The sequence below is a fragment of the Petromyzon marinus genome, chromosome 25, assembly GCF_048934315.1.
Source record: "Petromyzon marinus isolate PM22_M1 ecotype Great Lakes invasive population chromosome 25, UKy_Petmar_22M1.pri1.0, whole genome shotgun sequence".
Classification (NCBI taxonomy): Eukaryota; Metazoa; Chordata; class Hyperoartia; order Petromyzontiformes; family Petromyzontidae; genus Petromyzon; species Petromyzon marinus.
This window is the reverse complement of record NC_133691.1, coordinates 3,379,540-3,523,718: the sequence shown is the minus strand read 5'-3', so window position 1 is coordinate 3,523,718 and position 144,179 is coordinate 3,379,540. Positions and strand designations below refer to the sequence as shown.

General features: G+C 45.1%; 3 protein-coding genes across 6 annotated transcripts; 2 read left to right on the top strand and 1 right to left on the bottom strand.

Moving 5' to 3' along the window:
- Positions 1–43,280: 43,280 nt before the first annotated feature.
- On the top strand, positions 43,281–82,058 carry LOC116945963 (sorting nexin-16-like). 2 transcript variants are annotated; one of them, XM_032960692.2, is made up of 7 exons: positions 43,281–43,954; positions 49,344–49,811; positions 62,392–62,478; positions 66,640–66,788; positions 69,435–69,504; positions 75,293–75,450; positions 78,267–82,058. In XM_032960692.2, exons 2-7 carry the CDS (start codon positions 49,383–49,385, stop codon positions 78,328–78,330), a joined length of 957 nt encoding a protein of 318 aa, XP_032816583.2. In that variant the 5' UTR covers positions 43,281–43,954; positions 49,344–49,382; the 3' UTR covers positions 78,331–82,058. The 2 variants fall into 2 exon arrangements, with proteins under 2 accessions (XP_032816583.2, XP_032816584.2); XM_032960693.2 differs by lacking the exon at positions 43,281–43,954 and adding an exon at positions 43,971–44,348.
- Positions 82,059–86,406: 4,348 nt separating this feature from the next.
- LOC116945964 (beta-1,4-galactosyltransferase 6-like) lies at positions 86,407–111,378 on the bottom strand. 3 transcript variants are annotated; one of them, XM_032960694.2, is made up of 8 exons: positions 111,097–111,377; positions 102,261–102,383; positions 100,054–100,170; positions 98,723–98,847; positions 93,082–93,386; positions 91,231–91,353; positions 90,668–90,769; positions 86,407–88,916 (listed from the first exon to the last, which is right to left on the bottom strand). In XM_032960694.2, the coding sequence occupies exons 1-8, from the start codon at positions 111,188–111,190 to the stop codon at positions 88,769–88,771; spliced, it is 1,137 nt and encodes a 378-aa protein (XP_032816585.1). In that variant the 5' UTR covers positions 111,191–111,377; the 3' UTR covers positions 86,407–88,768. The 3 variants fall into 3 exon arrangements, with proteins under 3 accessions (XP_032816585.1, XP_075925750.1, XP_032816586.1); XM_076069635.1 differs by lacking the exon at positions 100,054–100,170 and having other exon boundaries at positions 111,097–111,378; XM_032960695.2 differs by lacking the exon at positions 102,261–102,383 and having other exon boundaries at positions 111,097–111,378.
- A 3,839-nt stretch (positions 111,379–115,217) lies between these two features.
- On the top strand, positions 115,218–138,588 carry SLC9A8 (solute carrier family 9 member A8). Its single transcript, XM_032960696.2, has 16 exons — positions 115,218–115,871; positions 119,123–119,301; positions 121,512–121,592; positions 122,105–122,163; positions 122,284–122,367; positions 122,667–122,768; positions 122,893–122,927; positions 123,037–123,180; positions 124,246–124,384; positions 125,129–125,234; positions 125,643–125,759; positions 126,587–126,669; positions 127,112–127,223; positions 129,178–129,401; positions 132,634–132,777; positions 135,215–138,588. The coding sequence occupies exons 1-16, from the start codon at positions 115,387–115,389 to the stop codon at positions 135,320–135,322; spliced, it is 2,202 nt and encodes a 733-aa protein (XP_032816587.1). The 5' UTR covers positions 115,218–115,386; the 3' UTR covers positions 135,323–138,588.
- Positions 138,589–144,179: the final 5,591 nt, after the last annotated feature.

Genomic DNA, 144,179 nt, shown 5'->3' with positions numbered 1-144,179 from the left:
GGGCACCCCCAGTGGCAGCTGACCACGTGGACACAAAAACTGACTCGGGTACCTGGCCTGCAATCGGGCATGCGTCTGCCAGTCTGGGGCGATGATTGCTGTTGTGTGATCCCAATTTTACGATCCGCAAGTTGTCATTCTCGAATACGGCCAAAAAGTGCACCCTGACACTGCCACACAGCGAAGCGGGTGGCACGTGCTATATTTGATTGTCACACTCGCAGTATTAATCAGGGTGGCTCGTTGGATTCGAACCGCGAGCGTCTGCATCCAGTGGCGAACGGGCCACCACTCGGCCGCATTCGAGCTGCCAGGCAGTCTGTTCAGGTTTGATTTTTGTGAATGTCTATTCACTCTCATTGCCATTAAACCTTTATCTTCTTTGGTTCTTTCGGTAAAGTTACGTAGAATGAGAATAAAATATTAAAATAACACAATAAAATTCTCACGACGTTTCGGCCACAACACAAGCGGCCTTCATCAGGTGAAGGGACGAGACTGTCTGGAGGACAGAGCTGGAGCGAACAAAGCCACGCTCAGATCGCGACCTTTAAGCTGTGTGAGAAAAAACAAAGCGCCTTGACAAAGGAATTAGCATAGAATTTAGCATTGAAATAGCTGAGTGATTAGCTTGTGACTGGTCACAGAAATGGCTATGTTAAAGTCAAAGCATACACATTCACAGAGGCACCCCTTGACAAAGGAATTTGCATAGAATTTAGCATTGAAATAGCTGAGTGATTAGCTTGTGACTGGTCACAGAAATGGCTATGTTAAAGTCAAAGCATACACATTCACAGAGGTACCTAGTACAAATCAAACAGGATAATTTAGCATTGAAATAACTAGGATAATTTAGCATTGAAATAACTGAGTGATTAGCTTGTGACTGGTCACAGAAATGGCTATGTTAAAGTCAAAGCCTACACATCTGAGCTATTCACAGTAACTGGGTATACACTACACTATATAATGAATACTATATAGTAAACCAATAAAAAACTAAAATATAAATTACCCCAATTTTATCAATAAACTCTATATATTCTCCAATCAGCTAAGCTACCAACAATAAGTCGTTATATATCACAATGCTGTATGGCGAAAAAATGGGTGGATTCTTACCCTCAACTTTAGCTACGAGCCCCGTTCAGACGGACGAGTTCATCCATGGTCGGAACGGAGGAGGGGGAGAGAGACAGCTGCGAGGCGCTGTTATACTCCATGTTGTAAACCATACCATTAACCGTGGTGTGAGAGGTATTAAGAGTCAATGCCAGCGAAAGAGCTGCGGTCTAAAGGTCATCGTAAAATACAATGAATTATGAACGGAAATGGTTTTAAACATCTTTCCAATGGTTACTAAGTCAGAATCCATCTTCGCGGTTGAAATTGTCTCTGTGCTTGTATATGTGAATGGCCTCATGAACGAATCTCTCATGGTAGCCGGTTGGTTTGCAAAGAACCTCCGTCTTGGAGAAGTCAATGTCATGTGAGCCCACTGAAATATAACAGTGATCTGCCACGGCAGAGGAGTTCGTTCTACCGTGTTTCAAGTCTGCTTTATGTTAGCGGATGCGGTCTGAGATATGTCGTTTGGTTTCTCCAATGTAGCTACTACCACAGAGGCACTTTAGTTTGTAAACACCCGGGTACTGTATGTCTGGAACAGCATCTTTTACAGATGGAACCAGATCACGGATTTTATGTACTGTGTTGAATCGGACCTGGATCTTGTGTTTATTCAGGATTTTGGAGATCTTTTTTAGTGACCTCTGCAATGTAGGGTAAGGTGATCGTTTTGAGTGGCTCCACAAGAGGTTCCTTCTTCATGACTGGAGTGATGGCTTTGCGGATTGTGTAGTCGGAGTAACCATTAGCCCTCAGAGCCTAGTGTACGTACTTGAGTTCACTGGTAATGTGTTCCTGGTCGGAAATGCATTGGGCTCTATGGTATAGAGTCTTGATGAGGGAGTTCTTCTGGGATGGATGGTGGTGGGAATCCGGTTTCAAGTAAGCATCTGTATGGGTAGCTTTCCTGTAGACAGAGTGGCTCATTGAACCATCATGTCTCCTTTTAATTAAGACATCCAAAAAGGGTAGTTTGCCATCTTTTTCGACCTCCATGGTAAATCTGATGGCTGGGTGTATGGAATTGATGTGGTCGCGGAATTGGTCTAGAGCAGGCTGGCCATGTGGCCAGATGACAAAGGTGTCATCCACGTACCTCTTCCATAAGGTCGGGCGTAGAGTGGCAGTCTGGATGGCGTCAGTTTCAAATTTTTCCATGAATACGTTGGCTACAACCGGAGATAGGGGGGAGCCCATTGGGGTGCCCTCAGTTTGTTTGTAGAAAGTTCCATTCCAGGTGAAGTATGTGTTGGTTAAGCAAATCGAAAATTAAACCTTTATTTAAATGCTCTTGAGAGTTCCTGGGGACCAAAAGTCACTATTTCAAGAGAGAGCTGGGTCACGGAGCAATAGAGTGAGCATGTCAATTAATTCACGATTTTTTAAAAAAAAATTCACAAAGTTCAACGAAAAATATACGTCACTAAATGTAATGTGAGATACATTTGAGCTGCACGATAGGGTACGGTTCCACTGGTGCTTAATTAATAGTGACCAAATAATTGATTCAATTAAAGATTCTGCTGCATTGGCCTCTAACATCCCAAAAAGTGAGGTGTACTTATCTCAGCAGACGCAAGCGAGGCGTGAACATAAAACAAAATACAACATTAATAAGGGAGCGCGTAAAAACGGTAAACCTTAAATAATAATTAGAACACCAAAAAGCACTTCCAAAAGAGACTTTTGTACGATTAAAGATTAATCAGTTTAAACATTTAAACCATCACAGCTGCCCTCTGCCACAGCAACTAATAAACATTTTCCCTGGTCGATTTTTACGCAGTCTGTATCTACGCACCGCAACATGGAATTCGCGCACGTCGTCACGGGGACACCGAGTTGTCAACGCACCCGCGCGAAGGGTCCCGTTGCTATCGTAACATTAAAACACACGTTCGGCTTTACATGTGTCGGTTATTTTATTTTTCATGCACTCGAAGTGGAATCCGCCCCTCCCCCCACCCCACCCCCCCCCCCCCCCACCATTTTCTCCCAACTCTATTCTGTTCCGAACGCGCAAGCAATTCGGAGAATCGCGGGATTTGTCGCGGCAAAGCGCTCGCCGAGATCGGCACGCGGGCGCCTTCTCTCAAATGTAGAATTTTTTTTTACGCGCGGATGCGGGGCGGTGGGAGTGGAGGGAGGAGACGGATTTAACAAACACGCAAAATACAAAAAAACACCAGGGGAGAGGTTTTTGGTCGGGTCAGCACGTGAGCGATGGGCAGAAGAGAGCCGAGCGAGCCGAGGGAGGCTGCCCGCTCTATGAGCGAAGCGCTCACAAAAAAAAACATCACGGCGAACAACGAAGTGAAATTGTGTGTCTATGTGTGTGTGTCTCTCTCTTTCCTGGTCTGAGACCAGGAAAGGCACCGGGCAGAGATGATCTCCCAAGCGAAATGCTGAGGGAGGGTGGCGTTTGTGCACAGACTGCCCTATATGACATCATAACAACAGTTTGGACCACTGGACGGGTTCCACAGGATTGGAAGGATGCCCTGGTGGTCCCCCTCTTTAAGAAGGGGGGCCGCACAGACTGTAACAACTACAGGGGCATCTCACTCCTCAGTGTGCCGGGAAAGGTCCTGGCAAGGATTATTCAACATCGCCTTGCCAGGCACGCTGAGGAGAGGCTTGCGGAGCCCCAATGCGGTTTCAGGAAAGGGTGGTCCTGCACAGATGCCATATTTTCTGTCCGTCTGCTACAGCAGAGGTGTAGGGAATTCCAGCAAGACCTACATCTCTGCTTTATTGACCTGGTCAAGGCCTGTGATACCATCAGTAGGCCTGGGCTCTGGGTTATTCTTCATGCTTTCGGAGTCCCTGACCCTCTGCTCACGATCATTAAGGACCTTCATGATGGTGAGCGGGCCCGGGTAACACTAGGTGGCCGGGAGTCAGAGCCATATCCTGTACACCTTGGGGTGCGACAGGGATGTCCTCTGGCTCCCACATTATTTAACATCTATTTTGACCACGTAGTTTGTGAAGCCTTCAATAGCTGTACCGGGGGAATTTCCATTTGGTACAGATATAATGGGAGGCTGATCGATGCCCGGGTGCGGTCAAGGGATGGCTCCCTATTGGTCAACCACGTTATGTATGCCGATTATTTGGTAATTGCTGCTCATTCAGAGGAGCAGTTGGAGACGCTGCTGCTGAAACTGGAGTGTGCCACTAAGAGGTGGGGCCTTACCATCAGCCCCACCAAAACTAAGCACCTGCCTGGGTATTTTGTACCATCGGACACTCCACCCCCACAACTCCCAAACGGTGATGGAGTAGTTGCGGAGAGAGTGGAGAGTTTCCCATACCTGAGCAGTGTGCTCATGACCGGCTCCGGTTTAACAGCAGAGGTCTCACTCCGAATCAATCGAGCGCAATTATCTTTTCATCGGTTGCGTAACGCTGTGTGGAAGCTACCTGGTCTGTCGCTCCGCACGAAGCTTCAGGTCTTCTCGGCCAAGGTCATTCCCTCCCTTCTCTACACTTGCGAAGCGTGGACCCCCCTAATGGAGCATCTTCGCCGGTTAGAAACACTCAGGCTGGCCTGCCTACGATCCATCCTGGGTTTAACCAGGCTGGATTGTGTGAGGAGCTCACAAATCCTTGAAAGATCTGGGCAAAGTCCCATTGGTGAGCTCCTCCGGCAGGCAAGGCTGCGTTGGCTGGGTCATGTAGCCCGCATGCACAGCCACCGCATGCCTAAACAGCTTTTGTTCGGCCAGATAGAGGGGGCTAAACGGGCGCGGCATGGGCTATAGAAGAGATTGAGTGATGTGGTACAGGAGGACGTGGAACTGACTGGACTTGCCAATGACTGGCACCAGCGGTGTCAAGATCGGCCTCAGTGGAGGAGGCTCGTGAAGGACGCTACTGGGCAGTTGGAGGCAGTCGCCCTCCAACAACAACAGAGGGCGGAGGGGCGACGCTCACAACAACGAGTGGAGCGCCGGGTGGCTAAAGCACAGCAAGTTGGCACAATAGGGATCACAGGTGGTGCACCAGCCAGTCATCTCAGTCAGTCGACCCGTGGCACCTGGGTCTGCCCTGTGACCTCCTGCCAGCGGGCGTTCGACACTTCACGTGGCCTCAAGGTGCACATGGCCTGGCACAAGCTTCGTGGTGACGTTACCGCCACTTAGTGGCAAATGGCGGTTGTTGTTGTCTCTCTCTGTGTGTCTCTGTGTTGTCTCTCTCTGCTTGTGTGTCTGTCTGTGAGTCTACGTGTCTGTGTTTTGTCTCTCTCTCAAATTTAGCAATCTTTGGAAGAACGTAATCAACCAGGTAGGGTGTTGACTGTTGTGTTAGCCGACTCTCTGTGTTGGATTGCATTGTATTTCTAAGTTCACTAGGTTTGTTTTATACCTAATGACGATTGCTTGTGTTGCAATCGAAACGTCATATTCCATTATTTATTTTATTTTCTTTCTACGTGACTTTATCGAAAGAACCAAAGAGTAATTCCTGCAGTCACGAAAGCTTCAAATCAAGTTTGAAATTGTGTAGTTTGCGTAGTTTTCGCGAAATAATCATCAAAATCGAGTACGTGGAATCGTTGCATCGTTCCACCCACTCGTACACACGTGTAACGACTCGGACGACGAAGTAGTAAGAAGGGGCACTTTTATTTGAATACTGCCACAATACGGGACCCTAGGCTCTTTTTTCTTCAAACAAATCTGCCGCGGGCGCTATTTGTGCGTCACGTGCCGCTGGCGCGCGACGCACGCGCGTGCCACGGTGCCGCGTCACGCGAGGGGCGCGTTTGGCTGCCGGCCCACGGGGCCCCACCCGGGGGACCGAGATATTTTCACTCGTAGGCGCCAACCAATCTGAGGTGGCCCTAACTCTTTGAAAGTGCGGTTCCAATTTCGTTATGTGGCCACCCGAATTTTTTGGAGCTGTTTAAATCTTCGCTGAAAACTCACCTATTTAAAAATGGGCCTTCCCCCCCCCCCCCCCCCCCCATTAGTTTTGGTCGTTTAGGCTGCTGGCTCTGTCTTATTTCCCTGCTTTACAAATGTCAATTATTATTATCAGCAGTGGGTAACGTCATAACCTTTCGAAATGAGTCACGGGGATGGGGGTTGGGGTATCAAATAATTAACTTCGGCATATAAATAAATCGACATGACTAATGTTCTGCCACCTTGGGTGGTAATTATTGTCCGCTATGCCCCATGGCCCATGTGAGAGACGTGCAAGCGGTGTAGAGTGAAGCTCAGGAAAATTGTAAGTGGAATTCTGAGCGAGTGAAAACATCCGTTTGGTTGGCTGAATCTTTCTTGGTTTCTTCAATATACATTTTTTTTTTTAAAAACGAAACGTGCATATATGTTTGTTTTTCCTTTTACTCGTGAAAAATATTTACGGGGCGTAAGAAAACCTCGCGTTCATAAAAAAAAAAAGATCACGACAGCTCCACGTCGTCACTAGCAGGGGGCGCCTGGTCGACTGCGTCGGCCTGCCACGAGCCTCAGCGGAGAGGGATCTGGGCCTCTCCCGCCGAGCCCGGCCTTGAGAAGTTTTACTGTGTGGGCTGTGTTTGAAGGCGAAGCTTGATAATTGGACTGAGGGGAGGGGGGGGGTGCTTAAGCCCTGTTAGCCCGAGCCACCCAGCGCCCACTCGCACTAAATGTAACCTCATCCATCTTATCTCTTTGCTCCCCTTCCCACGTCCACCCACCTCCCTCTCCACCCCCCTCTGCGCCAGAGGCTTCAAAACGCTAAGCTCCGTATCGCACCATTGGTCAATGCCCGTGGGAACAATGTTGACGCGTTGCTTTGGGGGGGGGCGGGGGGGGAAACGGCGGCTGCCCCCTGTGTTTCCACACATGCAAGGCTCTTAGTTAAACTTTCCATTAAAATGTTTAAATCATAAAAAGGACCCTTTTTAGCCAACAGAATGTCAGAGCTCAGCCTTGTTAGCAACCACCAACGAAGGCGGCTGGGACAGCTCACGAGATCTGCTCCGCGGCAGATGCTCATTTTAGTCTGAGTCACACTGTGGTGAAGGTAACCTCCACACAACTGGGCTTGCCTTGGCCTGGCATGGGCGATGTGTGAAGCGTAGCAGACAGCACCGTCTTCCCAATGACTATTGTGTGTGTTTTTTTTGCCACTGTACAGGAACCGTGTACTTTGAAATGACAAGCTAATGGATTATTGAATCTCTCTGTAAGGAGCTATGCATCAGTGTTACCTTTTCATATGAGTACCAATCGTTTACCCAGGAAAGTCTAAACCGAGTCGCAAAACTCGAGCTCTTCACGGAGGTACCTCCAATCCGATGATTGTCCAATTAATTATTGTAATGCAGGAGAAAACCGGAGTATTCAGAGAAAATCCACGTGCGTAAGAAAGTAAAGCTCAAAGCGCCACACAGATGGAATCAAGTAAATCCATTTCTGTACTGCCAGCTTCTGGCCGCCTCGGATCCCAAGCCTCCAACGGCTGGTATTTCCATGAAATCTTCCAACAAATTACTAACCAGGCTCAAAACTGCTTAGCCTTTGAGATCGGGCGAGATCGCAACACCATTCAGGATTGATTTTGACGCAACGTAAAAAGTGCTGCAGACACACTTACACGCAGGCATTGTGTTGCACGTTTGTGGCTGCCACTTATTGCCAAGTTGGATACATTGTAGGTGCAGGTAGACAGCGCAGCTTAATGATATCCTTCCGTCTTGAACGCAGCACTTGATAATGTAGCGTTTAGTATTCGTCTCAGGATGGTTCAGTCTACGTGGGGGACCCGCTGGGCCCTCGTTCCAGTCCAAGGTGACCTAGGGGAGCTCTCGCCGGGCACTCATTTGAAGGTCGAGTTGACAGGCCAAGTCGCAGCTGGCGACACGCAGCAAATTAATCTGTAAACAATTCCAACCTCGGGGAGTGAAATTCGTGGTTGCGGTTGTATTCTGAGAACACTTTAAGCTGCACCTGTTATTTTTTGCAACAATGGATTTCGGATTCTGTAAATGTGATCTATCATTGATAGTGCCCCCCATGCGATCCATCTCTGTTGTCACCTATTATGGTCTTGCTGAAAAATAAACAGACAAACATATATAACATATCTTCACTTATGCTCTGTTATCTATATAAAAAAAACAAGTGCAAAGTTCCCCCAATATAGCCTCACGACACACGTGTGGCTGCACGTGCAGTGTGTGCGTTCGTGGTGTATACGTTGCTCACTCTCGTCCCCTGTACCCCCGCACCAGTCCCTTCTCACCCCACCCCCATTGTCAATGAATTGCGTCATTCAAGATCACAATTTGATTCAAGAGCAGATTATTATTATAATTGCCGTTGTTGTTGTTGTTTGTTGTTACATTGTAGTGAATGTACTGGCTGTTGGGTGGGATGTGCTCAGGTCGACCCATATGATGGAGCGTACACAGTTGTAAGATTTTTTTAATCGCACACGCGTGATGCCACGTGCGTAGTTTGCGCTAAATAATCGATTTCAAGTGCATTGAATCGTTGCATCGTTCCACCCGTTCGTGCACACGTATAACGCATCGGACGACGAAGTAGCAAGAATGGGCACTTTTACTTGCATACTGCCACAATAAGGGTCCCGAGGCTTCGTGGCTTGTCTTCCAGCTTGTATCTTCCTCTGAACGCCCCCACTCCTCGTGCTCTCCCCTTTTATATTCCTCAGCCCCCTTTCTCGAACCTTCTTGTTCTTGTTTTCGCCTTGAGCCAATCCCTGTCTTTCCCTGCGAAGGGATCCTTTATATTTTCCCGTTTTCTCGTTCAAACCCTTATTCCTCCAAGTCCTTTAAAAGTCTGCCTCCCCACCAATCACCGTGGAGACTTTTTTCTCCAATCGGAGACCGTTATTTATTTTCAAATAGCCGTTCGGCTGCACATTGGCTTGGGGTAAAATTTCGGTCATCACACGTGTATATAGTACAGGCATGCGTGGGTGCTTGCCGACCCGACATGTTTGAGGGGCGGGCTGCCAATTTTGAAGCCCTTTACGTGCGTACCGATTTTACGAGTTATTCCTAGCGCTTTGTAATTTGTTTTAAGATTTTGGAGGATGCAATTTTAGTTTCGAAAAACGCTGTGCTGTAAAAGGGGTTGAAAACCAGCAGCCTAGAGCATACATCAGTAGCGTTGAGAGGTATATGGCACGTACATTCAAAGTGCGTTGTTCGAAAAAAAATGACCTAACAGAGAATGGCGTGATGACGACATCGCAAGAGATTCGTGCCAGAAAGATGTAACCACTACTTGCGGCATATTGGCACACGACAGAGAGGAAAGTGGACACAAATTACGAAATGTGCAGTGGACACCTACGGGATATCTGCCCGTGGATCGTGATCATGATGACGATGATTGTAAGTGAAGAGTGGGAAGTGTCACCCAAAGACTCCACGGTCAGTTTCGCGATAGCATTAGGCCTTTCCGATTAGCATGGTTGCTTATGTACGGTGCACAATAAATTCAACATACGTACAAGTCACAATCAAATGGGTGCATCAAAATAGCATAGGCAAGTCACAATACCATAGGTAAATCACAATGCCATAGGCGAGTCATCGCTGAGATAGCAAGCCACAAGACCACAGAAAACTCACAATACTATAGGTACATGCAAATAGCATAGGTAAATCACAATACCATAGGTTGCGTTTCAATACCGTAAGCAGGTCATAACACCATGAAGGTCACACGACAATTGGCTAGTCACACTACCACGGGCTGACACTACAATAGGCAGGCCACAATGGCGTAGAGGCAAGCCACAATTACAAGACCATAGGCGAGTCACAAACCCTACACCCAAGTGATGTCGTCCAGCTGCAGTGATTCTCTGCCCTGGCTCACGAACAACCTGCTCCCCGCTCTGGCAGCATCCGAGGTAGCGGTGGCACCCCCCAGAGCGGTGATGAGTCCGGTGCAAGCAGGGAGGGAAGGTAATTAAACGAACGATGAACGTCGCCACCCGCCACCTGCGCCGTAAATTTTAATGGGCTACACCTGACGTCGGAACCCGCCGTTGAACTCGCAACCCCCGGACATTTGGCCCAAGAGAGATTGGGATCGGGGGAGGGGACAGATTGTGAAACCCCAGCGCTGGGCATTCTCCCGCTGCATGAATATTCATGCGGGTAAAATTTAAAAAAATAAAAACCTGCCGGGCAGAGCATCTAGGAGAGTGGTTCTTAACCTGGGGTGCACGTGGTGCCCCCTGTGGGTTGCGCAATGCCCTTTTCTGCGGGGGCGAGATATGGGCATTTTTTTTAAGAATGTAAATAATCTAAAACACTAATTAAGCACGGGCACGTAAGTACAACTGCTTTATTACATAAAAAACGATGTATTTATAAGCATTATGTATTTGTTTATAGGATTAAGAACCAAAGGACGGCAAGGCTGCTTGTAGTAAAGGTTAAGAACCACTGACTTAGGAGTGCGATGCGAAAGAAGTTCAATTTACAGTTCGTACATTCATAGGAGGAAGCTGTCAAAGGTGATTTAATGAAACTCTTTTGAGTGAAAATTCCTATTTTTTTCATACTGGGCTGGGGGGAATAACTGCTGCCTGATATTGCGATTGTGCTGTACATCTCCAATGCGTTTCGTTCGGCGCGACGCGCGACGTTTCGCTTCGAAGTGCTCGGAGCTTCTGAGCGGAATAAGTGTCGAAGGAGCTCGCAGCGTGCGGAGCGAAACGTCGGACGTCGTGCCGAACAGCACGCGGTGGAAACCGAAAACGCATCAGAGAGCTGCGCGACACATCCGTGACTTCACGCCAGTATTCCTGAGATTTTTTTTCTACGAAAATTTTTTGTTTCTATCAAAAAATTGAAACCCATTCTTTCAACGACCGAAGAAAATTCCCCCTCCTGCACTCATGCATTTATTTCCAAAATAACTATCCCAGACTCCGCAGTAGGCAATCTGCCCCCCCCCCCCCCCCACACACACACACAATAGCAGCAGCGATTGCACCTCTTCTCCTCCAGCCGCGTCAACTCCCCCCCCCCCCCCCCCCCCCCACAGAGCATTCATCATCGCCGAGAGATAGCGCCACTAAATGCCCCGCTGCTGTATGAAAGCAGGGCAGACGGCTCTCTCTCTCTCTCTGCGCCGTCCCTCAGAGACACGGGCAGTCCACCCACCCCCTTTCATCATCCCTCGCCTCCGCTATTGCATCTGGAGAAGGCGCTCGGGGCGCTATGAGCCGAGTTGCGTGCGTGGCTCTTTTATCTGATTTGTGTCAGGGCGCATCTGCGCTCGAAGCAACTCGAGACCTTTAGGGGAAGCCACATGGGAGGGCCATTTCCGATTCACGCCCATTACGCGGAGCGCGACCCTCCTATCACCTTACCTACCATACAGATGGGATGGCATTAGGCATTATGCGATCTATATGGCAGCGCCACGCACACATGCGCCCGGACGCGCACAGACACGCTCCAGTCATCCGCAATGGCGTTGTGTCACCGTCAAGAGTGAACGTGTGGGGCAGGGGGAGTTTGTCGTTTGCTGAGAAATCCGTTTGTTTTTCAATCGACGCCGCCAAAGCGGACGTCGTTACTGTTGGAGCTAAAAAAAAAATTGGCGATGAGTAGATTTCGATATCGGTGAGAAACGCGCGTCGAGGTTTGGTGCCTCGGCTTGCTTTTCATGATGGATGTTATTAAGCATGTTCGAACACAAAAACAAATCGTGTTTGTTAATGGTTGTGGGAAGAAAAAAAACATCATGCATCTTACACACCACTTATTGTTTTGGTCGATAACACTCAATTACTGATTTTACAGTCAGTGGCACCACTTTCCAATCATCCGTAAGGGATTAAATTTTGTCATTGATATCCGATTATAAAGAGCGTGCACACATCTGAGACAATACAGCTGCTATAAAGAAAATCACACAGCTTAGGCCAAGCCATCTCGCTCGGAGGAACGACAGCTTTGGGAGAGTATTAGCGATGAAACGGCAAGCCAAGGGGGGGGGGGGGCGGGGGGGTGCCTTCGAGACCATTAAAAAGAGTAATGGAGAAATAGAACCATAGAATGTTGACCCAAAGCTGCACAGGGATGTCACGAAGCGCTTCATTCAGCAGTGTACAGAGAATGTCCACGCTCACGCCACCAGACGAGCAAATGACAACCTTGACCACGCAAACATTGGGCACATGAACCAAAAAATCAGATATCGTATGATCCATTTAGCGTGACCGCAGGCCTGCATGTCGAAGTGTGGTCACCTTTTTTGTATTTTAATGACCGAATTGTGCACCCTTACCACGCCCGGCTCTACCGCCAAGGGAGAGCGTCTAGAACGTACGGGCGCTGTAATGTTACCCGTCGCACCCCAGGGGGGGGGTGTTGGGGGGGGGCACGTGGTGGGGGAAGGGGGTGGGGGGACAGGGCAAGCAGGGGCTGCGTGTGCAGATGGTCGGGAGGGCCCGGTGGCGTACCGGGCGAGCGGCACGTGAAATGAAAACCCAACCGTCTCGGCTTGCGCTCGGCGAGAGAGAGAGAGGGGGAGGGGGGGGTGAGGCCCCCAAACGAGACGGCATGAATCCGTCTGTCAGTCCGCACGCCGGCGCCTGTCGTTTTCGGTTGGCATTAGTTGGATATTAGAAGCACACGAAAAAAACTGCATCACGCTGCAAAAAAAAAACCGGAAGGGAGATGGGGGGGGGGGAGAAAGGGGGTCGACAAAAAGAAACGCTCCAGCAATATTTCAATTTTCCCGTTCTGACAGCGTAGTCGTGACATGGTTACTTGCTGGGTTTTTCCCCCTTTTATTCTCAACCTAGAATATCAAGGATGAGGTCGATTCAACGCAGGACAATTATACCGTGTTAGATTTAACTTAACTTTAATCACCTTTACCTCGCATTTAAAGCAACCTCTTAGGCCAACGACACACGCCCACGAAGTATTACATATGTGAGCGAAGTGTTTTTTGGGGGTAGTTTGGCCTGGGAGGGGAGAATTTGAGGACAGCTCAGCCGTGGGCACCGGGCAAACCCTCCGACATGGTGGAGACAATAACCTGCCTTCCCTTTTACCAATTCCCCTTGCACAGGTGCGGTCTCAGAAAATGATGCGAGGAATCACTTGCAGCTCAGCTTGCATCTCAGCCCGTATATTGGGGCAAGCCGAGTGGGACGATTTTACGAATCCGCGTCGGTTTTGCCATCATCTCGTCGAAGCCAAATGAAAGAAAAATGAAACGGCGCGCTTCGTCGCAGTTTCGCCGTCAGCCCTGCCGGTCGCGAGCGTCAAACATCGCAGCCTCGGCGATGCCACTCGTCGAGTCCACACATTTAGCTCGGCTCGTCCACGTCGCCGTTGAGGCCCCGGTGTGTGTGTGTGCGCGTTCGTGTGTGCGCGTCCGTGCGTGCGATTTCGTGCGTGCGCGTTCGTGCGTGCGCGTTCGTGTGTGCGCGTTCGTGTGTGCGCGCGTCCACTCCGTGCTCTCGATTGTCCGGCTGTGAAAAAGCGCGCGCCGTTGCCGGACCACTGGGTCCTCGAGCCGAGGAACGGGGGACTCCGGGAGTCAGAATGCATCTCACGCGCGTCGACGTGCGCGTGTGCGTGCGGACCGCATCCACGGCTCACCGATTCGTGTAATAGGAATATGAGTATTTGCCTATTGATGGCCGTGCATGGCCGTTATCCACAAGCCACGGCTAATCATGCGTTGAGGTTGCTCAGAGACAACAGTCTGCAAGAGGCGGATCGAGGGGCTTCGCTGCATTTTCGGAAGAAATACATTTTTAAAAAAACACAAGAAGAGGAATATGAATGCAATTATGAAGTCTAACATTTACATACGACCCAGAGGGCAGATGAAGCCTGCGTTCCAAAAAAAGAAATCAAGTTTGAGACATTTAATTGAGAAATAAAATTACTAAATGGCATGGCGGCAATTGTGCCAAGGTGGCGACACGCACGTGGCGACGTGTGTGTTGAAGCTGTCGTTGAAAGTGTTCACGGTCCGCATGTCCGGACGCAATCGGAAGCTCATTAGAGACCGCGCAAATGTCTCAAGCGTTTAGAGTTGTCTCCGCAGTCAGTCACCAAGCTGTCTGCCGCAGGGTTTACAAAGCCACCGCGCTCGCTGCGAATTTGCAACTGGCAGAATTTTTTGTTTCGTCATCTGAGCGGAACGGTTGACGCTACGAGGTTGGTGGGGAGGAAGCAGTGAGGTGGAGAGAGCGCGCGCAGGAGGGAATTACGCACGGAGAAAAGTTTTTCTTTTCCCGAAACTGCGTCATTATGGGCTTGTTACATTGCCCTCAAATTTGAAAATCACAGGCGATGTCACGTTCGTTGAAAGTTTAATCTTGCGATCATTCATGCGGTAGATATGTGTACATTCTCACCGTATCTTATTTATCCATTGCATGCAATCGTACGGGCATGGTGATGATGTTTTTTAAAAAAACGCATTTGGAAAACCAAAGTCTCTTTTGGCGCTGAGTCATTCGCGATTGGCGGAGCTTTCTCCATGGCGTGCAATGCGATGACAGAACAAAAGCTCATTGAACAACATCCAGGCATCACAGCACGTGGGTCTGTTGTGAGCGCTGTGCGAGGTAAAGTTGACTCCGTGGAGGCTGATGTCCTTGCTTTTTATCATGGAGTTTCCCGCAACCTCGCGGGACTTGTACGTTGTACGTATCGCTGGCTCGCAGAGAAAACATAATTAAGTAAATAAATTAAAGCAATACATCATCGCCATCGCCATCAATCTTGTTATTAATTTGCATCATCATTAATCCCATTGCTGAATTGCCAACAGCATGGCGTTTCATGCCCTAACATGAGACATCTCAATTGTGCGGGTGGGGGGACACATTTGTGTTGACGTCGAACAACAATAATAACACAAATAACAACTATAACAACAATAATAACAACAAAAACAATATTAACATCAATAATGAGAACAATAATAACACCAATAATAACAACAAAAAACACAAAAATAATAACAAGAATAACAACAATAATAACAACAACAACGATAACACCAATAATAACAACGATATTTACATCAATATGTTTCAAGTTTAATTTATTAGGTAGAGCCCTGTGAGCCATGCGGCTCTTGAGTCGGGTGCAACCGCAACAAACAAAATATGAACAGAGAAACATCTTAAAGCGACGACATGCAACAGAAACATCCTGGATAAACCAGCAAATCTTCCATAAAAAAACACCGTATCGCAACTCTGTGTGCTAAAATTCCAGTGTGATGCAAGTCAAACAATAACAACCATAAGACAATTTAGATTCAAGTTATCAGGCCAACTCCGCACTTCAGCAAAATAAACATGGCTTAACCATATGTTTTCGAAATCAAAATAAAGCTATAAAAATGTAACAACAGTAATCACAGGAACTTTGATTAAAATTTAACAATAAACGATATACATAACGAGTACGAACAAACTTGCAACCATATCTGGCAGCATTACACTCCCAGTGTATGAGTGAGTCAGTGGTAGTGTGAGTGAATGTATGATGAGTGAGTGGGTCAGTGGTAGTGTGAGTGAGTGCATGATGTGTGAGTCAGTGTATGATGTGTGAGTGAGTCAGTGGTAGTGTGAGTGTATGATGAGTGAGTGGGTCAGTGATAGTGTGAGTGAGTGAGTGCATGATGTGTGAGTCAGCGTATGATGAGTGAGTCAGTGTATGATGTGTGAGCCAGTGGTAGTGTGAGTGAGTGTATGATGTGTGAGTGAGTCAGCGTATTATGAGTGAGTGTATGATGAGTGAATCAGTGTATGATGAGTGAATGGGTCAGTGGTTGTGTGAGTGTATGATGAGTGAGTGAGTGAGTCAGTGTAAGATGTGTGAGTGATATTCTTAGTTTTTTCGGTAAAGTCACGTTGAAGAGAAACAACAAAATAACAAAATATATATAAAACAATAAAAAATTCTCACGACGTTTCGACCATAACTCAAACGGTCATCATCAGGTGTGTCGGTTTGCATAAATTTATTTTGAAAACGGCATATTTATTTATATATATATAAAAATAACGTTTGCGTCACGCGCAACGATTGGCTGTTTGCCAGGACTAGTCCATCTATTTTTTGAAAAGAGGAGGGGGGAGACGAAATTTGTTTTTATGTATGCTGTCTGAAAGGCACTGTAAGCGTGAACAATCAATCAAGAACTGAAATGATTTATCAAATCTTTCCAATGATTGCTAAGATAGAATCCATCTTCTCGGTTGAAATTGTCTCTGTGTTTGTATATGTGGATAGCCTCATGAACGAATCTCTCATGGAAGCCAGATGGCTTACAAAGAACCTCCGTCTTGGAAAAGTCAATGGCATGTGAGCCTACTGAATTAGAACAATGATCTGCTACGGCCGAGGTGTTGGTCCTACCGTGTTTAAGGTCTGCTTTATGTTCACGAATGCGGTCCGAGATATGGCGTTTGGTTTCTCCAATGTAACTACTACCACAGAGGCAACTTAGTTTGTAGACACCAGGGTATTGTATGTCCGGAATCACATCTTTTACAGACGGAACCAGATCACGGATTTTATGTAATGTGTTGAAACGGACCTGGATCTTGTGTTTATTCAAGATTTTGGAGATCTTTTTTGTGATCCCAGCAATGTAGGGTAAAGTGATGGTTTTGAAAGGCTCCTCAAGAGGGTTCTTCTTCATGGTTTGAGTGATAGCTTTGCGGATTGTATAGTCGGAGTAACCATTAGCCCTAAGAGCCTGGTGTACGTGCTTGAGTTCACTGCTTATGTGTTCCTGGTCGGATATGCATTGGGCTCTATGATACAGAGTCTTGATGAGAGAATTCTTCTGTGATGGATGGTGGTGGGAATCCGGTTTCAGATAAGCATCCGTATGGGTAGCTTTCCTGTAGACAGAGTGGCTCATTGAACCATCAGGTCTCTTTTTAATTAGGACATCCAAAAAAAGGTATCTTGCCATCTATTTCCGTTTTCAAAATAAATTTATGCAAACCGACACACCTGATGATGACCGTTTGAGTTATGGTCGAAACGTCGTGAGAATTTTTTATTGTTTTATATATATTTTGTTATTTTGTTGTTTCTCTTCAACGTGACTTTACCGAAAAAACTAAGAATATGAATTACTGCAGTCACGAAAGCTTTAAATCAAAATGTGTGAGTGAGTCAGTGTAAGATGAGTGAGTGAGTCAGTGTATGATGAATGAGTGAGTCAATGTAAGATGTGTGAGTGAGTCAGTGTAAGATGAGTGAGTGAGTCAGTGTGTATGATGTGTGAGTGAGTGAGTGTATAATGAGTGAGTGAGTGTAAGATGAGTGAGTGAGTGTATGATGAGTGAGTGAGTAAGTGTAAGCTGTGTGAGTGAGTGAGTGTAAGACGAGTGAGTCAGTGCAATAAGAACACCAATAATAACTATCAACACAACAATAATAACAACAATAATAACAATAATAATAACAACAATAAAAACAACTATTAACACGACAATAACAACAACAACAATAACAACAACAACTATTAACACAACAATAATAACACCAAACAGGCGAAAGTCCTCAATCTTAAGCAGGCAAAATTATTGTCAGACTGCGTTGGCGGTGGTGCATGAGCAAGTAACGAAAAACTCAACGCATCCATCAATAGCACAGACCGAAGAGATGACGTATCGGGCAACGTCCCTTCTTCGTAGCAGTGAAATAATCTGTCTTCACAACACGGAGATTCTCTCTCTCGCCACTGCCAATACATTATCATAAAATAATGATGACCTCTCGGTTATGAAGAAGGGACATTGCCTGAAACATCGCCTGTTATATAACTATTTCCGCTGGAGGGCAAAGTAATTGATGAACACGGTGACTTTTTTTTTTACATCAGGATTATTTGTAATCCCAGCAACATTTCCAGTAGTATTGAATTATATTCAGGAGAAAACACGTTTTACTGGCTGGCTGGCTGGCAGGACATGTCCGGAGGGAGTAGGGAGGCACAGACACATTCAATAATAATAACAATTTACATTTATAAAGCTGCTTTAAACAATCGTTCTAAGCGCTGCTTAGTAGACGTATGTAAGGAACAAAAAAATTAGTCCAGCGAAACGCACATCTTTGTGAGTGGCTCCAATAAGCGTCCTCACGGAACGACCACCGTCCGCACTTTGCGACTCGTGCGAATGCGGGCAGACATAGCGAGAAGGTCAGAGCCCTCTGTATCACTGCGCCGCCGTGCATCACGTGCGCCACGCCGGGGAAAGGCAGAGCACTCGCGCGGGATGACACAGCAACAACACAACATTGGCATGGGTTTCAAACAACATGAGCAAAACGTGCGAAAGAGCGCACGGCTCCTCTGTGAATTATGCAAAACAAGCCATCAGCATTTCCTGAACAAGTGCTCTGTGGTTATTTCGTCAATGGGTCACCGTCAAGGGCTGAGACAGATCCAAAGTAGTCCATCACTGCTGCTGTCAGTCGGTCACATTGGCTCGAATTTATTTTGATGGTGACCTAAGATAATAGGACCATAATTCACGTCTTCAGGAATTGTTGATGGTTTCTGCATTTTGCAACAAACGCTGTGTGTGTGTGTGCTTTTTTTGTTTACGCGTTTCTGCGTGTTGTTTGAAAGTTATGGATTTCATGGCCTGCCACTCTTATTCTGCTGTGATGGGGTATTTCTCGTCATTTACAGATTTGAAGAAGAACATCGATTGGCATCTCCCACCTGGCGAGCCCTCCCTCCCCTGCAGCCCCGCACCCCCCCCCCCCCCCGGTTTGATCACGTGCCCCCACCTACCTTTGTCTCTCCATGAACTCGGCAAGACAAAGAAGAAAGGGCAGCTTTGAGATTTAACACCCCCCCCACACACACACACCCACCGACCCAAAAAAAATCAAACAAAAGCTTACAGCGGTCTGCAAATTGGAAACGTATAAATGGTTCAGATCGGTGCCCGACACAGCTCCCAGTATGCACGAGCGAAGCCGACTTGAATCGTCCGCTCTCTCCGAGAGCCATTCACAAACGGGTCTTGCATATCTATTATATATGCATGTATCCTAGGGGTGAGTTTTATTTTAGTATTTGCTCTTTATTTCTTTACAGTTCAGCTTTTTTCTAACCACCCCCTTATTTTTTTTTGGGCTTACCACACCGCCGAACCATTCATTACATAAACAGCAGCAACAGACTGCTGAATAATACAACAACAAAATCAATTAAACAATTAATTTCCTGATCGCCCTCATGCGCGTTGTATATATACCTCGCGTCCGAGGCGCAGAGGCTGTTTGTCATGCGTAACTTGTGGCACGTCTGTTTGTGTGTGCGTGTGTTCCGTACCTAAATCAGAGCAGTGGGACACAATTCTCATTAGTATGCCTAACGGCGCAGCTGGGGCCGCGTATTTACATGTAAGCAAATTACAAATAAAATGCATACAGCCCAGTCCCCAGAGTCCCCAGGTCCGCATTAAAGCCTCCACACATTCACGACTAGAGACTGCATTTTTAACGCTTCCGTTGCTGTCGTTTTTTTGTTGTTTGGCAGTGGTAAAGAGATCACCCGCTGTGAATTTGTGTACCAGGTGCTGTTGGGTATGATCATCGCAGGCCCCTTCGTTTTGCATGGCTAGATTGTGGAGACTTTGACAGGTCATGTCCCATCTCAACCCCCACCCTCCGCTCAACTCAACACTGACCAAGGTGGTGAAGTATGGTCAAATAACCTCCCGTGACTGACATGGCGCGCGGTGGGGGGGGGACGTTCATCCAACAATCGATTGACAATAGGGCTGTCAATTATTGTTGTTGATGTTATTTAGACTGCACTGATAGTGAGCCCATATCAAGGCAGAACCGCACACGGGTTCATCTCCGCAGTGTTAATGTTGGACAGACAGCTGTGGCTGAACCGATTTAGTTGACACTCAATAGTGTTTTGCGATCAATGTTGGCACATGGCTAGGAATGGAAGCATTGAGGTGGCACGATCGAGTAGGACACTCGCCTACCAATCATCGCCAGGAGTACTGCCCAGTGCCGGATTAAGTAGTGCAGGGCCTGTAGCATATGTTATGAATGGGCCCTAAATAGAAAAAAACACATATGAAAACACAAATTTTTAACTTGCATAGTAAAGTAATTGTATTTTATCATTTGCCATACAGCCAGATAATACGACAATTCGCTAATCTTAAACACCCATTCGTTCATAAAAGTTGAAGGCAGTAGAATACTATCGTTATATAGCAAGTGCAGAATCACTGAACCGGAATTGAGAGATTGAAAGCATTTAGCGCGGGGCCCTTGAAAGTGCGGGGCCAGTAGCATTTGTAGCTACTTTCGCTACTAGGATAATCCGGCACTGGTACTGCCTACAATCACAAGTGGATGTGTGACTGATGTAAATTCGAACGCTCTTCTGCAAGGGTTCGAAATCTAACGCTTGCCACAATTACCATTGCGAATGCACTCGTTCGTTGCTTGAATTCACGCCAAGGGCAGGATCAGCCTAACGTTCTAAATTGCTTTAAGTTTCGTAATTACCACGTGTAGAAGATTACCTTCATCGTCGAAACCAAGTAATTAGTTTCGCATGATGTGTGATGCTGAAGTCGAAATAAAGTAGTTGAAGTCCACCAGAAGCTACTCGTACAACGTGTGAATATTGCATCGTCGATATACCCAGGTCAAAAATGGTACCCTTCTGGGACCAGATAAAAGAAGGCCGACTGAGGTGGCTTGGACTTGTCATAGCAAGGAAAGGAAACCACACCCCACGAAGGCCAATGAAGAAGGAAGCTACTACGCTCCAACGACTATTTTTATTTTACCAGGTAAGGCCTACCACGCTACACAGCTCTTTTTTCAGAAGCGACCTGGTCACAAATGATAGCTCAACGAAGCGGTTCGTCACATGGAAATGTATAGCAGTCAGATACTCTGAACGCGTGTTTCTAAATGTGGATGGAAAAACCGGAGGACCCCGGAGAAAAATCCACGAGACCACGGGGAGAGAGACACGCACACTTCAAATACACAGCAGGCGTCAGAGGTCGGGATTAAACCCATGAATCTCATGTATACCGGGCGAGGGAGATAACATCTCGCCACCGTGGCGTCCCAAGCACGAAGGCAGAGAGCAAATGGCTGGTCGAAAAAGAGGTGCTACAAAATGGTGAAACTAGGGTTTGCAGGTCGGTGGAGTGGATGTGAAGATGGTCCAGGACAGGCATGAGTGGGGGAGAGGACGAGGAAGGAGGATCCCCCCCCCCCCCCCCCCCCCACCACGAGTGCGAATATTGGCAGGATTAAGGACATATTTCCAGGTCTACCTTGCCAACAATACTTTGTTGTCTCTATCATCTCTCAACTGACAAAGTGAAGGTTACAGTATTGAACAATGTGTCAGTCCACTTCTGGGTGAAGGCCTCCGTATGACCGTTGCCGGTCACGCTGGCTCTCCGACCATACTTCGCCCCGCCGATTAGTGCCGGCTGGTAAAGGGACGACCCTTTAATCTGCTTACAATCAATACACATTTCACTTATCGCATACATTTATACGCAAATGCAAAAACTGCATAAAGCAACGTTCGGTTAGAGTATTTTCCAAGTCTTGGGTTGTCATTTGAATAATAATCTGAGCAATGCGCTTTTTAGATCGAGGCCGTGCGGTGCACGGGATGCGTGGCGGTGCTCGAGGGGGAGATATGTGTGCCGTATTGTGGTGGGCTGACGGTATGCGGATGGATGGGCCTCCCCTAGGTCGACTCAGCCTCAATTGAGTACTGCACCTGGTGCTGTGTGTACACATCAACACTGGGGCGTGATGCTGGCCACCCACCCCATCGCGTGCCGAGCCGGCCTTCGTAGGCACTCGCTGACAGAACTTGCCCCAACAGTCCGGAGGGCAGAGGAGGGCAGAGGAGCGACAACTCACAACAATGAGCGGAGCGCCGGGGGCAAATAAAACGGAGCCAGTTGGCACAGTAAGGGGACACAGGTGGTGCATCTCCAAGTCATATTAGTCAGTCATGCGTCCTTGTGCCAGTCGAGCCTTCGACACTTCGCGTGGCCTCAAAGTGCACGGGCAGCTTGGCACGAACGCCGCAGCGACATCACCGCCACTCGGTGGCGAATGGCTGCTGCTGTTGTTGTCGTTGTCGTTGTGTATCTTTGAAGCGATCTGTCAACGGCGACAAGACGGTTACACATATTGAGCGTCTTGGTGGTGCGCTTCACGGAATGGTCGCGCTCTCAGTGTCGGCGTGCACGGCGAGCCCGAGACGAGACACCGGTGGCCAAAACGCTGCCCGCATGAATCACTCAGGAGGAGGTACAAGCAGCGTGCGTGTGCCGTCTTATTTCACACGCGGCTAAATTACTATGCACAAAGCCCTGACATTTAGGAGCACGCTTGCTTGCGTGCCCTTTATTACAACCGTGGGTGCCCGGATTACAGGAGGGTCACTATTGAGGACTCTGGGAACATGGCCTGGGACAGATTGGAGGAGAGCGAGGAGGAGAGGAGGCGCAGGGGGGGGGGGGATTCGGGGAATTATTTTTGAGCCACGTGTACTCACTCCACAGTTATCCGTACAACAATTAACGTGAACGGCCACGGCTGTATCTGCACTGGCGTCCATAGCAAATGAAAGCGATCCTGTTCACGAATATGGTGATGATGTGCGTGATGTTAGTGTGCTACGCGTGTGTGTGCATCGCAACTTAATAATTTGCAGCCGAGATTGGCTCTCCCAATTTAATTACACAAATAGCCACGGCCGCTATTGGCCAAGTTGTGCGTGTAATACTTCTGCACCGTACATAGCCAACCGTGCTGATCGGAGGTGCTGTCTTTATGTTAAAACTTCTTTCGCACCGTACGTTGTCAACCATGCTAATCGGATGTGCTGCGTGTATGTTGAACTTCTTTCGCACCGTACGTTGTCAAGCGTGCTGATCGGAAGTACGGCGGAAGGACAACGAGAACTGTGTTTCAACACAGATCAACACAGTTCAACACAGTTGTAGTCGACACAGTTGTAGTCGACACAGTTGTAGTCGACACAGTTGTAGTCGACACAGTTGTAGTCGACACAGTTGTAGTCGACACAGTTGTAGTCGACACAGCTGTAGTCGACACAGTTGTAGTCGACACAGTTGTAGTCGACACAGTTGTAGTCGACACAGTTGTAGTCGACACAGTTGTAGTCGACACAGTTGTAGTCGACACAGCTGTAGTCGACACAGTTGTAGTCGACACAGTTGTAGTCGACACAGCTGTAGTCGACACAGCTGTAGTCGACACAGTTGTAGTCGACACAGTTGTAGTCGACACAGTTGTAGTCGACACAGTTGTAGTCGACACAGTTGTAGTCGACACAGCTGTAATCGACACAGTTATAGTCCATGGAAAAGTCTCGTCTAGCGAGCCAAAGTGTGGGTACTCCGACCTTCATTCCATACGTCTTTCCAGTGTGGAAGAGTAGGCCAAATACCCTCTGGGAGGGACTATATAAAGCCCCCCCTAATAGAGGTCCTTCTGCCAGCAGGGGCATGAGCGTGCAATTGCAGGGCTGAACCTCTACCTTCCCCCCCTTTACTTAACAGCGTCGGCTCCTCCATTAAATCGATGTAACGTGTTGAATATACTTGGATCAGATGCGCCTATTAAGGTCACAGAGGCATCCAAGGAGATGATGTGGCCGAATCCACGCTTGTTTTCCGGCCACATTGTGAGTCAATGCATACAGCAGCGCCAGCAAGCTACTCGTTTAAGGCCGAGCAGATCTGGAGGAAGCCCACGTCTGATTGAGATCACCTGGCACTGGCGCAGAGCATGACCAGGATTTGAACCCAGATCTCCCATATTGTTGTGCGGGACACAAAGTTGAGTAACCACAATACCGTTTGGCACGCATTTCGTTATCCATTTCTGAACGCACAAAGGCACGCGAAGAGACGGCTCGCGGTCGAGAGAGTCCATAACTGAATATGGGAAACGCCCTTCAGACTTATTGTTGTGCCCTGCAGGAGTTCACGCCAAATGTTTGTTCGTCGCAGTGGTAGTGGTGGTGAGATGTTAACGGCCTCGCCTGGTGTACAGGACGCCGTGTGTGCGATCCCAACCCTGATGCCTGCCGTATGTTTGGAGTTTGAATCTTCTCCACATTGTTCACGTGGATTTTTCTCAGGGGTCCTCCGTTTCCTCCCCCCCCCCTCTCCACATTTGACCATCAACATCACTCGTTTGGAGTATCTGTCTGCTATAAATGTGCACACGACAAGCCCACTTCGTGGAGCTATCCATTTGTGATAGCCAGGGTCGCTTCTTTAAAAAAAAGAGCTATATAGCTCAGTGGGCTTTACCTGGTAAAAAAAAATTGAAATTAGTTTTAGTTTAGTCTTGTATACGGAGTAAAGCGATTTGAGGGCAGCTGCACATTGCCTGGGAAAACACGCGCGTTGTTACCTGTTGTGTGGCGTACTTAAAGACTGCCACACGAGTCGGACTAGCCGCTGCCCACGCGGAATTGGTTTATGATTTGTGCTGTGCCCTTGGCGTTTTGGCTTAGAGAAAGAAATGCGGGGAGCGGACGGTGCGGAGGGGTTGGCGTTGCGGCACATGTAAATCTAGAAATATAGAGGGCACGACAAGAAGGTCCCTCCCCTCCCCATCGAAACGGGCTCCAAGGGGTTGTTGACATCTGAACAGATATTCCAGCGTTCGCAACACATCAGATGCGCCTTGTAACACACAAGAACGAAAGAAAGAGATAATAAAAAAACAAGCGTTCCGCTGCGATTATTATTAATATTGTTATTTTATCCACGAGCCACTGCTAGGGGCCCGCCCCTCCGTGTCAGCCATCGCGGCACCGATCGCTGAGATCAAAGAGACGGCGAAAGTTGTAAAAATGTATTTGATGAGTTCCCTAGACGCCGCCGTCATTGCTGTATTTATATTTTGGTCATCATCGCCGGTTTGTAAGTGGGCACCCGGTGAAACCGGTGGGAGGGGGGGGGGATTTTACGAGCACAACAACAACGACGACGGACAAGACAAAATGGGAAAGAGCGTGTGTTGTTTTACTTTGAATTTAACCTCTTGCTTTGCTTCCTCCACGGCCTGTCATCGAATTGTAAATGAGTTTTGACAATGCGTGGTGGGCCCGCGCGGGACAGAGCTCACGAGGGTTCCGATGGACGGCCGGAATAGATAGTTACTGCTGGGCTCAGGGGCTTCTGAGTAAGCCACATTTCATGCGGGTTTTTTTTATATATGTGCGCTGCTCGCTCCCCATCATCTCATCCCATCTCTCACTCCCATCATCAACAACACGACCACAATACTCGTTCCTCATTCTAGCCCCTCCTCCTTGTCCTCTGTCCCCAAAACCTTAACCTTATCAGACAGCGTAGGCCAAGTGCATTAAATCTTCTTTCTGCATGCGGCTTTGCCTGGGGTATAACCTCTCTTAGCTTTGAAAGGGCCTGCACCCCTATCTCAATAATCTCTGTATATGTCACAGCAGACCTAAATCAGAAATCGGTAACTCCAGGCCGTGTGGGCTGAGCAAAATTGTCGGTCTTGTGAACAAACATATATATTTTATTTTTTACTGGAGAGATGCTGAGTTGTGTTGTCCATCGATGTTGAGTTGTCCACTGTGCAAACACATGAACGGATCACCCAGCTCACCAGATGGCAAAGATCTCCCCGATAGCCTACACAGGGTGTTGGAGCAATAGCTGCTAGGGATCGCATCGGAAGGCCGGCTTAACAAGAACAACCCCGATTTGCCACTAAGTTGTGGTGGCGTCACAACACGCCACTTGTTCCAGGCTATGTGCACTGTGTCACGAGACAGACCCAGGTGCCATGGGTTGACTAAGATTATTGACAGATGGACCACCTGTTAATTCCAACTGTGCCAACTTGTGAGCGTCTCTCCTCTGCTCTCCGTTGTTGTTGGGAGAGCGACTGCCTCCAACTGCCCAGTAGCATCCTTCGCGAGTCTCCTCCATAGAGTCCGATATTGACACCGCTGGTACCAGTCATCGGCAAGTCCACTCAGCTTTAAATAAAAAAAAGTCCACTCAGCTCTAAATCCACCTGTACCTCATCAGCCCAATACTTCGATAGTCTGTGCCACACCCATTTAGTCAACTCTATCTAGCCAAACGAGCTGCTTGGGCGTGCGGTGGCTGGGCATGCGGGCTACATGACCAAGCCAACGCAGCCTCCCCTGTCGGAGGAGCTCACTGATGGGACTGTGTCCAGATCTGTCAATGATTTATGTTAACTCCTCAAACAATCCAGCCTGGTTAAAACCAGGATGGATCGTAGGCAGGCCTGCCGGAATATTTCAAACCGGAACAGATGTTCCATCAGAGGGGTCCAGGTTTGCAAGCATAGAGAAGGGAGGGCATGATTGTGGCCGAGAAGACCTGCAACTTCGTATGAAGCTACAAGCTAGGTAATTTCCACATTTCTTTACGCAGCCAATGAAAAGACAAGATCTCTGCTGCCAAAGTGGAACTAGTCGTAAGCAGACTGCCCCACTGTGGGAACTCCTCCACTCTTCCACAACTGTTCCCATGACTCATGGTTTCGTTGATGGGAGGGAGTGTTTGATGACACGCAACACTGATACAGGTGCTTTGTTTTTGTGGGGCCGACATCAAGGCTCCTACCTCTCCTGAACGCGTTCAGGAACCTGGAAGGCCATCTCAACCAAACAACAGCAACCGCCAATCGCCACCAAGTAGCGGTGACGTCACCACAGCACTTGTGCCAGGCTGTGTGCACGTTAAGGTCACGTGAAGTGTTGAACGCTCGCTGGCAGGTCACGGGAGAGACCCATTTGCCATTGGTCGACTGACTGAGATGACTGGCCGATGCACCACCTGTGCCCCCAACTGTCAACTTGCTGTGCTTTAGCCACCCGGCGCTCCGCTCGTTGTTGTGAGCGTCGTTCCACTGCCCTCAGTTTTTTCTGGAGGGCGACTGCCTCCAGCTACCCAGTAGCGTCCTTCACAAGCCTCCTCCACAATACAAAGACACAAACAAAGACACACACATACACGCGTGTCATCCCATCAAGCTATAACCTAGTGTAATCATTCCCTTCAATTAGCTAGAAAAAGATCCACAGTCTCAAGGCGTTTTTTCGAGTGATGTCCTACATTAAGGTACTATTTATAATATTTATTTATATCCTGTATAGCCTCACCGAGTCTCAAGACTGCCCTCCAATTGAAAAGTGTTAATTCTCTTTCACGAGTGTGGGAGGAAACTGGAGCCACCCATATTTTACACCCACAAAAAAGATACACACATAAATAATAGCACAACACACGGAGCTCCGCACAGATTGATTCAATAATGCATTTGCAGCTCCTTACCACTTTGGCAGAATCAGAGCCCGCAACAACAATGACATGACCAGGCAGTCCTCGAAATCCAAGTAACTAACCAGGCTCGACCCTGCCAATGCGCTCGCAGGCCTACAATGCACGAGCATATGCGCGTGTGATTGTTGGCCGTAGACGTGTGTCAAAACGGTACGCGTGAACGAGTCGATAAGCACTCACGGCGACCTGCTGCTGATGCTGCTGCTGAAAATGTGCGAGACTGCAAGCGTTCTCCGGGACACCAAGCCACGCTCAGTCAAGCGACGATGCCGCCGCTACCTGGTGCTGCTGCTGCCCTTGTTTTACTTCGTGGCGCTTTCTTGAAATCGTGGCGCTTTCTTAAAATTGTGGCCCTTTCTTTAAATTGTGGCGCTTTCTTGAAATCGTGGCCCTTTCTTTAAATCGTGGCGCTTTCTTTAAATCGTGGCGGTTTCTTTAAATTGTGGCCCTTTCTTTAAACCGTGGCCCTTTCTTGAAATCGTGGCGCTTTCTTTAAATCGTGGCGCTTTCTTGAAATTGTGGCCCTTTCTTGAAATTGTGGTGCTTTCTTGAAATCGTGGCGCTTTCTTGAAATCGTGGCGCTTTCTTTAAATCGTGGCGCTTTCTTTAAATCGTGGTGCTATCTTGAAATCGTGGCGCTTTCTTGAAATCATGGCCCTTTCTTTAAATTGTGGTGCTTTCTTGAAATCGTGGCCCTTTCTTTAAATTGTGGCGCTTTCTTTAAATCGTGGCGGTTTCTTTAAATTGTGGCCCTTTCTTTAAACCGTGGCCTTTTCTTTAAATCGTGGCGCTTTCTTGAAATCGTGGCACTTTCTTGAAATTGTGGCCCTTTCTTGAAATTGTGGCCCTTTCTTGAAATTGTGGCGCTTTTTTTAAATCGTGGCGCTTTCTTGAAATCGTGGCGCTTTCTTTAAATCGTGGCACTTTCTTTAAATCGTGGCGCTATCTTGAAATCAGGGCGCTTTCTTGAAATTGTGGCCCTTTCTTTAAATGGTGGCCCTTTCTTTAAATCGTGGCGCTTTCTTTAAATCGTGGTGCTTTCTTGAAATCGTGGCCCTTTCTTTAAATCGTGGCGCTTTCTTTAAATCGTGGCGCTATCTTGAAATCGGGGCGCTTTCTTGAAATTGTGGCCCTTTCTTTAAATGGTGGCCCTTTCTTTAAATCGTGGCGCTTTCTTTAAATCGTGGCGCTATCTTTAAATTGTGGCCCTTTCTTTAAACCGTGGCGCTTTCTTTAAATCGTGGCGCTTTCTTTAAATCGTGGCGCTATCTTGAAATCGGGGCGCTTTCTTGAAATTGTGGCCCTTTCTTTAAATGGTGGCCCTTTCTTTAAATCGTGGCGCTTTCTTTAAATCGTGGCGCTATCTTTAAATTGTGGCCCTTTCTTTAAACCGTGGCGCTTTCTTTAAATCGTGGCGCTTTCTTGAAATCGTGGCGCTTTCTTGAAATCGTGGCGCTTTCTTTAAATCGTGGCGCTTTCTTTAAATCGTAGCGCTTTCTTTAAATCGTGGCGCTTTCTTGAAATCGTGGCGCTTTCTTTAAATCGTGGCGCTTCGTGAGCGACAGCCAACCCGCTACCGCCCTCTGCTGGCTGACCCCCGCGCGCGTGAACGTGCGTGGGTGACCGCTCGTACGCAAAATGTATCGGAGGTTGGTTGCATCTGTCAGTCATCTCAGTGTGTCAAACCCATGGCACCTGGGCAGCAGCAGCGTAACTAGCGTGGGGGCAGGGGGGGGGGGCGCGCCTTTCCCCCCACCCCCTCGTGACCAAGGCTACGAGTTGGGGTCCCCGCTTGACAACAACCATGAGGTGTGTTTTCAACGGTGGAAAAGAAGAATTTGCGAAGGCGGAGCGCTCCTGCAGCGTTAAATGTTCGAGACCGTGAGCGTGACGGCTGTGATTAGGGCAAGAGGAGCCGCGATATATAGCAGCCTAGGTGCGAACGTGCAAGGGAACTCAAACTTTGGGGCCCAGCCTGACCAATTGTCGCCCCCACTGAGCTGATAATGTCGTTACTACGCCACTGCACCTGGGTCTGTCCCGTGACCTCCTTGCCAGCGGGCGTTCGACACTTGACGTGGCCTTAAAGTGCACATAGCCTGGTACAAGCGCCGTGGTGACGTCATCACCACTTAGTGGCGACTGTTGGTTGTTGTTGTAATACACGGGGCACTTTCGAGATTGTATTTACACGACAAGAGATTCACGTTTGGTGGAATGATGACGTGAAAAAAGTGAATGTATGTTGAACGTATTTCGCTCCGCACGTGGGCAACCGTGCTCATTAGAGGTACGGGGGAAGGACAACAAACTAGATACAAACGGCAGTCCTAAAGACGTGAGTTTTCAATTTAGATTTAAAAGTGCTTAGCTCCAGTGGTTTTCCTGACATCAGAAGGGAGAGCGTTCCAGACGGCCGCAGAAGCGCATCTGAAAGGGGCGATGACGGTGATCGTCTGTGCTCGATGGTTAGATGGACACGTGGATCTTGGAACTCACTGGTGTTAAGAAACCCACGTGTGCTTGGGCAGGACACGTCATGGCACGAAGGGACGATGGCTGATGCGTGACATTGGTGATGTTTTGGCAGCTTGAGGATTAAAAACAAAATACAAAGATCACCCCGTAAGATCACAAACGACTTTCGGGGCAAAGTTGCTGTTAGCGAGCACCGATGAAGGCCGGCAGGGCACACGAAGGGCTGGGTAGTTAGCACCACGCCCGGCCGCCTTTGTCTCCCCAGTGGCGATGTTTTACACATCGCACCCGGTACTCATTTGAGGCCGAGTCGACCTATGGGAGGAGGGTGATCACGGTTGCAGATAACCGTCACCGGTGTTGGCCCTGGGCGGGAATCACACGCCGTACAGAGTGGAAGCAATGTTCCATCCAGTACCAACATATATAACTCAAAAAGCCGCCGATTCTTACGTAACGAGTCGACGCGTAGCATCTTAGGCTTCACGGTCTTGTTCTGGATACACGCGTGCCCATATGTAGGTTTACTTAATCAACAACATCATCATCATCATCTTTTCTGATCATCAGTAAACGGTTGCCGGCTCTCTCGCTTCCTATCGGCTTTGGCGTCACAGTCATGGAAGGCAAATTGCGGTACCGTCCGTGGTTCGTTGCTGATGATGGAGATTGTATATTTGTGAGCGTTTTAGCATGATCGGGCAGGATCGTCGTCAACATTAGACGTGCTACCCTTGGCGCAGTATCTCTGCCGGGACAGCCCGAGTGTCAGTGTTGTGATATTTCCAATGCAGCTTCACAGCTCTTTTAAACGAGTGAGAATAATCCAACACTACATTCGGGCTACCTGGGTGTTTTATTTATGTCATGTCCTCTCCTCCTGTAGCCTACGTTTTTAGAGGAAATCACCGATGGTGCGGTGAAACTATTAATCATGAAACATCGCCGACATAACGTGTGTGGCTATTATACAATGATCTAAGTAATGACATTCTCACCTGGAATAGTTGAGCAAGGTGAGACATTGAAGAAAAAATTGTCTTCTGCGTCACCGTGTCCAATGTTACTTGCGTCTATCGCGTGTGTAATGGGTACATGTGTCACGGACTAAGCATTAATATACCAGTTATTTCTTATACCGTAATTTCAATTCAAGTATGGAATGATTGGCAGCCAATTTATGAATTTGAACAAAAAAAAGGATTCGGTTAAACATTAACACGTGTTTAACACAGCAGGGATGGACATTTTTTCCATTAACAAAAATTGTCAATAATGGCAAATTGGTGATTAAAGTTAGGGTCTATCCGCTTTTTACTCAATCTCATTGCCTGTGATTAATCACGCATTGCCCTTAGAGCTGAACGGTTAATCATCTGTGCGGCCCCACACTCTGGCAAGATCTCACATAGGTTGTTCAAGCTCAGCATTTACATTCACTGTACAACTGTGATCTTATCGACATGAAATTCTGAGAAGTCGAACTCACGCTGGGTTAGACCACCCCCATCAGATGTGGGAAACAAAACCGTTTCATTTCACAGGTACAGTGAGGGAAAAAAGTATTTAATCCCCTGCTGATTTTGTACGTTTGCCCACTGACAAAGAAATTATCAGTCTATAATTGTAATGGTAGGTTTATTTGAACAGTGAGAGACAGAATAACAACAAAAAAAATCCAGAAAAACGCATGTCAAAAATGTTATAAATTGATTTGCATTTTAATGAGGGAAAAAAGTATTTGACCCCTCTGCAAAACATGACCTAGCACTTGGTGGTAAAACCCTTGTTGGCAATCACAGAGGTCAGACGTTTCTTGTAGTTGGCCACCAGGTTTGCACACATCTCAGGAGGGATTTTGTCCCACTCCTCTTTGCAGATATTCTCCAAGTCATTAAGGTTTCGAGGCTGACGTTTGGCAACTTGAACCTTCAGCTCCCTCCACAGATTTTCTATGGGATTAAGGTCTGGAGACTGGCTAGGCCACTCCAGGACCTTAATGTGCTTCTTCTTGAGCCACTCCTTTGTTGCCTTGGCCGTGTGCTTTGGGTCATTGTCATGCTGGAATACCCATCCACGACCCATTTTCATTGCCCTGGCTGAGGGAAGGAGGTTCTCACCCAAGATTTGACGGTACATGGCCCCGTCCATCGTCCCTTTGATGCGGTGAAGTTGTCCTGTCCCCTTAGCAGAAAAACACCCCCAAAGCATAATATTTTCACCTCCATGTTTGACGGTGGGGATGGTGTTCTTGGGGTCATAGGCAGCATTCCTCCTCCTCCAAACACGGCGAGTTGAGTTGATGCCAAAGAGCTCCATTTTGGTCTCATCCGACCAAAACACTTTCACCCAGTTGTCCTCTGAATCATTCAGATGTTCATTGGCAAACTTCAGACGGGCATGTATATATGCTTTCTTGAGCAGGGGAACCTTGCGGGCGCTGCAGGATTTCAGTCCTTCACGGCGTAGTGTGTTACCAATTGTTTTCTTGGTGACTATGGTCCCAGCTGCCTTGAGATCATTGACAAGATCATCCCGTGAAAGTTCTGGGCTGATTCCTCACCGTTCTCATGATCATTGCAAATCCACGAGGTGAGATCTTGCATGGAGCCCCAGGCCGAAGGAGATTGACAGTTTTTTTGTGTTTCTTCCATTTGTGAATAATCGCACCAACTGTTGTCACCTTCTCACCAAGCTGCTTGGCAATGGTCTTGTAGCCAATTCCAGCCTTGTATAGGTCTACAATCTTGTCCCTGACATCCTTGGAGAGCTCTTTGGTCTTGGCCATGGTGGAGAGTTTGGAATCTGATTGATTGATTGCTTCTGTTGACAGGTGTCTTTTATACAGGTAACAAGCTGAGATTAGCACTCCCTTTAAAAGCGTGCTCATAATCTCAGCTCGTTACCTGTATAAAAGACACCTGGAAGCCAGAAATCTTTCTGATTGAGAGGGGGTCAAATACTTATTTCCCTCATTTAAATGCAAATCAATTTATACAATTTTTGACATGCGTTTTTCTGGATTTTCTTGTTGTTATTCTGTCTCTCACTGTTCAAATAAACCTACCATTACAATTATAGACTGATCATTTCTTTGTCAGTGGGCAAACGTACAAAATCAGCAGGGGATCAAATACTTTTTTCCCTCACTGTACATCCATACATAGCTCCGCAATCAGAGCCATCTCCTAAGGGCAACGGCGAATCGGGGCGAACGCCCCAGGCCCGACGCTTTAGGCGGGCCCGCGACTTCGACGTCACGGTGTCAGATGTAATACCCCCGGTTTAGTTTGAAGGCTTCGGGGGGCCTACACAGTGAGATTTGGCCCGGGCCCTGCACCCCCCCCCCCTTTCCCCCATGGAGGGCCTTGCCCACAATATACACAGCTACATATGGACACGTGAGTGTTTGTGCCACAGACCTTTCTCTTTATTCATCCGTTGAAGGAACGGATGCTCCTTCATTATTTGTTCCATCTGTGCCACCCCATGCAAAGGTAGCGTCATCACGACCAGCACTGCGTTGAATGACACTGGTCTCCATTTTCAAAAATTCTCCTCTGCTGCCTTCGCAGGCTGCAATTGCCTTCCCCCAGCCACCCTCGCTGTTGGTTCCCTGCCTCTGTTCCTATTCAGGTTCAAGACCATTCTTTTTGTAGCTCTGCCTATGATTGACTGCCTCGCTCTATAAAATAAATATGCCCACTATTTCCGCGCAGCGCTCGTTGAGATGCGGTCATATTTAGGTGCTATATAAATCCAAATTGCATTGTATTTTATATATTTTTAAAAAGGAATACTCTATAACTTGGTTATTTGTGGTTGTACTCTATACATGTTTTATTACTGCACTCCATTCTTCATAAACGGCATCTCGTAGCATCTGTGGGTTGGGTGGCAAAGAAAGTGAGAAAAAAATCCATACGTTTTTAAACAAATAGGGTCGACCACAGCCAGACGCTAAGAAGCATGAAATTAAGGACAATATTTCAATGCAGCTGTTAAAAAGCTGTCATTCACACCAATTGATAGGTATACTGCACCGCCTCGATTAGAGTTCTCACAGCTCTAAGATTAGCTGTCGATAGCGGGTGCAAAGTGTGGTCGAAGCACAATCAATTATCACGTCCGCTGTGATTGAATAAACTTGTGTTGTTGATGTTGCTGGATATACCGGTACCCAAATACTTTGTGACAATAAATTTGCACGTTTTGAATTGCACTGAAGATGCAGAAAGAGGAGCGAATTGATGGCAATCATCCGCGTGGAAAGTACGTCGCTGGAAGGGTTTGATGGATAAGAACAAGAACAACGACGTAGTAGCAGCCAAGGAGTTTGAACACGGTCAAGAGGATGTCTGCCGAGGAAACAGAACGATGATCTTGCAGTTCATGGACAGGTGCTGAATGGATTCGTTGCAAAATCATGAGAGGTGACGCAGAGTGACTTAGGTGGGTGGGGCGGGGGGCCTTCAGGCAGCAGTGGAATGATCTTGACTCATGAGGACGAAGAATACACCATTACACATATACAGTCGATCATCGCATATCCAAAACGTCACATATCCGCCCTGACCAATTCACTGCCCACACTCTGTGCAGTATTCGTGATGTACCTGTCACGTTGTATAGATTTCACATTTCACATTTTATAAAATCTGACCTATTCATATGCAGTGATGTGTTCTTAATCTCACATACGTTTGCTCACTTTCAAAGCACAGCGAAGCACAGTGAAGCATCTCCCCACGTCTAAAGCAGCCTGCTCTCAATTTTTGTCCAGTAACCTATTTGTGCATAGCGTGTGACTGCTATATATTGTCGATAGATGTTCACAGATTTGACCTGTTTACATATCCGCCCTATAGTTGGACCTCAGTCCCCAGCGAGACACACATGCAATGTCCCTTATATAAAACACAGGCGTATATGATTAAACCGCCACAACATATAAATAGCGCCAGCATTTACAGCGCATTGGGATCTACGGATGAAATGGCCCTTACAAATGTTAATTATCATTATTAGTATTAAAGGAGGGAAACTCCGGATTGGTTTCGACTTCTCTGAAACTCATCAGCAGGGTGTGTGTGTGTTTTTTTATATTTTTAACCAAGTGCTGCCAGCGTGCTTGAAAACAAACGGCATCCACCAAAGAGCGATGTTCACCCGCTCCGACCTGCGTCAGTCACCATTGCGTTGAGAGAGTGCAAAAGTGCCGCAACCGAGATCATTTAATATGGACTTGTCCATTGCCTGCGATATACTTACCTGCGACAAAGTTGCCCGCGGCACAGTTGACCTCGGGCAGAGTTTCGCCAAGTAAAATAACTCATCTCCCTGGAGTCTCCTCTTTCGCTTCCTTGCCGTCTTCCTTCCAATCGTGAATCTCATTTGCAAACCCCTCTCGTCGTCAGGAACCCGGCCACTCGGAGGCTGAGCAGGAACGCTTAGCGATTGCTGGTGAGGTGTTTTGTCGTTGTTATCGCAAACTTGGCTTTTCATACGTGGAACAATGACAACAACAGTCGTGCGGGCCTTGTTAACAGCAGTGCATGGCAAAACATAACCAGACCTCACTGACAACCGCTTGTCCATTGTAGAACCGAGAAGCACGCCTTCGCACATTACGCCACGGCATTGGTCTTCCCTGCTCAACTTGTGTTTTTTAGGACCCCCAGTTCTCATCTAAATTGCCTTCTCTCTCCCTCGTGTACATCAGCGCTGGTGCTCAAACACTATCAAATGTAGCAGAAGCAGCAGCTGTTGTTGGGTTTCGAATGAAAAAAAAGTCAAATACTACTCTGCGTCCTACCCAGCAGGCATTCCTGTGTTTCCCCAACTTCTAACCACACCTCCCTCGCTATTGTTCAATAAAGACAAAGATCCCCCTGTATAGTCTGAACAGACTGCTGTAGGGGGTGCTGTTAGCGAGCACCTATAAAAGACCAGCAAGGTACGCGAGAGGGTAGTGGTCAGTAGCATGCTCGGCCGCCTTTGTCTTCCAAGTGGCGATCGTTACAGACTGCATTAGGTATTGATTTGATGCTGAGTCGACCTAGGGGAGGCCCAGGAACGGTTCATATCATTGTCACTGGAATCTAACTCGGGTGGCCAGGGTCGCGGCACTGTCATTTTTTAACACACACATCGGTGTGTGAGCACGTGAAAGGGTCTCAAGTCACCGCGTGGATTTTTAAAAGTGAACGGGGATTCAAGGATGTTTCGTATTGTATTTACATGCCTACATGAGACGACAGTCACAGGTTTAAAGCAAGCATTTAAATATTTTACAATAACAATCGCAATTAGTTTCCCTGGAATGCCTCATTAACTACCAAGAATGAGCTTTCATTAAGACCCTGCATTGGATTATATGGCAAATACCATTAATGAACAGTGTGCCTTCACGTGGGAGTAACATAAAGTATCCAGAAAAAAGTCCACAAATACAGTTTAACACCTGCAACACCTGGCAAGCCCTGGTGATGACCTGCCTGAGTACTAACCAGGCTTAAGCTACTGAGATATGACAGAGATTGGACACTCTTATGGTTAATTTGGTTGTCAGCTAAACCTATCTCCTGTCGGTGAATACTGTATTTGCTACATTTTTAGAAATGAACCAATTAACCTAGTTTTGAATGAATATTTTAATAGTCTGTGTAACCTTACCAGCTTTTATGCCCTCACATATAAGGAAAGAGCTATTATTGAGCACGTTTGTCCCAAGAGTATGGCTTTATCGTGTAATTTTCCCCTAGACTAGGTTTAGAGTTCCAATGTTTACAATTCTGGGAGAAGATACAAATGGCAGAAGATTTTGTTGAGGCCTTGAGACCCCATACCTATAAATACGAACTTCCTGAAACCCTGGCATTGATTAACGTGATAATTCAAATGACAAGGCTGGACAGAATGAATGGAAAATTGCAATTAAGGTACTTTAAATCCATCACAATACAGGCAACTTACCAGTAATGATGATGTATGGTGCAGTGTATTTGTGTTCGCTCAGACCACCGACACACGCTTTCCCTGCAGATGTGCACTTACGTAGTGGAAGAAAGAGCCACCTAGTTAGATAATAAGGACGTTCTTACTTGTCCTGTGATCAGAATGGAACGCAGTAGCTCATCACAGCGAGGGAGAAATTGGTGGTACAAAAAGCCCCACAGTAAATCATTTATATGGGACATACAAACCCGTTATGCATATATGCGGGGCATTGTGCGTACAGAGCACGTGCATAGAAGAAGAACTCCAATCTGTGTCTCCACAAAATAACGATGCGTCAGTCCATCAGCCTGTTGGCTTTCCAGAACAATATTATCCAGCGGCATTTGGTTAAGCGAGCAAAACCCTGGGCGCGTCGCTTAATCAAATACGACTGCGGGATAATGCTGGGCATGAAATCCAATTGCCTGTTTGAGCTACCGTTGTTTATTTATTTACTTCTATGCGGAGACAAACAAACTAATTCGATTTAAACAGGATGGTGTGCCACGTGGCGAAACGCACGTGTAACAGCACATCGGTCATTCCAGCCAAGTACCGTTTACAACACTATTCGGACGCTAAATAACATTTTCACTTAATTAAGGTAAAGTTTTTCCTCTCTGAAGATGTGATGGGGATCCACGTGTTGCTTATGCCCATGCCAAATTAATCAGCATTGTTTGGCTGGGAAATTACTGTCGTGGATATTCAGTATATTCCTCCACAATTCCAAGAGATCGTAAATACTTTGCTCACACGTGCTTGCCACCGCGCGCCTGTGCCATCATAATTGTGAATCTTTTCACTCGAGAAGGCAATGTGTGTGTCTGTACATTACAGCACTCGTTTATTCATTGTACTGCATTCATCGGCCGTTGCATTGAAATAAATCAGCAATTATCTCTGCACTGCTAAAAGTTTATCTTTTATTGGTTGGAAAATATATGAAAACCACAATTCTCGAACTGTCTGCTGAAGCCCTCTCGTGGATAGCAAACCTTGACATTGGCATTCAGCGCCTTAACATACGCAAGGATAGAATAGCTGCAATCATAAATGTCAACCCCACTCTTACTTCATCACTCCAGCTTACCTTCAAGTGGTTAGGGATCAATCTTGATTTGAAACTTTCGTGACTGCAGGAATCCATACTCTTTGGTTCTTTCGGTAAAGTCACGTAGGTAGAAATAAAACAAAACGAATCACGACGTTTCGATCGCAACACAAGTGGTTGTCATCAGGCGGTGATGACGACCGCTTGTGTTGCGATCGAAACGTCGGTGATTTGTTTTATTTTATTTTATTTCTAACTACGTGACTTTACCGAAAGAACCAAAGAGTATGGTTCGGGATCGCTGTTAACTGGTTTGATGGTTAATAGGCTATGTGTTTAGTATTCGATATTGGTGTAGCGACGCATCGATTCACCAATTATTATCGACTAGGGCTTGTTCGGGGGTGCCTGTGGCGCCCCTCACAACCATTTACGGCCTTTGGCCAGGAAAGTCACGAAAAAAATACACACGAACGACGCGTTCACGCAAGCACCCGATGCTCCGTTTTGAAGTTTTAAAATGAAACATCTTTGAATTGTATTATGTTTTGAATTAGATAATTGTATTTCTTCATTAAAAGCTTAAATCATTTTACATCTGGAAAACTTAATTGAAAACGACATTTCGTGTGAATTTTCTCTCGTCGTTAAGTAGATGGCCTTGCTGGGGGCTCGGTTCGATGCGGACTTTCACCTGGTTGGGATTGCGGGATCTAAATAAGGCGACACAGAGCAGCTGGCCGTGCGAGAAGACCGCCGTCTGCAGATCGATTCCAACGTGATCGAACGTCTGACCCTGCGCCTACGTCGTTCATGCAGGGGGAGCGTGTAGATTTGCACCGCCCCCTGCATTAAAACGACGGAAAGTGCAGCGTTCATCACATAAATAAAGTTGTGCGCTTATATAAGAGTATTTTAAGCGAGATTAAACATACAATTAATCGCGTTTTTTTATTCGGACATGTTTTTTCGGACATGTTTTTTCATCCACCAGAGGCCGTTACAGTAAAAAAATATAACAATTGTTGATTTTTTTTATCGAATCGTGACCCTAAAACGTGACAACTCACGCAATCTTCAGTTGCTGAATGGCACACTGAAAAGATTTCGCTATTCAGTTATTCAAACTCTCGCCTGCAAGGTATAATACATACAGACACAGAAGCACACAGATCAGCAGGCAAACATCAAACTCCCCACGCATCATCATTCCTGGTATCCAGACACCCCACTGCAGGTACAGTACAATGCAAATGCAAGATAATGCACAGAAGACGCTGCATTCATGGACTGAGGACTGATCAATATCAGCCAGTGGATTACGAACAATCCACGCTGCATGCACGCCCATCTCATTAGAGAAGCCAAGCAGATTGAAACCTGGCAACGTAGAGTACGGTTACTTGGATATGCTACCTCAAATTCCCAGGTGTAGTAAGCTTTGGCTGCGACGTGGCCAAGAGATGTCATTGCAGGTGATGTCTACTTGAACTTATTTTGAGCGTTCTCCCCTCGTGTGTGTGGGGTTCTCTCTCCAGTGTCCTCCCAAAAGCCAAACATGCGTGGTTGGAAATGGCCCAACATCCCAATCACACTAGGCATCTGGCATTGCGGTGAGGAGGGTGTGTGGGGCGTGGACACGAGTCGAGTCCCAATTCCGAATCTAATCCGAAATTCAGCTGAGCCTGCACATTTAAAACTGAATCGGCATTTCCGTCACTGTCGCATTGATGTAATCGCCAGGAAAGCGAAACGCCTCTTATCTGTGATGGGTCTGAAAACTCAAATGTCTTATCTAGAGCCATAACTCAATCCAAAAATAGGCCGTTGTTCTTCTCGGGTAAATCCTAATGTGTCCCCGATTTTTAACGGACAAGTGGGGCGCTGGAGTGCACGTAACGGTGGTATTGTGAGGCTCTCTTTCTGTGTGTGTGTGTTTTGGAATTGTACCCAAATGTTCTTCGGCAGGATGTCCGACGTTTCGCTATGCTATGAACCCTGCCACCCGAGTTTGATGCCCGGTCATGGCTAACGTCAGTGGTGGGTGATAACTTTGAACTATTGAGTAATTTTTGGTATCTCATGGTTTTTTGACCGATACTATTTTTCTGTTATGATGGAGGGTTCTCGTCATTTAGAGATATGGCCAGTCCTTGATCAACCCGACTTCACCATCCCGCACTGACCAGCGTGGTGAAGTATGGTCAAACAACCCGCATGGCTGATACAGCGTGGGGAGACCATATTCCAGCAGTGGATTGACAGAGGGCTGAAAATGAATAGCATCAAAACAATTACGGTAGTATTATATACGTTAGTTACCTCGCATTTGCCCCCGATTAAAATTTACAATTCGATCTTTGGGAGACTGTATGATTATTTTTCGAAAATTGTGAATGCAACGGCCTCTAGTGGCTGGAGGGGCTTTGACTAAAACTTCAACAAGCAACAAACAGCGATTCACAGCGGTGCAATTTCTTACATGCGCTGCATCAATTTGCTAATTAATATAGTACGGTACAATACCGGTGTTCAATGGATCGATGCATAAGCTGCAACACCCCTAATGCACACGTTACAATCTACACCTGAAAGCACGTGGTACAGTCATTGATAAGCGTGTATGAATGAAAGTGTAGTCCATGTACATCAGACCCTTGTTTAATCCACTGCTTGGATGAGGACCTCACAAACACCGCTGGTCAGTGCTGGTTGGTGAAACGTGTAGCGCAGGGGTCGGGAACCTATGGCTCGCGAGCCAGATGTGGCTCTTTTGATGATTGCATATGGCTCGCAGATAAAACAAAATATTCTCACTTGTTTTAATCCATCCATCGATTTTTCACTGCGCATGTCCTGTTCAGGGCTGCAGGAGCAATTGTCCATTATTTTAATTGGATGATACTGGCCTACGTTTGCCGTTGCTGGGTAAAACAGGTAAACGCCCCCTTTTGAATCAGTCTGAGACTGCGTCTGCTCGGTCATTAGCTCAAAGCTAACCCTTCGACGAAGAAGATGGCGAAAAGAAAAAAAGACGACGAGTATCGTACATTTCAGGACGAATGGACCGAAGAATTCGCCTTTGTGGAGAGAGCGGGTTCTGCGGTGTGTCTAATTTGCAATGACAAAATTACATCGTTGAAACGGTCGAATGTAAAGCGGCACTTCGACACGCGCCACGCTACCTTTGCATCAAAATACCCTGCGGGAGACAGCAGAAAGAAAGCGTGCCAAGAGCTTCTGAGCAGGGTGCAAGCTAGCCAGCAGCAACTCCGCGTATGGACCCGGCAAGGTGACTATAATTCGGCTAGCTTTGCTGGTTCTTTAGCAATAGTGAGGAACGGAAAACCATTCACAGATGGCGAGTATGCTAAAACGTTCATGCTGGATGTAGCCAATTAACTTTTTGATGATCTTCCGAACAAAGACAAGATAATCAAACGGATACAAGACATGCCTCTGTCGGCAAGAACTGTTCATGATCGTACCATCGTGATGGCAAACAAAGTGGAGGAAACGCAAGTGAAGGACATAAATGCAGCGCCGTTCTTTTCTCTGGCTTTGGATGAGTCAACAGACGTGAGCCATTTGTCGCAGTTCAGCGTGATTGCAAGATATGCTGTTGGTGACACACTGCGCGAAGAAAGTCTTGCTGTTCTGCCATTAAAAGGGTCCACAAGAGGTGAGGATTTATTCAAGTCTTTCATGGAGTTTGCTCAAGAAAAAAGTCTACCTATGGATAAACTTCTCTCAGTGTGTACTGATGGTGCTCCGTGTATGGTGGGGAAAAACAAAGGATTTGTGGCGCTTCTCCGTGAACATGAAAATAGACCCATCCTAAGTTTCCATTGCATTATACACCAGGAGGCACTTTGTGCTCAGATGTGTGACAGGCAGTTTGGCGAAGTGATGTCGCTGGTCATTCGTGTGATCAACTTTATTGTTGCCCGAGCCTTAAATGATCGCCAGTTTAAAACACTGCTGGATGAAGTTGTAAATAACTATCCTGGTCTGCTTTTGCACAGCAATGTGCGTTGGTTGTCAAGAGGGAAGGTGCTTAGCCGTTTTGCGGCTTGCCTGAACGAAATCCGGACTTTCCTTGAAATGAAAGGCGTCGGGCATCCTGAGCTAGCCGACACCGAGTGGCTCCTCAAGTTTTACTATCTCGTAGATCTGACTGAACATCTGAACCAGCTCAACGTGAAAATGCAAGGCATTGGAAATACAGTGTTATCCCTTCAACAAGCTGTATTTGCTTTTGAAAACAAGCTGGAGCTTTTCATCACGGATCTTGAAACAGGTCGTTTACTACATTTTGAAAAACTGAGCCAATTTAAAGATGCATGCACAGCAAGTGAGCCCATTCAAAACCTTGATCTCCACCAGCTAGCTGGCTGCACATCCAGTCTCCTACAGTCCTTCAAAGCACGCTTTGGAGAATTTCGTGAGCACACTCGTCTTTTTAAGTTCATCACCCATCCAAACGAGTGTTCACTGAACACAGCCGACCTGAATTACATCCCTGGTGTCTCCGTCAGAGATTTTGAAGCAGAAGTGGCTGACCTGAAGGCCTCAGACATGTGGGTGAATAAGTTCAAGTCACTGAATGAAGATTTGGAAAGAATCACACGACAGAAAGCGGAGTTGGCGAGCAAGCACATGTGGACAGAAATGAAAAAACTCCAACCCGAAGACCAGCTGATTCTCAAAACTTGGAACACGCTTCCTGTCACATACCACACACTGCAGCGTGTGAGTATTGCTGTATTGACCATGTTTGGATCTACGTATGCATGTGAGCAGTCATTCTCACATCTTAAAAACATCAAGTCCAACCTACGATCACGTTTAACGGATGAAAGCCTCAACGCTTGCATGAAGCTTAACCTCACCAAGTACCAACCCGACTACAAAGACATCAGCAAATCCATGCAGCACCAGAAGTCGCATTAATGGTGAGTGTTATAACATTATTTAAAAGAATAAATTCAGAGGCTTATTATACTGACATTTAGTTGAATTCACTTTTAAAATATATTATATGGCTCTCACTGAAATAAATATCCAAATTTTTTGCTTTCATGGCTCTCTTAGTCAAAAAGGTTCCCGACCCCTGGTGTAGCGGGAGCATATAGGTATAGTACAACAACTGATTTTGTTGCACTGCACACAAGCCCCCTCTGCCCCCCCCACCGCAGTAGCCTATAACAAATAACATGTTTTTGATGCACAGGTACAATGAAGAAGGGACATTGCGAAACGTCGCCCCATTATTACATTTTGTTTATTTTACGGCCACAGTGTTATTGACGAATGTGTTGAGTTTTTAGTTGTTGTCGCTGTTGTATTTCGTACGGGTTGGTAAAATCTCCCGTCCGAGAAATATAATCCAGGCTCAACGCCTGCTTCGCTTGGGGTGGGAAGGAGGGGGGAAGAAGGACAAACAAAAATCGAGAAGAAGAAAAAAAACCTAAACGACAAACAGCGACTGTCGCGATTGGAACCGGGTCCGCTCCGGATACGTTGGACAGCTCCGGCTAGTGGCAGAGAGGATCCGGCTCTAACACACGCACACGGAACAGTGAAACACATACACGGAACACAGTGAAACACATACACGGAATCAGTGCAACACACACATACACGGAACACAGTGCGACATACACACACAAAACACAGTGAAACACACATACACGGAACACAGTGAAACACACGGAACACACTGAAACACACACACACGCCACCACCACCACTACCGCCGCTGTGGTTAAAGCCATGCTGCGTTGTAAAGGCCGCTGCTGGCTATGATGCCTTTCGCGAGACGTAGGAACGTGTACCTAAGGCATCCGCTGTGGTGTTGAGAAGGTAATGGTGGTGGTGTTGGTAGTGTTGTGAGGATGGTGCATCGTGAATGATCTCGTGTGGTTATGTTAATAAGCCGGCATCGAGAGGAAAATGATTTCCGGAAAGTGTCCCGACACCTGCTGGTTCCTCTCCGCGTGTTCGTACATCTTATAATTAATATATATCATCATGTATACATCGTTTCTTGGTGCTGTGCTACGCAGTGTGGATTCGCGTTGTGGCTTCGCGTTGTTTATACCCTGCGCCTGGTCTCCGTGTTGATGCGCCCAGCGGTGGCGCGTTGGGTTAACGCACCTCGGAGCCAGGTTAGACTCCGGCCCACGGCTATCATCAGTGGCGAGTGATGTCTGAGCCGCTCCTGGGATAACAACTCTGCATTGACCAGCGTGGTGAAGTATGGATGTGCACTGTACCCACCCATCCCCACCTCCATGATGGACACGGAGTGCGGACGGAAGACTTCTTGGCCAGCAGTGGGTTGACAGGGGATGAATCATTTACTCATGTTAAACATTGCATACATTGTACCGTATGTGATGATGATGATAATGATGATACGATTTGTCCATATTCGTACATTGTATAAACTATGTGCGTTGTGTCCAGGCTTCGGGATACATCGCATCCACCCAACATGTGTATGACACGATGTGATTGCGTGACTGTATAACAGCATGCCTATGACATGTGACGCTTGTGCACGTGTATGACATGTGTTTTGTATGTGATGTACTGTATACCTCATATCGTGTTACGAATGCACGCATACAATTTGCATATATAATGGCATATAACAACACTGATTATGTATGCATGATGCTATACAACATCACCATTGTTAAATGTGAGCGTGTATGACTAAGTATGCGTGTCATGTATGTCACACGTGTACTGTATATGATAACGTGTACATGTAATCGTATGTATTTCAGCATGTTCTGCTATACCTTGCAGTGCTTTTTTTACAAAGCTGTTTAATACTGACGCTTTGTATGAATTGGCCAGCAGCAAAAGTCAGAAGAGACACGGTGATACTGTCCTGTCTCACAGAGACACGGTGATACTGTCCTGTCTCACAGAGACACGGTACTGTCCTGTCTCACAGAGACACGGTGATACTGTCCTGTCTCACAGAGACACGATACTGTTCTGTCTCATAGACACGGTGATACTGTCCTGTCTCACAGAGACACGGTGATACTGTCCTGTCTCATAGACACGGTGATACTGTCCTGTCTCACAGAGACACGGTGACACTGTCCTGTCTCATTGAGACACGGTGACACTGTCCTGTCTCACAGAGACACGGTGATACTGTCCTGTCTCACAGAGACACGGTGACACTGTCCTGTCTCACAGAGACACGGTGACACTGTCCTGTCTCACAGAGACACGGTGACACTGTCCTGTCTCACAGAGACACGGTGACACTGTCCTGTCTCACAGAGACACGGTGACACTGTCCTGTCTCACAGAGACACGGTGATACTATCCTGTCTCACAGAGACACGGTGACACTGTCCTGTCTCACAGAGACACGGTGACACTCCCGTCTCACAGAGACACGGTGATACTGTCCTGTCTCACAGAGACACGGTGATACTGTCCTGTCTCACAGAGACACGGTGATACTGTCCTGTCTCACAGTGACACGGTGATACTGTCCTGTCTCACAGAGACACGGTGATACTGTCCTGTCTTATAGAGACACGGTGATACTGTCCTGTCTCACAGAGACACGGTGATACTGTCCTGTCTCACAGAGACACGGTGATACTATCCTGTCTCACAGAGACACGGTGACACTGTCCTGTCTCACAGAGACACGGTGACACTGTCCTGTCTCACAGAGACACGGTGATACTGTCCTGTCTCACAGAGACACGGTGATACTTTCCTGTCTCACAGAGACACGGTGATACTGTCCTGTCTCACAGAGACACGGTGACACTGTCCTGTCTCACAGAGACACGGTGACACTGTCCTGTCTCACAGAGACACGGTGATACTGTCCTGTCTCACAGAGACACGGTGACACTGTCCTGTCTCACAGAGACACGGTGATACTGTCCTGTCTCACAGAGACACGGTGACACTATCCTGTCTCATTGAGACACGGTGATACTGTCCTGTCTCACAGAGACACGGTGATACTGTCCTGTCTCACAGAGACACGGTGATCCTGTCCTGTCTCACAGAGACACGGTGACACTGTCCTGTCTCACAGAGACACGGTGACACTCTCCTGTCTCACAGAGACACGGTGACACTGTCCTGTCTCACAGAGACACGGTGACACTGTCCTGTCTCACAGAGACACGGTGATACTGTCCTGTCTCACAGAGACACGGTGATACTGTCCTGTCTCACAGAGACACGGTGATACTGTCCCGTCTCACAGAGACACGGTGATACTGTCCTGTCTCACAGAGACACGGTGACACTGTCCTGTCTCACTGAGACACGGTGATACTGTCCTGTCTCATAGAGACACGGTGATATTGTCCTGTCTCACAGAGACACGGTGATACTGTCCCGTCTCACAGAGACACGGTGACACAGTCCTGTCTCACAGAGACACGGTGACACTGTCCTGTCTCACAAAGACACGGTGATACTGTCCTGTCTCACAGAGACACGGGGATCATTCCCCTATCTAAGAGACCTCGACTACAACAAGAACGGTTGACATGCCGCAGAAGATCAAAGTTGGATAACTGTGCGAACGGAATCATCACGGGCACATTCGATCCATGCCACAGGTTCGTGCCGATGTGATGGCGTTCAGGTCCGGATGCTTCATTTGCCTCCTCAACGGAAGCCCTCTGGGTGCTCTCGGTCACCTGGACACGGTGTGAAGTGGCAATTCAGGTGCTGGGCAAAACTTTTTCCCGACGTCCTCGTCACCGCTGCTTGGCGTCAAATCGGCGGCGGGGGACGGTGGTGGTTTGTTGTAAATTGCCGACCAGCCCCCACTGGACGCGTCCGTGGACAAAGAGCCTCTTCATCGCTCGTCAAACGCCTCTCGTCTAAATAAAGATTCTTATTTTGATTAATGTCACCGGGAGCCACGGCGGTAGCGTTGGCCTCGGCGCCGCACCAGAGATGATTCTCACGAAGAGAGATTCGGCCCCTTCCGAGCGTCGACCAAACGAGTTGCCGCCCGACCTGGTCCACCCAGTTGTAGAATTCCCTGCTCCAGAGCCACGTCACTCGGATGCGAGGGGTCCCCCCCCCAACCCCACCCCCCACTCTGTCCCTGTCCAGGCACCGGCATTCCACGTCGGGCCAGCCAGCGGAGCAAGCGAGGAAGTTCCTGCGAGCACACGCTCACCCGGCAGGCTTCTCGAAAGTGGCTTCGGTGAACGTGAGCCTTCGATCCGGCGCTACGGCAAGGAAGAGCCCGAGTTCACGGCCGCTCCGCCGTACCTAGAGCCTCTTGTCCGGCCATTGCGCGGGCGGAACACGCACGGCGGTGGGGGGGTGGGACACCGTGCTGCTGGTCGTGCTCTTCTGAAGTCGCCGCCTTCCTGAATTGTCCTCGACGATGATCTGAGCACCCTCCGTTAGGGTAGTCTCGAGGCTGGCAAAGTCACAGGCTTGGCTTACTAGACTAATGTGTATCTGGGACGTTGTGGCGGGCGAGTCATCGGTGAAGATGTTGAAAAGCGTTGGGGCAGACCCCCCCCCCCCTCCCACCTCGAGGCAAATCGTCCTCATGTGCCCTGCAAAGAGGTGATCTTGATCGCCGATGTACAGTTGGACACAACGATCCTTCTCGTGAGCACGGCTGCACTCTTGTCAACTTTGGTCACGAGACCGCTTGTGGCCAGACTGTGGCACACTGCTGGATGAAGGCCACCGCACGCAACGTCGGTCACGACTGGGATCGTTTGGCCAAATTTCACCGTGGTGGTGGTGTGGGTTGTTGAAAGGGCGCGAGGTGGTGAGCGACTGGGCCTCTGGACCAGTCGGCTCGCCGCTCGTGTTGACCGTCGCCGATCGTTGGGTTTGCAGCGTAGTGCACTAAACATTTTCTCCACGTGTAGTATGTATACAACATGTGATGGGGCAAATGGTCAGTGCGCAATAGTGCATGTACATGCAAATGTGACTTGTCGTGTATTTTAATACGGTGCGTGACTGCACGGATGTATGAATGACACTGCATGCACACTCTACAACGGGTTAAGTATGCAGCGTGTGATTTACGTGTGGATGCAATGTGTGCCGTTATACAATGTGTCGATGTATAGAGGACTTGGTTCCTGTAGGGATGCTGTGGTGTGCACGTTGACTTGACACTCGGAACGGGGCGAACACATCCGTGACACGTCCAAATCGAATCAATTTCAGCCGAGCTGGCGATCCACCGTGAGGATTCGTGTCCCTCACTCCCGAAAGATCGTTGGGAATCAGCAGTGCAGAGAAACTCTCTTATCTGTGACCCCGCCCTCTTATCAACGACTCTCTCTTATCTATGGCCACAAAGCGATCGACAAAAAACTTCTGTGATTCGCCGTCCGATAAACAGCAGCGCACTGCACTACGGATCTGGTGACCTGATTCGATTCCCAACCACGGAGAACCTCGGTGATTTCTGAACACATCCCTGACCCCTCTCCTAGGTGGACTCGGCATTAATTGAGTATCTGTTACAGTTGAGTAAACATCAGCGCTATGGGACACAAAGGCGGTCAGGCGTGGTGCTGGTCAGATCTCCTCTTGCGCCATACCGGCCTTCATAAGTGCTTGCTTAAAGCATTTGTCGCAACAGTCAATAAAGGGTTTGTTGGGGATGTTTGTCTTTGATCTGGGTGTGGTGCTGGCCACCCATCCCCTCATGTGCCGTGCCGGCCTTCATAGGTGCTCGCCAGCAGCACTTGCCCCAGTAGTCTGTTCAAACCATGGGGTGGGGATCTCTGTCTTTATTTGTTGTCTTTGTTTAGTTTTGAGGGGAGCAGCAGTGAAGCAGTTAGCGGGCTGCACTACGAACCCGGCGAGCCGAGTTTGATTCCCACTTGCGGCCAACATCAGTGATGAATATTTGTGGCAGTATTGGGCCTCCCCTCAGCCTGAAATGTGCACCTGATGCAGTGTGTAAACATCTCCACGAGGGAGACAAAGACGGACGGGCAGGCTTGGCATTCTTGCCACCCACCCCCTCGTGTGCCGTGCCAGCCTGGATAGGTGCCCGTATAGCCTATGAAGGCTGTTAGCATAATTATGATGACGATAGCAGCTGCATATCCCACAGGACCCAACTTGTCTTTGTTGAGTTGTTTGTGGGTTTCAGGAGAGTTCGACGGTGACATGTCACAGGTCTTTTCCAGCTAAGGTATGAAACTCAATATTTGTCCGTGGAATTGTTTGGGTTCCCCTTTCTCAGGTCAGGTCACGGTGGGAAGCAGGGGGGTGGACATCGACAATGGCAAGCCCCTCCCAGGCTCCGGAGTTGAGCCGCAATTCCGCCAATATCGCGGCGTCTCTGCCGGCCGTCACCGCGGCTTCCGCCGTCGTGACCAAGCACCGGCGATGCGGCTCCGAGTCGCTCGTCTGGGACATGCAGGCCGCGGGGGGCTGGCGGCCCCCCGCTGCCGCCGCCGCCGCCGCCGCGTGCGACGCGAACTCCCGGGGGTCCGCCGAGACGGCCCGCCAACCCGACAGCCCGCGGCTGAGCACGCGGCTCAGCTCGGGGCGAGGCTGCCCCAGCGTGGAATTCTCGGTGAGGCCTCGGAGCGCGTCTCTGTCGGCTCGCGGAGGGCAAGGTCCGGCGCAGGGCCCCGAGGGAGAAGTGAGCCCCTTCACGCCGACGATCGTCGGCTACGAAGTGACGGAGGAGAGGGCCAAGTTTACCGTAAGTCATCCTCGACCGTTTTCTTGAGAGAGAGAGAGGGTGCCGGGACGTGGAATGATGGGAGCCGAACGGTGAATTTTGTTTCATGCGATGTTGTTGAGCGATGTCGCGTGGTTAATGAAAGTGCTAGGAGTTTGGGTAATTTCAGTATGGGCGCAATATGAATGCAAGTATTATTGTTATATTCTGATGGGTTGATTCTGTTTTTCTGTCACTATTTACGCATTCCAGAGCCAATGATTGATCCTTGCCTTCTGTCACCTGGGTGGTCTAGGCCCAGCAGCTAGGCAGAGGGCCTTGGCAAAAAAAACCTGATGAAGCTAGGATAAAAAAATATACTCCTGTATCTTAAATATTTCAAATACCAATGTATATGTTCAACAAATAATGGATTGATTCAGGCACGATTCGATACGCATATCGTGCATGGAGGAATTTTACTTACATCGAAGAAACTATGCAGTGTTGCACACGTATTGGACACTAATCATAACAACATCTGCAAGAAAAATTACCTACTCAGGATGGATCAGGTCAGGGTTTATTAGGTGTCTACATTATGCTCTGCCAAAAACTACTGGACCGATCACGATGCGAAGGACGATCACTCGAAGGGTACTGATTTAATTAAATACGGACATGAATGTGTCTTGACAGGTCTGACCTGCCTCTGACCCTGAAATGTTATATTTTTAAATCATAATATAATTTAGCAGCATTCTTTGGGTTGTCATTACCGAGTAAGTGACAATAGCTCGGCTTGTTTAAATCTATATTTATATAAATACGTAGAGTGACTTACCATTTGGAAAAAAAAACTGAATTATGACTCTTTAACAACCACTACTCTGCACTGCACGCTGTGATTTACACTTTTTTTTCATAGTCGTAACCTTTTTCTAACGGTCTGTAATTGGGTGGAATCTGTAACGTGTAGCTTACTTCGACCACCTATGATTTATTTACTGAACCATAAATGTATTTATATTGCAAAAGATAATTTACAGTCCTTTGTCACGCCACTGCTGGATTAATGCATCCTTACTTCATTTCGGTCAGCGGTGGGGGGAAGGGGGAGGGGGGTCTGGGGGGGTGTTTGACCGTGGTCAGTGCGGGTTGGTAAAGGAGGGAGAAGCCCAGTACTGGTTTAGACTTTGAAGCATGGCCAGCGATCGAACTGAAGTCACCAGGTTGCAATAAAACGTAAGGGATATGGCAACATTCTTTTAATATTCACGAGTAGACCGTTGTTGTTTTTTTTGTGCGGGAAAGCATCTTCTGGCACTTTTTTTAGCAAAATCAAATTGAAACGTGGTCGTGCAAGCGGGCCAGCACAGGGGGTGATCTCCTGTTGCCGTTTAAACCGAGCACACGTGGTTGAGGCTGGATGTTGGTCTATTACTTGAATGTTACTTTGACAACTTTTTTTTTCGTGGATGATAATTGTAAGTTTCGGGGGGGGGAGAGAATGACGGGCGAAAATAACTGGGGCTTGTGATTACGCTCTGTCTTGAGACTGAGGGATGAGTTCTTCAGCCGTCGTTGGCTTCTGCCTATTTTAATTACGGCTGTGCGAACGTGCGACCAGGAGTGTGATCCAAGGCTCATGATTACGGTTCTGCAATTTGTCTCGCACCTTGTCAGTCGGAGCTGAGAATGTGGAGGTTCGGAACAGAGGAAGGAAACTTTGCGCGCTAGAGTGGTAATGCGGATATTGTAGGGGTTGGTGGAGCAGGGGGGGCACGAGGAAGGGAGGGAGGGAGGCCACACTGCATTAGCACGGTGGGTTGTTTTTTTTTACGTACTACAAAAAAAACACTTGGGAAGAGCTGAGGGATGGTCAACCTCTTAGGCGTTTGTGGCCAGAGTAATATCCATTCACTTTACAGGCCTACAAGTGACGGAACTGGACTTTTTAACAAAGCGACTATAAAATAAGCTTCTCGAGTGTGGGCCCGTGCAGATGGTGCAGGGCATTTCATGTACGGAGAGAGGGTAATACATTTTTCAGTTTAGAATAAAAAAATGGCGAGAAAGCAGGTATAACAAGAACAATACGTTTTACACCCAGAACATTAATGCATTATGAATAAATCGAAAAGGCCGGGTAAAACCATCAGCATCCACTTCATTAGTATTCCCCCCACAAATTATTAAAATGGCCACGGCTAGAGCAACAACTGGACTCTGTATGATCTGGATTTCACCATGACTGCTGGTCACTTTTAACAGTTTACTACCAATAAATTATTAACTTAATCAGATTTTAATGCCAAAACGAGCCGTGTCGCTTAATCAACATTGTGCTTCAAAGTTGTTTTTTTTTTAAAATGGTGAACAAATACGCGCAGTATAAGTGCATTTACGAGTTATGCAACATGCACGAGGTGGATGCCTTGGCCCGTTATTTATTTACACTCTCTGGGCGACTCGCACATTCGAGTGGACGCCAGCTAATTTCACACTCAGGATTTTAAGCGCACATCCCTCAAAAAGTACAAATTATGTATTAATATGGATTATAAATTATTTTAAAAAGTACCCTTGCCCGAGGCTGCTTTTGACTATATTTAGAGCCATTAGAAATCCTTGTTGCAGTTTTTTTTCCTCCGTTCTGGCGTGTTTCAATCAAGTCGGCCCATGTAGCGAGCCGTATATATTTTTACGATCTGAACCCAACTGTGATGAACACGTTTTTTTCTTTTCAAATTCCTCCGGCGAGCAATCGGGCGCAACCGGTCACAAAGCCCGAGCCTCTCTCCACAAGTCGGAAATAAACTCGTCGTGTGCATACGGCCAGTCGTGTAGCTCAATGTCCATTCAGCCATCCGACCAACCTGCCAGCAATACCGCAGTGCGTGCCATTGGGAAATAGCTGAGACTGATTTTACAGTCGGCATGACCTCTAATAACCTCACATTAAGCCCAGGGCCACCACTTGATTCTTCTTATCACCAACAAGGCCCTCGGTGATGCTGCTCCCTCACATGTGCAGGACCTCCTTTGCCCCATTTGTTCCAACGAGAGTATGTCGGTCTTCCCGACCCGGGCCTGTTGAGTGTGCCGAGGTCACCGTCTCTGTACGATGGTGGCTGACCAGCGGGGCTTGTCTCCTGTGGCCCCTCGGCTTTGGAAGTCACCTCCACTGGACGTTCGCTCCGCTGACTCCCTCCCCTCCCCCTCGCTTTATTCAAATCGCACCTTAAAATTGAACTTTTTTTTTAATGGCTTTTTCTATTTCTCGAATTCTTTGTTTTGGGGTCGGATGTTTATTGGTGTGTATATTTTGTACAGCGCCTTGTGATCTGCAGGTGAAAGGCACTTTATGAGTGCAAATTATGATCATGATGATGATTATAACGAGGTAGACGCTGACGTGGGGCCCTGCACAACGAAATGTACCGTTGGCCCAACCGAGTTGACCCTGCCTGAGGGAGGTATCCCCACAATGGTGGCCCACACAAGACCTCTGCTGCCTCCCTCCCTCCCCGATTTGAGAGGAGCTGTGAACCCAGCCCGATCAAGCCTGTGGCCAAACAACCTGGATAGTACCCAATCTCATCAGTTCTGTCGAGCTAAGCAGGTTGGCGCTTGGATAGCGCGATTAGACACGTACAACATAGTAGGCTGCCGCCTTGGCTACTTTCTGGGCAGCGTAGGATGGTGCAACAACATCCATTGTTGTGCCGTAGTTCCGTGCCACGTTACATCTGCTGCCTTGATTTTTTTTTTTAAAGCCAGCTGTCAAGTTTTGGGCATAGCCACGGGGCCCACTTTCCACCCCGAGAACCGGAGAGCACAGCCTTAGATAATTAATGTCTCCGCACATTCACCAACTGGCACCGATGAGCACGGTGAAATGGTCCTCATCCAGCAGCAGATTGACACAGAGGGCTGTTCATGGCCATGGTCTCTCAGAGAGTCTGGCTTCCCACAGTCGTAGCTAACAAACCAGTAACACGTCAGATAAATTGATTCACAGTGCAGATATTCCAATTAGTACACCCACAAAGCTAGATCATGAGGTGGGAATATCTGTGGTCGCAATTGTCTGGAGGTGATGATAATTCACGAATATTATACCATCAAACAGTGGTTCTTAACCTTACCAGAATGACAGACCACTGTCTTGCCCTCTGCGTATAATCCACAGACCACAATGCACCAGTCCCGCATTTTTGAAAATGAAATCTAAATGAAAACTAAATTGTGGCATATGCGACAGTTTCCGAGAACCGCTTTCCCACGACCTTGCCCGAGCGCGCATTACGCACCGCATCGTCGGAGAGAGCGATTCGTGCACCGCCGACGAGCGCAACTCCCCCCGTGCGAACTTTTTTGCGTTTGCCCATCCGATGGAGGGACGCGAAGCGTGCGGCTGCTCGTTGTAGGTCTCGCACCCCCAAGGCGCAGTCCCACACGCACGGTGCACAGTGAGCTACGGCGAGCAGCCGTGCGGCAGGGGAGCCTGATGTATTATTGATCGACGGTGCATAATGCAAGAGCGCGCTCGCGAAACGGACGGCGAAAAAGCTCCCAGAAAACGTTGCGTGAGCCACCGCCCCTGAATGCTAATTTTTTTTTAAAGAGGGCCTCGCCGAGCGCCGCTTTTGTTGTCGCTCAGCGTTAATGAATCTCCCGCCACCGTCTGGTCGCCTGCCGTTAAATTGCACCGGGTATTTGTGGCGGTATTTTATTATTATTATTATTATTTTCGCGAATGCCGCACGCCGGCCCGCCGGCCCGCCCGCGCAGTGTTTTCCGTGGCACGCAGGGGGTGGAATCGTGTCACGCGCCCGAGGGTCCCGGGTTGGCAACTGGCAAATCCAGAGACGCCGCGAGTGCCGCGATGCTGCCTGTAGGCGTGCTTTTAAGGAGGCCCTCCGTATAGCGCGCGGAGAATGTAGGCTGTGGGGGGCCGAGTCTATTTGAGAGGGGGGGGGGGGGGCAGCTAGGTAGCTGGGTTGCTGGTGAAGGGGGGGGGGGGTGGTGGAACGGGCGGCCGGAAATGCGTGCGCCGGGGACCGATAGCTGGCAGCTTGTGAAGGTTGGGGCCCGCACGGAAGGCGTGCGGGCGCCACCGCTTTGCCAAGCCACTGCCGGATGAAGGCCTCCCACCCGCCTTCGTGGGTCGCGGGAGTTGGCTGACAACATTTCACCACGCTGGTCACTGTGTGTTGGCGACGGTGGGGAGCACAGATTTGAAAGCATCGGAGTGCGGTCCCGCGGTGCATTGCTCCGCACTGCACCAGTTTTATGCGTGTGGACTCCCGTCAGAGCACTGTCAAGGCTCAACGCTGTTCAGCTTCCGAGATCTGATGAGCCGTGATGACATTCCAAGTGATTTCGGTCCTGATTTGAGTGCTAAAGGCTGAGAGAAGTATATGTGGCAATATTGCCGGTTTCCGTCAATCTGTCAACGTCGGCTCTTGAGAGTGGGAAGTGATTGCGGCAGAGATTTAAAAAAAAAATCTTACCTCCTTACATATGCAGAGAGAGAGAGGCTTGAGAACAAACAAAAAGACAGAATTAGAATATTTATCCTCCAGAAACCCGATGAGCTTTTTCACAGATGTTCAGTAGACACCAAGTCGCTTGGGGAGATGTTCTCAGTGATGTCAGTCGAGGGTTGCTCCCCCGGACACAAAGCCAATCACCGCTGTTGCCAGTGCGGGCTGCAGAGCTGGGTTGGTGGCAAAAGAAAAGAGTTCAAACATGCATGTATGGATGTATTCAAGCACCCGCACAAACAAAGATCCCCCGTATATCCTTAACAGATTGTTGGGGCAAGTGCTGTTCACGAGCACCTATGAAGGCTGGCATGGTGCATGAGAGGGGTGTGTGGCCAGTCCCACACACAATCACCTTTGTCACCCCAGTAGTGATGTTTACACACTGCACCAGACACTCATTTGAGGTTCAAATGAGTACCAGGACCGGTTCAGATATTGGCCGTGAGCAGGAATCGAACTCGGGTCGCTGGATTCATAGCGCGGCGCGCTAACTGATGCACTCCCGCTCTAGCGCCACATACACACGCACGCACACACGTGTGTGCACACACGTGTGCACACAAAATAACATCACTTAGGGTTTCACGGAAATTCTGTTCAGGAAATCTTAAATGTTTCAAATCTCAACGCCACTCGGGATGTCACCGTATTCTGCTTGCATGGAAGAGTAGTACATTGGTTTCAGGAACGTTGGGAATAATTTTTATGTAATGGTTTCATGGAACGTGGATTGTGGGTTTTGTTATAAAAAAAAGAAGAAAGGCCAACTTGAACTTTCACAGTTTTCTGGATGAGACGGCAGCACCTCGGCAAAAGACCACGCTCCACGGTAAAAATCGACGGTGCGCATTTACAGAAGTCTCTCTCGCAAAAAAACCCACGCCCCTTTCCTGATGATTTAACACGAGCGCGCAGTGAACGCGACATCGGAGCAGATCTAACGTCCACCTTGCTGTCTCTCGTGATCGGACCGCGGCTCTGAAAACGAGCGGGAACAGAACCGTGTGGTGCGGGAGGGGGGAATAGGTGGAAAAAGTACGGTTTTTAAAAAGAGTGGGGGGGGGGGGGGAGACGTAATTTTAGCGAAAAATGCACAAACCCGGAAAGCCTTTTCGGATTGCCTAAATGAGAGAAACTAGCAGCGCCAGAACGTTTTTGGTTTCGTTACAAAAAGAGATCAATTTAGCGCGCCATTGTCGCAGAGGTACCCGAGAGGGGAAAGGAGGAATGCTCTTCGCGAAAAATGTGGCGACGGCGGGGTGGGAGGGACTGTTAGGGTAGCAAGCGTCGCTGGTCGCGCAACTTACCAGAAGGCTCGCGCTCGATTGGCCGACGCGCGTCGCACGAAGCTCTACAGCCACACAGCCGTGTAGCATGGGGGGATTGGGGGGTGGCTCTAGAGGTGATGGCATGATGTCAACTACCTCACCTGGCATCCAGGAGGTCGTGGGTTCGATCCCAATCCTGACGCCTGCTGCTGTATATTTGGAGTTTGCGTCTCTCTCTCTCTCTCTCCCCGCGGTCACATTGATTTTTCCCCGGGTCTTCCGTTTCCTTTCCTTCCACATAATCAACGTGCATTTTGAGGATTTGGCTGCTATACATTTCCACGTTATAGGCCACTTTGTTGGGCTTTACCTGGTTTAGATGATCTGCTAAATGCCCCCCCACCCCCCCCGTACTATTGAATTGTTACGGCGATGTAAAAAAACGCCGATGCGCCATTGTACATTTTGCACTGGTGACAACCACTTCAGCTTCATTTTCGGGTGGAGTCAAATTGTACGAGTACGTTCTCGCTTAGAAATTCGTCAGGGTTTTCATCACGACGTTTTGTTGCCTTTTGTAGTTTTAAGCGAGGCATTTAAGGGCTGCGCAAGTTGAAATCGGATCGAGTTGTAACGGCGGGAAACCATGCCCCCGCGTGCATCTGCTGCAGCTCCGAGGGATCCTCGTGATGCGTGAGCTTCGTTCAACGTGCAGACTCTCCGCGATTGTTGGAATGGGGGGTTCTGTGGACCGGATGTGAGAATGCAATTAAGCGACGGGCATCGCTGCCTCGTCCTCTTACATGCACGCGGGTGCACGCGGCGTGTGAGAGCTCGGGGGGGAAACACACCATCGACACACGCAGATCGTATCGTTACTCATTACATTTAATGTTCTACATTTGTTTGTATAGCATCGACTCGGGCGTGACCCCCCCCCTCCCCCCCGAGTTCTCGTATGCCCCCCTCCCCTCTACCCAGCCCCTCTTTATTCAAGGTCATGCCCAACAGGGTTGGACTCCACGTGTGAGCCAGAGCAACGCGGTTCGAACGCGACACTAAAGAAATCTTTGGTCACGCGACGCGCGGGAAACTGACCCATCAGGAGGCCGGGCGACTGATGCTCGTTGTAACATCCCGCTTTGCACGTTGATAAAATATATAAATTAGTTCGAGGTTACCCCCTTGGACGTTGATAAATGTGTTATAATGGACTTGTAAATGTCTCGTTTTCATTATAAACCTCACGTTGAGGCCCTTGAAGCCCCCGCCCCCCCCCCTCCCACCCCACTCGAGAATCAAAGTGGCTCGGTGGCTTTTGAATGTCGAGAGCCGGCTTGTAACAGCGGCGCAGTGGAACCGTCTGTCAAAGCCCTCGCGAAATGACACCCCGTAATGCTACCTGGGAGCGTAACGTGAACAAAAGATCCCCGCCAAGGTGCTTGGAAAAAATATATAATTGGGAATGCGTCGCATTCTGCGCCACGAATTATATTACGGCGCACCGTCGCGATGCAGAAAATGTCTCGCGCGGCTTCTCCCCAGCGACGCGCACGAGTGGCGCGTTTGCGTTGGCATGGGGCAGGAGGAGGAGAGGGAGGCCCGAGGGTGACGTGCAAGGGACACGGCGGAATGAGACACTAGGGCTCAGCGGATGCGACGGCGGAGGGAGAGGCGCGGAATGGCAGTGCGTGGAGAAGGACGTTCCGGGGAGCCGGCCCCATTGCAGTGATGTGGCTTCAGCCTAAGCGGAAGACATGGGTCCGTGGGTCCCTATGTAAGCCTCCGCTGAATCTGTACGTCAGTATGTGGATCACGTAAGTGCGTGCGAGTCTTTGGGTCAGTGTGTCAGTTTATGGAACCCTATGTAAGGATGGGGGGGGGGGGGTGGGCAGGTGGAAAATATTCGGTTATAAAAAAGCGGGGAGGAATTTTGTTGTGAAAATGCACAAACTCGATGACCTTTTCAGATCCGCTCTCCCGAGGTCACTTGAATCAGACGAACTAGCAGGCACGGAATATTTTGCGGTTTCGTAAAAGATTTACGAACGCGCATCATGCGGAACCACCGGCGTGCGGGGAACCAGCGGCGTGAACGTGCGTACGCGATCGGGGACAGTTTAAGCCGACGCCGCCGGGACCAGCTCCGTGGTGCAGACAGTGCCGTGAGCACGCGCACCATCGCGAAGGGCTAGTGCCCCCAATTTGTTTACACGACAATGAGAGGTGGGAAGTAGCATTCGTTATTGGGGAGTGCCAATAATTGTAAGCCGAGGCTCTAAAACTGCACCAGAACCCCGTGGGATTATCTGAAAGCGCCCAAAAAAAACCAACAACGCTCGCTTTGTAATGCGCCGGGTGCGCTCCTTTCCACGCGGGGGGTATAATTATAACCCAAAGGCAAATAGAGCGGATGTGCGATTTGCGGAGCGAGAGAGGGCAGAGGTGGGCAACTCTGGAGGTGACCTACGTGCGGCCTCGTCAGTTCAGAGCTTCGAACGGCGGGCGAGTTTTTTTTGAGCGAAGGGAAAAGGGACACGTTTCACGCACAGCTGAGAGTCGTGTGGCTCCCCGCTTGCATTGTGATGTCTCGAGGTGAACGGGTGGGTGTTTTTTTTCCTTTCCTTAAGTCGATAAAAAAAAAGACTGGTTGCTTGGAGTTGCGCGATGGCGAAACACCGCTCTTGTCGCTCACAGGAGTGCCGATCACGAGACAGAGATCAACCGCGGGCGTGCCGCGTGTACGATACGCTTAAACGGATGCGGGAGCGCACGCGCGCGCGATCGCGAACGCCCGCCCACACGGACGCGCTCGCTCGCACAAGAGCTGATCTAAGACTCTGATTCAACGGGCACGGCAGACGGCCCTCTGGGAAAGCCCACACATCAAACGGCCCGATGGATCCCCGTACTTCTTTGTCCGCTTTTGTGAAGTCTAACCGAGGGCCCTCTGTGTGCGCCGCACGCGATCAAACGGACCGCGGGGCAACGACGCGACTCCCTCCCCGGCCGTGGCTCCGTCCTCCCCCGGCACCTGTGACGGTGGTGCCCGGCATCGCCAACAACAACAACAATACATTGTCCCCGCTCCGACAGATCGGTTATTTGTCGTAAAAATGCCATGTTTTTGTTGTTGTTGTTGTTGGGCAAGGGTGCCAGGGGTTTATCGAAAGCGTCGTGGATGTTGGGGTTTTTGTTTCCAACCCCCCGCCCCCTCGCCTGGCTTTTGCAGCAGTCCCAATCTTTAGTAATCCCTGTCTTCCAACGGAGTTGGGATTTATTTTTATTTTTGCAAATTACGTTTGCTTGCCCGTGTGCTTTTTAATTACATTGGGTGAATTCAATGGCACAGGGGGGGGGGAGAGAGAAACACGGAGGTTGGAGGGGAGGTTGCGGGGGAGCGCACGGATGTTTATGGAAGACATCGTCTAGATAATAGCCAGAGACGCCTATTTACTATTTAAACATTTTTATTGTGACTGTGATATCACCGAGCTCCTTGCTACACCCAAAGCCCAGGATTGTGTGTGCATTCATTCGTTTGTTTGTTTATTCACGTGAGTATGTACTTATATATATAAAACACAATAAGCACATTTTGTAGATTAAACTGTTGTCACGAGGCATCCGGGTCATCGTCTTCCCTCTAAAAGATTCAGCAGTGCGGGGTGGCGGAGCGGGCAGTTTATGGTAATGGAATTTTTTTTCATCCTCATTTTTTCCCTTAACTGCTGCCTTCATCCTCCGCCCCCACCACCACCGTCGCTGCTTATCTTGACACGATCCTCCGGCTCTCCGCCCACCGCAAAGCAACCGGCCATGTGATCTCGCACACGCGCCCAGCGCACACGCGCTCCATCACCGCCACTGCACGGCCGCGATCCGCTGCTTATGCTGCGGCAAAAGCTCGTTGTCAAGTCGAGGACGGCGTTAAGTGCGAACGCCGCGCCGCGGCGCTCGGAATTGATAATGAGGTAGGAATTAATTGGAAATTAGCGGTGAGTCCGTAGCCTGTATTCTAATTCGTTGTAGCACATCGCTTGAGAGAGTGTGTGTGTGTGCCTAGGATGGCTGTTGAAAGCAGAGCACAAGTAAAATGATTAAATAACGAGGCGGACGAGAGAAAGGCTGGAGTGATTTTGAAGAGTGGACTTTAATAATGAAAAGTAAATTACAAATGTGCCTGGAGAAGAAAGGTTTTAATCATCGCGTACTGCCCTCTGCGAGACATGGTTCACAATCAACGTGATCATGAACAGCTTTTTTTGAAAAAGTGGAACCAATCACGGAGTGTATGAAGGAGATATGCACCCTGTAAAATTATGTCGAGAAACAGAAAGAGGAAGGTATGGATTTGAGAAGACATGCAGGTAAAATGACCTCCTTCAGACTGCTGAGGAAAACAAAGTGGGCTTGGGTACGGTGCGTTACTCGAGAGGATGACGGCCGATGGTCAAAACAAAAAGCGATGGAGCGGTAGCCAAAGAATGAAACGCCTCTGATTCGGAGGTCTGCTGCAGAGATGGAGCAACGAAATCAGCGGATGTGCAGCTGCTAGGTGGATTATTCCATTGCAGAGTCATGGGAGATGGGTAACGTGTTGGGGAGGCCTTCATCCAGCAGAGGATTAACTATGGAGAATGATGATGATGATGACGATGTGCTCGTCGATGGGCATGTGTAATGACAGATTGAATGATTGATTCAAGTCGAGTCTGATGCTCGTGGCACACCCATCGAATCGTGCGCGTGAGAACTGATCGGTTAAATGTTGGCGCAAAATGTACGGAGCTCGTACGGATAACCAGTCGAACACAAACTACGAGTGAGATTGAGAAAATGGGAAAAGCGCAAACTAGATGGCATCAAAACAAGTCGGGTAACAGAGTTCATTCTTGCAGGTGTCTCTGAAATGCAGTTGCGACGAGATCCAAATTGTCGCTTGTTAAAATCAATCTGTGACCGAATTTGCGACACATGCCCGCCGATCGACTGCACATACGCTGACTGCATAGACGACGTGGCACGCTGTGGTTCGTTTTATAATTATCATAAAAAATATATATTAAATTGTATCAATCAGGGCGTGATGTAAATGCTGACTGCAGCTGCACATTTGACTCTTGGGCCAGATGAAACCAGGCGTGTAACTTTGCTTGCCCTTGCAATGCATCACATGCAATAGTAATAGTCGTAGAGTGGCTGTGTGCGCGTGCACCTTACGCAGCATTTGGTTGAGTCGTCTACTGCTTCAAATGACAAAAGTAACTTTTCCTTCACGGCCAGAGTTGATTGAAACCCCATAGCAGTGGCGAAGCACGGGCTGGTTAACAGTTTTCTGAAAGGAAGCGTAACGATTAGTGACTTGGATAAGTCACTCCTAGTTAGATGGAGTGGCCACCACGGAATGTAACGTGACCGAGAGTAATATTCGTAATCATAATAAATGACATTTTTAAAATGTGCCCTTTCTGCTCATTACTCAAGGCGCTGTACGTCACGGAAATAAAAATACATCGCAGGCCAAGGGGGAGCAAAACTAAGGCGGCAAATAAATAGACGCTAATTCAGAGACTCGACAGCGAGAGAGAATAAAGCGCGTGCAGAGGCAGGGGTGTGAACGCCGCCCTCGCCCACCGAGTGACGCTGGGGGCAGGTCGCTCGTTCCAAGGCCGCGCAACTGCCGCACAACAGAAGCCACGGTCGCCCATTGAAACTAAAACTAAACTAAAAATTTTGTTTTATTTTACCGGGTAAGGCCCATTTGCAGACAACCCTGTCCTGTCACGTGGCGTGCAGGTGTACAAGGTTCGCGTGGAGCGGAACGCGCACGACAGCTGGATCGTCTTCCGGAGGTACGCAGACTTCGTCCGACTGCACGACAAGGTAGGCGCTTCATCCGCTCGTTTTGAACCTCGACCGTACCCGGCGTGCGCTCGAACGATGCCGTCCATCCGGTGAATGTTCGTCGTCAGCAACCAATCAGAACTGTTTCTGGTGTTGTCCGGCGTCACTCAACGTCACGTGACCTGCGCTGCGCGATTGGCTGGATTCTATTGTCGTGCCAAACGCTGGACCAGCCGGTACAATCAGCTCAGGTGCGAGGGGTGGGCAGAGGGTAAAGGGACTTATATGAACTGGGGAATGTTATATGTCGATTGGGCAGTTGCTTATGTAAAGTGGGAAATATAAACGGCCGATTTGACACTCCCCGGCATTGTTGCATTGCCACCGAGTGTGTGGTGCGTGGCGAGTGATAAGTGTCGGTGTTTAGTGACAATTAAGCGAGTGGTGAGTGGTCCCAAGTCAATGGCGTAAGGTCAATGGCGTAAGGTGTGTGGCCAGTGTCCAGTGAGAGTCAGGTGAGTTGTGAGTGTTTGGTTCATGTGCGTCGCTTATTCGATGCCATTCTCATATGCACACGTGCAAGGGCGTCGCTGTACTTGGTTATGGCGATGTGTATGGCACTTAGCAAAACTGGAGAGACACAAATTGCACGTGGTAATCAGATTACCATGCCCATTCTCTAGGCAATTATTTTTTTAATCAAATTCGCACCGACAGCTTACAGATGACGAGTATCTCCTGTTGTTGAAACACTCTCTGATCATTAGACCTCCTTTTTGAGTACCAAAATTTAATAATAGGGTTTTTCCCTTTTTTTCTGGCAACAAAACTGAAACCTTTTTATGAGGATTCATGTCTGCATTATGCACAATTCCTGCAGTCAAAATGCAAACAAAAAACTTACTATGATAATATATGCATTGTCCTTGAAACGGATTGGTCCACACCAAGGGATGGCTTTCTTTTGAGCCTCGACCCAATTGGTGCTCGACCAGATGACGCCAAAAGGTCGAGGCTCAAAAGAAAGCCGTCCCTTGGTGTGGACCAATCCGTTTCAAGGACAATGCATATATTATCATAGTATGTTTTTTATTTGCATTTTGACTGCAGGTATTGTGGTTAATGCAGACATGAATCCTTGTAAAAAGGTTTCAGTTTTGTTGCCAGAAAAAAGGGGAAAAACCCTATTATTACACTCTCTGATATTACTTAACAGAGGCAATAGCTGGACAGGGTAGTGCTGCGTTATCTCCTCGTGGCCCCCATTGTTTAGACTCGGACCCAAAAGTGTGAAACCAGTTCCAGAGTTTTCTTGCTGAAACAAATACTGCTGAATAATACTAGTCTGGAATCCAAGTAGGCCCGTGGGCTATTCTTATGTGGAGATATAGAATGGGAGCTTTGCTTATGTAGGTTTTCACCCATATTGCTCCGCAATGCATAATGCCTTTGTATACAATATAGCTGGATAACCAATAGGTGTATCATGTGGAGCATATCAGGAATGTTCATTGATCATCCTGGCCAATGTAAATTGCACACTGTGTGCTCTCGGTTCTGTGCCTGCCAATTGGGACACAACTGGAAAAATCACTTTCCGTGTCGACATTACCAGTCCCCCCCCCCCCCCCCCCCCCTTGAACGCATCTCATCTCCTAACCCAAATGCCAGTCTGAGAAATGTATTCAAATCATGGCCTGGAAGGGGGAGTGTGTTTTTCAATATTGTTTAAAATCTGTTTCCATTTGTCGGCGTATCTGCATGGGTTGTGACCGTCAAACTCAATTCACCTGCGAACATCACTCTGTCGATTATTTTGTGTCATCTCTGGCATTCAAATCTCTGGGGCATTATGCATCTCGCTCCTTACATCTGACATGGCAATAGATCCAAAGAGCTAAGCCATGTGTACACGTGCCCCGTGAAATATAATGCACAGCCCTTTTGTCAATGCACTGCTGGATGAAGACCTCACGTCTTTTCGGTCACGGGGGTTTGGTGACCATACTTCTCTACGCTGGTCAGCGCGAGTCTGTAATGAGGAGTACCTAAGGACTCGTTTCCGATATCAGTGCGGTGTGATGCTCAACGCGCAGTGTGCACACCGCTACACGACCGCTGCACACGTGCAGTGCCATGTTTCGCTTTTTCTTGGTCGGCCTCCATTATCTTCTGCGCTGAAGTGCTGTTTATTTACTTATTTGCCGCTTACAATTCTTCTAAAGTGGACGACCGATGTGATCCTTCTGGTCATTCAGAAATTACGTTCGTAGCAAACAAGCGATTGTCATTATTCAGCAGAGTGAAAGATTATTATTTAACAGCACAATAAATATCATATTTCGCGTGATTTTCAACCTTATTAGATCCAATTTTGTGATTTCTAAAATGGCTCGACAAAATTGTCTCCAATAACAGATGGTTTGTGTAAAAAAAAAATTGTTATCAGTCACAAAATGAGATGTGTTCGTAAGTGATTGTTGTTCATGTACACACAGCAGTATAACAGTGTACATCGCACGTTTGTAAATCACCTGGTTGTATTTGGTGTGGGGGTAAATTATAAGAAAAGAGTAGGCCAAAAACACACCCTTTTGGGGATGTTCTCCAGATGTCCCTCCAGTGGAGTAGCTTCCAACTAGGTAGGGGATGTGAGTAATCAGTTACCGCACTGCACCTTCATCCTTCACCTTTCATAAATCACATTTATGATGTATCTACGTATGTATAACTTCTTTCACACTGTACGTAGCCAACCGTGCATGCAATTGTCTTTTTGATTGTCTATTTTTATGCTTATCAGTGTTCATGTGGTGGCGCTTTGATCGGCACCATCAAATGACAAGCGGCCCAATTTGCGTGTTTGCGAATGTTCCCGTTCGTCCGACTTTTAGCGAAAATGTGCCATCGCCCCTGTCGCCAACGATCGGGTAAATTGCCGAGGCGATGTTTTTCGGCCTTTTCGGCCTTTTCGGCAAACGTCTGAATCTGTGAATCTGACCAAACATTGAAGTCGCTCTGTACAAATTCCAGAACAACGCACACTCTCGCACGCACTCCCTCTGCTGTTTGAAAACATTTCTCAAACGGTTCATCATTAAATAGTAATGTGATATTAGCACTGGGACATTGCAATTAAATTATGTAGCATCTATTAGAAAAGGAACATTGTTTCAGTCAAAATTCATCATAAGCCTTTTAACCTCTCCACATTTTAAAAATATATTGCTCGTAATTTCATTCCATCTCTTGCCTTGAGTGCCCCTTACCATCTATATTCTTTTAAAAAAATTAAATTATAAAAACTAATAAAACCCTGACTGATTCCTTATAATTTACATTTAAATTTCATATTAAATCTGAAAATGTCCAATTCCAGGCATTCTGAATCCTATTGGGACATAGACAAGCTAAAATTGTATTAATAATTTTTGCCTTATTTGTGCTTTATTAAAACAGAACGCAAGCAAACCGCCTTCGTACGCTGCTTTGGATTTTTCACCCTTAACCATTTTCAAACTAAGGTTGTTTATCTGGTCAACCCTTCCCCCCGTCCATCGGTAATGTGGTGAGAGTGTCACTGCAACTCTCATGTAGGTGATCCAATATGAATTAAGTTGTAGTTTCATATTGAATTGCTATTCGTGACTGACCCAATTTCAAAACTGGCCACATCGATCAAAGGATCTCAAAAACTTTAGAGACACAACCCAAGGCACAGAGGACTGTTTACAAGTATGGAAAACACGTCGTGCCCTGACGGCTGCCAGTCGGAATCTGCACGGCTAATTAAATACCCCCCCTAAGATAAACACCAAGTTGGAAAGCGTTACGTAAGCCGTGCATATGCATGACCGTTCTCAGTCTCTTCATCATCACATTTCGTTCATCGAATCGAACGGCACGCGTACCCAAGGACGGTTAACAAGCGGCGCTTTAACTCGCGACCGCGTGGAGATGAATATTAACAGGTGCATCGTTGTGGGGAACGTGGCGATCCGATGTTTGTTGTTGTTGGCAAGCGACGCGCGACGGAGCGCGATTTGAGTTGCGGGGGGGTGGGGTGCTTGCGGGGAGCGGAAACGACGAGGCGTGGCGCGTGGGCTGACAGACGCTCGCTTTTCTATTTCCGATCTGACCTCCGCGCTTCGCGGTTTTGGCCCAAAAACACCCGGACGACGTCAACCGTGGTGTCGACAGCTGCGTGAGAGCTTCCCCGAGCTGCGCATGGAGCTGCCGCCCAAACGCTGGCTCCGCGACAACTTCCACCCCGGCTTCCTGGAGGTGCGGCAGCGAGGCCTGCAGGCGTACCTGTACAGCGTCGCGCTCAACAGCCGGGCGGCGCGCAGGTGAGAGCCTGCGGCCCGGCCTGCAGGGCGGCCTGCTCACGAGCGACGTGGTCGCGGCGGTTATTCTGCACACCGCAGACGCGCACGGTGAACCCCAGTATTTTGCTCATGCTGACGGTTCACCATGTATGCGTGTTGAACTGCTTTCGCACCGTACGTAGCCAAGCGTGATTATCGGCGTAACATGAACCGGTTATCTTAGGAGATTTCATTCACTCGTAGAGTAGTAAGAAAAAGGCTCTACCCTTTCCGTCAATACTACAGGAGGCATTAAGATGTTCAAGCGCCAGTATGCATTAACCACATCACGCTTGTGGTAAGACATGCAAACACACACACTTTGATAATGCACGCGTTGTCATCGAAACTGATTGGGCTACATCGGAGACGGCCCCTTCATGGCCTTGTTTCACCACCAGTGCTAGACCAGAGAACAACGCCAAAAGGTGGAAAGGACAAAGGCACAGTATCCAATCATTGGTAGCTCGGGTTGAGCACTGTAGCTAACAGTTCTGCATGGTAGTGAATGAGGTCGCATGAGATAACAGATCTATATTAGAGTGAATGGATGTCACTTTAGCCTACAGATCTCTGTGCGATTGAATGCCATCACTTTAGCGAGCAGACCTCTGCGGGAGCGAATGGAGGTCACGCTCGCTAGCAGATCTCTTTGACAGTGAATGAGGTTGCTTTTAGCTTACATATCACCGGTGACAGTGAACGGATGTCACTTTAGTCTACAAATCTCTGTGGGATTGAATGCCATCACTTGAGCGAACAGATCTCGATGGAAGGTGAATGAGCTGGCTTTAGCCTACAGATCTCAATGCGGAGGTGCAGGACACACGTTGGAAGTTGGGGCTGTTCCACTTCCTAATGGCTCACTGTGGTCACTGATTAGATTGCAGAAAAGATCCGCAAAGTTTGGCCTCCCCCCCCCCACTGCACTACAATTTTTGTAAAATCCACACAATTACTGGCTAGCGACTCAGTCCTGGGCCTGCCGTGCGAGTCATTAAAAGGTTCCGTCGTCGGCATGATCGGCCGCCTTGAAGGGTTCGGGAATCCTAACCATGGTTCAAGCCCGGTGTTCTTCACTCATTTTCAGAGGGGAGCGGAGGAGGAGGAGGGGGTGGGGGGGGATCACTCGTGGCACCAGTGCCAGTGCTGGATGTAAGCAGCGAGCACACCGGACAGCGGAATGCAGCAATGCCCGATGGTTAACAGATCTACCGAAAAGCTATACGTAATCAGAATATTTATTTATATTGGAGGAATCCGATGAGCTATGAAGCTTTTTTTCGCAGATGTCCAGTAGATATTGTGTTAGCTACAGCAGTGTTCTTCACTAATTTTCAGAGAGGGGGGGGGGGGGGACTTCCGCTGATAAGACATCATCAGTGTGTATGAGGGCCGCCACACATTTGAATCCATTGGGGTTTGACAGCAGCACGATGATGATGCGGGGGTGTGTCGTCGGGGAGCCGGACATCAGGGGCCGCCAGTGGCCAGTGGGCCCTGCAGTGAAGAACGCTGATCTAGTGCGACTTAGGCAGTGCCGGAATAACACGAGGATACTAGAATGTTTGTTCTCTGTATCTTGCGGGCTGTCCCTTAGCCATATCTAAACATGCTGTTCGTTGTCGAGATACCCACGACACCCGTGGAGGCTGTGCACCTGGCACCGACGCACACGGAGCAGCGACAGTTTCCTTTCCCGCTAGGAGGACGTGTTTGCGAGCGTTGTGATTGCGCCCCAGGACACAGCGAGGTCCTGTTAGTCGGTCGTACTGGGCACATTGGGTTTTATAAGCAAGCTGTCGGGAAAAATGATGTGCCTTGACACCGCTGACACCGAGTCAGACTCTGCATCTCGGTGGAATTGAGCGCACTTCCTATGGCCATGGGACCCAGGTCAGAGTGTGCATGCGATTGTGTGTGTGTGTGTGTGCGCGTCCGTACGTGCTCAGCGATGTTTAATCCGTGATGTGCAGCGCAGACTACGTTATCTGCAGCCAGTTGCAAAGGCACAGCAATTGATCGTGCTGCAGTTAATTATAAGTAAATGTTGGCAATAAAAAATAATGGGTACAGCTAAAAACAAAATAAACACAAAACAGACTTGTTAAGATGGGTGATGAAACGAATCTTTGTAAATGAGACGGCTCGAATTTACTTTGGTGCGTGCTGGTTATGCACAGCGTGACGTGTTTTGAACACACCCCGCGCTAAATATTTCAGCGGGAACATTTTTATCACCGTGCCAGGTCACATTTGCCATTGTGTGCGAGCCATTTGCACTTAAATGGGTCGCCCATTTAAGCACGGGGTGCTTTCATCAGCGCGTTGGGTCATAAGTTTAGGGTGGGCATCTTTGTCTGTGTCACACTTGATGTGCACAGCATGTGAAAAAAATAATTAACCAATCCCGTCTTCAAACCAGCGCATACATTATTAACAACATGTAAAAAAATGCTAGATGTATAAATAAAATAACGAGCCAGCTGTGCACCATTGCGGTGGCTTCTAAATCCTCAGTTCTCCGAGGGGGGGGGGGGTGATGGTGGTCGGTGTCTGAAGATCCGCCGGCTTTTTAACGGTTCCTAGTATTTCCAGCGCTGTTCTTGTTTCCCTGTGCGAGCGCAGCGCTGCAGTGCGAGAGTTCCTGTGCCTCGATGAGCCTCCCGGACCCTTCGACAGCTTGGAGGAGAGCAGGGTGAGGTCGCAGAGGTCAAATTTACTTCCGTCCTCAACATTGGACGGGGGGGGCGAGGGCGGGAAGGACAAGAAGTCAATAACACAAACTGTGCTTTTGTGAGATTTCAATTTTAAGAGTCCACTAGAAAAGTTGCAGAGGTGTGTGTTTTTGTGTTTCGTTGCAATAGATGCCCACAAAACAGTACCTATTTAGATGGAGAGCAAATTGTGTGCATGTGCACAAGCACTTTTTTTACGTGTGTGCAAATTCCGCCAGAACCATTGCAGCTAAATAATTGATCATTTCAGTGCGGAATGCACATTTTAAACCAATGCGCCCCAATTGTCCACACTTGGCCCCCCAAGGGCCGGCCTTGGCCAATCTTCGTCACACGGAGTGGCACTTCAACTGAAAATGTGCAGTGGCATTAGAGGTGGACAGCTCTGAAAAGATGCAATCAGAACGGAGGGGAAAGAGGCCATCGGCGGCAGAAAGCCATTATACTCGGATGAATTCCACGTGTAAAAAAAAAAAACACCAAGATTTTAAAATTCGTTGCAAACGATCGTGGATCTTGCGCAGAGAACAGATTGGTGGTACCATCTGGTGGAGAAATCCTTGTAGTGCCGCTCGTCGTCAGTCGAAGAGGCATTTCCAATTCAGTGCATGATTTTTCTTTTGACCATTTACAACTAGCCTGACTCGAGGCCTCACAACACTCAAATTGCCAGAAATATTGGGGTAGTGACGGGACCTCAATAATTGACACAGACACACCTCCATTAATAACACCGTTGGTCACTGTTAAACAAGGAGGGCGGCTTATGAGAGGGTGCAACCGTGTACAATATCACTGGTTTAAAAAGGAACATGATTCGCTCAGTAAATACCTAGATTTTGTATTACATCGCCCGAGGAGCAAAACATATTTGGATTAACATTTGAACTTGCCGATGAGTCTGCATACGTCACTGCCATTTTTTTTTTAAAGTCATTTCAGTGTCTTAGATATTTTTTGTAAAAGTCACCTTACGGGATTAGAAAAGTTGTTGTTTTCTATTTTATTTTATACCTCAGGCAGATACTTCTCTATTCAGTCGCATATCATTTACACGTGTTCCTTTCTCCTTCATCGCGCATTATATACACATGGTATGTTTATATCAAGCGGAACCTCCGTATCAGCCGGGCGGCGGTGGCATTGCACTTGGCCTGTAAATCCAGCACTGTGGAGGCGAGAGCTGTTGCATCACACACTGGTTGCGAAACTCCCTTCCCGTGAGCGTCGAGGTGCCATATACCCTGGCAGATCAGGGTATATGGTGGTAGCAACAAAATGTGGACAAATCTCCACCTATTCCATCTGTATGGGGTACATTGTTGCATCCTCCCACGTGTCGATTTTCTCTGGGTGCTCTGATATCCTCCCGCATGTCAACACTCATTAATTGGCCGGAAAAAAAACTGTACTATATAAAGGACCGCAGAGCTCGGGCAATTATTTGCAGCAGCTCACCGCCTGGCTGCCTTTCCCGCTTGTCTGTGGTTCTCCCTCGAGCGTCTGCATGATTCGCTCGCTTCAAGAGCGAGCAAAAGTTTAATTAAATCTCCTTTTGTGGTACCCGCGCTTGTTTTTTACATCCCATTCTAAGCAATATCAGAAAACTTGAGAATTTATTAATTACACGATAAACCACACTGCCCTCCCCATGAATGTAGCCACATCGCAACCATAACCTCACACCCAACAATCCCCAGTCTCAAAATCACGTAGCAAAACTCATACATTATTGTGGAACAGACCTGGAAGGTTGAAACCTGTACAGTTCGTTGAGTTCAACCAAGGCTGCTGGCAAATATTGGCCTGGAAAGTAAGTACGGTGATGGATAAAACAAGAAGCCCATTTATTATTTGTTAGTAGAGACACAGAAGGGAGGTCTGCATACATTAAGTAATTTGCGGCTGTATGGTAGGTTACACCCCACTAGCAACTTAGTGAATTGTCATGATTTAGGTGTCACGGTTCAATTTAATAATCGATTTTCTTATTTTTTATCTTGTTTTTGCCATCTAACGTGCATTTTTATTTGTTCTATCACGCTTGTAGTTTTGTTCGCTCTATTAACCGACTACTACCACTTCTGATAATTATCATGACGATCAGTTTAAGAAAGCAAAAATAAATGTCTTCACAACCATTGTCGTAAAACAAACTGTGGGTCGCTGCAAGTCACACTAGACCATGGTTCGGATTCTTACAAGGAAGCCAGTCTCCCAACAGCCAAAACTGAAGCAACTTAGCAAAGATCCCAATGATAGAGAGATACATTTGTACCAAGCAATGCTGAATGGCTCCATTGTTTTCTGATTTATTTTGGAGAAAGAAAAATATGCCCAATCATTGTATAAATAATTCTGCGCGTCGTCAACACTGACCTAAAACGCAAATTGTTTAACATTCGTGGTGGAGTGGTGCAGTGGTTGGCACACAACACCACGAACCCCCGTGACGCAAGTTTTATTTATATATTGGCTAACATGAGAGGTGAATGACGTCTGAAATAGGTCTTAGGCCCCCTCCTTCGCCAACTCGCACGGTGAAGTATGGTAAACAATCTCCCATGACCAACATCAGTTTGGGGAAGCCTCCAGCAGTGTATTGACAAGAGCGCTATAAATTATTATGATTAATAATCGTATTTATTATAACATTCGCATATATATTTATAAAATAAGCGAACGCTATGGGCACACTGCATATCTCACATCAATGCCGTTAATTTGTACACTTCAATATTTTCAGGGCACCGTAGTGTGAATTGAGACCCACAACTAAAGGCCTCATTCTCTCTGCCTTCCACTCTGAAGGAGGGCTATGACTGTAAATTCTTAAGTAATGCCTTCCCCCTGTGAAGTGGATTTGGTATTAACATAATCCCTTTCATGCCAGTGTTATTCCATTGCCTGAAGCGTTAGCTTATTTTATATTTATATGTGTATTTCTGCCATAAGTCAGTGTTAATGAAAAATGTGCGGGGTGTTTGTAGTTACTGAGCCATTGCCAACATAGGCCCTTAGTTTTCAGTTTTTTGTTATTTACATATCTAAAAGGTGTATTTTGTATACAATATGTTATTTGGAGCTTTTTGTAAACTTTGTTTTAGACAACATGTAGAGGAAGGGAAGAAAGGTGAGATTTGTGAGTAGTTTTACAGCATCGACTATTGTCTGTAAACATTGGTGTATCTCGGCTTATTTCCGTTTTACTATATTTTATCCGGCCAAGTATTTCGGCAGTAGAGTGAGTGGCTAAACATGAGAAGGATATGAGTTCAAATCCTCGGTGAGGGTTGACTCAGCCCATGGTCCCTGTGTAGTCAATAAAACCAGTACCAGTTAGCGTTAGTCAATAGCGTTAGTAGTTGTCCTTTGGATGGACCCACCCTTGCCACATGAATGTGGAATTTGCACCACTGGCCCAGGGCTGTAAACAGGTGCTGTATTACAACACTGCATTAGACTTTACAACACTACATTAAACCACCTGGATCTAAATTTGATTGTCTTGAATAAATAGTTTAAGGCAGTCAAACCATGTACACTGACATGAAACAATATCAAGGTTTAACACACGCAAAAAGTACTAAGGCTGGCATTTTATTCTTGAAATGTTCAACGCAGCATTTCACCAATGCTTAGAATGCTCTACCAGATACTCCATGCGACTGGATAGCAGTGATTTGAAATACACACGAGTTGTGTAAATATTTGAATAAAATACGGGAAACAAACTAATATTCAAAGTTCATGATCTTAAAGTCAAGATTCAAACAGAAGATCACAACTGTTTTCTGATTGCTACGCCTATGGCCTGGTGCTGAAGGCCATTTGCTGGTGGCAATGCAGCACTCACCTTCGCCCTGACCAGCATGTTGAGGCAGGGTCAAACAAACCACCCATGACTGACATGGCTGGAGAGGCCCTCGTCCAGCATGTTGAGGCAGGGTCAAACAAACCACCCATGACTGACATGGCTGGAGAGGCCCTCGTCCAGCATGTTCAGGCAGGGTCAAACAAACCACCCATGACTGACATGGCTGGAGAGGCCCTCGTCCAGCATGTTGAGGCAGGGTCAAACAAACCACCCATGACTGACATGGCTGGAGAGGCCCTCATCCAGCATGTTGAGGCAGGGTCAAACAAACCACTCATGACTGACATGGCTGGAGAGGCCCTCGTCCAGCATGTTGAGGCAGGGTCAAACAAACCACCCATGACTGACATGGCTGGAGAGGCCCTCGTCCAGCATGTTGAGGCAGGGTCAAACAAACCAGCCATGACTGACATGGCTGGAGAGGCCCTCGTCCAGCATGTTGAGGCAGGGTCAAACAAACCACCCTTGACTGACATGGCTGGAGAGGCCCTCGTCCAGCAGCGGATTGACAAAGGGCTGTAAATAATTACAGTTGTACATTTATTATACACAGGGCCGGAGTATGATATGCTGGGGCCCTAAGCTATGTCAAATTAACGGTTCGTAAATATAGGAATGCCATGTCAGAATGTAAATGAACCATTTTATATGCTTATTTTTCTCTCCTTTATTTTTCAATCGATTATGTAAAACGTGAAACTCCGTTAGGGTTTTTTTTCTTATTTAGAGGCCCCTCATAAGGTGATGCCCTAAGCTGTAGCTTACTTAGCTTGTGCCTAAATCCGGCAGTTATTATACACTTACGTGGAGGTCTATCAAATTGACAACCTATTGGATAATATAAAAGTGAAAATAGTTATCCGGGTAAATGAGGCAGTGGTGGAAACTAGACAAATCCATAAAGAGGTGGATCTTTAAACTTCCAAGGATGGTGCGGATGGAGCAATCCTGAAATTTCAAGCTTTATTAAATAGGGCCAGATATTTAATTAAAAAAAAATTTGGATTGGTTTAACACGTAGGCTTTCGTGACCAATATCCATAATAGAGTTTTTTTTGGGTTAGATCGCGTAAATATATAAATGTAGCGTCAAAAGGACAGGATCAAAGGGCTCGCATAATGTGCATGCATAATGTACGTTGGCTCATTAATTTCCCCCCCCCCTCCCCCCACTTTGCGCAAAGCGCAGAAGCGTGGTCAACACATCTACGCCTCTATATAAGCAACGAAACAGGTGGACTTCTCCACAAATCTGGTTGTTGCCTGATGAAGCTATTTGTAATTACTGGTGAAACGTCGTACTCAGATTGTAAATGTTGTGGGTTGGCTCTCCAACACACCGGTGTGCTGTACTAGTGAAGAATTGGCATGTTCTGTTTACGTGACAACCCTTACTAATTGGCTGTGTCGGGTGGTTTGCGGGTATTAACGACACATTTATATATTTACGCGATCTAACCCAAAAAAAAAACCTCGTGGATCTTTTGTTGGAGTCAAAAAGTGGGGCGGGGCAGGGTGGGGTGATCCGTCAAAAGGCAAGACATTCACCCCCTCACAATTACCCAAATCTACAAGCTTCCTGTTAGCGTTAGTCCGTATTATAACGGCTCACAATATAATACTCGAGTGAAATCAATGTGCATGTGAAATGGGGGGGTCACTAAGATTGACCTCGATGAAAGTGAACGGCGGTCGATGGCACCGCGCGCGCGGGCGCAGAGATACACGGGAGCGATCAGGAAATGCATCTCATCGGATTTAGCAGGATGTCATCTCACGGCACCTCCACTACGCCCGCCCCCTCCCCGGTCTGTGCACCGCGTGCGTGCCCACGTGCGTGCCCACGTGCGTGGGTGCCCGCGTGCGTGCAGGCGTTCTGCGAGAGCCTGGAGGAGGCCAACGCGCGGCTCCAGCGATCGCTGCTGGAGCGCGAGCGGGAGCTGGTGTCGTGGCGCCTGGAGGGCGAGGAGCTGCGGGCGGCGCTGGAGGCGGCGCAGGCTCGCGTCCGCGTCCTGGAGGACGCGCGGCGGTAAATATACCGTGCGGCGTCGCACGACGCCGGCACAGCCACCACCACCACCACCACCCCGTACGCGCACACGCAAACAAAAAACCGCGCTGTGTTCGGGTCACGCGCGCGGAGCGATACGGTGCGACCGGGGAAGCCTACGCAGTGGCGGAATGGTGGCGGATTGACGGCAAGCATTTGTGCCCGGAGAGGACATTTTCAATCCTTGCATTATTTTTTTTTCCCATTTTATGATGTGTGGTTCAGAAACGTGGACACTTGACAATGAAAATTTAACAAAAGCCGAACGGAACACAAAGAAGCACGGAGAACTGCATTTGAAACCGTTCATTCGTCACTTTTCTTAACGTTTCCCATTTTTCTTTATCAGAGCTCAACGGTGTAAAGTCGGTCAATCTCTGTCCTGCCTCTGTTCTCTGAAGAACGGTCATTACCTGAAAATGTCAGCATATTATTTATATTTCCTGTTAAAATGCAGTGGTCGTGATGGTGAATGTGGGTTTTTTTTAAATCCTGCTTGCACACCACTGCCAATGCGCAGTCCCTCTATACATTTTGTACATATAAGCCACAGTTTTTTGCACAACAGGAAAATTCAACCCACATTTTTTTTCCCCGTCTCATTTTGTAACTACCCCATGCCGCGATCAGCGTCATCAGAGGCGCTCGGCAAACGGACGGAGGGGCCGAAACGTTCGCCAAACGCCGAGTTCGGGGAACGTGCACTCAGTGGCACCAGTCCAACGGCACGGAACAGCCGACCCACCGACACACTAGTATTGGTGCGAGGGTCTTCCAAAAGATGACAAGAGACGCGCGCGTTTACCACATCTCTTGTCGTAGATTTGTACAGCGCCCTTGGGGTGTGTACGTCTCAATGTGGAATTATTGAAGCCATTCAAATAATCGTCGACATGGTTTGGCGAGTTTAAAATGGCATTGATTCGACATGACTCAAACCAGTATGACCAGGAATGCTCTGGTGACATCAATGTCGTGTCCCGAACTTGTTTGCTAATCAATCATCACAAGAGTGACATCACATTTTGGAGTGTACCTGACCGAAACTTTTAATTAAATCGTTTTTATATTTAATTAATGGAGCTTGATGTTTGCGGCAGGCAACCCAGGACACCCTAGCCTCGATGTGTATGTAGAAGTTAATAACGATGTGTTTTTTGGGTTGAATTCATTGTTCGATTACTCTTTGCTGAACTTTTAATATACATTGTAATGTATTAAACATGATTATGTAATGCATTAAACATGGCCATTTTAGCCAATGGAAGTAAAAACGTTAATTCAAACATAAATGATCTCAAATCATTCCACAACAATGGTTCTGCACTTAATTTGGCTAAATTTCAAATTTGGGAATAAAAAAAAATCCCTAATTGGACATGGATGGGATAGTGCTGCCCTTTTGTGTGTGCAGCAGAGGTCACATGACAGGATCTCAGAGGTAGCTCTGTGACATCGCCTTCCATGGGCCATTTTCCAACACGAAGGATTCTGCACGGCTCTGAGACGTCTGAATGGATACCTGTCTCTTGACATGAAACCGAAAGCACGATCTGGATAAAATCGTGGAATAAAAAAAAAAAAAATGTACGCTGCTCGTGTAAAAATTTACCGCATACTGTCTATGTTATAGCATACCGCTGCAAGTCTACGGTGTTCGCATACCCCTGCACGCATAGAATTACCAAAACATTTTTTATTACAAGAGCAGAATAATAAACTTTGTGACAGTGTGTCAGCCCATGCGTATTCCGGTTTACATGCCTTGCCAAGATGTCATGACAAAGGCACACAAACCGTAATGTTGATTTTTTCCCCTCGTGAGCGATTTTCACAAACTATATTTCACTGACCCATGTAGACCTGGGAGCAGCAGTAGTTTATTAAAATATTTATACACTTTACACTGCGCGTACATATATTCCGATATTGACTGTTTTTGCAATGATTACAACATTGCTTTACGGCAAGAGCCTGATTTCACCGCGCGCCATAGTAAATATTACAATGGTAACGCAATTGATTCGCCGTGTGGTTTGGACAAATTAAACGACGGAAGTGGTTCTGCGCATAATTAAAGAGATGGACCGCTCTATCTGCTCCATTCACCGTTGTGTGTCGAAAGTCATTCCACCGAGGTGAACGCGAAAAAAATCTAAAGAGAAAGGCGTTAAAAAAACTCTCTGCAAGAACCCCGCAAGGGGCTTCTTCGTGTCGGGTCCAAGCCATAAATCACTCGGCTGCTTGAATTAGCGCTCGCGAACTGCTCCGCAGGCATCGGCGCTAAAGGTGAAGTCGTTTTTTGCGCGACCAAACGGTGTGTTTGGGAGTGTACACAGATCATACCGGGGAAAATATACCAGTGTTATGCACAAATAGTTCATTCGCTGGCAGGAGGGGGTGGAAGGCAACAAATATGAATAAATGACAATGGCGTGCTATTATATGATCTTGTTTTGGACGCTATATTGTCATGTTATTGTGTTACGTTATTCAGCCAGAGGCAATTCGTTTTGACAGCGAATGTTGCGAATGAATACCGTTCATTGTTATGTGGGGAACATTCCCACCATGCATTGCTGTAGGCAGGCTCATTAAACGATGAGAAAACTATTTCACTCATAAGGGTACCCTTGATATATATTTTTTGTCAATGTGCACAGCTATTATTAATTATTATTGACAATATAAGTAAATGATGAAAGTCGTGCGTGCTTGAGGGACGAACGAGTGACTTGTTATTGATGAACACGTGAGGTGCAAACAGCGATGTTTGGTTTCTTCCGTGTGTTCAGCTGCAGGGGGGAGGAGGATGGTGACGGGAGCAGCGATTCAAGAGAACCGGAGGGCCATGTTTAGCAGACGATCCACGTGTCCACCTCCCCACGCCATCCCTTCCCCCATCACACCCCCTCCCCACACCCCCTCGTGCTCCCTACGGCAGCCTTGGGCGGGGGGGGGGGGACACACCAAAGGTCTCCCGGTGCTTAAGATCCCACAAGCTCCTCCCAAAGCAGCCTGTCACCTGTCATCGACAACAACAGGGAAATGGGATTGCAAAAAAATAATGAGGTTTTTTTTTTGCTATCGATTTCCTCTGATGAGTTTTTAAATGTAAAAGGTTAATATATGGCGTAAGTTTGTAAGCGTAATCATCATGATCAATCCACTGCTGGATGAAGGCCTCCCCAAGCGGCCGGCATCCCTCACGATCCTTGGCGATGCAATAATCCACGGAGCACCTAGATGCGAGCTAATTTCATCGCTCTGTAACCTCGGTGTATGTCCTCTCAGGCTTTGGCTGCCACTCTGTAATTATTCTAGCGATGTGTCCTGCCCAAACCCACTTTTCTCAACGCAAGAATGATGTGTTTACACCTGCGCATGCGAGCGAAGGGGATCATCCATTTATTTCTGCCTTGGCTTGCCATCATCCACTTAATACAGAAATGAAACATTAACATATTTCCAGAAATGACAGCGAGACAGTGAAGCGAAATAACTAAATAGCTTCAATGCAACACTTGTATATGGAATGGTGAGTGAAAGCAAAGCCAGTACAGTCTTAACACACATGTTCAACATGATCTCACTGCAGTTATCTCGGTGTGCTGGTGTTCTAATTATTGGCAAGCTAAATAATAAGCACGAGGAATTTTCACAGCAATTGTTGAACTCGGAGCTGCCACAATTAAGCGTTGTGCACTGGACCCTGAAGAAAGTAATATCATACAATCAGTAGTCTTTAATTATTTAGGGTTGAAGAAAACTAACTTGAGCACAATGTAGTTTAGAAATGTAAAACGGTTGTGTGTGTGATAGCATTAATACGTATAAAATGACGTGGAACTTAGGGAATGGTGATACAAGAATTGTACTTTTTTTTTGCAACACATCTCAGAGCCTAGAGCAGAAATGTGCCTTTTGTGAGTTTTATTGCAATCGTGGTTTTTTTTTGTATTTAAGCTTACTCCGAATTTAACAGAAATGCCTCTGGCTTAAGGAGCCAAATTTAAGTCACTTTAACGAGATAAGTGTACAAGATTGGACATTTAATGTACAATCGAAGAAAACAAGTGTGCCATTAATCTTTCATTTTCCTTCACCTTTATCCGGCAGTGTTCTTCACAAAGCTTGGGGAGCAGCTGTGTCCCAGTTGAGCATTAAAGTCAACGGCTATTGCTCGTCAGTTGTTATTCCGTCAACGTTACTCATCTGCAAGTGTTCTGTAAATAAAATATATATTGTTGGTTATGCCAGCGTTGCCACTGCACGCTAATTATTAATTATGACACGAGTCTTGCATTGTCCATATTCATTCTATTTCTAAGAACTACGCTTCAGAAAGACTTCCCTCACCAGTGTTAAGAAAAAAACTATTTAAGATTAAGTCTAACCCTGAAGGCATCACAGACACATCTCCTAAGTAAAGTACCATGAAGGTTATCTTTTTGCTGTGGGTACTTATTGGATGGCCCTCACTGCTGAACCAGTTGGCTGTTTGTATTCTTCGCCTTTTTCTCTCGGTGCTTTCAGAGATTAATGCATTCACATTACATTCAATAGGGGTCTAAGTTGCATTCACCATCAAAGGCCATGAAACCCTCAAGGATTCATTGGGGACACACATGTACATGTACAGCCCTTTGTCATTCAGCCCTTTGTAAGTGCTGAGTGATGGCCTCCTCACGGCGTTACATGTCATGGGGGTTAATAGAGCATAATTCACCATGTTCCGTCAATGTAGGTTAGTATACATGGGCGCATAGAAATGCAGTGTGATGGAGTTTGCTGCATTGCCCTCTGCTGTCCACAACACAGCTACACAGGTTAGGTATTGCCTGCTACACTGTCATACACGGTGCTTGCTCAACCAAGCGCTCTCCAGGTTCAATCTGCTGAGCTTCCGATATTTAACTAGATCATTACGGGCGATTTGGATATAGGCATGTAGCATATATGCCGTCTTTTTTATCAACCTTATGGAGATGTAATTGATGCAAAGCTGACAAAGGGTTCATTTAAATGTCACTGGTATCAGTACATATGCTGGCATTGAAAAACATACTATAAGAGCACAGAGTGGGAAAGGCATTTGCTAGCTTCCCTGAATGACTTATGTTTTAAATTGAAGCTGACTTCTAGAAACAAACGTTAACTTTTTCAACTTTGGCACTTATTCAGTATTGGGGACATTCCCATCGTACCATAATGCGAATGCCTCTGATACTCGATAGTTATACTTTAATATCGAATGCTGCATGCTTCTCGCTGCGTTGTCTCATTTGCTAAAGGAGACTTGCTCATGAATAATTAGTGTCATGGTTTACGTGGTCATTATCAGCCATGATCTATTCACTGCTGAATGAAGGCCTCTCCGTACCGTGAAATTCAACTAAACGCATCTCACTCCCGCACGTGATCTTTTATCTCCATCTCCGTGGCTGTATACTGTTGGGTGTATTCTGTCCTTTGGTTCAAGTGGTGCTTACTGGCTGCTCATGCTGGCTGCTCATGCAGAAGTATCAGACACTCCTGGGAAAATGAGCACTGTCCTCTCCGTGGTGAGTATCGTGTGCCAAGCCCTGGTCTGTTATGCCGATCCCCTTTGTGTCATTGCCACATTATCTGCCAACTATAAAGGCACATCCGCGAAAACAACACACGCTCATGCAAATATGATGTTTGGCATCGTAGAGTTTGCACGCATAGAATAATGACATTAAATATTCATCGCGTATACAGTGACAGTCCCAGCCACTACAGCTGCACATACATAATGCTGAAATAATAAAATGGGTACTTGTGCAATGGAATGGCTCACAAATGAAGTGCATTAATAGTGGCGGACTGGTATCATTTAATAAGTTTACACGCTCCTGTGATACATATTCTAATCGCATATTTAATTCAATTTGGGGATAAAACGCGGACTTCGTTTCGGTCGTTGAGTCTCGTGGACAAGGAAACACCTTGGCTCTCCAGTCTCGAGGTATCGCTGTGACGCATGAACAAGATGCTCGTGTGCTCTTGAGTTTTAGCGATGGCCCCTTGGGCAAAAAAGACAAGTGCGCGCACCCCTTAGGGCAAAGCTAGCGGTAATCAAAAACAAACAAAAAATACTGGGCTCGTAATACCAACACGCCGCCTGGGTCCGCAGTCTCCTTTCACCAAGCGTGACAAGAAAGTGGCATTTTATTAAGGCCCCTTGAAGCATATCACACAAGTACAATAAAGACCGCTTCCAGCAGCCAAAGCACCAGTTCTCGTAATCCTGAGCATTGCTGTAACACTTAAAATAAGCAGTTATTTTGTGTTTTAGTTTTCTCTGGGTTCTTGGCACTTTTAAATCACTGGTTGGACAATGTGAAAATTGGCGATTATTGTAATGGCTTGCACTGACTTTTTCATTTGAGCACAATTTTCAGTGCAGTGCAGCTGCCTCGTGTTAACTTGTGTTCTCTGAACACCACTCGCTGCGGCCTTAATGCACTTTGCTGTACAAACGTAATCGCATGCACCAAGTGCGAATGGACACATGTACTTGCATGACAACTTATTAATAAAAGCTAACCATGTGAACGGAATGTTGATGCAAAAACTATCTGGGAAGCTGATTATTTCAGACATGCTGCTAAAGTACAATCTTGCAGTGAAGTGCTTGACTGGTATTTGTTTAACTTAAATTGGTGTGTGGGTTGCATAATTCAATGTTTTTTTTTATGGGAAGCACGCTTGGGTAAAACATCTCAGTGAAGGTTAAAAAGTCCGATTGGTTCCCCCACTCAATTGAGAATAGGTGGTACAGTAATATCGCGGTTTTTGTCGGGGATGCGTTCCTGAAAGGTGCGACGATGATCGTCCAAACTACGTCAAAGCAATTTACAGGGGAGGTGGAGGCGAAGGCTGAGAGACGACGGATAAGAGAAAGGACGGACAATGCTGTCGGCGATGTGTGGATTTACGCGACGCAAATCAGGTAGCAGTATTAATAAAGTGGCGACGTATTTGTGAAATTATGTAAAAGGGGTAGATGTAAATCAGGGTATTACTGTACTCCCCTTCTTTACAGCCTTGAGCCAGTGGTGGATGTTGAATTCGACCACTCTTGCCTTCCCCGCAATATGGGATTACATCTTAATGATGCCAGGTCGATCTCCAGCTTGGATTTAAACTTCCAGTCTTCAAATTGGAAGAAGTGTACCTTTGTGCCGCCCATTACGAGGAATTGTGCAATATCTGGTACAATTTCAGTGTGTATAGCATTTCAAAGGATGGTTTACAAGAGGACTACAAGAAGGCAGGTACTCAAATAATCATTACCTATTCATGCAAGAGGCATAACAAATTAGTAAACCAAGAGACTGTTTATAATTCACGCCCCTTTGTTAGTGATTTATCAATCCATTTAATTAGGCATGGGGAAAATATTCAATTTAGAATTCTACAAAACCCCAGTGGATTCCATGTGCAAGATAAATAAGCTGCACATGTATATTTTAATGGAGGTGTTTTGAAACACATTGCTGCGGAGGGAGCTGGTAGGAACGTTGGGTTGCTCGGTCAATAGCCAGGGACAACGGCGGCACCACGTGGTGTATTCTGCAAATATGCCCGACTGTGAGGGTGGGCACAAGCCGGTGTGAGTAGGTTAAACGTTGAGTTTTATAAGGGCACAACGGGGTGACCAGCCCCTCCCCACCCAGCCCCACCCCCCCACCCAGCCCCACCCTCCCCACCCAGCCCCTCCCCTCCCCACCCAGCCCCTCCCCTCCCCACCCTCCCCTCTCCACCCAGCCCCACCCCTCCCATTTTTGGATGCACAACGGACGGACGGAAAATGACCCCCTGTGGGCTGGTGTAACCAGGAGGTTCCTACCAGTATTAAATAAATGTGAACTGGCTGTACCTGAATCCCGACGTTGCAAAGGAGGAAGAAGAGATGCCCGGAAGCAGATGCAGAGTGCTCGGCTCTAAATTCAGCATGAGCTCTCCGTGTTAAACACCCCGCACCCTCCTCGGGATACGACACTGAGCTAGCCATCACATATGCTCATACATGTTAAAGGTCTCACAGCACTTCTAAAGATTGTAAAAAAAAAACATCCATGTACGATATTTCCAAAACTGTCTTGATTGAGCCTCCATTCCAACAAGGTTATTGAAACTAAGACGCGTGGATGGAAATTATGTAAAATCTTCAAGATTATACTCTTTGTTTTTTTCGGTAAAGTCACATAGGTAAAATTAAATAAATGAAAACTAAATTAAATCACGACGTTTCGGAGGCAACACAAGCTTCCGTCTTCAGGTGGAACAGTCACAGCAAAATAGCTGTATCAAGTGAAGAGCTCTGAGACACCCGAGATTACATCAATTCCAGACACCCATCTATCAAATTCACCATGGAAGTGGAAAAAGATGGCAAGCTGCCATTCTTGGATGTTCTGTTTGAGAGGAGGACTGATGGCTCTTTGAGACATTGTTTACAGGAAGTCCACCCACACAGATTCCTACTTGAAGCCTGATTCCCACCACCACCCGGCTCAAAATAATTATCTCATCAAAACATTATACCATAGGGCTCATTGCATTTCTGACCAACACCACCTGGCCAGTGAATTAAAACATGTACATCTGGCCCTCAAGATGAACGGATACTCTGACCGTACTATCCGCCAAGCTGTTTCTCCCACCATACAGAAACAACCACCTGATACTCTGATCAAAATTATCACGTTGCCATATATAGCAGGCGTTACCAAAATATTTCCAAAATTCTAAACAAACACAAGATCCAGGTCCGGTTCAATACAGTACACAAAAATCCGTGATCTGATCCCATCCGTAAAGGATGTCATTCCTGACTTACAGTACCCCGGTGTTTACAAATTGAGTTGTATCTGCGGTGACTGCTATATCGGGGAGACGAAACGACATTTCTGACCGAATTCGCGAGCACAAATCAGATTTTAAACACGGCAGAACTAATTGGTCGGCCGTAGCTGATCATTGTTTCAACACAGCGGGTTCTCATGACATTGTTTTCTCTGATACCAAAGTTCTCTGCAAACCTCCCGGTTATTACCAAAGATTTGTCCATGAAGTCATCCAGATATACAAACATAGACACAACTTCAACCGAGGATGGTTTTAAATTGAGCAACCATTGGAAAGATGTCATCAACCAAGTCAAACTTTAGCGGCCTTATAATTGTACAGCCATTTCCATTTCTTCCAGTGGGCTGTACTCGCTCTCGTGCAGCGCGCCATCGCTTCCCCCGAACCCCCTGCAGCATAACAAAGGCGGCTTAACTTAGCCCCTCCCCACCACGTACCTTCCTGGCTCCTCCCCCCCCTTAACCTGTGTATATAATCTCGGGTATCTTAGAGCTCTCTTCACTTGATACAGCTATTTTGCTGTGACTGTTCCACCTGAAGACGGAAGCTTGTGTTGCTTCCGAAACGTCGTGATTTAATTTAGTTGTTTTCATTTATTTAATTTTACCTACGTGACTTTACCGAAAAAAACAAAGAGTATGAATCCTTGCAGTCGCGAATGCTTCAAATTTAGAATCTTCAAGATTCCCAGCAGTCTTTTTAAGGAATTATGACCAAACTTGTAAGTACCTGTGCAGTCAAATCCCTTTTCATGTAAAGACACAAATTGTATTTAATGCACATCTGGGAATTCCTGCATAACGTCACACAAAAGTGAATAAATGAATGCCTTGAAGTGCCAATGGAAATAACTGAGGCGTGCGCGTATCCCGGGGTGCTCCCGGGCCGCGCTCCCAGCAGCGGCTGGCGGGGCCATTTGTGAGGGGGCCGAGGAAGCCGACGGAGGGAGCCGATGGAGCCGAGGGGGCTGACGGAACCGGGGGGGCCGGGGGGGGGGCCGACGGAGCCATGGGGGGGCCGACGGAGCCGGAGGGGGGGGGCGACGGAGCCAGGGGGGGCCGACGGAGCCAGGGGGGGGCCTATGGAGCTGGGGGGGGGGCGACGGAGCCGGGGGGAGCCGACGGAGCTGGGGGGGGGGCGACAGAGCCAGCGGGGGGCCGATGGAGCTGGGGGGGGCGACGGAGCCGAGGGGGGGGGGAGCCGGGGGGGGGGGGGCGACGGCGCGAGCAGAGGGAGCCGACACTGACTTTCTCACACATCATACACTGATTCACTCCAACATCATGCACTGGCTCACTCATCATGCGCTTACTCACTCACACATCATATACTCGCACAACCACTGACCCATTCACTCATCATACACAGGTTCACTCATCGTGTGCTGGCTCACTCGCACATCATACACTCACTCACACTGCCGCTGACTCGCTCACACATCATACACTGACTCACTCATCATACACTGACTCGCACATCATACACTCACGCTGCTGCTGACTCACTCACACGTCATACACTGGGAGTATCGTGCTGCCAGCTATCGCTGCAGTATTTGTCGTACGTGTTATGTATATCGTTTATTGTTAAATTTAAAATCACAGTTCCTATGATTACTGTTGTTACATTGTTTTTATAGCTTTATTTTGGTGATTCGAAAACATATGGTTAATCTAAATTGTCTTATGATTGTTGTTGTTGGCTTGCACCACATTGATTTTTGCACACAGCGTTTTAATACGTTTTTTTGTGTGGAATATTTGCTGGTTTAATCCAGGATGTTTCTGTTACGCGTTGTCGCTTTAAGATGTTGTGTTCAAATTTTGTTTGTTGCGGTTGCACCCGACTTAAGAGCCGCATGGCTCACAGGGCTATACCTAATAAATGAAACTTGAAACTTCAACAATGAACTGTACGTTTCATTGACAACATCCAAGCAAATTTACCTTCAGTTTTCTCCTGAAATGACTTGCTAGTCGAGTGTTATGAGATGGGAAGACAAATGTAATTTTCCCATCGAGTCAAAAGAATGTGAATGGTTTAATTCATCACTGCTTTATTGCATTTGTATGATTCACATTTTCATATGGACAGGTTGTTTAAACAATCATACAGCATAACAAAATTGTAATGTGCATATCTTATATAATTCAGCTCATAGCAAGTGACAGAGAATACATTTTTAAGGCTAAAAATTCCTGTGTAGCCTTGTAAGTAGTATGTTACGCTATGTCCCGACAAAATAAAATTAAACTGAAATGAAAATTTAAACAAAGCTAAAAATTTAAAGCTCAAGAATGGCGCATAATGACCAGCATCATGCAGCAATTAACATCAATGTCAGCTAGTCTCATGTCGTTAATAAATAAAGCTCAAAAAATATAAATCCACAACTAACAAAATAAACTGTTTATTTCAAATGTAAAAAGGCAGAAACATGAATATTAAAAAAAAATCAGTGTCATAAAAAAAACTGCCAAACAATATTAAATAACAGTAGCAAATTGGATAAGAATGATAAATTAATAAATTACTCGCTAACAAGAACATGACAAAACATTCTATTTTTGTGATATGGTAAGAATTGGTGTACTAGTAAACTCCTAATATGCAGCAGAAATGTGTCAAGCTATACAGAAAATGAAACGTTAGATATTGCTGCCATACATTAAAGGTGAAAGCTTAAAATATATTTGTCCCTCAAGAAAACCTCTGGCTATTGTCACTTTACAACACATCAACAAAGCATGTCTGACAACACGCCAGGGTGCTGCAGGGCAGGCGCACTTGCCAGTGACAAACGCAGTATCTGTGCAGAATCACTGCAACCGTTATCGTCGAGCGGGCCTTCCAGTAAAACAACAGGAGTACTTGGCGTTCAATTTCACACGACACACCATGAACCGCATCCTTCACCCACAAAGTCCGAGCTGCCCTTTGGAGCCCCCCCCAACACAGGCTTTTTAACCCGAGACATTGTCAGCCAATCGTGGGAGGTGTGAACCTAGTCGTACGAGGCACGCACGCCAGTGTCTCACACTGCTGCTCCGTTGCGCGCTTGTCTACGTGACGATGCGACACTGCCCCACAGCAACAACAAAAAATCACAAATGTGGCAGCAGTGGCTCTGCACTTTCCGAGCGCGCATCTGGATATGTTGTCGATTTCAATCAGTGGCCAAAAATGAACGGACTGAAATGCACATTGTGCACAATGTACCTTGTTTGTACTGCATCGTGAAATATTGCCCAGGTTTTGTACTTGCAAACCATTTAGCGGCATGCTACTTTAATTGTTTGATAACAAAGTAAACTTCGTACTTAATTGCATTGTGTATTTTTTTCTGTTTGCACTTTGACCAGCACTTAAATTACATGCACCATATCCAAGCCAGTCGGGAAAATCTGAATCAAACAATTAAACACCGGTGATGGGGCTCAGCATAAATCTGCTAACACACCAACTTCCTTTAAACTTTCGTCTTATTTTATTACTAAATATAGTTTTGATGTATTTTGATTTTATTTTAACTCAGTGCCTCTTAGTAGGTCAGATGACAGATCACTCTTTGTTAGAAATTTGGACACCATTGGTAATGGCCTCACAACATTATTCACAATGGTCAAGTCAATATCAATAAACAAGAAGGCAAAAGAACAGCATGAATTCTGAATAGAGATATGAACAGCTGCTAATATAAAAAAAAATTGTGCAGATTCAACTAATTTAGAAAGCAACTACTTTTAAATACATGTTTCACCCTAAGTTCACAAACACCAGTGAATTCAAGATACCAAAGTTACTCAAACCATAGCCAGATGTCAACAACATGAATCAGACATTATAAAGCATAGTGCAATAGTCAAGTCAATTACCATAAATCTAACTACACCAATTTGCCAGCCACTATCTCCATTGTATTGAAATTAAGACACCAAGAAATATATACATATGCAATTGCACTGAGATGCCAACACACAACATTTTACAATTATAATATTGGCCTCTAACTTTTTTTAAGGTATGGGGAAACACTTGTTTTAGATGCACTTTCGCTAGATGGCTTGAAAGCTTGAAATCAAATAAATGGTAGATCTTGAGCTAGACCATAGACAGGCCCCTATAACCTACAGCATTATAAGCGATGATGAGCTAATTTTGTTTTTGTTCAACAATACCCTCCACCATCACTTAAAAATAAAGAGCTAAGGAAGCCAGCGGTTCAGCAGAAGTGTGTTGGCCCAGCTTGTGACTTTAGCACTGTGCAGTACAACAACTCATCAAATATTGACTTGTAAATAGAGCTGCCACGAAAACTCGACGCTTGCTTCTGCTTAGAGGTGACGTTTAAAGAGACGCGTTTTAATAAGTGATATTCCGCACGTGCGCATGCGTCTTAGTAATCCGACACAGGCGCGAGATCAGGTGTCAGATGAATGGAAATGTTGGTGTACAGCTGCTCCACACTGACTGTGGGCTCGAAGCGCAGGTTGATGAGGCCGTCAAGCTGGCTTCTCTCCCTCGAGCGTCTCAGCAGAGAGTACCTGTGTGGGCGACCAAAACAAACAACTTGAAGGAAAGGAGCAAAACAACTGACAACATAACCATCATGTAATGCTGAAGGAGCTTGGCTTGAATGGGGGACAAATGTGCTTATTCCTAGCTGCCTTGTAGTAAATTTGCAACATAACACTGTCACCTTCCAATGAGGTTGTTCGTGTGTTTTTTTGTGCAAAATCTATGGTTTGTCTGGCAGGTCCTGTTTTGACTGAACCTTAAAAACGTGTCTCCTGAATTATTATAAACCAGCGACAAACCAATTGAGATTCAATGGTAATAAACTACGCTAATTATTCGACGGCTCCCGGATAACTCGTCACCCTGGCCCCCGCCCACCTCAGCAAGCTCTACCGATCCCAACACACACAGGTCCTCAATGGCACTTATCCGTTGTATTATTTTAAAATGGGGTTCATGTTACAAGCCGGGTTATTGTAAAGGATCAGCACCCAACAGACAAACCAAGCTATCATGTACATGGTCACATTGTTCATAGTCTTGACCTTGTTCACATTAAGTACGTATTATAAGCTTTCAAATGTCACCTCCTTCATTGAAATTAGTGGAGCAGTCTAGGATTCTTCTTGAAAATTTAGTTTTACTCTATTCCATCTCCCTCTATGGAAAAATATTTCGTATCAATCGGCTCCTCGGCTTTGCAGACCGTCCAGCAGTATTTGTTTACGAAAACAATGAACAAGTCAGGTTTTTTTAAACAAATGCTGCAGTGTTACCAGTTGTTATTGGCAACAGCACCTCATCTCACCAATAGGGGCTTATTCCTATGCAAAACAACTATTGTATACAAACTCACAATGCATATTTTTGGAGCGTTATGGGTAAAAGCATATATGGGAAGAACCCCATTCTGTCTCCACGTGAATAAAATGTTGCATATGTACATATTGTTTTTTCCAAGCAAATATTATTCAGCAGCGTTGTTTAAGCAACAAAACTCTGCACTGGTTGACATTATAGGTCATATCAGCAGTTAGGCTTTGTTAAACAAACAATTCTGCATTACCAGATGTTATTTACCCAAACATTCTCCACAACAAAGCATAACGAATTTGTGTATGCTTCAATAATAAAAAGCGGCAGTATAAATATAAACTTTACTGGTGTAGTATATTCACTGAAAACAAGCAGCCTGGGCATTGTCAAAAAAATATAAAGCATTTCTGAATGAATGTGGCTTTAAAGATACCTAGCAGCAGTGTTTCTAGGCAACTTATTTGTTGGCATGCTCAATACGACCACATCTACCAAACAAAGTAGTCCGTCCCTAAAGTTTGTAGTTGGGTTTGTTGGCATATACTTGTAGCATAGCACAATCTGGGTGTAATGGTGAAACACACATTTTTAAGACTTTGTAATGTATGAGTTTTCTCTAGATAATGCGGTTTCCTCTCAAATGCAAAACACTCCTTAAAATGTTGAACTGGTCAAACTCTGCATTCAGGATCCTTCTAAATATTATAGAGACTTGGCAATGCTTTTATGGATACATGGCATTCATTATTAGAATGTTATGCAACTCTTTTCAAGTGGTATTATTCCACTCATACAAACTTAGGTAGAAAGTAAACATCACAAAAAGCATGGATATTAATTTAATATTTTTAATGGCCCATTTTTTTCAATTTGCCACTACTTGAAGGAGAGCTGGAGTCAAAGCAAAGCAGTTTGGCTGGAGTGGCAGCGTGTTTAAAAAAAAAAAGCACGACCAACTGACCGTCCCAGAAACTGGACTTCGCCACGGTGATGATGGGGGATGGATTTGTACCTCCCGATCTCTCCCTCTGGCCGGCTCACATTGTAGCCGGCAAACGTGACCCTGCACGGAAGACATGCACCAAAGTATTCATGCGACAGGCACATCCACTCCCTCACTACCTAAGGGACAGTGCTGGCACCGCTGTTCATTTTCTCAAACATCCAGGTGAGAAATACCACAGACTGGCTCAACTGCATATCTACATGAGTATCTACAGTACACGTAGTTGAATATATATTTTATTCCACAGAAATGCGACGCCAGGTGGCATTATAAATGTAACTATCTTACTTCTCATCTCCCGACAGTAACAAGCAACGATAATTTATTTCTAAGCACTTAGAATTGTTGAAAACATTGTGTTTGATAGAAAATAACGTGATATCACTTTGCTAATGGTTAAAAATATGCTGGTGCAGTATTAAATGAATTAAGGTGAAAGATACCCAAATTAATAACTGCCACTGATGCATTAACTAATGTGACACCAAATAATTTTCTGCTCAGACAGCCACTTTCACCTGTTCCAGAGATCATCATCCTCTCCACCCCAGCCCCAAAAGGCATTGGGAAATCCATTGATAGTCTTGAACTGTTCTGTAGTAAGGCCCGACACGCCGCCAAAAAATTCAGTGTACGGCAACCTAAATGAAACATAATAAAGGAAAGAAACACATTTCTGTAGAACATACAATTAAAAAATATTTGTAAAACTCTTTAGAAATAGGATAAAAAATAGGTTATCGAGTTTTGTGTTTGAATGACATGAGATGAACAATATTTGCAGTGTATGAAAAAGTAAAGTCACATATTTTAAACAAATGAGAACTCACGAGACAAATATATTCTCACTTGCAAGAGTAACCAGGGTCACCAAAATTACAAAAAAATGTTCTCTTAGCATAAACAGATATATATTGAACTGACTTCAGAGGTAGTTCCATATCATTTTCCAGATCCAGTATCCAAACAACTGGTGATAGGTTATAGCGTCAAATGGAAATGTTCTCATTTACTGGAGTGACAGGGATAGAAAAATTGGAACATCATAAGAAATTACAGCCCTTTGTCAGTTCACTGCTATATAGTCATAAGGATCTTTGCCCATACTTCAGCAAATTTGGAAGTGCTCGTTGGTGAAGTGGGTGGTCCAGGACCAGTTCAAATATAACAGCGTGCTATCCGCTGTAATGCCGTTTAACCATTTGTAAAATAATTGAATACAAAAACAACTGATAATAAAAAAAAACGATTTCCACAACACTTTTAAAATATGAAACTCAAAAAATAGCTTGTATCTATATATATAAAAGGGAAATGTGTGAATGTGTGTCTGTTCGAAATGTTTAGCATACTTCCCAACATGCAACAAACTTGAAATTTGGCATGTGGGTAGCTTCCAGACTGGACACAATGCAAAAAGTATAAAAATAGACTTTTGTATTTTTTTTTTGGGGGGGGGGGTGCGCAATAATGGATATATTTTGCACGGCAAGTGAGCCGCATGCGGCAGCGTTACGCAGTGTGCCTGCTGACGTCATGCATCCCTCCCCACCCTCCGCGTAGGCCGTGTATTAATCCAAGACAAGAATCCAAGTCTCTGGCGAAGCCGGGTAGTAAAGCTAGTATGATATATGTACAATTAAGTTGTGTGTAGGCTTCTCATAGCAATGTTCATACGATATGACAACTCAAACAGAGCTTTGGTACATATCAAAACACACGTGGTATGTATATAAATGGGTTGCACCATGTTATTGGTGTGATTTTTAGAGGGTAGTCAACATTTCAGCATGACAAGTGTTTCAAACAAATCAGCCCAATGGATATCAAAGGCATAAATTTAATACAAATGTAATATACCCATAGGTAGGTAACCATCAACTTCCAATCACCACACTAAAAATATAATGATAAATCAGTTCTAGTTATTGAAGACAGTAGGCATGTAACTATACCAGTGATTTGATTAATTATCCAGATTCGGGGTCGCATTGTATTCCAAGAGTCCTTGTGACAATGTTTTTCCTCGTGTTTTTTTTAATCGAATTTTTATAGCTGTTTTCTCTTCATTTGCCTAAATGTAACATAAGATAACTTCCATATAATTTAGAGAAATCATAAACAATTCGCTCCCGCACTATTTAATGCAAAGAGCATATGTGTTAGCATCAATGTTTTAATTGATGAAGCAATGTATCGTTGATTGTTGTATCATAGGACCATTAGAGATGGCAAAGGCTTGGGGAGGCCTTCATCCAGCAGTGGATTGTTCATGGCTGACAGTGGTGGTGGTGCTGATGATGATACAACAGTACAGGTCAAGAATACACATACGCGGTGCTCCACAAATATCCACATCCCTCACTCACTTGTAGGCATACTTGTCCAGCTTGACAGCAAAGTGGCGAGGCATCTCGCTGCACCCGTAGTAGTTACGGTCATTCTCAGGCACATGGTCCACATCGTGAAACACGAAGCAGTCCCAGGAGTACGAGCGCAGCGCAGCCATGAAGCCCGCATTGAAGAGCATTGCACGGTTGAAGAGTCGGCTACCCGCCTGCTCCACGACAAATATGCCAAACTCCAGCCGCTGGCGGTACAGAATCGGCAGTAGGTGCCGAAGCAGAATGGGCAGATGCTCATGCCGGTTGCGGAAGGGGATCAGGATTGCTACCTGTGAGTTTGCAAAATAAAAATTAGCACAAAGGCTTGGAATTGGAAGAGGTGTGCAAGGTGGGTGATTGAGCAGGTAATCATGTGCTCGTGAGATCAAACTGCAACGCAGGCACATTTCCAGACAATCAGGCATATGGCAAAAAATGTGTTTCATGGTTACTATGAACTAACAAGCACAAATTATAGAAGACAGTGCTAACAACCTTCCCTCTGAGATTCAAATAGTTCAAGACTTATGTCGTAAAGCAGTAATTATTGTTTTCAGGAAAATGCTGAAGTGTGTTTCACTTATTGGTAAACCAGTGGTAAAAGTTAATCAGAATCAGTATATTCATTTGTACTGGAGGAATTTGATCACAGATGTCCAGTCAGGGCAGGTCTGAACGTTGCAACAATACAAAAACACGATAGCAATGTAAAAGTGTGTTGTACAAGACCACTGGCTTAAAAAGGGCACAACTGTATTCAATGGTGATAGTAAGAACTGTGATACAAGACAATAGCAATGCTTGGTCAATACAAAGCACATAAATCACACATACAAACACGAATGTGAATGGACACACAATTCAACAAGCTTAATTTCATTTCTGCTCACCAAGCTAATACAGCACCACGTAAGCAAATTCATTGTCTTCAAAGCCACGAGTAGCAATTTTAGTTGCACTATAATTGTGCGAACATTGCACACGTTAAGCGTTTTCATTAGAATGCAATCTGTATCATGGTTAAACATAAAATGGTAAAGTAATTTAGGATACAGCTAAACGTAACCACCATGAAAACCTTTCATTTGAGATTTAAAAAAAAACAATTGTTTAAAGACTAGACATACAGGTCAACTATAGATATACAAAAAAATGAATAGCTTTTTCATCATACTTAAATAAAGATAAATACAATTCCCTTTATAAACAACACTATTAGAAGCAACCTCTAACTTATATTCTTGGTTCTTTCGGTAAAGTCATGTAGAAGGGAAGCAATAAAATAAATAAAAATCTTAATAAATTATTGTTTTATTTTTTTATTGTTTCCCTTCTACGTGACTTTACCGAAAGAACGAAGAATATGAATCCCTGCAGTCACGAAAGCTTTACATCGAAATTTAACCTCTAACTTGTATTAACTTCTGCTATTGGTGCCATTTGCAGACAGCAGTACATGTGGTCAAACATTGTTAAGCATTCATAAGTTTACTATTGGGGAATCGGTGTTGAAAGTCACTGAGTTAACTGCTAAAAGTATCATATAGAGGCCTGTGAGGCAGAAGTGAAAGTTTCCTCTTTTTATATCCAATGTGTTCCTATGCCTGTATATATTGTCATTAACCACAATAGAATTGACAAAAGATTACACTAACTGGGAGGGAGATGAAACTCGAAATAACAAGTCAAGTCATTCTCTTGAAATTACATTGAGAGATGAGTCGACTACGTAAAAAAAAATCCACTAACAAACAACACGCTCACATCTTGTGCAGAATACAGTAGCATACAAAATTTAACATGCTGACATTATCTGGATAACTATGACAGCTTAAACAGTAACAGCCATTAACACAAGCTGTCACTGTGGAAGCAGCTGTAATTGAATAAAGATTTTTTGGTGATACGAACCAAGGCGAAGATTGAGACGCACAGAGCACGCATGGTGCACACTTTATTGATATATCACCACAATTTTTGTATATTACTGCAGTGAGCAACCCTCATCCATTCAACTGTTAAAACATCCTGCATAGGCGGGACATAACACAGCGTACTCTATTCACAAAGCTGAGCCATTATCTACTTTACAGGCTATTAACAAGCAACACACGTGCTTCGAAACACAAAGTGCTCATTCTCTTACACTTTAAATCTCAGAGTACACGCTGATTCATTGTGAGATTTGTTTTTTGCGTGGCCAACAAAAAATGTTACCAAAAAAACATTAACAGGTCATAAGGCTGTCGTGCAAACACTTTCTGGCTCCCCGTAAAATTATTTGTTTAAGCCACACGCCAATGCCAGCAGCAACCTCCTTTATTATTCAGGGTCACCCAGGGCAGCACAGCCAAGCCACGAACACTTCCTTAGAACTCCTGAGCTAGAATATTTGGACATTGAACAAGGCATCCACTCTATTTAACTTAACATGCTACACGTCTGCTCGAATTATTATCGTAAGATATATGCTACAATTCAAAAATGCTTTGTAACAAAGTAATACAAAATACAATCACCATCGAATTAATGAAATATGCATGTATTCTATTCCAGTGTATATATTAGTAATAACATCTAGTCTGTCATCATGATGAAAAAAAACATTATATATTTAGAGTAGAGCTGCATGATTCTCGTGATTCCTAGTCAGGAATTGCGATGGCATTTTTGGAATCAAGACGGTAGGGCAAAGCTTAGCCTGACGAGTGGCGATTCTGAATACCGTAAATCAATTTAACACGTAGGCTTTCGCGACCAATATTATTCATAATAAAGGTTTTTGGGTTAGATCGCGTTATTTATAAATGTGTCGTAACCCTCCACCACCCGATACGGCCAATCAGCAAAAAAAAAGTGTCACGTTGACAAAAGACAAATAATTCACTACTTTAGCCCACCGGTGTGTTGAAGAGTGAATCCACATTTACAGTTTGAGTACGACGTTTCGCTGGTAAATACATCCAGCATCATCGGGCAATTCGCCAGAATGGTAAAGCCCTCGCTTGCTCCCGGTTTTATATAGAGCAGCAGGGTGACGTCATCACTTAACTCATATCAGGTGCAGTGATTAGAGGCGGAGGGGGGGGTATTGTAATTATATAATCGATTAGTAATCAGTCATTGGTTATGATTAGTAATGAGTTGTAGATTAGTAATTAGTTGTAATGTGTGTTAGTGATTATATGCTATGTTAGTAATCCGTTAATTAGTATGTGTTTCCCCTATAAGGAATTGTAATGTGCATTCATATTCTTAGCTCCCTCGGCAAAGCCACGCTGAAGGGAAACAACAAAACAACAAACATAATTATTCTATTATTTTATTGCTTCCCCCCCAACGCGACTCCACCGAAAGAGCCAAGAACATGAATCACTGCAGTCACGAAAGCTTTAAATCAAAATGTAATGTGTATTATTTAATAATACGCTTCCAGGCCGCACTAAGCCTGTAGCTGTCAGAGCAATTAAAGTTATTCTTATTCCTCTCAATTTCAATGGATTCTCTAATTAGTCTTTGCCAGTAATAATTAGTTTTACACAACACTGCAACATTGTCAAAATCAATTGAGTGTCCTTGTTGACAAGCATGTTCTGCCACTGCCGACAGTTGTGTTTGAGATAATTTAATATTTCTCTGATGTTCTTTTAGTCTTACGCTGATGTTACGTCCCGTCTGTCCAATGTAGCAGCTGCCACATAAAGAATTAATCCGATATACACCTTCTGTTGATAATTTAGGTAATGCGTCTTTAGTGCAAGATACTAGTTTTTGAATTTTGTGTACTGTACCAAATCTTACTGTAATGTTTTGCTTTTGCAAAACACGGGCTAATTTGTCAGTTACTCCTGAGATATATATATGTGTCTTGCAAAAGCAAAACATTACAGTAAGATTTGGTACAGTACACAAAATTCAAAAACTAGTATCTTGCACTAAAGTAGTGAATTATTTGTTTTTGTCAACGTGACACTTTTTTTTTTGCTGATTGGCCGTGTCGGGTGGTGGAGGGTTACGACACATTTATAAACAACGCGATCTAACCCAAAAACCTTTATTATGGACCGTAAATCAAGTCGAGGTGGAACCCACAGAGCTTAGCATTGGGCTATCAGGTGCTGAAAAATATTCAGATAGTGGTAATTTTTTGTTATTTTATAACTGAAAGTAACACTGTAGAGTTTGCCATAAAAAGTCCGACTATGCAAACAAAGGCAGCAGATTTTTCATATATAAAGGAGTATTATCAGATGCTGGACATATCACGGGGTGAGGTTAGATTTGATTTGGTAATTCTAAATCCAGAAGCAAGGTGCACATTACTAGGCCACCTGAATTTTAATAAATTGTACATGTAACAGAATTAACTCAATCCATCTTCATTACCAATACTATAATCCTTTATTTCCCCATGCACATTCACTGACTAATTAAAATGCCCATTCTTGCTTAATAGAAATGAAAAAAACCCGCAAAATAATTATTCTAAATACTCTGTTTAAAACGTCATATATTTTAAAGAAAGATAAAACTAAACAGCTGCAATCTAAATTGCAATATTATCTACAATTCCAATTACTGTTTGCAGCCAACGCTTTGCAGATGAACTGGGTTTTTCTTTCTATGAAAGCAAATTTAATGAACACATGCACAAGTCTGAGAACATACACCATGATGAACAATTTAAGAAGATAACAATGGTTTAATTGTGAAACCGAGTGTTGGCTTATATTGAAAATTACATTAAAAATGGCTTTATGAATTATATAATTTAGCACTGAAGCATTCTTCCAATTAAAAAAAAATAATGGTCAGTCAAATTTTGCCACTTCGCCTATTTATCACATTGAGTACCACAGGACAAGGCTTTTTAACAGAAAGTAAAATGAATGCCTGTGGTAGTTGGGCAAGATTTCACAATGCCATGCTCCATGGCAGGATGTGCAGTTGTAGCTGCGAATGGTCTTTTTTTGTACTATCTTACTACAAGCCAATTGTTCACAACCATTACTGGTCACAACAAAAGGGCTTCCATCTTGTTTTACAGTTTCACAAAGTGGACACTGTCTGAAAAAAAACCACCGTTGTTCTGTGCCTGTTCATTTCTGAGCACTAATTTTGTGAGCACTATATATCTTGCCTTCATGCATTTAACCTTTTGGGTATAGATCACTGACTCAATGATGCACAAACCATGTATAAAGGAACCATCTGTTCTATAGAAAACAGCTATCTTCCCTTATTTCTACCTCAGAGTGACAATACAAAATCTCAAGTTTGTATCCATGTCGAGTGTCCATGAAAATGTATTATTCTGAAACAGCAACGACAACAAAAATACTAAAAATGAAAATCTTCCATTTTGCATGTTCTGTGACAAGCTTAACAAATATAACACATACAAATACAAACAACAGGAACAAACACGCACACAAGCATGCACACACAAAGCAGCACAAGTGAAAGAGTTCACGGTTTTTCATGAGCGTTTTTGTTATGGCTCAATATTATTTTAGTGAAAGAAAGGCACCACCGGCTCTTGCAACAACTGCATGGGGCTCTCCAACCATTGCCTCATGCTTGAGCCTCTGCTATCAAAAGAAAACGGCCACACCCTACATGGTACCTTCCAGCGAGGCTGGCAATCCGAGGGTCTCCAGAATCCACCAGGCTCGATGTGCATGTCGCGCGCCAGCTGGCGAGACACCTCCCCCATGCTCACCTCGCTCATATTCACCTCCATCTCACCCTCTGTAGCACACGTGCACACACACACACACGACCGAATGCTTGCGCTGAAGGTCGAGTGCCACCGACTAGAACAGTATCACCTGTGCCTATGCCCAACTTCCGTTGCAAATAAAAAAAATGTTCAACTAAATAGGGATCTTGTACGCATGCAGTTTTTCCTTTTTCCAAATGTTGAGCGATTAAGTCTTTAGTGCTTACAAAGCAAAAGTGGGATGCTGCCTGTGGGACCTATTTGAGCTGATTGTGAGCGGATGCAATTAGTCTTCATGAAACGTTGATGTGGCATCTTAGTACATTTTTATTCACAAATTATTCACTGTAAACAAACGTGCAAACGTGTTTGTATGCATTAAACGTACGGTTTAACCAACAAAATGAGACTAAAAATGAACAAATGCATAATGAAAAAGCTAATACAAATTTCTTTCAAGAAATTCATAAACACTCTAAAATACATTTAAAAACAAGTTAACAGTTAATAAAAAAAAGAACAGCTAAAATGACAGAATTTAATGGCACTTTTCTTATTTAGGTAATTTCAATTAAGATTTTTTTTAAACATGTATATGTGTGTTATATACGTTTTAATAATTAATATGTATTTTTACTATGTACGTAGCCAAGTATTATCCAGGTCTAAATAATGGTTGTGGTTTCTGAAGGCCGAATGCATTTCAGACCAGAAATTTATGCAATACCAAAAATTATAACCGGTGACCACATTAAAAATATATTAGTTTGGCTTTTCAAAAACATATCCTTGGCTCACAATAGCTGAGTTTAGCTGCACAAGCCCTTTTTCCCTCACTTTGTTTTACAAGGATGATGGTAGGCAATATGGCAAACATAAATGTGATCACTTGCTTTAAAAACCCAAAATCATAAAAAATATATGCAAATAAAAGTACGGTGGTCAGGAGTCAAGGCCCCTCTACTACTGGAAGACTGCCCGAGTGTTCATGTTCCCGCTTTGCAGTGGCAACTGCCGTAGGGAAGCTGTTACCTGTCAGTAATATCTATACCTACATGGTCACCGACTCCTGACAAATAAAATATGAATAAAATCATTTGCGGAATTTTTTTTGGTGGTTGACTAGGTTGGGGATATTTAGCCAGAATGGACTTGCTTTCAACTGTAGTGGGCATTCAGCCATGGCATTGGGCCATTGGGTGAAAATAGCTGAAGTGATATGCATGAATTCTTACTCATGGATGGCAGTCGCTCTGGACAAATGTGGTCTGGCCGATAAGTAAATCCTGCTGGCAGGTAAGTGGTCATCTCCATCTGATAATCACTCGAGTTTATCCGGTACGCTGTCGATTCTGTAATGGAAACATTTTAAGGTAATACAATATTCAAATTAGCGTATGAAAATTTTGAATAAAATTGTTTTATGCTCTTACACAATACCACATAGTCTCTAATAGGGCCAAAACCCTGACTGTATTTTCTAATTTAACCTTCAAAATGTATTCATGATTTGATTACTGCTAATATTAGCAGCATGTTTGGAGAGTTGTTTTCCATTATTTAAATATGCACACTGTAGTCGTGTTATACCAACCAGTAACACATCGATTTTAACATTTCCAACTTACAGCACAAATTCTCTCCAAAAGGATAAAAACAATTGCCTCCCACTATAGTATGCATCACACACGTGTCAATTTGTTACAAAATCATTGATCCAATAATACAGACAAATGTGTTGAGTGTTTTGGTCTCTTCCCACGACCACCCCATTCCCCAGTTCGAAATGTTGTGGGGATTTTAAATAAAAAAAACCCTCTGAAAGTGTTACCAATACAACCTGCAAAGCACTGCAGTGCCTATATGATATAAATTTAACATGTGAGATATGTTTTATTTCATGGGAATAGAAGGTGGTTAAGTGGCATATAGATCACAGCTTTGAGCTGGCACGGCTGAGCCGAGATTAGAACCCAAACAGCTGCCAATGATTAAAAGCAGGTTCTCAAGTAGAGCGAGTTGATTGTCGCAGCCGGATACCATTTAATCATATAAATTTGGATTAACTTAATTTGCCGAAATATTTCAGTTTCAGTTTTTTTCAGTTGCATTTATTTGGTATAGCCCTGTGAGCCATTCGGCTCTTGAATCGGGTGCAACCACAACAAACAAAACACATGAACAAGAAAACATCTTAAAATGACTATGTGACTGTGCAAACAGAAAATCCAGGAAAAAACGGCAAAATATTCCTGAAAAAGCACCGTACACCAACGCTGTGTGCAAAAATCCCAGTGGGATGCAAGTCAAACAACAACAAGACAACTTAGATTAAGGCCATCAGTCTAACGCCGTACTACAACAAACATGGCCAAACCAAAAACTTTTCGACATCACCAAAATGAAGCCATAAAAGCAATGTAACAGTGATCATAGGAACAAATATGTCAACATTAGAAATATATATCGGTATGGCTGTCATGTAACTAATAATTTCAAGCAGAGCTTATGGAAAAATGATCCCCCCGACTGCGTAAAGAATAAAAAGATCAACAAAAGTATGTACCAGTACTGCGAAAAATATCCCATGGGGCATTCTTTGACGTTGGCCCCACTGCTCTGCAAGATCTCTGTATGTATTTTTTTGTCTCGTGACAACTCTATTTGGGGAAAATATATTTTTCACTTCGTAAAAAAAGTCTACCGCAATTAAATGGAGTCCATTTACTGGGTTTCCTGCACCAGCAGTAATGAAGTTGCACTGCGGGGCATTGATGCAGCAGTCTTAAAACGCAGTCACCAAGTAATCTAAATTGCTGCTAGATTACACCAACACTGAAAACAAGCCTCCTTCTGTCCATACACAACACGTCAAATGCCAACCGGCAGTAAAGAACATATTTGGCTACGGAAAAAAAACCACGTGATTCACTGTGCATTTGCTTGTTATATATCTTTTTTTCCCAATGGATGTATGAATTCACTATGGATGGTGAACCATTGATGGTGAATTAAGACAGGTTATGAGAAAGTTGTGTTAATAATGATTAAACAATGATGATGATGTACAGGTTTCCATCGCTTAATGCGGTCGACGCATTCCGACAAAGCACAAAAAGCAAAGTCACACGAGACAACTGCCTGCCCTGCCGAGCAGCTAAAAGTACACACAATGTTGTCCCATATCAGACCTCGTAGCCGCATGAGTGAATTCAAACCGCATATTTTTTTATTTTGTGCGAAATCGCACAAACTGAAACCGCATAAAGAGAGGGAAACCTGTAAATGTTAACAATACTTGGTAATGACGATGTCACTCTACTTATGTGAGAGCAGTCTGAAAGGTGCTCGTACCTCGTGGTAACTGAAATATTTTTCTACCCTACACACTTGCTGCCCAGTGAAGGCAAACGATAGACAGAAAGACCAATTGACCTCTCACCAGTATCGTTTAGGGACGAGTTTGCCGCCCTCATGCCAACCCGGATCACCTGTGCGTAGAAATTCCCCAGGCTTCGATGCACCTCACTGGTGCGTGCTTGGATCACAAACAGGTACGTGTTTGCTGAAAGACAGGACAAGAGTAAAGGTGCTCTCTAAGAATCATTGCGTACCATGTCAAATAAACACTGTATGCATGTTTAATTATTAAACACACACTGCACAAGCATGTAAACTGCCTTGGATTATGTAATCCTGTACCCTTGTAAAACATTTCAAAAGTGTTAGTGTTAAGACTATTTAAAATGAAAAGGAAAGGAACATTCGTGAAGATTTTAATCAGACCTTGCAAATGTCTTTCTGTGAACATTGTAATTTCTCGAGTAATTTACAAATATGCTTCACTAAGCATATGCATTGTCATCCGCATCATTATTTATTCATAATGCTCTCATCATTATTCTTAAATATAAATTAACATCATCACTACTTCCTGATTGCTTACAATTATTCATCAACGATGTGATGTCCATCCCAATTGATAACTAAAGCAAACCAATTACTGGGACAAGAACAGACCATCCTTAATCTAAATTTTTATTTCAAACTGACCTTGAGCAGCAATGGCCTTGATGTAAAAAAGCACGCCGTACAAAGAAAGATATTTCATAAGGAATCCAGGGAAGATAGGTACCAGAATGTGGAGTAAGCACAATTACCTAAGGGCCTGCAAGTGGCAATTTGTACCCCAGTCCCAATAGATAGCACGCAGCCCATGATGTCTTAAACACATTTTCTTTGCTATAAACTGGGCTGCGTGTTATTTTGGGATTGAGAAAATATGCTTACAATGTTCCTACCTATAACACTGTGCAATAATCCATGTTATGCAAGACATAATTTGAAGTACCCATGATCTTTTTCAGTATTTTTACGATTTTTTAAAATATGTTGTCGCAAATTGTAGGGTTACCTTATAGGCTTTCGTAACTATCAGCTGCAGTAAGCTAGCATTACTTCCTGGATTTGTAAGCAATGTTTCTATTAATTCAGGTTGTTCATAAAGTGTTCTGATTATATTTATTGATGGCCAGATTTAGTTTTGAGACTTTTTATTTACACGTGGTATTAATCTATTAAAGTGTTCGGCATATGGGGGCAGTCACAATTACAATTACACGAAGCATCACAATTGACATATGTATAGAAACTTAAAAAATAAATGGAAAATGTTTTATACGTGCTGTTTCTATACAACTTTCACTCAATTCATGTGAGCTATATGTGCATACGGCACCCATGGGATCAATTTGGCCATCAGCGCAAGTAGCATTGGATGCACTCTCGTCAAATGAGTCAATAAAATAATGTATACACGGTAGAATAATAACAAAAAATGGTTGGTTGTCATACACGTCAGCTGGCTCAGAACCTCACGAGGCTCATTTTTAGCTCCGTTGCCTCTGGATTTGTGCAGCGCAGCAGATTCACCATGGCAACAAACCCATCCCCGCACTGCGACCGGTCGCCATGCCGAGCGACGATGGCTAAAACTGACTATGTGAAGCGACTGCTTCTTTAACGTATTAAAGAAAGCAATTTGCTGCAAACATTTTTGCAGAACTGTGAAAAAATGTGAAACTGCACAACACTGCTTTTAGTGGCAGCTGAGGGTTTCATTCTTGGCAGACATGTTTTTTCACTTTATAAAAAATAAAATAAAACGGCAGGTCTTGTTGGAACAATTATGTAGCTTAGTATGAAAATTTACAGTTTGGATATTCAAACAACCTTGAATGAAAAATGGGATAAGTCTTAAAATAAGAAGAAAAACCGCATTTACAACAGGTATTGCTTTGGCTGAGACATTAACAATAATAATTCAAGATGACAAAATACATAACGACTAATATGTTGGCCAATGTTTAATTTCTCTCAACATAATTTTACAGCCATATGATGTTTCCATACACACCAAGCTCTGTTTCAATGTTATGACTTGAACAATGCATGTAAATTCACATTACACTGTTTAAATACACCAGATATTAAATTGTTAAATATGTGAGCATGCTAAAAGGATGGGTGTGTTTTTTTTAAGTTATACCCAGGGTATCTCGTTATGTTCACATGTTTACACAAACCTAAGCATTTTTTTGACAAAAACAGTTTGACAATCTTCTAAATCAGTTTTTTGCACAATAAAGTTTGCATGTTTAAATATGCACATTTAAATATGCTGAATGTAAGAGTTTGGCCACGTTTTCTGATTCAAAGGATTCAAGAAATATGTTTTTTAAAAGGCAATTTTTTTGGCTATAATTGCATTACCCAACTATTTTAAATGAATATGGCAAGAAAACACGAGTTCGGATACCTCAGCTCCAGACAATTATGCTGCTCATTATTTTTTCGAGATGGCGCATTTAACAGCTTAAATCAAGTGGCGAGCTGGAGATACCCCCTGGAGTAGTGCATGTGGTTTTGCACATATGCAAGGTAATAATCGCATCAGCAATAGAACAATTGCATAACAGCATAAATATTATACCATTGTCATTCATATGCCATTAATGTTCTTCTAGCCATTTGGCAAATATATGACCAGCACATCCTCAATTTATCATCAACTTGAAAAATACGTAGCAGGAATGGACATAGCAGATTTTTTTTATTAATTTCAAGAAATCTGCTTTTATTCTGAGCATGCTTCCTAAAATATCACCAGATGTTGTTTCTTTTTAAGTGTGACACAAAACATAATATGTTAAGATAAAACAACTCTGCCAAACACTCCCATAGAGAGTACTGAAAGTGTTTTTCATTTCTGTTTTAACTTTGTCACTTTTGCACAGAATAATTGTCAAGTGACCATTTTGCAGCTCCTGTGGTAAGAGTGCCTCACAGACTCAAAACGAGACATCCTATGGCAAGTGAGCAACATAATGAAGACCAATGCGGCAAGGACATAATTACAAGCAGACAGCAGGGAGGTGCAAAGATGAGTTGAAAGATGAAATGGGTGGTCAAGAGAAGATTTTACATTGATTTCACACGGCAATCAAATGCTCTTTCAGACCAAAATACTCTGGCTCTCTCTCTCTAAAATTATTCTGATCAACCCTGAACAATTTTAGTTCATTATCGCTGATTGGCAATACTGAGCCATTAAAAGAGCACACAGACAAAAATCAACCAAGATACTTGAAACATGCTTTACTTCTTCTCTTGGAAGACATATACAGTAGCCGTATTTTTTATCTCAAATTTTTTTTTAAGTTGAGGAGAGGTGTTTAAAAGAGACTTTCCAATTCTTCGCATCTCTAAACTAGAAGCAAGTGAAAAAATTAATGTTGATTGGAAAAACATGCAAACAAATAAGGAGTTTAAATATATGTTTGCCTTTGTATAATGCTAGAGGATATTTTTTTTTACATATTGTCTTTATTTTTCACGAGCTATGTTTCTGTTCCGAGTGTGAAATTATCAACATAATTTTCTGTACTAAACTGAGATATACTTTCCAAAAATAAAATTTTATGAACTTGGCTACATGTTAGTGTATAAGCTACTAGCAGGAATAACATCTGCCTCTGAATACCAAATTAAAGGTGAAATAGAACACTGAGCCACTTGGCCTGCACATGGTTGCCAGGGCATTTGCTAAGCTCTGTAGCAGCATGTGGCTGCTGTTCCCTTAGAGAAAATTTAGCAGCGTCAGATGTTACCCGAGTGCACGGGAGTGAACATTTCTCTGACCAAACATCTATGCATTACTGATGACCTGATTTTCCCCAATTATTCTGATGCCAGTGGCAATGTATAAATGTGATACTGGAGAAGTGACATCTACACCTGCATGGGGAAAGAGGCCATTTTTACAGGGTTCAATGGCTTTAAAAGTCAATTTCAGGAGCAAGGAAACTTTCATGTAGCAAAAATAGATTTCTAGTAGAAATAGCTGAATATTTTCCTGGTATAGCTCATATTTTAGAATGTAATCATTCTGTGCTTGAAATTTGTAATTTCAAATGCTACCTTAGAAGGGCTTTGATGATTTTTTTCAATTTCCAAAGTGGGAGAGTTGGTGAATATATATGTCGTAACATTTTTATATTTCACTAATAAGCCAAAAAAAAATGGAAAAAAAATGCATCTGCTCTTCACACATTGTGGTCCATTACACCATATAATCTGCATTAGGTCAATCTTGATTCCCTGTTCAGGAAATAATAAAATATAAAATGGCCAATTTTCTGACTTCTAAAAGAAGTCTAAATGGTCTCAAACATGGCCTCCTGAATTTAAGTTAAAGCCACAACATGGTCCCATACTCCTGTAGCTTATGAGCACCGACGTCAACCAACTGTATTCCTATAACAACAAATGGCTCTTCACATTAAACAGCAAAGGTACGGTTACATGCAGACTAAACGAGCCATAAAGGTGGTACATGACCACAATGGTATACAGAATTTGGAAAATATACTTATAATATATTGTTTCTACTGTCTTGTCATTTTGTAAAAAAAAACATTGCTGCAAGTAATCCTTTCCAATGGGATGGTCTTTAAATGAATGACAAAACCAACTCTGCTAAATTTCGATTTAAAGCTTTCGTGACTGCAAGGATTCATCTTCTTTGGTTCTTTCGGTAAAGTCACGTAGAATGAGAATAAAATAATAAATTGATAAAATAAAATAACACAATAATATTCTCACGACGTTTCGGCCACAACACAAGCGGCCTTCATCAGGTGAAGGGACGAGACTGTCTGGTAGGACGGCGCTGTCCTACCAGACTGTCTGGTAGGACGGCTGTCTGGTAGGACGGCGCTGTCCTACCAGACAGTCTCGTCCCTTCACCTGATGAAGGCCGTTTGTGTTGTGGCCGAAACGTCGTGAGAATATTATTGTGTTATTTTATTTTATCAATTTATTATTTTACTCTCATTCTATGTGACTTTACCGAAAGAACCAAAGAAGATCAACTCAGCTAATTTTACAAATATTAATTATGAAAATTACCACAGTATTTTTTTATCTAAAAAGTCTCTAAACCAAAATCTATAAACCTTCTCCAAATGGTTGAAACCCTACCACATGTCTACTCATTATCTTATATGGCAGTTGAAACCAGATATGTTGTGGATTTCTAAAATTACAATTCATTATTGTGACATAATTCCAGCTCTGCGTCGTAGAACACTACACCAGAAAACATATCCTTTACTGTATCACTCATGCAGTTCATTGTTGAAACGAAGAACAATGACAAGTGATGACTACTTTCTAAACAAGTTCTGTAATGAATAACACTAAGAAACCAACGTCACACGGTATAGTCTGTTAGACTATTGTAGCTACTTTTTAAATAAACTGAGATGTCACTTCAACAAATACACCGTATAAGGCTGCTTTGTGCAAGAACTGCAAAAATATAATAAGGTTTGGAAAGGGATAAATCTTTCATCAAGTGCCACTTATAAAATGCAAGCCAAGGGCATCAAAATTATACTAATGACAACTGGGGGCATGAAAAAAAAACAATGCTTGGTGCTATGTATTGTATATATCTAAATCGTGAAATCCCACTGTATTGTTGTAAAAAATGTCTGCGAACATTCATTGTATGTTATTGTACATGGGGCCAAGGATACTACCCACTTCAGCACATTATTATAAAACTGTCAGATGGCAGCTGAGCAATGGATTTGGTCTCCTTGAAATACATTTTGCCTCAACTCCTTACTGTTTCACAAACTATGCATAGCAAGCCACAGTCTGGAATACATAGGCATGCTGGCCACATTTGCATGTTACAATTAAAAATTATGCCACACATTTTATGACATTATAGCGATCAGGCACGCTGCCACAAGATTAAAAAATAAATATTTTTCCACAATACTAAGCTGCCAGTCACAGAGCCATGACTTACCATAATCATGCTAATATATGTGCATGCAGCTCTTAAAATTCCACCAAAAGCACAGATTAGAACAAGGACACTGTAAACTTAAAGTGTGGCATAAAATAACCATATTATTACAAATTTTGAACTCAAATTACAGTGTGGAAAATGTATGAGCTGACAGGGCTTTCCAGAATCCGGTTCAGGAGCATCTATTGCAATTTAACACACCTGACTTAGCAACTATGGAAATCTCAGGCCTCAATTTTTTCATATACACATTACAGTAATTCTAAACTGAGCGCTCAGAAATGCAAAATCGATATGCTACGCACAAATTGTATGTGCTAACAAATGCTTTTTTCGTGCACAGTGTACCAATATGCACAAAAAAGATGTATTCTTCTCTGGCAATACCTCCGATGTTGAATGTGAACATTGCATTCATCCTGAAAAACTTGTCTGCCCGCAATGTACATTAGCTGTTATATTTACATATTGCAGTTTCATTTAATGGTGACATGCAAAAACACAGCCAATAGCTCCACATCAAGCCAAAACATTCCGTAGTCATTTTGTATTTTACTCTGCTAACTTCCTCCCATGCATATCTACAGGCCAGGAAGGTATGTTTCAAATGTTTCGAGGTTTTATACTGCTATCCATTAATACAATTGGCTCTTGTCAAAAACTGATATATGCATGAAGTGAAAGATGTTTACTTTAAACGCAATGGCTTAAAAAAAACATTAGCATCAATAATTCATTTCAATTATGAGCATTTACCACAACCCTCAAAATTAACTTTGAAAGAAATGTGTGATTTAAGGCAAACAATGTGGTCGGTATGCTGTTTGTAAGCACTCGTGTAACCAGCTGTAGTTACTGATGGGAAGAGGAACGTATGCACTCCAGGCAAACGCCACTTTGTTGTAAACACAGCCAACATGAGGGTAGCGAATGTTCCCAGCTGAGAGTCCTAGAGGAAGGTGGCAACTACAAAGCCTATTAGAGTACAGCCACCAGGCAGTGCCAAATGGCAAACCGAAGGCTCAGTGTCACAGAACAGAAAAATAAGAACCATCAAATAAGATAAATATCAGCCTACGTCCTGTACAGTACTGCTGATGTCTATTTATTTATATTTAAATGTTCATGTGCAGCGGCTAGATCCAATAAATTGTTTAACTGTTCATTTACAAGGAGGCCCGTGTGGTTTTATTCTGTACCGTAATATATTGCATTATTACCATTTCGCTGACGGTCAATTCAGCAATTTGGGACAGCAAATGTCAATACAAGCAAGCTCGCAATGTACACCATATACCATATTTCCACCCATGAGCATCTCGTATTTCAAAGTGGTTGTTGTTGGCTTCTTTTTCACACCACTCCCTTGCATCCCACCTCTCATCTCTCCCCATTCCTTCCTCTGCCTTTTTTATATGCCCACTATGCAATTTTACGGTTTGCCGTCAGTCCATCACCTTATGTATATAGACAGTTTGCCATCAATCACCTTCTCTATTCACTGTGTGCCATGTTCATTGGTATAAAAAATGGTATCTGCATCTCCTTTACAGTGCTTTGGCATGGCTTTCCAAACACAAGGATCGTACCCAAAGCCCCAAGCAATAGATATATTAATATGCCATTTAAAAATTCTGACCTTGTACACGACTGACTTGTGCAGATGCAACTTCCAATGTAAGATTAGCAGGTGAAGACCATTTTTTTCAACAGTATGAATTATGTCATTCAATCACACTCCCCTAGCAGGAATCAATGATGGTGCTTGGTGCTGCCGGAAATCAAACCCATTTAAAGTACGTGGTCCACCACAGAGAAAGGTTGCCTACCACCCACAAAGCAGACAAGCATTTTTGTTATCAGTGTGTGCGCAGCTCCGTCGCTGTCAGCCAATACGAGACATTGGGGAATAGAATCTGGTAGGCGCTTGGAAAGCAGCTCTGACAGTTATTGGTGTTAGCATGGAAGGGGGGAAAACCCAAGTTGTAAATATCAAACGCCGGTAAATAACAAATGGGATATATATAATTAGCCGAGATGTAATTGGTTTTGAGGCCTATTTCCATTGTACCTGTATTACGTCTGCTTTAACATAGATTTTTCATATATATTCTTATGAGCATATTGGGTGGACCTGTCTTCAATAACCCGTATCTCTGCCCTGGGGTGATAATATTGATGGTGCAAAACAGATCAACATTTGCACTGGAGAGAGAGCATTGGTGCACATTTCGATTTTATGAAATCATTTTTAAAATATTTTTTTATTTTAAATCTTCTATAATGTATTTATGGAATAAGCCAAAAAACGATAAACACTCATCATTCATACGTTAAAATAAACATGCTTGCTAAATTACAATTTAAAAACCTGTGGAAAGAAAACGTTAAAAAGGTTGCTGCTGGCTAGACAACCTGCAAAGCGTTAAAAATCGCACAAAACGAGAAAATGTTACAGAATTCACAAGCAACGAAATACAACCTCGTAATTTTAACGACCCCCCTAAAATAAACCAGAGCCTCCCCCATTAATTGACAAATGTGCCCCCTTCTCCACAAAAAAATCCCCTCTCCCCATTCATTGATAAATGAGGGTGGCTGTAATTCTCCACCCCCATCACGCACCCACACACATACGGACGAGGGCCAAACACATTTTTGTTAATACAATCTTTGGAATATTTCTCCGCAAAAAAATAATTCATACATACGTTAAAAAAACACACACACACGGGAGACCACGACCGTTATTTACGACGCGTTAACCTATAAAAAAATATAAAAACAACCTCGGAGAGCTTTAAAACGCGCACGTATATATTTTTTGTAAATAATAATTTCGTGCCAATTTATATTTAAATGTGCGCCGTGAGGCGGGCCCCTTTCGTCTCACCTATGCCCGGTGCGACGTAGATGAAGTACATGAAAGACGATGAGAAACTGAAGAGGAAAAGCAACGCCAGCAAACGGCGGGACGATTTCTTCATCTTAGTTGCAATTTGATCTTATGTATATTTTTGAACGTTCACCACTGTTTATATTTTTTTTGTATTTAATGTTTTTAGTACAAATGTATTTCTCCTCAGCGCAAGCGACGATAGCTCGTCCGCCACCGCCGCCGCCTTCCCGCCGTTGCCATGAAGGGGGAAGTCGCCCAGAACGACTACATTTCATCGCGCGTATAAGCGGCACCACGGCCCGCATGATCCAATCACAGACCGGCGCCACCGCTTACGCGCACTACGAAATCAGAGCGTTCTATGCGCGTGCGTCCTATGGAATACGATTGCACGCGTTGGTGGATTTCGTAGCGCGGATAAGTATACGCAGCCCGATTGGCTGATGAGCAATAATAACACCCATACCCAAAGGGATATATAATGCGACGTTTCGGGCAATGGCCCTTCCGTTTAGGGCAATGTTATTGATGAATGTGTTTGAGATGTATCATTTGTGCACCACTGCCAATGCAGAATCACAATAAAAATGGGTAATTTATAATCAGGGCCGTCCATAGTGGGGGGCAAGGGACAAATCCCACCGCGTGGGACCCCCCTCGACGCCTTCAAACTAAACCGAAAGTATTCAATCGTACACCGTGACGCCCCCCCCCACCCTCCAAAAAGCGGGGCCCGGGGCGGTCGCCCGGATTCGCCGTACCGTCGGGACGGCTCTGCTTAGCCACATGAAAACTAGGATTTGTCTAATGCAAAAGTGACATGGACCATTCGCTTGCCAGCGGGTACTTTACAAATTTGGCAACAACACACAGTGAGCCCGCTCTTGCGCATGACGTCAAGGGGATATTTAACGTCCGATGTAGTGTTTTATGTTTGATGTGGCCGCACTAATGACCGGGTCGGCCGCTGGATTCGAACCGCACCCCCACCCGCCCCCCGGCAACAAGAGGCGAACTCGCATTCTGTACCTCTAAGCCATGTCACCGCAGAAGATTGTACTACTGTAATATCACTGCATGGTTTTATATTCGATTTTACATTATGTTGACCATCTTAGTGCAACAGTTTTAATGAAAGCACGACTGATTTATGATTTTTTTAAAAAGAATAAACGGTTTATTACAACCGTTTGACATTAAAACTTTTGGGGGAAAGAAATCACAATTTTTACTTTTTAACCATTATTTGGTTTTAAATCAACACTTTATTGTTCAGTCGGTTTCCTGTACATAGTCGCACATATAAAGTACCATTGGCGTTTTAGCAGCACGCCAAGGCTCTGCTGAAGCAATTATGTGTATTGACAATATTGTCAACCCCTTTCAACTTTGCGATCATATTTAATCCATCATTTCTATTATTTTAAATCCTGAATATGAAGGCACTCAATATCCCATTCCTCATTATTATAAATTACTCCAGCTGACTTACAGCGAACTGCATCTGCAAAGGCTTGGGAAACCTTTCATCCAACAGTGGGCTGATCATGGCTTCATGATGCACACCTACAGCTGTGTATGTAATATGCTTTCTATACAACATCGAGAAACACTAATAATTATTTTGATGACCCTGGAAGGGTGATGGGTCTAGGAGGCATTTTCAATTACAACATCATGAATGGGAGGCATAATGTCTTAACAGCTGAACTAGATCACAGTCGTCTTAACGTTAATCGTATCAGGCTCAACCCATCCCATCTAAATCTCTCAGGACAAGAGTCAATGAAATAAAAAATAACATTCCTTAGTGCAGGGAAGTCAATAATGGTTTTGTGCTAAAATATACTAATCCTGGCCATAGGAATGTGGGATTCCATTACTGGTCAAGCAGGGTAGCAAAAAGGCTTTTAGAGGCCCAGGGCAAAATGCCCTTTCTGAGGCCCCTCTGATCTAAGACCTAAGACAAAGCACTTGCCCAACACCTCCCTGTGGCCTTGAGATCAAAGCGACCAATATAAGGCACAATGCTTTTTTGTTTTTGGTACTCCCCACCACTTATAACATAATGTCATAATCATTCCTCCACGTACAATAGTCTTCTCTCCTGATGGCTCTACACCTGGTCATCATATAATCCCTACAGTTAACATACCATGCACTATTACAGTGCATGTCAAATCACTGCATGTTTATATCTGGATATAGGTAAATTAAGTAAAACTGATTGAACAATCATGTATAACTAAGCTGACCTCATCAACTGCACATACTAGAGAAGCCGGCTTAATAACCGATGACTAAAACCAAAAGTCAAACCCAAGATCTCAGCAGTGCCATCCCAGTGCTCTGTCAGTCAATTGTAACCTGACTTCACAATTATTATGATTTTTCAAGTCATTGGTCCCCCTGGTAGTAACCCTGACACAGGGCTTGAACCCAAGATCTGTGATACTGGCTCAGTGCCCTGACGTGGTCATTAAGAAACTTGGTCATTATGAAGACTCTAAAATCAGAGGGACCCTGGCCCACAGCCCGTGCTAGCCCAGGGGATAGTCATTATTTTCCAAACATTGCAATTATGAAGTTGGCAAAGCCCTTATGAGCCACCTGACAGAGATACACCTAACACTAGGATTTAAAACCAGATTCTAGGCAGTTCTGGCTCACTGCTCTGACACGGCCACTATCAACTTAACATGTCCATTATATCTTGACTTAAAGCTTTTGTGACTGCAGGAATTCATATTCTTTGGGTCTTTCGGTAAAGTCACTTAGATAGATAGGTTCAAAGAAAATAACAAAAAACTTCGACGTTTCGATCGCAACACAAGTGATCTGTGATAAACTGAGCACCTTTTCCTGAAGACGACTGCTTGTGTTGCGATTGAAACGTCGTAGTTTTTTGGTATTTTCTTTGAACCTATCTACGTAACTTTACCGAAAGACCCAAAGAATATGTCCATTATAATCCACGTGATACAGCGAGAAATCCAGAGTTAAGACTGCAACTAAGATCTCAGCAATGCCGGCTCATTAATCTTAACACAACCATTATGAACCTGACATGGGTATTATGATCCCCGCAAAAACAGTGAAATATCCAAACTAAGTAGGGCTCGAACCTAGATCCGCAGCGGTGCTGGAATAGCGTGCCGATATTTTCATTTTGAACCCGTACCTGTCAACCCACACGGTTTACCCGTATTCTTGTACAGGGAAATTTAGTGTTCAGGTCTATACAGCAAGGCCGTAATTATATTCTAATATGCTAAAAATGCCCCCACCAATACATTGCTATAAAATAATTTTAAAAAATTTGCGATGCTATGTAAATAAAAACAACAATTTGCTCAACCTTGGCCACAATATCTGGACTTGTCTTCATATAACAATGCATAGATATCTGTTTATATGATTGTGGTTATGGTTGTACTTTATTAATCCCTAATCTCTGCCATTACATACAATGAAACAAGAAAAGGTAAAAAAGAAAAAAACAGAGCAATGTAATACAATACACTCTTAGACATTATTGTTAAAAATAAAAAGTCCATCCCATGTGTTAGTGATTTTTTTATATTTTAGGCAGGAAGTAGCAGGAAATGAGTTTTCACATTGAGATTTTTTTTCTGGGGGGGACCCCCCAGACCCTCTGGAAGATTTGGTCCCCCCCAATGTTGACTCCATGGCCACGGCCTTGCTATACAGCGTAAAGCCGTTTCAATACGGGCAAAATATATATTTGTTTGTGTTTCTCCCTTGTGATGGGACTTTGCAGGATGAACGTTGATATGTATAAGGGCAAGGGGTGACCAATACGGTCTGAATTGGTTTGTGATAAGCTGAGCACTGATAAGGGGCCCGTGTGAAAATTATACTGAGGTCTCAATTTCAGGCTCCTAACAGTGGCGGGCTCAGTACAGTACCCCAACATGGCCATTTCCAACCTCACATGGCCATTATGAACTCCTGATCAATGCTACACCTTTCCCACCAAACGCATTCATTCATTCAATGCAGTGCTGGGACGAGAGAGTGGGATAGGGGGGGGTGCGAATGTGTGGGGACTTGGGGCGGGGCTGGGGGGCGGAGCTAGGGGGCGGGGCTGATCCTCCATCTCCCGTCGTGCAGTGCGCGGCGCACAGCCCGCCTGGGAAGTCGAGTTCCGTAAACATCGACAACTCCCGGCGTGGAACGAATTAAACACAAACAACGAAATCAACAACAAAACCCAACAACAACAACGTCTCCGTCGTCACGATACAGCCGCTCGCCACACCCATGCCTCGCGTCGCCCGCACCACGCGCTGGGTCGCGGTGGCCGCCCTCGTCGCGCTCGCGCTGGGCGCTTCGCAGGGTCCGGCAGGCCGCGACGCGGACGGCGGGGCCGGCGACGAGGTGCAGGCCACAGCTCGCGCCGGGTCAGTGGCGGCCGACGATGAGGGCGGCGGCGTCGAGCCACAGCCGCAGCAGCAGCTGAGCAGGTCGGACCTGCGTAGAGTGGAGGTGGGGAAAGAGGATGACGTGGCGCCGGCGGGGTCAGCCGAGGTCAAGGGTGGTAAGGGCAGCGAGGCCAAGGTCGGGGCGCAGGGTCACCTCGTCAGGCCTGACCTCGGCGCGGTGGAACTGGATTCCGGAGGAGATGAGCTCAAGCCGCCACCGCCGCCACTGACGGATGTGGAGCATGGGGACCGGCAGGTTGCCGGGGGTGCCAGAGGGAGCGAGGAGGGGGAGGACAAGGAGGAGATTGAGCTCCAGAGAGAACGGTAATAACACGCAGAACGGCAATAGTAGCACTGCACTCGTACGATGATTTACCGTGCTTCGGATTATAAGACGTTTGCTGAAAGTAAGACGCACCAGAAACGTGTGCCAGATGTCTGTGTATCATACCTGTCAAACGCTTATCGGTGCCTACCTTAAAACAGACGAATTCGGACCTTATTGATCACCCTGTGCCTTTATAAATCTCAACGTTCATCCTACAAAGTCTCATCAAAAGGGAGAAACAAACAAATAGACAAAACATTTTGCCCGTATTTAAACGGCTGTACGTCGTATGGACCTGAAAACTCAATTTGACTTTACAAGAATACGGGTAAGCTGTATGGGTTTACAGGTATAGTGTATGTATGTTGCACTTCTTTTCCACCGTACGTAGCCAACCGTGCTAATTGGAGATGTACAAAGCTGGTCAAACATCGAATGATAAGACGCACCATTACGTTTGCGTGACGTATTTTATTATAATCCGGGGAATACGGAATTTAGCCACGAAAGCCTCTCCGAGTCTCGACATCCTTTTATCACGAGGTTCCTGCTAAATTTCAATGGTTGGTCAATTCCATTAACGTGTGGCAGGAAACTCGAGAACCAGGGAAAAAGCCACAACACATTGCGAATGAAGATACATAATTTATTTGCTCAGGAAATAACACATAGCAACAAAAAACATGGTGAATGCCACGTTGACATTTTTTAGACCCTGAGTGAGAGTCTACATTTGTTGCTTAAGTACGTGTAATAAAAGATAATTATGCATCTGTAATGCCAGCTCCCTTTCTTATGCTTTCACTTGAGACGATTTATTGAAAAGTACAGTCACCGATCATATGATAAATGTTATGTCATCTCTCTCTCAGATAAGTCAATAGTCCCTATGGTTTACCCTCGTGCAGTAAATGAAGTTGCATCAGTCGGCAGCTGCTGACAAAACAAATGTACTTTAGCCTCAACGTAAAGTTTATCATGATAATTAAAAATGACTGTATAACATAACTGGGAGTGGGGGGTAGCAGTGGTGCATTGCGCGACCTCCATTCCATGATTAGCCATGACCATCACCAGTAGAGAGAGATGTCTGATCCGGTCCTGGGCCCCCATTCCTACCCCCCCTTCTTCAACCCACACAAACCAACGTGGTGAAGTAGTCAAACGAGGCCAACGATCAACACGTCGTGGGGAGGTCTTTATCGAGCAATGAATTGAAATTATTGTCATTATAAATGCTCACTAGAAAGTGCAACTTCATTAACTAAGTGAATACCGCACTCAATTGTATTAAAAGTAATTTGACATGGTGGAAAGATGTTAATAATAACGAGAATAATAATGTGCGCCGTTTGCTTCGCAGTGGATGGTAAACATCCCGTGACGTAATTCAGAAAGCATTGGCCACTGTACTTCAAGCTTTAACTTTGACACGTTCGAAAGTGACTCACAAATTACGAATGGATGCATAGCAATCGTCACCCCATACTGGCAGACTCATACCCTCGGTCACGCTTGCAAAAGAGACTATCGGGGAATCTTTTGATTTAAAGCTTTCGTGACTGCAGTACTTCATATTCTTATCTCTTTCGGTAAAGTCACGTTGAAGGGAAACAATAAAATAATAAAATATTATTGCTTTATATATATTTTATTGTTTCCCTTCAACGTGACTTTACCGAAAGAGCTAAGAATATATCGTGGAATCGTCAAGTTGTCGCGTAGTTAAATAAAATAAACTTCAGGACTTCCCCACTCCCCTCCCCTTGATATCCATTCTTTCTTTTATGTGTATTCCCTCACTAGCTGCTTGCATTTAATGGACTAACCCGGTGAAGATGGAATATGGTATTGCAAAATTTGGTTCAGTTTAAATGTGTACATTGCAATGATTTAGATAAATGTTCAAGTAAAAGGTGCCTGTACATCAGAAAACAATTGCACCAAGTTTCCAAGAAGTACAACAGCGGCTCACTCCACAGCACAGCGAAGCAAATAATTTCACGTGGAAAGGAAGCATTGCCAGAAACATTCAGTGGTAGTTATTGATCATTCATAGTTCACATTTTGCATCGGTAGGAGGGCACGCTTTCCCAAAGCCACGGGTCTCTTTTAACACTCTTGTTTATGTAGTCTTAAACATTCACTTCCTGGCATTCAATAGCTTCAACAGCAGTATAACGTTTTGACAATGGGAGCCTTCTAGGTGGTTGTGGAATCTTTACAATCATCCAGCACCACTGATATCCTGTTTGAATTTAGGCAACCTCCCATGGTTAAACCGGGTCTCAGATGTAATGAGTTTATTGTTTTAGTCCAACCACAAACATAGCTACAGAACATCTCCAAGACATTAAATCGATATTTACTTAATTTAACTAAATTCTAACCCTCAGAATTCAAAATATGTTTTCCATGCAACAATCATCTGTCCCTCTCTTTAGCAGGGCATGTGGGAAATTGTACCCACCTAGTGTGTGAATAAATACGTGACTTGCTGTGATCTTAAAATAAGTTCTTAAAATGTTGCTTCCACAGGCCGTTTTCCAACACAATGTGTACTGCTCAGTAAGAGTTCCAACCAATATACTCCGTCACATAACACGGTAGATGCGTTCCTGATAAGCGACAGCGCATTGTGCGAGGAATTACTGTATATTCATTATGGGAATTAGCTCAGTCGCGCAGCTCAAAAAAAGTATTCGATTGTTGATCACTCAGAAACCATGTTATAATGGGCAAGTTGTGTTCTAAAGGAGTTCTCGAATGAAATAACTGCATTATATACGCGTTATATAATGCATTATATACGTGTTGTATAATGCATTATATACACGTTGTGTGAACACGCATTAAACGAGGCCTTACCGGAATGACATCACAATTCGATTGCATCGTGGTTACGAGATGTTAACTACCTCTCCTGGTCATACAGGTCATGGATTCAATTCCGCCTCTGACACCTATATATTTGGAGTTTGCATGTTCTCCCCGTGGTCGCCTGTATTTTTCTCCGGGTCCTTCGGTTTTTCCCTCCACATTTAGAAACATGCATTTAGAGTATTTGACTGCTGTAAATTTCCATTTAATAAGCCACTTCATTGGGCTATCACTTGTGGCCAGGTCGCTTCTGAAAAAGAGCTATGTAGCTCAGTGGACCTTTCCTGGTAAAATAAAAATTGTTTAGTTTAGGATTAAAAAGGAAAACTTATGAACAATAACAATGTGTCGTTTTACATTTTTCGAGGTTTGTAAATGAGACCGAGGCAAACAGAAACAGGACCGTGGAGCCACCGAGCACCACCACTCAGCCACCTCCAGCTCCAACCCCTCCAAAGCCCATCCTGCCGGTGCAGACCGGGGAGCAGGCGCAGCGTGAGGAGCAGTCCAGCGGGATGACCATCTTCTTCATATTGCTCGTGCTCGGTGGGTTCACCTCTGCCATGTGGGATCATGCAGAAAGCAAATTATGAGTTTTAAGTGGAGGAAATGGAAAGGCATGGTTGTTTTTTATCACTTTTTTGGGGGTGGTGGTGGTGAACGGTTGTGCAGTGGGTACAGCACTGTGCTATATAACCAGTCACCACATTTTTGATACCTGTCAACAGCTAACATTTGTGGCGAATGAGATCTCAAATAGCCATGATCAAAGCAAATGCATGTGTAGCATTGTATTTGATCACGAGACAACAGGGACACATATAGACACTAATACACTTGCAGACAAAACAGAGACAAAGATTCCCATATAGCCTTTAACTGACTATTAGGGCAAGTGCTACCTGCTGTTTTCACTCCTTTAAAGGAGGAATGGACGAGATCCACTCTGCTTCTGAACAGACAATTGAGTGGATAACAAATCTAAAATTACATCTTTAATCTGCTGCTATTAATCAGGAATATTTTTGCTGTTTTTTTTCCCATGGATTTTCTGTTTGCACAGTCACAGTCACTTAAAGATGTTTTTCTTGTTCGTGTTTTAGTTTTTTTTGTTTTTGTGGTTGCACCCGATTTAAGAGCCGAATGGCTCACAGGGCTATACCAAAATAAACTGAAACTGAAAACTGAAACTGAAATGCGAGGAGCCACTGCTGTCAGAAAGCACTTATGAAAGCTGGCACGGGACACAAAGGGGTTGGTGGCCAACACCATGGCCAGCCGACTCTGTCTGCCCAGTGGCGATGTTTACACACCACACCAGGTCCTCATTTAAGGCTGAGTCGACCTAGGCGAGGCCCAGGACCAATTCAAATATTCATCACTGGTGTTGGCCGTGAGCAGGAATTGAAGTTGGGTCGCCGGGTTCGTAGTGCGGCATGCTAACCGCTCCACCACCGCTCCCCACAATTGCAGAGACACGGAGATGCACACACCGATACACAAAGACAGAGAGACACACAAACACGAAGGCACACACAAAGACAAGGAGACACACACAGACACGTGTCTCCGTGTTTGTGTGTGTGTCTTTGTTGTTCATAAGGGGATATGAAGATGGACACATGTCTTTGAAGCACCACCTATTTGCACTTGGATGCAAATAAATGGTGCTGCAAAGATCCCTGCTGCACTTAAAGGACTCCTATTACACATTATTTTTCACGTATAGAGGTGTCGCTTGGCAAATTAATCCTATTAACCATGGGTTATCCACAAATCTTCCCCCTGTTGATAAGAGTGAAATCGCTGATAACCTCGCAGATAATCGTATCTGTGATATTGGTCACCCATATCACCGCAGATATTAGGAGTTGTCATGTACATGTATGCACTCATGTCAGTGTATTTATTTGTAAAATGTAAGCCCTTGCTCTGGGAGTACCTGGTGCACGCCTTGGGCAGGTCGCAAGGTGACCTATGGACCCCAATTGAAATACGACTATGCTGACTGCAGGGTAATTGGATATTTTCCCTAGGGAGAGTTCAATGCAGTGTGCCAGCTTGCCTTATTCACTGTGCTCGCTGACACAGTAGAACTTAATGAACCCCCTTGCCAATCACCGGGTGAGGCCACTTAATCCCCTGAATGCACTACAGCTAAGCCACACTTGTTGACCTTATTGGTATTTTCTAATAAATAAAAAATGTCACGCAATAAGGTCTGGGTTCTTTAATCCAGAGTCATGAAACCCTCTTTAGTTACCATTCATAAAAATATGATTTTATAATGTTACTATGGTAACAACTATTTCACCACTGTTCTGAGATAATACTAATGCTATTTTGTAACGTGCACAATTGTGATTAAACTGCAAATGGGTAAAGTGTGAAATTAGAAAAGAATAGAGCATGTCAGAAACCACTGCCTGATGAAAGCACCTGCAATGTGCCTGACCTTATTAGATTGCAGAAGCTAAACAGGGCTGGGCCTGGATAGGGTGACCATCATGCATGAAGCAGGTGTCATGGCTGCAGCAGTTAAGTTGTCAGCAGAGAGCAGTGCAGCAAAATCCGTTGTTGTGCTCTACTATACACCAACTTATATGCTCCCTGCCTTTAACCCGCACTCACCAGCGTCATAACAAAAGGTAAAATAACTGCCTCAACCAGCACGGCATGGGTAGGCCCTCTTTCATCAGCGGATTGACAGAAGGGCTGTGCGTTTATGTGTGAAAACCACCGGTTGTTTTTTTCAGCTCTTTGCATCGTCCTGGTGCGTCTGCTCATTAAATTCAAGTTGCACTTCCTGCCTGAGAGCGTGGCTGTTGTCTTTCTGGGTAAGTGCACAAACGTTGGTGAACACTGCATTTAATGTGCACGCGGCCTTGTCTCGTAAAGGATGTTTCTGAGTAATAATTTAGCTGATGGACTTTTTTATGATTGGACAAATTATGAAATTCAAAATAAATTAGGTATCTCAGCGCGGTTCCCACTGACATGCCAAAAATAACATCCCATTTAGTTTTGCAACTTCATTTGGACAAAGTCCAGCTCTGAGAATTTAAGAATATTGGCTTGAGTATCATTCAACAAACATTACTGTAATGTGAGAGGATGAGTGGGAAAGTGCTGCCCTCTATTTTGTGGATCAGAGGTTGCTTGAAGGGATTTCAGAGGCAGCTCAGAGATATAGACATCTGTTCGCCTTTGATGAACATAAAACAAATTAATATTTCCTTTCATGACTTGACAGTGAATGCACATTTAAGATAGAATTTGGAAATAAAATACAGATTACAAAAAATAGCAAAACATATGCTGCCATTTTTGTGGGTTCTGTGTGTTTCAGGTATTGTTGTTGGAGCCTTCATTAGAATTGTGGAAAAATACAAACTGGCCAACTGGAAGGTGGGTGTTTGTGTATTTTTGTTCATTCATGGTTTTAAAAGTGCAAGATCTGTTCTCCAACTTATCATACCCATGTCGTGTGTAATAAATGTGGGTTTCCCCCCCCCCCCTCAAATCTAGGAAGAGGAAATGTTTCGGCCAAACATGTTTTTCCTTATCCTCCTACCACCCATCATATTTGAGTCTGGATACTCCTTACACAAGGTTCGTGTTCATTTGAAGGTCAAGCTTTACACATAAAATCCAATATCCGTGTTTAAATCTGTCAGCCTCAGCAGAGGTGTCAATGGCTTAAAGTAAAAGCATAGAGTACATTGAATCACTGCTAATATGCCATTAGTCAATTAATTGATTTCACCACTTAGAAAATGTATTCTTAAAAATTACAAAAATTCCAGGGCTTAGTTGATTTTCATGTATTAATGCTCTCATACATACATCAATGTGTGTTACATATTTAGATTTACCGCATGTGACTGAACTGTATTTACAATATCCTGCAGGGAAACTTCTTTCAGAATATCGGCTCCATCGCTGTGTTTGCTGTATTTGGAACTGCCTTATCGGCTGCAGCAGTCGGAGGAGGAATATACATTCTGGGACAGGTGTGTTTTGTAATAAAAACTATTATAAGGCTGGCAATAAAAAAAGTTTCATGTTGACGCGAGCTAATTGGTGATTAAAATGCAATTTTCATTGTTTAAATGCTTCCTCCTTCTATGTTTTTAGGCAGATGTAATTTACAAGTTGACTATGATGGACAGGTAAGTGCGAGTGAATGCATCCACACTCTCACATTGATTTTCCTTGCCCCTTTTTTTAAATCACTCACCCACCGCTCATCCACTGAATGTGACCTTGGGAATTCTGCAGCTTTGCCTTCGGCTCAATGATTTCTGCCGTCGATCCTGTGGCCACGATCGCTATATTCAACGCGCTCAGCATTGACCCCGTGCTCAACATGTTGGTGTTTGGCGAAAGCATTCTCAACGATGCCGTCGCCATCGTGTTGACCAAGTGAGCCTTCGCCCCACCGCTTCACACACGTCAGTTGCGTTCGTACCCACGCCACATTAAATTGGTCTTGCGAGATGTTGACTACCTTTCCTGGTATACAGGTCGTAGGTTCGATCCTGACCCTGATGCCTGTTGTATATTTGTAGTTTGCATGATCTCGCCGTGATCGCGTGGATTTTCCCTGGGTCCTCCGATTTTTCCCTCCACCTTTAGAAACATGCATTTTGAGTATTTGTCACCTATAAATTTCCACATGATAAACCTCTTCATTGAGTTATCATTTGTGGCCAAGTCTCTTTTGAAGAAGAGCTATATAGCTCAGTGGGCCTTACCCAGTAAAATAAAAGTAGTTTTATAGTTTAGTTTATGAATTTGTAGAGACAAGGTGGAGTTCAGCAGATATATTTCCCCATAATGCTCCACAACAACGTGTTTGTATTTTTATTATACTTGCTGACCCAGGAAAGCTACACTGATTCTCAAGACTCTTTTTCAGAAAGGCCCTACCAAGTGTGTTGCACTAAAGAGGCGATGTTGCTATGTTTAATCCCAATTGAGTAACTTGGGATGCCAATTACATTATGTTTTTAGCTATGGGACCAAACCGGAGAACCTGGAGAAAACCCATACAGAACAGGGGAACAACATTCATACTCCACACAGAAAAGCACCCAAATCGGGAATAAAACTCAGGCCCTTTGTGCTGTAAACCACATGTGCTACTACTGCACCACTCTGTCATCATATGTATTCTGTTTGTATTGAACAGACCCCCATAGTGGAGATGGAGTGCATTTGCCAATCCCAGAACGTCAAACCCAGTGCAGAATTTGTTTGCTTAAACAAATACTGCTGGCTAATATTTGTCTTTTAAGCCAATAGCCAAGGGACTATAGAATATGAATATGCAGAAACAAAGAACAGAGTTATGCTTATATATACTTAACATGTGTTTATATGACGCCAGATGTCTTGTCATGAGTCTTTGCAAGATATGCATCCGCCCCTTTGTTGTTGTGCTGTGTTTGCATCGCTCCAGTTAATGTTTTTTTGTTTGCATTGCAGCACGGCCGAAGGGCTCACGAGCCCCGATAAGTCGGATGTGAGTGGCTCCCATGCATTCCTGCAGGCGTTCACAAACTTCCTGCAAATGTTCTTTGGTTCAGCAGCGCTGGGAATACTCTTGGCGCTCATCTCCGCTCTCATATCCTTTTATTGCCAACACCGAACGCGTGCGGGCGGTGGTGCCCGGGCGCGGACGGCCAATGCCTGCGAGCAGGAGAGACTTTGGGGATATGTGATTGCGGGAGTGTTTGTTGTCAGCAGAAATTATTCGCAAGTTTGACACCTAGAGCAGCTGACGTGAGGAATTCAATCCCATTCACTGCACCGGAAATGTTTTCGAGGCAAAACGCATTCAACGCAGCGAACATGTTGACCTTGAGAGAGGCCCGGAGTGGCCTTCTGTTCATGAAGTCGTAAATTATGCACTTAAACCAGTCTTTAAAAGATATAAAAATTACAGAATCTCATGTATTGCAGTGTAAGTAATGAAAAATTAGCAGTGTAAGTTATTGGTGCGCTCTCGTCAACCAAAAATCAACATTTTCTCACAACATATTTAATATCTTAATATTTCCAAATTCATTTTAATTGCTTTTCCATTTCAAATGATTATTCACGTGCAAATTACACTGGAATATTTAGTTAATTAATGATTTGCCCATACAGTAATTGAATACAGTATTTTGATGATCGCAATAATTATCCAACAATGTTTAAATGCTCTGATACATGTTCGATTCGCAGGCAGCATTAACTGCCGTTCAATAAACAATGCCAAACAATTGCCACGGCGAACCATTTATCCAGACGCATTTGCATGTCTTCATGTTCATTTAAATTGGTGATTTCAAATCTGTCACATTTGCCTTAGTAAGTTGTTCACCTTTTGAAGCACATTGACCTGAGGATGACCCCTTCACTGGAGTTTGGGATGATGATAATATTTGCATATCTGCCATATGGCCTCTGCGAGGGCCTAAAGCTGTCAGGTACGTGTGATCACACATTGTGCACATATTGCACAGATGCATTCTAATGTGTGCCTTCCACGCAATGTGCATTCGCATTTCATGCTATTATGCACGTGTTTTTTTTTCATAATATTATTTCATAATGTTGCAAACGTGATTGCGTTATGTTTTCGTCCCTCCATATTAACATGCACATTGAAAACACAAAATGTACGCTGCTACGATTTTTATCAATTATTCAAAGGCTAGCGTGTCCTTCACTGATAATGATGTTCAGATGAGTTTGGGCTTTTAGAAGCAAATAATGATCTACTTGTAAATTGATGTTGATTTTAATGGTCAGGCTGAAGTTCTTATTGTGTCTGTGACCTACGTTATACTGTGATGGCTGTGTGACTGGTATGCACGGGCGCCTTTGTTTTTCAGGTATCATGGCAATCCTGTTCACGGGCATCGTGATGTCCCACTACACGCATCACAACCTCTCGCCCATCACGCAGATCAACATGCAGCAAACCCTCCGCACAGTTGCCTTCCTCTGCGGTACGCGAGCACACAGGCATACGCAGCACCCCGGGGGCTGGGAAACCCGGCAGCAGAGCGTGAATCTAGCGGGCAAACAGATTGGATGGGAGGATGAGCAGGGGTGGTGCTTTATTGCGGGAAAGGTTAACATGTTCTCAAGTGTGCAGCTGATCCACATGAGGGTAAAAGCCTTCTGGCGGTTGTATTATTAATATGAGTTATAATGGCCTGCTTGTGTGGTAGGGTATATATGAGAATGTGAAAGTCAATACTGTACTGGCCACATTCATTGATCAATATCAGACATGTTCGTCTGGATTAGGGAATTTAATGCACAGGTCTCTTATTGAGAGCTACATACTAGGTCATTGATGATCACCCCCCCCCCCCCCCCTTAAATCCCAACCAGCATTTTGATGAATTTGTATAGTTCATAGTTGCTGTTGATTCAATAATTGATACTTTTTTTCACTTGTGAATAGTGTAATTTTTTCAGTCTCTGTACATGTAAAAACAATAACGTCATCATAATAATTCGAAAATGATCAAGGCTCCCGTGTATGGTTCAGTCCACACAGCATGAACGTTATAATTTAATTTATTTCATTGATGTACCTATTGGTGCATTCCAGCTGCTTGCTGAAAGCGTCTGCAATATCCTGGGGGTGTGTTCGTTATGGTGCTTTGATGCATCGAGTGGACAGGAAGTTCATGCACACCCGCGTCTTAAAGGATTGTTATTACACTCAGTGGTAAAGGGGCATGGGGACTTATCACTCACCCTGCAGGGGAAGTTGTGCTGTAAACTGTCATGCATTGTGTTTAGTGTCCGCTTTGCTTTGCAGAGACATGCATGTTTGCCTACCTGGGGCTGGCAATCTTCAGCTTCCCGCACAAATTTGAAATCTCCTTTGTCATCTGGTGCATCGTAAGTTCTTTGTTAGATCAAATACATCAAACACGGTTTTACCATGGTACAAAAATAATCTACATTTATATATAACACCTCAAATCTTGTACAAACAAGGACACAACCGTTTAGGATACCTGTACTAAATTCAAGCTAATGTTATGGCACTTAAGTGATGTGTGATAATACATTTTAGCAATTGCACAGCTAAGCACAAATAAACAATACCCAATATCAATCCACCAATGGACATAAGACTCTCCAAAGCCTTGTTGGTCATTTGGATTTTTGACCATTCTTCACCATGCTGGTCAGTTTGTATTGGTGAAGGCAAGAGAGGGCAAAGTGTTAAGATTGCTGTAGGTTAGTTTCTTCTTCACACGTCTGATTGCTAGTTTTATCGATGCAATGTTTTAAATTATATGAGGATATTACCATTACCACTTGTCTCGTTTTGTAGGTGTTGATCCTTGTAGGTCGTGCTATCAACATTTACCCACTGTCCTTCCTGCTCAACTTCTTCAGGGACCACAAAATTACTCCCAAGATGCAGTTCATCATGTGGTTCAGCGGTGAGGCGGCCAATCCTGTCCTGGCCAAATACGGACGCATTAACCTGCAAAGTGCAGTCTCCAACTCTTTTGCACTCCATCTCTCTGGCCTCTCTTCATCATGTGCTGTGAAGAAGGGTCATTGCCTAAAAGGTCACAACTATTATAACGCCAAAACCTGGCCCATCGCGGCTGGGGTTACGTTTTTTCAAATAGCGCAGTCATCAAATCCGTGATCCATAAACTCAAAGGCATATGGGAAAACTAGGTTTTGGTTCAATGTTCATCATCATGAACAATGAATGATGATGACGGAATGTGTACTTTTCCCGCGGGAGCAACATCATCGCGTGCCGTGCAGTTCGGCTACATTACGTTATGGTGCGTTAAGGAATCTCACTGTCATCCGCGAATGATTGAACCACAGTGGTGCAATCGGTGAACTTTATACCTGAATAAGTTTGGTATGGAATGGTCAAATCCGCAATGGGAAAACCCGCGATGAGCAAGGTTTTGGTGTTTATTTTTCCTTTTAAGGCACTGTTGTTGACGGATGTGTTGAGTTTTATTGTTATTTGTGCTTTTACACCACTGACAAATATCAGGTGTTTTGTCGTTTGCATGTTCGTGCTCCTGCTTTTGTTGAAGGTTCTTTTTTGCTCATTTAGCAATTGGCATTGGTGAATCTAATGTTCATGTTATTATTAAGGTAATGCTGCTATTACTACTCCAATTACTTGCGCTCTTAATGCTATCTTTGCTGACTTGGCAACGTCGTGGATTTAAATTTAACGGCACTAACAGCGGAGAGCCCCTCTCAATTAACTAAGTGCAGAATAAAAAAAAATTCGTGGCTAATTGTGAACGTTCTAATGTAATATAAAATCTGATTGGTCATGGAGTCGAAGGTAATTGTTTGGGGAGTAATGAGAGTTACACGGGAGGGTTTCCAAATTATTCCCCCAAACCCCACAGCTAGAAATAATGAGTTTCATTGTGCACTTTGGTGCATGTGCTGTTGAAAGAAGTGGATAACCTGACATTCACTGCATTCCCTTTCGAACTACTTCTTTTTGGTATTACCTAGGGGTGTAACAAAGCATTGCTTTATAAATTTCATATAGATACTTACGTTCATGATTCATGCATCGTATTTCCTGTGTAAGAAATCAATGTGTTTTTTTTCTTCGTATCTACGTAACTCGCGGTACATCGCCAATGGCAGCCGCTCGGGACCCTATCATTCACAGCAATATTTAAAATAGACAATGATTCTTGATGTGGCCATGTGGCTCGGACGTCAGAGCTTTGAGCTGGCACAGCCGAGATCCTGTAATTAAACTAGGTTCTAATGTGTCGTTAATGGATGGTCTCAGGCCAGTCCCTATTGACCGCATAAGAATAAACATCACACAGAAGTTGGTTCTGCGCTTAATTTGGCTAAATTCCTGCTCTGAGTATTATAGTTTAGAGAGTCGGTGTGTCATGTGACGAACATGCTTTGTATCTGGGCAGGTGGGAAAGTGCTTAAATCATTCTTGAATCAGATCGCGACACTGCATCGCGACGATACATCTAATCACGGGGCCAGGGGGTGGTTGTGGTGGTGATGCATTGTACCACCCATAGTTATCATGATAACAATGATTTATTTTTGATATAGCAGCCAACACGCTGGCTCGTCTCCGAGTGCTTTATATCACATCTCATCGCAAACTTTTGAAAGGACACACCCCCAGTGGCAGCTGTCACTGTGGGCACAAGGTGACTCAGCACCTGGCCTGCAATCGTGCATTAGTCTACCAGTAGGGGGCAGTGATTTATATTTATAACCCCAATTCAGCAATTAACTTGAGAAAACTGAAAAATATCACCAACGTTTTTACTCATTGACACTACAGCTGCTGCTACTGCCATCATTGCTGTCGTCACTGCTGTGCTGTCACCATTTCTGTTCTTGCCGGGGTGTCCGCAGGCCTGCGCGGAGCGATCCCGTACGCGCTGAGCCTGCATTTACAGCTGGAGCCGCTCGAGAAGCGACAGCTCATCGGCACCACCACCATCGTTATCGTGCTCTTCACCATCCTGCTGCTGGGCGGCGCCACCATGCCACTCGTCAAATACATGGACATCGACGAGGCCAGCGCCCGTACCAAGCGCCCGCGCAAGGACATCAGCCTCAGCAAGACTGAGAAGATGGTGCGTACAAAGGGGAGGGGAGGTGGTGGCGGTGGCACGCGCGTGTTTAACGTGACGATTCGCCCCCCCTCCCCACCCGGCGAATCGAAGGATCGTCTTGATTTGCGGCCACGATGCGAGTTGAGACTTGGTTGCATTTCGGTCTCGTTTCAAGTGTCTCGTTTGTTTGCGTTTTTTCTCATTTGTTCTGTCTGGCATGTGCAGTTTTGTAGGCAAATTGTAACACATTGGCATGTGCAAGAAAACAATAATAGCCTGCCGTTTGTTTTCTGGATAAAGTCTTCGCTCACATTATAAGAGTCATGGTGATTGGTCATACCTTACCACGCACTGGTCAGTGGAAACATGAGGGTGGGTGAAAAGCCAGCAAAAATAGAATTATTGATGTTAGCAGTGGTCCAAAATCTAATGTATATCAACCATATATAATTGATATTCTTTTGCATCAATTATTAATTGTAATTACTTGCCGTACTTTAATAATTTCTTACACACAATTTGACACACGTATCGTGAGTATAAAAATAATGTTATCAGTTAATAATGTCGATCCATTGTACACACACACACGCGTGTGGTTCTTCCACTCGGCACAGCCTCGGCCAAAATGAACGTAATGACAATGATGACGTTTGGAGATGAGGCTGATGAAAGGATGAAATATAATGTCTACTTCATTCTCCCCTCAGTGGAGATTGAGAAAGCGAAGCCTGCATTGCCGCCTGTGCTTTACAGTCGGTTCCCAACCTTTCTGGCACCTGGTACAGGTTTCGTGCAAGACAATGTTTTCACGGACCGAGGGAGAGGGGTTCATCATTGGGTCTTTCCCCCTTTTCAAATAAGCTCTCCAGTGACGTTTGTTTTTTTTTTACTCATTTTGGCTACTAGGGGTTAGCTTGTGGGCTTACCAAAACTGTCACTGAGACAAGTGCGCAGTGCGGGAAAGAGGAGTGGATGGAAGTGGTAAATAATAAAATAATGTGCAGGTTCCATGCGCGGATTGACCGCTCTCACCTCCTGCTGTGCGGCCCGGTTCCTAACAGGCCACAGACCGGTAGCGGTCCGTGGCCCGGGGGTTGGGGACCCCTGCTTTACTTAACAGCAGTAACTCATCTGATAAATGACCATTGCCTCTTAGGGATCTTAGTTTGGCTCTTATTGCTGGCAAATTATGCTGAATTGTTAATCCACAAATCATACGGAAATTACAGTTGATAATGACCATTTAATAAGTGCTAAGCATACCATTGTTATTGGCCAATTCACCTTAATGTAGAGCCGAGCTTTAAGTTATTGCACAATCAGTCTATTACTTGAAGCTCTAATGATGATAATTTCCATCTCATTTTGCCTCGCGTGCTAAATGGGCATGGGGACATTTTTAACCCTGGCCAATTACATTAGCCATTATTAAGCACTCCCCTTACATTCACATCGTTTTCAAATCTGGCAAACGTGGACATGCGATGAGTTGCTCTTGCCAATCATCTCATCACCCTTTTGTGGCGAGGGCACTAGGTAATAACGTACATAAATGCCTGGTGATAATAAGACTGATGTGCATCTGCATAACAATTATTTTTTTGTATAGGATTTGAATAGGATAAGTTGCCACGTCTGCTTCGCTAGTTTGCTTTCATGTTCTGAGTTAATGGGGGGTCGTATAATAAATTCACAGATGTCATGCACACAAACAAATATAAACTAAACTAATATATATATACAAATTTCATTCATTAGAACATCATATCAGATGTTTAGTTCATAACAATTGAATGTTGGAGATTCATATTTCTGGATCTATAAATTGTTTTCCGGGCCAACCCGTAAGTAAACGTACAAAAATATTTGTGATTATATTGTAATAGTAGAATTATGCCCTTTGAAATCTTCTGTTTTTCAGAAGAGTCCTGCATTGGGATGTTTGGTCACTTTAATTTATGAGTGTTTAACATGTGGGAGTTAACCAGAGTGCCTAAAAAAACACGTGGTTATAATGATTCATGTCAACTTGTAATGCGTCATACAGATTTCACTCAGATGCGCGAGGAACCACAGACAAGCAGATTCTGGTGCCAAATTTGCCAAATTCCCCTTCAGCTCTGTGGTCCTCTATACATAGAGGTGTTATCAGCCAATTAATGAGTGTTTACATGTAGGAGGAAACCGGAGCACCCGGAGTAATCCTACGCATGCGAAGGGGCAACACACTCTCCCATACAAATGGAACAGATGGAGCTTAGCCCACATTTGCTAAACCACCTTCTGGCAAGCCCCAAGGTATGACATCTAAACGCCCACGGGGAGGGAGTTTCACGATATTTGTGCGATCCTCCAACCATCTCCTGTACAGTTCCTGGATACAGGCATGGACTGCCACTGCTCAGCAAATAGGGGATAATGCTTAAAGTCCGTACAAATATATTAAATGATCCATTGCTGAACTGCTGGCCACCTCACAACAGAAATACCTTTCGTGTGAGCCATCGCTTGCCAACATTGGTCTCTTCATGCACATGGTGCGGCAACGTCAGCACCGCGCTGTGTATCATGTTTTGTTGGTGTCTACAGGGGAGAGATGGTCTCAAATTGATAGTAGAGGTAATTTTTTTGACCAGACCTCACGCCTCTTTGAATGTTTTCTGTGGGATGATTTAGAAGCAGGTCATTCCCCGTCAACGGCCCCAGACAGATCCGAGAACTGAAGGCAAAAATAGGAGCCGAGTGTGCGAAGATCACTCGAGAGATCAGGATAGTGACCTGGGGCACGAGTCGGCCAGTATATAGCGATGTACAACCCTAATTGAGTGGTTTTGTGGATAGTTTTCTAATTTGTAAAATTTGGACCCAGATGCTGACACACAAAGGGTTAGAGTCACAGATGTCAAAGGACCTTTTCACGTCCACTTAAGGCAGACGTAGTATTACTGTTATTACACCAGCAGTATTAATCAGGGCGGCTGCTGGAATCGAACCATGAACCTCTGCACCAAGCGGCAAGTGACCCGAGTCATCAAAATGGCAAAGCAAAACAAAAAAGTACAACAATGATTGTGGACATGTATGATCAATGTGGACACGGTTCCAGCATAACTTAATGCACAGACATCGGATATAAAACCCGGATTTTGCACACCCTGCATTCAGGGGTGTGCCAAATGTAGTTGTTTTGTCATGTGCGCACGAGAGGCCCCTGACGGCCTTCACACGTGCCGCCGTGTTCCCTGGATAGGGCAACACAGTGGAGACGGAGCACCTGTCGGAGCTGACGGAGGAGGAATACGAGGCCACCTACGTGAAGCCCAACCTCAAGGGCTTCCTGTGGCTCGACGCCAAATACCTGATCCCCTTCTTCACACGGCGCATCACGAAGGAGGTGCGCCACCCGGCCTTGCATCCCGTCCACGGACACATGCACGCAAAAAAAAACCGATCCCCCCCCCTCCTTGAGCCTTTTTATGGACTGTTGGGGAAAGTGCCTTTACCGTGCACTTCTGAAGGCCAACATGGTGCATAAAAGGGGGTGTTGTGACCGACATCAGTGTTGATGCTCGCACGCTGCACTAGGCGCTCATATAAGGCTGAGTCATAGGGGAGGCCCACGACCAGTTAAGATCTTCACCAATGATGTTAGCCCTTACCAGGAATTGAACTCAGGACCGCTGAGTTCGTAGCGCAATGGACTGACCACTCCACTCAGACATACATGAGCACGCACACACACATGCAGAGCTCTTAGATTACATGCTCTGGAGGTGGCCAGGTGGGTCATAGGTCAGAAAACTGATCTGGCATCATTGAGATTCTGGGCTTAAATCGGTGTTTCAGTTATCACTGATGAAACAGGTCTTAAAGCATAGAAAGTTGATGGTCCCATTCTGGTCACCATTGAGTGCACACGCGAAAAAATATTAACAAAGAAATAGTTTTCATGTAATTTAGTTAAAAAATGTGGTTTGATTGCCGTTTGATTAAAATGTCTCGTTAGCAATGCATACGGGGAATAGCGTCCCTTAGTTTATGAATAAACGAGGACACTTCAAAGGTTCTCAGAAGTATTTCTTGAATAACTCCACTCTTGATCTCAACCACTATAATCTTATATAAAATTATGTAATTGTTGTAAAGCGCCTTGGAATAAGGCGCTTTATATAAATATGGATAAAATAAGATTACCTTCTGCAGGCCATTTTAAAAAAATGGAGTGATGCACTGATCACTTTTCAAGAATTCCAGGTGGAAATTTCTTCCTCCTACACAACTCGATGCTGTTCACACACACGGTAAAACTGGGTAAAGAGACAAATAAGCCAACATTTAAATAAAGTGTACCCAAATTTTGATTTAAAGCTTTCGTGACTGCAGTAATTCATATTCTTAGTTCTTTTGGTAAAGTCACGTTGAAGGGAAACAACAAAACAATAAAATATATATAAAACAATAAAAATTCTCACGACGTTTCGACCATAACACAAACGGTCGTCAAACCAACACACCTGAAGACGACCGTTTGTGTTATGGTCGAAACGTCGTGAGAATTTTTATTGTTTTATATATATTTTATTGTTTTGTTGTTTCCCTTCAACGTGACTTTACCGAAAGAACTAAGATTATAAAAAGTGTACCCACTCGGGACATCTGGCCGGATTGACGTCTCTATATGACAAAACACATTGCAGCTGCAGTTTTCGGCAATGTTAGTGATAGAAACCTCGGCATGTTATCACCAAAAATCTCAAGGAACATTCATGAACGTATGAATACGACTAATTGTTTCTCAAACATTTCACTTACTATCATATTTTCAAACATACAGTTTTTAATACTTAGTTACAGCAATAATATCATTTTGGTTTTTATACCAAAGTGTGAACCTAATGATAGCAGAACCATCCTATGGTTTAAACTTGGATTTGGAGCTTGATTTGGAGCTTTCGTGTTCAAAATAATTTAAAACAACTGGTAATGGGAAATGTGCACAATGACAACTGTTGTACTGCTGCGAGTTTAATTATTTAAAAATGTATATTAATGTTTAGCCTGCTTCTGGGCAGAGGGATTGTGCAGGGCTCAGGCTTAAATATAAGCTTAACTTGGCATTTGCTGGAGTCAGGAATGGATGAGATGAGTTCTAGGTATGTATTGTATGTATTTTGAACTTGTTTCGCACCGTACTTAGCCAACTGTGCTAATCGGAGGCACGGGGGAAGGACAACACACTAAACACTAAAAGCAGTTCTAAAGAAATCTAGATATAAAGCAATCGTATCTGAAAGCGAGAAATACAGTAGCCGTCTTTGTTCGATGGTTAGCCAAAAGCCGCTGTGAGGATGACCGGAGTTTGTGTGATGGTTTATGCTCCTTGAGTTCAGCATGTTCAGCGTGTCTTTTGAGCTTGACACAATTGTTCCAAGTCTTAAGACACGTTAGGGACATCGGTGTATACACTGTGGCTTGATGGTGTCATCTCTCTCTCAAGGTGGCTTTGTCTTAGCGGAGCAGTGTGTTTGTTGCACACGTGTGAGGCGTAGGGAGCGGTAGCGCAGTGGTTAGCATGCTGCGCTACAAACCCAGCGACACCAATTCGATTCCCCCCCACGGCCAACACCGGTGACGATTGTCTGAACCGGTCCTAGGCCTCCCCTGGGTCCACTCAGCCTCAAATAAGTACCCGGTGTGGTTTGTAAACATCGCCACTCGGCAGACATAGGCGTGTGCCGTGCCGGCCTTCATAGGCACTACTCGCTAACAACAGCACTTGCCCCAACAGTCTGTGAAAGGCTATACGGGTGATCTTTGTGTCTTTTCAACAGGACCTACGCAACGGCAGGATACAAATGCGCTCGCTCACCAACAAGTGGTACGCTGAGGTGCGGCAAGGACCGTCGGGATCGGAGGACGAGGAGCACGAGCTTTTGTGACAGCGCCGTGGACATGTTAGCACACACTCGCACGCACTCGCACATGCTCAAAGACAAAGATCCCCCATGTAGCCTTAAAAGACTGTTGGGGCAAGTGCTGTTAGCAAGCACCTATGATGGCTGGAACGGCACACGAGGGGGTGTGGCAAACACGATGCGCGACCGCCTTTGTCTCCCCAGTGACAATGTTTTTACACACCGCACCAGGTACTCAATTGAGGCCGAGTCAACATAGGGGAGGCCCAGGACCAGTTGAGATCATCGTGACTGGTGTTGGCCCTGAGCGGGAAACGAATTACGGTCCCTAGGTTTCTAGCGCAGCGTGCTGACCGCTATGGTCGCCCTTCCCATACACACAAAGACAAAGCTCCCCTGTATAGCCATACACACACGCACGCTCACAAGCACACACTCACGCTCACAAGCACACACTCACTGGCTCGTCTCGTTTCCTTTAAATCATCTCCGTCGTCTCTCTTCTTAAGAATGGGTCCAAACGCACTTTATGCGTGAAGGTATGTTGACGTAACTGCTGGATAGGCCTAGGGGATTGTTTTAAGTCTCTTCTAAAAAAAAGGCGTTATTGTTTTAGTTTTATGTGCAATGGTAATGTTTGTAATGAGAGGTGGCCCTATGGAAGGTGCTTGGTCGTGATGTTAATTTGTGATTCCTAGCATCTGGCTCGGTTGCGCTCATCGTTAGGAAAATCTCCGCCCTCTCCTTTCACTTTCTGCCCTCAAACTCCAGGTTCATGCTCTGATCTTTACCCGTCTGGACTACTACAATTGTCTTCTTCTTGGTGCCCCTGCCTATGCTCTCATTCCCCTCGAACAAACTCAAAAATGCTTCCGTGCGGGTTATAATCTCCCATTTAATTGTCACACTTGGTTTCTCCTTTGACTCCACTGGCTTCCCGTTTACACCACTGCCTTTTCAAATACCTCGCACTCGTCTTTAAATCTCTGCATGGCCTTGCCCCACCTCATCTTGCCTCTCATCTCTGTCCATGCCTCCTCTCCTCTTCGTTCCTAATCTCTCTGTCTCTCCTCACTGTACCACATCACATTTTCAATTTATCTTCCTCCATATCCCCTCCACTGGAATAAACTTCCCCTGTACATTAAGCAGGCCCCCTCCTTAACCTCCTTTAATTTCCCCCTCAAAGCTCCACCTCTTCTCCATTGCTCATTCCCCTCCTCTTCCCTCCCTTCGCCCCTCCACTCATTCACGTCCCTCCCCCTGGCCCTTTCGTGATCCCTCAGTACCCTCTATCGTGATCACTCGTTCTCGCCCCCCCCCCCCGCCACCTAAATCACTCTATTTTCTGATCGCTTTTTAAATTGCTTTAAGCGCCTTGAGCTAAGGCGCTCTATAAATATAAACTAAAATTAGATAAAATAAACCGTCCCCTCCTCGGGCCTTGAAATGCAGGCCCTGACTGCAACCCTATTCTGTGCAATGGTCATCGAACACATCGTGTTAAGGTAGAGCATGTAGGACAGTTGCACGGCATGAAGTAAACTTCTTTATTGAGGTTTCCTTTAAGAGTTAGGGTGGTTGCAGTATGCGAGAACCTTGCAATAGAATGGTACTTGCGAAGCAGGCCTAAGGCTTTTAGTTGTCGTGTGTGTTACGTTTTAATAAAAGTGAGGGAGCGCTTCATTAACGAGAGTGAGTGGACCGCGGTGTGCGCGACGATTTGTGTCACTGTGAAACGAGCAATACTGGTATAAGAAAAAGAGGGCTACATTTGTATATTGCTAAAGAAAAAAACGTTGCCAAAGTGTCCATTTTCAAGTGTTAACATTTTTCGGCATCTGTATTCACAGCTTTCCCTATTTTTGGGAATAATGACGTTTAATTTGACTGCATCCAGTCGGGGTTTTTACCTTGTATTTTTAACTAATGTGGTTACTGGTGGTTTTATTGATTTTTTTCTCTTTTATTTAACAAGGATAGGCAAGGAAATGGGGTATATTGATGTGATAACTGTTAGACTTAGTATAGAGCATGATACGGGGTAATTGAACAGCATACAGGGGATGGGATGCCACGGTGGCGAGATGTTAACTACCTCGCCTGGTATACATGAGTGGGTTCGATCCCAACCTTGACGCCTATATACATTTTCACAAGATAAGCTACTTCGTTGAGCTTTTATTTGTGGCCAAGTCGCTTCTGAAAAAAGAGCTAAACAGCTCAGTGGGCCTTACCTTGGTAAAATAAATTGTATAAAAAATTGTATAAAAAATACAAATGTGAAGCAACTTTACGTCTTTGACACCATTCAAACGTTTCACCCTTGCCTCGGTCAAGTTCCACACTTTTCAGACTTCTTGGATCCAGGCACTCACAAGGTCACATGGTTGCACTTCTGCCTTGCTATTCCCCTACTGATAAATGATTGCCTAGTGTAGAAAAGAGGGCATGGATTTAGATACAGCCACAATGTCCTCAAGTCGTGGCTTAAGTGGATAACAAGATCGACAACCTCAATATCGTATGCAACAGGCGTTAAGAAAGTGAGCCAGAACGTACTCAGAGGTTTACTGAGAGCAGTGTGGAACCACGTGGTTGGTTTAATGGGTCCAGGAAGTTTATTATTAGGGCATGCAACCTCCCCCCCCACAATGATTTAACAAATGGCCACAATTCGTGGCTACAATTTAATATTCTGTTTACCGTCTCGGTTGTGCGGTTTTATTTTCATTCGCCTAAAAGTAATGACATTTAATCTCCATACAGTTTGCATTGCGCATCAATGATAACTTGAGACGCACGCATGTGATGCGAGTGTAAGGATCGATCTTAACCATTGAATGATGGATGCGTCGTGACATACGTATTGGAATGGGTGTGATGCGGTTTGAGATTGCTGATTTCATTTGTTTGTTTGGCCAATGTAGGGTGAAACATCTCCGGGACACCATTTATAATTGTTTTTACAGAGGTTGTTAACTTTGCCATTTGAGACTGAAATGTTGACGGTGGTTAGAATTGAGCTGCTATGATTTTATTGCTTTGATTGGCGCTGTTTGCGGCAGCAGCAGCAGCAGCACTTTTGACACGATCTGCAGGGCGTGTTGGCAGCGATGAATGTTTTTATTGAAGTGTGACTGAAAAATTATACAAAATAGAGCACATAAACTTTTAATACACGAGCGTTGTTGACACTGTTCTCGGCATTTATTTATGGGGTTTAACGTGGATTTTGTGTATACGAAGTTGCTTATTTTGAAGAAAATAAAGAGTCTATTCATTGGAAACAGGTGTGCATTTTGTCTCGGTTAATTAAGTGAATTGGCGGTGTTGTAAGGACGAATGTAATTGGAAAAGAGATATGCGAAATTAGCTCCAGAATGTCAGTGGCGTATTTATATATGCATATCTTACACAGCATGTTTATATGTACATGCTCATATGTATACATTTTGTGCACGTCACCAGCTTAAAATTCAATGCCTCAATTCATTTTTCATTTTTTTGCCCTTTTTCCCAACATACTCGGTCGGATCTGGCAATGTGGAGTTGTAGGAATTTTCCATTTTCGTATAATACTGCAAAAATACATTTAAGTTGTTTTTAATATGTAATGTTATCTTTTTGCCATGCATTCGTCAAAGCAATGCTGGTGTCAGTGTCGTGTTGTGCAATACCCAGATATGCAGATCACACGAGGTATAATGCAATTTAAATATTAGGTATTGTGTCATCGTATGTCATACGCCCTTAATCCAGTGCTTTGTTGGGGAAAAAAACATTTGGTGGCTGGCCGCTTTTTATAAAGAAAACTCTCAAAGTGCCGTGGCATCGAAGGTATCCAAATGATGGCAGTAAAGCAAAAGGATTAAACATTAACCTTTTTGGTATTTACCCTCTCGTATGCGTGGGTGTTCTCTAGGTCATCCGATGTCCACCTCTGTCCAACACAATCATATAATTGGCCAAACATCTTAATTTCAGGACCACCGTGAAATTGAAAGTCCTGCGACTGAGCCATATGGGTAAAGGGCATGACAATGATTGGACATATCCAGGCACGCCACATTTTTTCCCCCGTGGAAGATGTAAACCTGTTGCCGTTACTTCTCTGCTCAACATCGTCTCATCTCTCAAGACCCACAATTTATATACCAACAATCACCCTTGGCCAGGCGATCAACCCCAGACAGACCGGTGTCAAATTGGTCGTGTTCGTGTTTCGGAACGTGCGTGACTTACACGGTGGGTATTAAACCACCGGGTGGCGCTGTAGACCGTGATTTTGCGTGTGCGGGATGTGATGACCGCATTGCATCTGGCACAGTCCAAGTGGCTGTGCTTGGGTGGCTCAATTTAGAAGGCTCGATGGCCCCATCAGAAGCAGAGCCATCACCGCCAAGCAGGGGCGGCCCTAGACGAGCTTGCCAGCAACTGGCGCCCTAGGCGAACCATGCGATCGGCGCCCCCATCCCGAAACCCCACGGGCAGATCTAGGCTGAGGATTTTGGTAAACTAATAAACATTTAGCCCCTATTTTCCGTTGAATGTTTTAAGCTTATTTCTTTTAAACGGACGTGTAATTATTCGGTTTGTCCGTCACTCCAACCAATACATTCTCAGAAATGTTGATAAATTAATCATTCATATTCCCTCTACGTGCACATAAACTGAAATTCATCTTCGTTATTTTATTATTTATTTTATTTTTATTTCTTATCCTCGAATGTGGCGTCTCACTTCACTTGGCGCCTATATGAACGGGCCGCCCCTGGCGCCAAGAATAATGGGATCAAACCCATAACATTCTGTAAACGTAGATTTGTACACAAACTTTATTTTTTTATCTGTCCCGCTAGCTAGCCTCAACGTATTGCCTTTGTATGTTTTTACTTGTAGGAAACGTAGTGGACTGGAAGCCCAACCGGGATTCATTCACAGGAGGCAGGGGATTAATTGTGGATGTCTGTGGATGTCTGTCCACGTGTATTCGGACACCCGGATATATAACAAATGCGCTCCTAGTGGGCATTACTGGTAGGAAACGTAGTGGACTGGAAAATATCCGTACATAATTACTTCAAAATTTCCTACCAGCCCCCTCCGCAGGAATGTGTTATATAAAGGTGGAAATACCCTCCAACAGAGGATGTTGTTTAGACGATTTGACGGGCTAACCTTACAAAAGACAAAGATCCCCCCCAATAGATGTGACAGACTGTTGGGATAAGTGCAGTCCATCATCATTATCACGATCCACGGGCACATAGCCCGTAGTAGGTGTAAACTGCACATTTCGTCATTTTGTTTCCGCTTTCCTCTGTCTTGTGCTCAAGGAGTTGCTACATCTTTCTGGCACCAATGTCTTTGTGTGCAGATAGCGAGCAAGGACCTATGAAGATCGGCGTGGCGCACACGACGAGGGGGTGGGGGTAGCCGTCCACACCATGCCCGGCAGAACTGAGCTCTCCCTCGTGGCCGTGTTCAATCTCCTGTCATCGACACGGAAGATTGGACAACCCAACGAAATCAACGATCAGCGGATCTGCCCAGATATGGTCTTTAAGAAAGCCGAATCAAGGAACGCCATGTGGTATAGATCCGACAGCCACGCTAAGATGAGTCATTGATTCATCGAGGATTTAATAAGTGAGTTGATGTATTTGACTTGGCAAGAAGATGCAATGGATCGAGTGATCCCATCGGTTAGCATCGCGCCATGTGAAATGCCATATTTGTGTTTTTTTTTTAATTTGGATAATATCTTGCACGATTGGTCACACTCGCTCGCGGTCAATATTTTTTTTGTGTTGCATGACAGCGGCCTATCAGCTTACGGCTAAATCACGCGAGCGTCTGGCTCAGTGTCCTTCAATGTAAGGCCCGTGGGGCCACTGGCGGTCCCTGGCGGCCTTGAGTGCCGGCCCCTCACACCAGCGGTCCCCAACCTTTTTGACACCAGGGACCGGTTTCATGGAAGACAATTTTTTCACGGACGGACGGAGGGGGGGGGTTCATCATTGGGTCTTTCCCCTTTTTCAAAAAAGCTCTCCAGCGACGTTTGTTTTTTTACTCATTGTGGCTACTAGGGGTTGTCAGCTTGTGGGCTTTACCAACACTGTGACTGAGACAAGTGCGCAGTGCGGGAAAGAGGCGCGGATGGAAGTGGTAAATAATAAAATAATGGGGGCGGGCCACGCGCGGATTCACCGCTCTCACCTCCTGCTGCTGTGCGGCCCGGTTCCTGTGTGGCGGCCCTCACACCCTGGTATTGGCATCCAATTCCTCTGAAAATTAGTGAAGAACACTGCTCTAGCTGACACAATGTCTCCTGGACATCTGTGATAAAAAGAGCTCTATAGCTCATCGGATTCCTCCAGTGTGAATATTCTGATTCTGTATAGCTCTTCGGGGAGATCTGTTAAACATCGTGCATTGTTGCATTTCGTTCGGCGTGCGCGCTCTATGTAAGGTCACCGGCTCGCATTAGGGAGGGGGGGGGCTCTTCCTCCGCCCCCCACCTGCCCCCCCTCGTTTCCGTTGTGGTCGATGGTTGTGTGCATTCGCCGTCATCTGACCGAGGGGGAAGTTTTTGCCGGACGTTTGATATTTCGTTTGACATTCACAGCGAAACCAGCAAGGTACCAACAGCCTGTTCACGCGGGCCTTCCCGAACATATTCCAGTAGCAACTGGTGTGGCTAAGATGCGTTGTTTTTTTTGCCGTTATGGCGTTATCGTGACATCGGGTTTTTTTTATGGGATTAACAGCGTCGTAGTCTGTTATAGGATCGTTTTTTTGTTTGAGATTGACAGCGAAACCAGCGGGCATCACGCATTTCCCCCTCCCTTGCTCGGCCCTCCCATTCCAGTTGGTGCGGCGTGGCCCAAATTGCTTTCGTTGCGAATGCCCCAACGAAATCTCTGAACGTCCAAGCCACCACCACCTCCTCCCTTCCCGCCTCCCATCCGCACCGCCGCCGAGGTCGGCGCCCGCTCCCTCCGTCGTTGTCCCCTCTCGCCGAGCGGTGCAGAAGTTGCGCCTCTGGTCACCGCGTCGGCATGCGACCGCGGGCCCTCCTCTTACCCCGAGGTCTGCCACCCGTCACGCACCAGCAGCCGCCACCGATCGCGCTGATGAGGCACCCCCCACCACCCCTCGCCTGCGACACAATCGGTATAGGCGGCCTCAGCTGTCATCCATCCCCCCCCCTGCTCGTTCTCCCCGGGGTTCCGTCAATTAAGCCACCGTTCCCCGACACCACCGTTCGCGAGCGAAGAGAGCCCGATGCTCCCCGTGGGCGGGCGTAGCCTTTGCAGCACGCACGTCCCGTGAACCCCACAGACGATCCCGACGGTACCACGTTACCCGTCTACCCCTACCGGCGTAGGTCTCCTCCACTCGGCTGGGACGCTGCACCGTGTCCTAGAGGATGGCCCGCTTAGCAGCGCAGAACTGATGCCCACATGTCGTCAAATCTCCCAAGCTGAAGCAGGCGTCTTGTGAAGCTCGTGTTTGGACTTGAAACTATAAACTATTTTTAAACTTTGAATTTTTATTTTATTTTACCATATAAGGTCTACTGAACGAGATACGTAGCTATTTTTTTCCAGAAACGCCCTGGCCACAAATGAAAGCTCAACGGTGGCTTTTCGTGTGGAAATGTATAGCAGCGAAATATTCTATGAACTGCATGTTGATTCTAAATGTGGAGGGAAACGTCGGAGAACCCGGAGGAAACTTCACGCGACCACGGGGAGAGATACACGAAGACTCCAAATATACAACAGAGGTCAGGGTCGGGATCGAACCCACGACCTCCTGCATACCAGGCGAGGGAGGTAACATTACGCCACCACCTTTATGAGCATAATGATCAGCATTGCAATACTGTATTGCTAAATCCATCGTTATACAGTACTTATATGGTCCCACTTATCTGTCCCACCTCCACTACTGTCACCAACCCACATTAACCAGGGTGCTGGTTTAAAACAACGCTCACAACTAGCGCGGGTTTGGGGTAGGCACTCATCCAGTAGTGGATTGACAGAGGGGCTGTACATGTAATGTTGTGTGGACGCATGGGCGCTGTCCAAGCGGGAAACAGCAACAGAGCTGTCCCGGCGATCGATGTCGCACAGCATCCCTGCGCCAGCCTCTGTCGTCGGCGGAGTGAGACATCGGTTAAACCTTCAGGACATTAACTGGACAGCCAATTGAGGTTAATTTGTTTTCTTTTTCAATTATGTATACACCGAGAAAACGACTCGACGCCCGAAACTCCAAAGCGCGCTTTTGATAAACACGTTTTTTTTTTATTAAAAGGCATTGCATTTCCTGAACTGGCTCCTGTGGGTTTTGAACAGAGCACCGTTATCCTTAAAGACATTAATATGAACTTGTACAGTGGAGGAGTTAAGTAACTCCAGCATACTCAGCACACAAATCACAACTTACTGTGGTGTTGAGAGCTCGTTTAAGAAAGGGCTTTACATCCACCGCGGAGACGGAGCGTGCATCGCGGGGACGGCAGCGAAATTGGGAGAACTTTATCCAGCAGTGGATAGAGCGTGGTTACCTGTGTAACAGTCCTCCATAACGGTGCCCACATCGGCATCCCCCACCACGTACTACATGCCGACGTGAATCCCTTCACCGACGTGACCGGGAGTAACCGTGCGGGGTGGAGATTGAGGAGATTGGTGGCTGGAGATGAGACGACGTGGTTCTAAATGCGACGATACGCGACTGGCGGCTGGGAATTGGTGACGGGGGATGAGGCTCATGGAATAGGAGAGAGGAGCGTGGGTTTCAGAGAGCACCGTCGGTGGAGTGACGGGAGGAGAGAGCGGCGTATGAAGGAGGGAGCTGCGTG

Excerpts from the sequence above, each read along its gene's own strand:
- LOC116945964 (XM_032960694.2), bottom strand. The coding sequence starts at position 111,190 with ATGAAGAAATCGTCCCGCCGTTTGCTGGCGTTGCTTTTCCTCTTCAGT. Across the intron at positions 102,384-111,096 it reads CTACGTCGCACCGGGCATAG|CAAACACGTACCTGTTTGTG; the intron begins GTGAGACGAAAG and ends CCTGTCTTTCAG. Across the intron at positions 100,171-102,260 it reads CTCGTCCCTAAACGATACTG|AATCGACAGCGTACCGGATA; the intron begins GTGAGAGGTCAA and ends TTTCCATTACAG.
- LOC116945963 (XM_032960692.2), top strand. The coding sequence starts at position 49,383 with ATGGCAAGCCCCTCCCAGGCTCCGGAGTTGAGCCGCAATTCCGCCAAT. Across the intron at positions 62,479-66,639 it reads TCGTCCGACTGCACGACAAG|CTGCGTGAGAGCTTCCCCGA; the intron begins GTAGGCGCTTCA and ends TGGTGTCGACAG. Across the intron at positions 66,789-69,434 it reads AACAGCCGGGCGGCGCGCAG|CGCTGCAGTGCGAGAGTTCC; the intron begins GTGAGAGCCTGC and ends GTGCGAGCGCAG.
- SLC9A8 (XM_032960696.2), top strand. The coding sequence starts at position 115,387 with ATGCCTCGCGTCGCCCGCACCACGCGCTGGGTCGCGGTGGCCGCCCTC. Across the intron at positions 115,872-119,122 it reads ATTGAGCTCCAGAGAGAACG|GTTTGTAAATGAGACCGAGG; the intron begins GTAATAACACGC and ends ACATTTTTCGAG. Across the intron at positions 125,760-126,586 it reads CACAGTTGCCTTCCTCTGCG|AGACATGCATGTTTGCCTAC; the intron begins GTACGCGAGCAC and ends TTTGCTTTGCAG.